Source organism: Lissotriton helveticus, chromosome 6, assembly GCF_964261635.1.
Source record: "Lissotriton helveticus chromosome 6, aLisHel1.1, whole genome shotgun sequence".
NCBI classification, from domain to species: Eukaryota; Metazoa; Chordata; class Amphibia; order Caudata; family Salamandridae; genus Lissotriton; species Lissotriton helveticus.
Genome location: NC_136067.1, coordinates 1,446,469,588 through 1,446,613,766, shown reverse-complemented (window position 1 = coordinate 1,446,613,766; position 144,179 = coordinate 1,446,469,588).

The following is a 144,179-nucleotide window of genomic DNA, read 5'->3' as shown; positions in this document are numbered from 1 at the left end:
ATTCAGGCAAGTTTTTATTTATTTATTTTATCCTCCGCTGCCCCACCGATTTACCCAGCTAGCTGCTGCCACTGATCTGTTTGATACCTGTACAAATGCAATCAGAAAGATGAATACATTTTACCTCAGATGTATAAAATGAAACATTTTAAGAGTGTATGTAGCATAGTGATGATTCCTTCTGCTTGCCCATTGCTGCTTACTGCTTATTATATCTGGTTAAGTCCTGCTTACGAATTCAGGATTAAATTCTGACTTTGATGCAATCACAAGTGTACACAGAGACCAGCATTACGTGTGTTTTCATTTTTATACCCTCTCAGTTTTTCCTTGATAGATTCCGACAAACCGAACCCAGAGGAATTTGTCAGGTGCAAAAGCCCTTAAAAAAAGAAAAACATGCACACTTTGGGATGTTAAAAACTGATTCTGCATGTAATGTCTCATTTTAACATTGAAAACACGGAATGGTAGGGGCTTACTACATCCGGTATATACCTCATTCCAGAGTAATAATATTTACCAGGTCTCTGAAACATCCCATCCTATTCCATGCAACTTGTAAATAGGGCTTCAGGGTTTACTTACCTCCACAAGAGAACTTCACTACTTCATTATTCTCTTTCTCACATAGTTAGTAATTTCCCATGATATCAATTAATGTATCTATTTTCTCACAGTATGCCTGTTATGCTGAAATATGCTTCATCTTTAATATGTTTTAGACCATATGTTGTATTTCTATTACTTTTACATCTGTACTTTGTACTTTAATATGCTTTATTATATTTTATCACCTGTCCCATGATGTGTGGTTACCTGTAGTGCACCTGACCCTGGCATATTCATTAGATGGGGCAATGCTGTGTAAAAGTGCATAGTGGAACTGGTTTCCTAGCCGCGACCGGTGGTTGCACATTGCTCTCTTCTTGGAAAATACATCTTGGACAGGTTGCAACAAGTCATAAAGTTAGTTTGTAGCTTTCTGGATATGTTTTTCATGATGCCAAGGTACACATTGTGTGTGTAAAACATCCCAGACAGAGAGCACCTAAAAATATGCTTAGCATTCCTTCAGATGCTAAATCTTTTATTGAACATTGTGCTGTTCTATTGTTGGCTGTACATCTGCATTGGCACTTAGACCATTCTACGCTTTTTGTGGTTTATTTGCTTATCAGTGCTGGTGGTTCTATTCCTCACAAGGGTCAGTGTTGGCTACTCCAGTACCTAATTTTCTTAAAACAACATCAGGTCGAAACTGCACACACCCTTCTGTTGCTCTCCAAATTGCTTCAGTTTGTGAGTACAAGCTGTACTAGTTGAAATAGTCAGCCAGACCTATACTTAAAGCTCTGCTACTATACAGCACCTGCTTTCTGGACTCAGTTGGGCATTTTTCTTTTAACTCTTAACATCCACATATCATTACACCTTTTACCCATAACAGTTACCTGGGGAAAACCTGGAGCACTAATAAGAAATTCGGGCCCGTTTCACAAAGGCAAACTGAAACAAAGGTCTAACTTTACGACTTTTGGTATTCAAAACGGAGATTTATGAGTGGTAAAGTTTGACTTCTGTCTCAGTTAAACTTAAGTTTTTGCCTTCAGTTTAACTGAGACCAAAGGTTTGGTGTCAGTTAAACTGAAGACCAAACTTAAGTTTAACTGAGACAAAAGTCTAACTTTACTACTCATAAATCCCCTTTGTGAATACTGAAAGTTGTGATGTTAGACTTTCGTCTCAGTTTACCTTTGTGAATTGGGCCCCTAGAGTGTTCAGATAACTCACAGAATGTGCCAACACTGGCAGACATGCTGCAGGGAGAAGAAAGCTTTGGAAACATTTACCTTCCTATGTAGAACAAGCATTTACAATGCAATGGTCTCGGCATCATTAAAGGTAGAGCTATTGGCATTGCTCATGACATTTCTTTTTTTTTCTTTAAATCATAAATAAATGGCATTGTCATTTACATTGTCAATACACACCACTCTGCACTGCACTCACCTGCACTGCACTCACCTGCACTGCACTGCACTCAACTGCGCTCACCTGCACTGCACTCACCTGCACTGCACTCACCTGCACTGCACTCACCTGCACTGCACTCACCTGCACTGCACTCATCTGCACTGCACTCACCTGCACTGCACTCACCTGCACTCACCTGCACTGCACTGCACTCACCTGCACTGCACTGCACTCACCTGCACTGCACTGCACTCACCTGCACTGCACTCACCTGCACTGCACTTACCTGCACTGCACTGCACTCACCTGCACTCACCTGCACTGCACTCACCTGCACTCACCTGCACTGCACTGCACTGCACTCACCTGCACTCACCTGCACTGCACTCACCTGCACTGCACTGCACTCACCTGCACTGCACTGCACTCACCTGCACTCACCTGCACTGCACTGCATTCACATGCACTGCACTGCACTCAACTGCACTGCACTCACCTGCACTGCACTCACCTGCACTGCACTGCACTCACCTGCACTGCACTCACCTGCACTGCACTGCACTCACCTGCACTGCACTCACCTGCACTGCACTCACCTGCACTGCACTGCACTCACCTGCACTGCACTCACCTGCACTGCACTCACCTGCACTGCACTGCACTCACCTGCACTGCACTCACCTGCACTGCACTCACCTGCACGCCACTGCACTGCACTCACCTGCACTGCACTCACCTGCATGCCACTGCACTGCACTCACCTGCACTGCACTGCACTCACCTGCACTCCACTGCACAGCACTCACCTGCATTGCACTCACCTGCACTCCACTGCACTCACCTGCACTGCACTGCACTCACCTGCACTGCACTGCACTCACCTGCACTGCACTCATCTGCACTGCACGCACTGCACTCACCTGCACTGCACTCACCTGCACTGCACTCACCTGCACTGCACTCACCTGCACTGCACTCACCTGCACTGCACTGCACTCACCTGCACTGCACGCACTGCACTCACCTGCACTGCACTCACCTGCACTGCACTGCACTCACCTGCACTGCACTCCACTGCACTGCACCCACCTACACTGCACTGCACTCACCTGCACTGCACTCACCTGCACTGCACTCACCTGCACTGCACTGCACTCACCTGCACTGCACTCACCTGCACTGCACTCACCTGCACTGCACTCACCTGCACTGCACTCACCTGCACTGCACTCACCTGCACTGCACTCACCTGCACTGCACTGCACTCACCTGCACTGCACTCACCTGCACTGCACTGCACTCCACTGCACTGCACTCACCTGCACTGCACTCACCTGCACTGCACTGCACTCACCTGCACTGCACTCACCTGCACTGCACTCACCTGCACTGCACTCCACTGCACTGCACTCACCTGCACTGCACTCACCTGCACTGCACTCACCTGCACTGCACTGCACTCACCTGCACTGCACTCACCTGCACTGCACTGCACTCACCTGCACTGCACTGCACTCACCTGCACTGCACTCACCTACACTGCACTGCACTCACCTGCACTGCACTCACCTGCACTGCACTCCACTGCACTGCACTCACCTGCACTGCACTGCACTCACCTGCACTGCACTCACCTGCACTGCACTCACCTGCACTGCACTGCACTCACCTGCACTCACCTGCACTCACCTGCACTGCACTCACCTGCACTGCACTGCACTCACCTGCACTGCACTCACCTACACTGCACTGCACTCACCTGCACTGCACTGCACTCACCTGCACTGCACTCCACTGCACTCACCTGCACTGCACTCCACTGCACTCACCTGCACTGCACTGCACTCACCTGCACTGCACTGCACTCACCTGCACTGCACTGCACTCACCTGCACTGCACTCACCTGCACTGCACTCACCTGCACTGCACTCACCTGCACTGCACTCACCTGCACTGCACTGCACTCACCTGCACTGCACTCACCTGCACTGCACTGCACTCACCTGCACTGCACTGCACTCACCTGCACTGCACTGCACTCACCTGCACTGCACTGCACTCACGTGCACTGCACTCACCTGCACTGCACTCACCTGCACTGCACTGCACTCACCTGCACTGCACTCACCTGCACTGCACTGCACTCACCTGCACTGCACTCACCTGCACTGCACTGCACTCACCTGCACTGCACTGCACTCACCTGCACTGCACTCACCTGCACTGCACTGCACTGCACTCACCTGCACTGCACTCACCTGCACTGCACTCACCTGCACTGCACTGCACCGCACTGCACTCACCTGCACTGCACTGCACTGCATTCACATGCACTGCACTCACATGCACTGCACTGCACTCACCTGCATTGCACTGCACTGCACTCACCTGCACTGCACTGCACTCACCTGCACTGCACTGCACTGCACTCACCTGCACTGCACTCACCTGCACTGCACTCACCTGCACTGCACTCCACTGCACTGCACTCCACTGCACTGCACTCACCTGCACTGCACTCACCTGCACTGCACTCACCTGCACTGCACTCACCTGCACTGCACTGCACTCACCTGTACTGCACTCACCTGCACTGCACTCACCTGCACTGCACTGCACTCACCTGCACTGCACTGCACATACCTGCACTGCACTCTGCACTCACTACTCTGCACTCTGCACTCACTACTCTGCACTCTGCACTCTGCACTCACTACTCTGCACTCTGCACTCACTACTCTGCACTCTGCACTCACTACTCTGCACTCACTACTCACTACTCTGCACTCACTACTCACTACTCTGCACTCACTACTCTGCACTCACTACTCACTACTCTGCACTCACTACTCTGCACTCTGCACTCACTACTCTGCACTCTGCACTCACTACTCTGCACTCTGCACTCACTACTCTGCACTCACTACTCACTACTCTGCACTCACTACTCTGCACTCACTACTCTGCACTCACTACTCACTACTCTGCACTCACTACTCTGCACTCACTACTCACTACTCACTACTCTGCACTCACTACTCACTACTCTGCACTCACTACTCTGCACTCACTACTCACTACTCTGCACTCACTACTCACTACTCTGCACTCACTACTCTGCACTCACTACTCACTACTCTGCACTCACTACTCACTACTCTGCACTCTCTACTCTGCACTCACTACTCACTACTCACTACTCTGCACTCACTACTCTGCACTCACTACTCTGCACTCACTACTCACTACTCTGCACTCACTACTCACTACTCTGCACTCACTACTTTGCACTCACTACTCACTACTCTGCACTCACTACTCACTACTCTGCACTCACTACTCACTACTCTGCACTCACTACTCACTACTCTGCACTCACTACTCTGCACTCACTACTCTGCACTCACTACTCTGCACTCACTACTCTGCACTCACTACTCTGCGCACTTACTCCTCTGCACTCACTACTCTGCACACTCACTCTGCACACTCACTCTGCACTCACTACTCTGCACTCACTACTCTGCACTCACTACTCACTACTCTGCACTCACTACTCTGCACTCACTACACTGCACTCACTACTCTGCGCACTCACTACTCTGCGCACTCACTACTCTGCACTCACTCATCTGCACTCACTACTCTGCACACTCACTCTGCACTCACTACTCTGCACTCACTACTCTGCACTCACTACTCTGCACTCTCTCTGCACACTCTCTCTGCACACTCTCTCTGCACACTCACTCTACACACTCACTCTGCACACTCACTCTGCACTCACTACTCTGCACTCACTACTCTGCACTCACTACTCTGCACTCACTACTCTGCACTCACTACTCTGCACTCTGCAAACTCACTCTGCACTGTGCACGCCGCTGATATCATGGAATCTTCCACCACACTTTCTAAAACTCTATAGTCCGAAGCATAATAGGCACAGAACCAAAAGAAGGGTAGACATTGCTTAAAATAATCTTATTGTATTTATGAGAAGCAAAAGCGAGACTGTGAAATGTGCTGAATATCAGTTTGTTACGAATCAACAGAGTGGAGTTAGAGAACCAAGAAATAGTAATTTAGAATCCGGGTTAGAAGGAGTAGTAATCACAAGCTGAGGATCAACGGGCGCGAAACAGCGTGGTGGGCGCGCAGGAGACGCAGCGTGAGCGTGCACATCAGCTGAAGATCGCCGGAGAAGACACCGAGCCTGCCTGCTGCCGTGACTGACCCGCTGCAGAGGGAAAGAGCCCGGTGAGTGGGGGTAGAGGGGGGGGGCGGCAGAGAGGGAGTGGACAGAGAGGGAGGGTGTGTGTGTGTGTGTGTGTGTGTGTGTGTGTGTGCGCGTGTGTCTGTCTGTGTCTGTCTGGTGTGTGCCTGCCTGCCTGCCTGCCTTTGTGTGTGCGCGTCCACAGACCCTGGTCGGCTCGTGCACCGCTCTGTACTCCCTTGCGAGCTTACATGGCGACAATAGTTCTCGTTGCCGAGACCTAAAAATGACTATGTGCATCTAAATGGTTCTTATTTTCGCTGCTTCAAGTTCCTTAAATAAACGAGTCCCTGAAACATTCCTTTACATGTGGTTATTTTATACATATTTAAAGTGTTGCCAGTCTTTGAAAATTACACAGGACATAACAGTTTGACAGATTTCATTGCTTAACACTTGTTGTCTCGTTGTTCTTTTCGATTTACAATGTAGCTTATTTGAAAATCATTTAATTATGTACCTTGGAATGTAATTATTTATAAGATATAAAGAGTAACCTTTTTATGGAGAATAAAAAGACATTTATCTTGAACATATTTTATTGCTTCCTTATATTTACTCCACGACAAAATAGTTTTTGAAACCAGGGTATGTTCATGCAGGGAGAAGCAATTACTAACAAAAGCAATTGGGAGGAGTAAAATAAAATTAAAAAAATGCTCAGACAGAAACTCAAATTCAAATATAAATTTACATTGGATTGCATAGTTAATATAAACGAATAAAATTAAAATCACAGGCATGGATATTTAAGTCTGGTCCTCTTTTACAGAAAATAACCATGATTAGTCACAGACTTGAAATCAATATTCAAGAGAACTACACATAAACATAAAAACACTTATTGTAGAATTCAACTAAGTCCTGGAAATTCACAAATGTAGCTGAAATTTGCAGTGAATTTGCCTTCAGGCATGATAATGCAACTTATTTACAAGCAGGAGTGGCCCGTGCAGGTAAGAGCGGGGTGAGGTGGGGTCAGGTTGCGGAGGGATTCAACATATGTCCGCAAGGGAAAATTAAATAAATAATTCATTTCCCCTCGTCGTCGTCTCTCAATATCCCACCCTCCACACCCGGCCCCGCCGCTCTTACCTGCACGGGCCGCTGCTATTTACAACTCTTTAACCTGGTTCCAGGAACATCAGACAAACCCATTTTCTACATATTTCATACAAGTCAGGACTGATGCTTAGACTATGAATGCGGTTCCCAACCTTATGATCACAAAACTTTCACTTAGGGTTTTGCGCTGGTTGCCATCTGGGTACAATATCATAAATTAGAATCAAACTGATGTACAGCCTGGTTAATTTGCACTTCATCCTAACTAGAAATTGTGTTTTAAAGAAAAGTTACTCTTCTTCAAAGGCGAAAAGAGCAGAACTTCCAACTGGCCGACCTTCAGCAACTCTGACACTTCATCTACAAGCTACCGACGCTTAAATGAATGATTTACTGAATGCTTAAAAGTATGATACCTGCCCTTTATTCTCCAAATATCATTTACATCCTTATTTTTCAGCAGTTTGTTTAAAGCTATAAACTAACTTTATGCCTTGTTGCAACTTACTGATGACATATCAGACCAAATGTACACAGGTATTAAGCCCACTCTTTTAAGAGTTTATTGAACATCTTAAAAACGAAGGCATGTGTTCCATATGTTTGTCTGGAAAGGTTAAATTCTAGTCTCTGGTGGATTTGATTATTTTACCTGGGCAGGAAAAAGAGGGCTGTAGAATTATTGCACTGTACCCAGTCTATGCAATTATCAAAATTCCCCCAAGAGGCCTGTAACCCATAAATAAGGTGAGGAGAAATTTGATCTTAATCATTTTCATAATTGGTGTCAGTGAGTGTGACTTAATATTGAGAATATAATATAAAATTCAGAGAGTTTGCTGTGATTTTTATAAAAAAAACACGTGTTGTTGATGCCCACATTGTTAAAAAACATGCCCTTTTCCTTCAGTCTTTTACAAAATATCTTCCCCTTTGTGTTTGTGATATTAATTTCCCCCAAAAATGTTTTTCAATAAATGGCTAAATATTATTGTAGTTCAATACTTGTTTTGTCTAATGAAACAGTATCAATGCAGAATGGCTATTTGTTCTCCTTGACTTGGTATTCAACCCTTTCCTCCCATCACTCATCCCAACAAACGTACCCATCTTGCCTTCCTACCCTTTTCTTACACGCTTCTTCTGTCCTGATTGAGTTGTCTCAGACCTGGGGTTTATTTACTAATCCTATCACCAGGGGGCCCCCATTCAGCCAAAGCCTATCAATATTGGTGAGATATTGGACATTCACAGGCCCCGTCATCACATTCTACAGGTGGGCACCATCATTTTGCTCAAGTTATTGGCAGACTGAGGTGATGACAAGCGACACCACCCACTATCTGAGTCACTGAAGTCACGTGAATGAACAGAGACAAGCGTGAATCAGATTGTCGCAACTGCCGCTAGCAAGATAGCACTTTCGGGGTCTCACACTGAAGGCCACCGTTGCAGCTGATAGTGAGCCTATATGCAGCGGTCTGTGACTGCTTTACATTTAAGCTACCCAGGAGCAGAATTTTGTATTATAATCCAGACACAGGGAACTTTGAGTACTACACACCGCGTACAGCGAGCATTACTATAATCCACCCAAAAGCATATGAATCGCGGATTTAGTGAATTAGAACATTCGGGTAAGAATTAAATCTGGCAAATGTGCATCCGTTGGAAAAGCATTTTTATTAATTTAACCGATGTCTGAAAGGAAACTGCGCTGTCAGATATTTTATTCAGATTTGAATGTTACTTTCATCATGCTATTGCAATAGATGTGCAGCATCTGTTAACAGGGCTAAACAAGCATTTGTAATGCAATAGGTCTCGCATTAATTAAGTTTGAGCTATTGGCATTGCTAAATACTGCAACACCAATTGCAACAAAAGTCTATAAATTGTAGGCCCAAAAAATGTGTATTTATTTTTGTAGCAGTGGTGGCCTGCTGCGCTTTAGATGAATATGTTTAAAAGTAAAGTGCACCATACTGCGTTTGCTACAATAGTTAATTGTGGATGCGTTAACAATTGATGTGCGCACTGATGGCTGGTGGTGTGTGTGCCTGTAGAAAGTGTGCACTGATGGCTGGTGGTGTGTGTGCCTGGTGGTAGTGTGCACTGCCGGCAGGTGGTGTGTGTGCCTGGTGGAAGCGTGCACTGACGGCTGGTGGTGTGTGTGCCTGGTGAAAGTGTGCACAGACGGGTGGTGGTGTGTGCTTGGTGAAAGCGTGCACTGACGACTGGTGGTGTGTGTGTGCCTTGTGAAAGCGTGCACTGACGGCTGGTGGTGTGTGTGCCTGGTGGAAGCGTGCACTAATGGCTGGTGGTGTGTGTGCCTGGTGAAAGTGTGCACAGACGGCTGGTGGTGCGTGCTCGGGGAAAGCGTGCACTGATGGCTGGTGTGTGCATGGCTGGTGAAAGCGTGCACTGACAGCTGGTGGTGTGTGTGTGCCTGGTGAAAGCCTGCACTGACGGCTGGTGGTGTGTGCCTGGTGAAAGTGTGCACTGACGGCTGGTGGTGTGGGCGTGCTTGGTGAAAGCGTGCACTGACAGCTGGTGGTATGTGCCTGGTGGAAGCATGCACTGACGGCTGGTGGTGTTTGTGCCTGGTGAAAGCGTGCACTGACGACTGATGGTGTCTGTGCCTGGTGAAAGTGTGCAATGATGGTGTGGTTGTGTGTGTGGTTGTGTGTGTGATTGTGTGTGTGTGGCTGTATGTGGTTGTATGTGTGGTTGTGTGTGTGGTTGTGTGTGTGGTTGTGTGTGTGGTTTTGTTTTTGTGTATGGTTGTGTGTGTAGTCGTGTGTGTGGGCGTGTGTGTGTGTGGTTGTGGTGGTTGGTGGTTGTGTGTGGTTGTGTGTGTGGTTGTGTGTGTGGTTGTGTGTGTGGTTGTCTGTGTTGTGTTTGTGGTTGTTTGTGTGGTTGTGTGTGTGAGTGGTTATGTGTATGTGGTTGTGTGTGTGTAGTTGTGTGTGTGGTTGTGTGTGTGGTTGAGTGTGTGGTTGTGGTTGTGTGTGGTTGTGTGTGTGTGTGTGTGGTTGTGTGTGTGTGTGGTTGTGTGTGTGTGGTTGTGTGTGTGTGGTTGTATGTGTTTGTGGTTGTGTGTGGTTGAGTGTGTGGTTGTGTGTGTGGTTGTGTGTGTGTGTGGTTGTGTGTGTGTGGTTGTGTGTGTGGTTGTGTGTTTGTGTGGTTGTATGTGTTGCTAGATCCATTCTTGCCCTGGTGCATGCAATGCTCCAGGCCAGGCACTTCCTGTCTGCAGGCTCTACATTGGTCAGGCTCTTTGCTACCCATCGTGGGGTGCTTTCTAGCCCTGTCTCAGCTTTAGAGGGAAAGCAGAAAGGAGAGGGGGGCAGTTCATACACCATTAGCAGGACACTGGTGGGAGCACTCCTGTTCTAATTCAACCATTCTAATAGTGACTGAAGGATGCCATTAATTGGTTTGTATAGTCAAGGACTAAATACACCCTTAACTATATAAGCAAATTATTGTCTGTGGCATTAGGATTTTTTGCACATAATACACATTTACAGTAACCACATTATGTTTCTCCAATAAATACAAAAACAACACAACTGCCAGTACTGGAAACACTTGTTTTCTCTCTACCTAACAAAAAACAGCCATGAATGAAACATAGCAGTCTATTCTCACTTTTGTTGCTGATTTATTATAATCATTTTTTCAATCAGAAAGCTTTTTCATTTTTTCAAAGACATTTCTGTGCATATACAGATATATATATACAAAATATACAACTTTATACAAAATTTACAAATACCATGTGAAAGACAAAGTCTTAATTCAAGCAGAACACAACCACACAAATCTTTCTCACTACCGTCACTCAATTCACATTCACACATATAAACAGAAACGAAATAATACCTCTGAGGTATGGGTCAATGTCAACGCAAAATATTTAAATTGGAAAAGATTAGAAATCTTAAATAAATTCCAGATTTACAAATGTTCCAGCAGTAAGAACAATTATATTCAGTCTTAATCCAATCTTGAGAGTCTATTTATTTTGTTGACAGTTGACCGTAAAAGATCGACGCGTTTTGAACTCCGTAATTTATGGGGTTCTCCTCAGGATCAGTATGATTTCTACAAAACAAAACATATGAACCAAGTTAGGTTCCCTCGTCTGCCAAGAGCTTAATCACTACCTAGAGCAGCCACCAACCGGCTTAGACCAACCTACCTTAGAACTCCTCTGTGAAACGTCTCTCAGGACTGGTGTGGGTCGATGTTATGTGGACACTGTAACATAAACGGTAAACATACAAATGACATGCTGTTCCCTATAACCTATGGAACTGACAACTAGGGCCGCATGGACACATTTGCATTCACCTCACAAGCTCTGAGATTAGCTTGGAGTGTCTAGAAAAGAAGGGTGAGATAACATAGTGATTGGTACACTCCCATGGAGGTACTTTGAAAAATGAATCAACATTACACCGAATGCGGCTTAGGTGACCTACCCGGTGTGGGCGTTGGAAAATGCTTCACCGGGAACACTTCTGAAGTTGGCGTATGTGTCAGTATAATATTGGATAACTCCGGGCTGCAGTAGATGTGCGATGCCCTGTAATAAACATCCGTAGATTAAAAGACATGCTCCATTGCAGTCTTTTGTTTACATAGTTTACAACGTTCCCTGGAGTCCGACCGGTATCCAAAGAAACCGGCTAGTTTGAGATCGTACACTTACTTGACAAGCTCTCACAGTGTAGCACCAACGCGGCATCTCCTGTCGATCCTTACGCTCGAATCTATTTCCGGGTCATGTGACCTTGTGTATATTTAAAGGGAAAATGTTCATGTTCAAGATGTAGGGAACTATATCCGTTTTAAAGTGAAAATAACACGGGCGAGTGTAATAAATTGGCTTAGACCAAAATGAGGAGGTCTTAGAAGCCTATATATACGAAGGGATGTAAATCCATGTGGGTAAACTGATCGGCACCCAATTGCGTGGTTTAGCAGAGGAAAAGGCATTGTGGTCCCAGTAGTTTGAAACCAGCCAACTCGGGTGGTACTACTCCCAGTTTAATGAATAGGTCAGAAAAAATTCTCCCGTAGTTTAATATTTCGTTACGAAAACAGATTCCAGAGTGGACAAAAAAACTGCATCATTTACCGGGAAGAGACAAATGAATTCTTATTCAGGGATTTCCTCTGAAGATTTCTGAAATCTCATTTAATCCTGTGGTGGCAGTGTTGAATTTCATTATAAGGAAAGCCTCGCATTGCGTCAGTCTTGAATCTAAATTTCCTCCTCGTGCATCATTTTCGAAATAATCGTCCATCGAAGGTCATCTTCTTTATGTCCATGAGAGGCCCAATGTTGCACTAATGGTGCATTAGGGACCTGGCGTCCTTTTCTTGATTTATGTTGGGTTATTCGTTGCCGTGCCTGTGGTGTCCAACTATTGGAGGTAATCCTAGCATGCCTCTTAGTGTTGATTTGGGTTCCCGGGGTAGAGCTGCTCTAACAATGTGGTAGCCATGGGCTGCCCCTTTGCACCGGAGTTAGACATCTTATTCATGGGGCTTTATGAAAATCACTTTATTTATAATAACAACCCGTACGCAGAGCATATTACAAAATATATGCGATACATAGACGATGTTTTCTTTATATGGTCTGAATCACATGAAAAACTAAATGAATTTATAATATGGCTCAACATGAGAACAGAAGATATCAAATTCAGCCATATTGCAAGCAAGAAATCAATTAACTTCCTAGATGTCCAAGTTTACGCAACTGAGGGCACACTAGGGACAACCCTATTCCGAAAGCCTACGGATAGGAATAAAGCCTTGCATTATACAAGTCACCCCCCCAAGAAGTCTTAAACAGAATCTGCCATTCGGACAGTTTTTAAGAATAAGGAGGAATTGTTCGAACAAAGAGGAGTATTTTATACATGCTAATGCACTCATGGATCGGTTACTTCTTAGAGGCTACCCCAAAAAACTTCTCAAGCATTCATTACGAAGAGCTTGGTGGGTCCCAAGGGAAATGTTGTTAAAAAAGAAAACACGTGAGGAACAAAAACGGATTGTATGCGTCACCACCTTTAGCCCCAATACACATCAAATACGCAAGATGGTAATGCAGAACTGGCATCTAGTAAAAGACTTACATTGTGAATTCCATGAACCACCCCTGTTTGCATACAAAAAAAGAAAAAAGTGTGGCAAACCACATTGTTAGAGCAGCTCTACCCCGGGAACCCAAATCAACACTAAGAGGCATGCTGGGATTACCTCCAATAGTTGGACACCACAAGTGCGGCAATTGTACCTGTTGCTCATCAACAGAGGAAGGCTCTGTTTTCACCTTCGGGAGAATACATTGGAAACATTTAACTTTTACGAACTGTTTGACTAAGAACATAGTGTATGGAATCTGGTGCCCATGTTCAAAACTGTACATAGGGAAAACTACGCAGGAGGCACGGCAACGAATAACCCAACATAAATCAAGAATAAGACGCCAGGTCCCCAATGCACCATTAGTGCAACATTGGGCCTCTCATGGACATAAAGACATAAAGAAGATGACCTTCGATGGACGATTATTTCGAAAATCGAAAATGATGCACGAGGAGGAAATTTAGATTCAAGACTGACGCAACGCGAGGCTTTCCTTATAATGAAATTCAACACTGCCACCACAGGATTAAATGAGATTTCAGAAATCTTCAGAGGAAATCCCTGAATAAGAATTCATTTGTCTCTTCTCTGTAAATGATGCCATTTTTTTGTCCACTCTGGAATCTGTTTTCGTAACGAAATATTAAACTACGGAAGAATTTTTTCTGACCTATTCATTAAACTGGGAGTAGTACCACCCGAGTTGGCTGGTTCGAAACTACTGGGACCACAATGCCTTTTCCTCTGCTAAACCACGCAATTGGGTGCCGATCAGTTTACACACATGGATTTACATCCCTTCGTATATATAGGCTTCTAAGACCTCCTCATTTTGGTCTAAGCCAATTTATTACACTCACCCGTGTTATTTTCACTTTAAAACGGATACAGTTCCCTACATCTTGAACACGAACATTTTCCCTTTAAATATACACAAGGTCACATGACCCGGAAATAGATTCGAGCCGAAGGATCGACAGGAGACGCCGCGTTGGTGCTACACTGTGAGAGCTTGTCAAGTAAGTGTACGATCTCAAACTAGCCGGTTTCTTTGGAAACCAGTCGGACTCCAGGGAACGTTGTAAACTATGTAAACAAAAGACTGCAATGGAGCATGTCTTTTAATCTACGGATGTTTATTACAGGGCATCGCGCATCTACTGCAGCCCCGAGTTATCCAATATTATACTGACACATACGCCAACTTCAGAAGTGTTCCCGGCGAAGCATTTTCCAACGCCCACACCGGGTAGGTCACCTAAGCCGCATTCGGTGTAATGTTGATTCATTTTTCAAAGTACCTCCATGCGAGTGTACCAATCACTATGTTATCTCACCCTTCTTTTCTAGACACTCCAAGCGAATCTCAGAGCTTGTGAGGTGAGTGCAAATGTGTCCATGCGGCCCTAGTTGTCAGTTCCATAGGTTATAGGGAACAGCATGTCATTTGTATGTTTACCGTTTATGTTACAGTGTCCACATAACATCGACCCACACCAGTCCTGAGAGACGTTTCACAGAGGAGTTCTAAGGTAGGTTGGTCTGAGCCGGTTGGTGGCTGCTCTAGGTAGTGATTAAGCTCTTGGCAGACGAGGGAACCTAACTTGGTTCATATGTTTTGTTTTGTAGAAATCATACTGATCCTGAGGAGAACCCCATAAATTAGGGAGTTCGAAACGCGTCGATCTTTTACGGTCAACTGTCAACAAAATACACTCTCAAGATTGGATTAAGACTGAATATAATTGTTCTTACTGCTGGAACTTTTGTAAATCTGGAATTTATTTAAGATTTCTAATCTTTTTCAATTTAAATATTTTGCGTTGACATTGACCCAAACCTCAGAGGTATTATTTCGTTTCTGTTTATATGTGTGAATGTGAATTGAGTGACTGTAGTGAGAAAGATTTGTGTGGTTGTGTTCTGCTTGAATTTAGACTTTGTCTTTCACATGGTATTTGTAAATTTTGTATAAAGTTGTATATTTTGTATATCTATATCTGTATATGCACAGAAATGTCTTTGAAAAAATGAAAAAGCTTTCTGTTTGAAAAAATGATTATAATAAATCAGCAACAAAAGTGAGAATAGACGGCTATGTTTCATTCATTGTCAGCCGAGCTGGGGTTCTAATTTATGTGATGCAGATCACACTATGCGACACTCAGCAATTAACTCGGTCTCATGGAAGCAGGATGAGGGACTGACATATTCCAAAGCATCAGAGACACAATTACATTTTAAACGAATAATGACAAGCATCCCAAAAACACACAGAAAGTGACAGATGCGCCAGGAGGGACCTGGGCTTTTAAAACCGGCTCCAACCCACCAGGGAAATTTCCGGCAGAATAAAAGGCTTATTTTCTTGATGGGATCCGCTATCTGGTGTGTGCTTTGTAGTTTCTCAGATTGCGAGAACAATGGCGTCATCATGACTCGCTGAGAGCTCACTTCACACTGATTCTGAAAGCTGCGTGCACTGCCTGTGTGATTCCAACTGTGGTCCTTCTGGACAAACACCCCTACCTCTCACAACGCTGCGTTGAATTGGTCAGCAGTCGGAGCCGCAGCGTGGCATGGGTCCTGGGGCAACCAAAGGAAGTTGCATTTTGGTTGCGGTTGCTGTAGTAAAATACAACGTTGTTGGGGTTCAGTTGGCCTCTCAGAGCTCTGGACTGAAGCGTCTACTGCACCTGCTGCACCATGAGGCCGTCCGTGACCCATCCTCATTTGAGAGTTTGCATCGCATCAGTGTGGGTTCAGGAAGTGATTGGGTTAAAAGGGAGTTTACTATCCCACCACAGGCCCATGGCACCCACGGGAGTATGTGAACAATGCATTGGGAGGCAAGGCAAACTGACTTCCGCTGCGAGTATTAAAGAACGTTCTGGAATCTACATAGAAGTAACAGAGCAGGACTAGCGTCACACATGTGATATTGCCTCTTTCTAGGTGTTCTCTGTTTCTAGATAATGGTGACGTGCCATATTCCTTATTCTATATACGTCCCAAAGCCCTCTGATTGTCCCACCCGAGAGAGACAAATGCTACGAGGCCTGATTCGCAGAGGCCCCTACCTGCGATAGTCGCGAACTGCAGTAACACTCGAGGGGACTCTATACCAGTGACAGAGTAATAAATCTTAACTTGTGATTAAAAATTGTACAGTTTCCGTGGTAAAAACTTTGCACACGCGAAATATTAGCACAAGCTCTGGAGTGCTCAAGAGGTGCGGTTTCCAATGAGTCTGTCAGGGATATGACACTGATCGGCTTACCGGAAGCAGAAATCTAAGGTCTGTGTAACCTTTCCAACATGGAGCCTGGAAAATATACTAGGCTGAAAGCCAAAGTAACTACAAAGGTGTGGTAGGTCAGGAAGTGAACCAACATGGACTGATAGGTGAGTGGAGGGCAGAGATCTGGGCCATGGTGAGGAAATCGGAGTGGTGGCCTGGGGCATCCAGTCTTCAGCTTAATATAACCAAAGAAGATCAATCCTGAAGAGGAGCACAGCCTCAGGGGGGAAACATTGTTTTGGGAACATAGCATGCTGGGTCCCTGTTTAGTAACAATCATTGGCCGCATGGCCGGGTCGCAAAGAACAAAAAAAATAAATGCGAAAAAAACAAAAATGCGAGTTGTGACGTAAGAGGTGTGCACGCGCGTCACCGCAAATGCTACTTTGCTGGCGATCAGCTTGCTATAACGTGCATGCGCGCGTGCTCTTGTGCACGTTCTAGCAAGCTGATCTCCGGCAAAGTAGCATTTCTGAGAGCCCCAAAATGTCTCGGCCGAGATCAGCGCATGCGCTGGATCAGGCCGAGACCTGAAAAGGCAGCTTCTTGGCTGCAAAGAGACAGTTCGTTCATTTTGTGAGGCTGTGAAACGGCTCTTTTTACAACTGAGCCCCCAGCTAAGTGGATTTAGAAGACACGCTCTAGTTCATAACACATGGGAAGTCAAGTAAACAATAAGTACATGCATCATGTTTAATCCAGAATAAGACTGGTGGGTTTACACTTTAGAACACGTGCGACTCCTGTTCGGGGAAAAATATAAGACTTGTACAACTTTGCTATAAAAAAAATACTCTAATATACTCAGCAGTGTGAATCCTCTCAAAGAAAGTCGTGACTCGTGAACCACATAATGTGAGAGTTAAAATAAGTATATGGCATCCATTTATCATACATAAACTCGGAGCGTTGTCAGAAATGTCCACCAGGCCCACCCAATGACTCTTTTAAACTTTTTTGATCCTCTTTGAGTCCTGACAAAGCAACACAGAACCTCCATCAATAAGAACCAGGAAGACGAAGACTTTGTGGATTGCATTGACCACAGACTATCACGTGGGTCCTTGTACCATCAGGCGTAATGCAGATGGCCAGTCTTTTCCGCTTTATGACATTTCCCAAGTAGAACATTGAAAATGTATTAACCGTTCTATTAATTAAAATCATTACAGCAACACAAGCATAAAAAAACACGTTTTTGTTTCCTTCTGAAACCCTACTTATTTTCCATACAAATAAAACCATCATCAATTAATATTGTAATGTTTTCTATACAAAAATTATCCCACAGTAAAACTTGTTGTGACCAAGGTAATAAAATAGAATGCTTTAGCTGGTTGGGACTTTTTATACTTCTTTTTTTTAACTACGATACCCCCTATCCTAATTTGATGAAGCATTCCACAAGACCAGATGAGTGTTTAAAGTGCTTCACAGAGATGGGAGGGTAAGAGCTCTGCTAAATTAACATATTTGACATCCCTGTTGTTAGTCTTATCCTTCAGCTTTAATTAATATGCGTGATGACTGATGGCCCCCGAATGATGGTACTAATCCCACTGGAAGATTCTAAGTGCAATAATAGGGCTTATTCATGCCAACGTGCCTCTTAGTGTGCGTGTACGGATTAAAATGCTTAGTGCTAGTTAGTACATGCTGGCGGATATTCTCAAGAACGTGTGATAATTATCGCAAAATTTGCTTAACGCAACTTTGCATATCGCAGTCTAATGCGGGAAATAATGCTGTGTTAATGTTGTATTCTCAACACGGCGGTACCATGCGATATTCTCATGATAATGCGTCAAATGACAGCGTTAAAATTAACGCGATGCCGAAATAATGCGAAAAACGAACGCGGAAAAAGCAGCGGTCCTAAATCGCGATACAAAAATCAGCAATAACCAGCGACAAGCATGCAATTCCCACGTGTCATGCAGGAAAATGCACTATAAAAGCACAAAAAACACAAACAAAATAATTGAAACTGCATAGCGCCATGGAGGAAGCCAGAGCAAATACAGAGGACGGTCAGAACCCCACAAGCCCCCAGGAGGACCAGCCTGGGACCTCAGGGTCACGGAAGAGCAAGAAGAAGACGAGGAAGACAAGGTTCAGTCTGCAGGAAAACAGGATCATCATCACGGAGGTGATAGAACACCACCAATAACTGTTTGCCACCTCCAACGTGTCATTGGCAAATAAAAATGCAATACGGCAGTCCATCATGGACAAGGTGAATGCAGTCGGAGTGAGGAGGAGGACAATTGGAGAGGTCAAGAGGCGCTTCAATGATGTGAAGCGCAAAACCAAGAAGAAGCTCGCTAACAACCATCAGGCAGCAATGCAGACTGGAGGTGGCAGTCCAGCGGAACACCAGGAGCTGGATGAGATGGAGGAAATGGGGTCCACAGTCAACAATGGGGAGACGGTGGCAGGAGTTGGGGGTGCGGACACTGATCGCCCTGACCGCACACAACAGCAACAGGGTGAGTACCGAACAGGGACTGGGTGGACGGGGGGGAGATGGGCACAATGGCACACATGCACAATTAAGTATAGCACACTGCACACCCACAATGACTCTGGATCATGTCCTTGACCCCCTTGGCACACTGCAGCACACATACAAACAGTAAGTAGGCCCCCGTCCACTATGGACACAAAGGGGTACCTCCCCACACAGCACCAATCTCACAACCAACCCATGCACACATGTTAAAACCAGCAAAGCTGCATATCTGTGAGCCACACTGACAATGCAAGTGACACTGCATGACGAATAGCATGGATGCAGTCTAATTATCATGACATGGTGCATGCCACAACACTGAGGTGGCTGAGTGTGGAACACATCCGGAAAGAAGCAGGTCACACTCTGACACATCCACGTGCACAAACAACCCCTGACGTCAACAACACATCTGCGGATAAACCATTCCCAAGAGTCCAAAATCCAAACAAGAGCCAAAATTAGCCAAGTCTATAACATCTCAGCACTGTAGTAGCACAGAAGTCAAAGGCACACCGCCTCAAAGGGATGAGGGGCAGCAAAATCACAGCTGCAGGGGTGACTCTCCCACAATGCAGCACACACATATAGAATAACAGCACATCAACATTGACGACAATGTGGTACAAAGTGCAACACTTTCCCTACAGAACAGAGTAACCAACTGGTTCCGCTTGTGCGTAGAAACTGGCCAATCACATCTGGCATAGCAGGAAACTATGAGATGATAATGTACGTGTACAACCTCACATCCGTGATTTAGTTCAAATATCCACTGTCCCGCATCAAATAGTCAGCTCCTCCCAAACAGTCACAATGTACATTGTCATGCAGTCTGTATGTAAATTTGAACAATGCGTCAACATACAAGTCAACACAATGTTAAAATGCATCTCCTGTTCACATTGCAGAAGGACAATCAACACCTCCTGCAGAGCAGACCAGACAACTCATCAATGATGATGAAGATGACCTCCACACCTTCGACACCGACACCCTCCAACAGCTCATGGACAGCTACGGCAAACCACCTTCAGGAGCAGGGCAGCCCAGCTGCATCGAGGAGACCCCACTCCATGCACAGACCACACAGCAGGAAGCACCCATCACCATTGCTGGCTCCCAGCACCTCACCGAAGAACACATCATAACCGTGCTTAGACGTGCTGACTACGAGACTCAAACACAGATGCTGACACTTAGCAGCCGCCAGCCTAACTAATCATTGAAGGCCGAAAAAGAGGAATTAATTCCTTGGGACCCACACACCTGTGAATCGAACGTTCAGCTTTCCACAGGTGACACTTGAATTGACCCATCCGCTGTGCAATCACACACCACGCGGACCTTCTCCATTTAGGGGGGTCGTCAACAGCCCTCCTGATATTGGCCCTTTTTGTCCTGATAAAGACTCACACGGCCAAGGTCTAACTTACCCATAAGACGAGTCGAAACGTCGACGCACTCTTTGATTACCCAACCTGGACCCTGATTATCCATACCGTACGTGCTTTAATTGGAATATATTTCTTGAACTTTATAACAAATGTTTTCATAATCATCATTGTGGCCAGGTTAATAAGGACGGTGATTTTGAACCCATCCTCCATCTGTAAAATATTGTAAATAATTTCCATGTCACTATCCTAAGGACCTTTCCCTTCCATCAGCAAATCACCGAAACACTCCCAACCACCCCATCTTTCTTCTGCACGTTCCTGCCTTGGGGCAACCAACACTTTTACAATTGTGATTCATACTCAATTTGTATCTAGAAGCAATTAATTAAATTGCCTTTAGCCCTTGAATTTGGTCTGTTGCATTCTCCTTTACTCAAGTATTAAGTACTATGAGCTGGTTGTTGTTTTCTGAGCATGCTCAAAATGATCTTTACTTATTAACTGTGTACTCAGATCTTTTCTGTCCATTAAGTAAGGTCTAGGACCATTGTTTTCTATACCTAACTACACCCAGGCCCACGACCAATTGGGTCACCCCATTTCAATAATGGTTACCATGTAATACTAGCACAATAAACAAAGATGGACCCGCGGGTATTCTCTCAATACACCTTCTCTCAGGTCTGGTAGCATGGCAAAGAGCAGACCGACTACGCAGAGGAACATGTGTTAAGCATTGCACATCACCAACAAGGATGATAAGTAAGTGACACCACTCAAGAGAAACCTGAAACCAATTTATAGAAATAGCTCTGATATTTATATATTTTTAGACACCAAAACTAAATCAACACATACAGTATAACTGGGGTAATCAATGTTTAAGCATTTAATAAATCAGTACTTTTCAATGTGAAAACATTAACATTGCGGTCAATGGGAAAAACACATATTTGCAATTGGTTACTTAGAGAGTGAGTTCAAAGGAGCCCACTCAGAGTTAAGATCTCATGAGTCCCTAAGCGAGTTCACAACAGCACAAATTTAACTGGCTCAAGGGGAGGGGGTTCAGAGGTGCACCTTAGATGCCTAACGGAGCTGTCAGACTTGAGGTGTTGAAAAGGCTACCTTAGCAAGATGGTACTTGCGGAGTGAGTTGAGTAAAACCCTTTGGAGATTATGCAAGGACCTGACTCGTGACCTGGGGTCTCCAGGCAGATCCAATCTACTCAGGTGCACTCAGGTGCAAAGATGCTTTTGGCTATTGATGGTGTTGAACTGGATCTGCAGCCAGAGCAGCTGACAGAAGTGCCAAGAGAGGGTGTAAACAAATGCAGAATCTTGACGATATGAATCTCCCTTTTTTCCTTGTTGCAATCCCTCCTGTTGAGGAAATCCTTAGCCAGAGGACCAGGGGAATGATGTAGAAAGCTGAGCCTCACTGAGGGTTGGGACTACAGCTCACAGAAGACACCTGCCCAAGGACTTTGAGCAGCCACACTGGACGGCTCGGGTAATAGGACTTCAATGTCATGGACATTGTGGTTTGTGCTTGCTGACTGCAGGGGACTAATTCCTCTAGCCTAAGTGAGTTCTAGTGGAGTCTGGAGTTTTCAGAGGGGTTCACCTTCCTTTTGGAACCAGCCTTTTGCCATGGTTGAGTCGAAATGCAGCGGTTGCAGGGTGGCTGCCACAGGTGCAGCACTTAGCACCTCTTTGTGGAGTCTTTGCTTGGCGTGAAAATGGGTCTCTTTTTGCTATCATGTCGAATCTGATGGTCTAGAGTGCCCCTTAAACCCAGGATTTAGTGGGTGTTAGTGGGTGTGAGGACTAGTAGCCAATGGGCATCTAGTCCTGAGGCTACTCCGCCCCAGTAGTGATGAGATCCTGTGGGTGTATATCACTGAAGCTAGTCAAAACCTGATTTGTAACCTATATATTAAAGATGGCCAAAACGATTCACAGTTATTTGTTAGCACTGTTTTTTTGCGCTGTTCTTGTTTTTAATCAGAAAGAGACTAACGGCCAATAAAATTGGTTTGCTGTTTGTCCTCTATTCTATTTTTAACTATCACCACCACATGTATTATCATTTTTGCACTGCACCTATCCCATTTAGTGTTCTTTTGTATGGTCTACTGGTGACTGCTGGTCGAAACCCTGTCCTTCATGTTGGTTATGGAAATTGTCTCAGTGATCTAGAGACGCACCATCCCAACTTTTGGATTACCATATGATCATTTTGATCACTAATAAGACTTCGATGGGAATCCATCTTTGGACAATGGGTCTCACCTACTATTACTGGTGGTTAAATTTATGTTGGTTTTGAGTATTTCTTTATAGACTCCATGGTATTTTGTATCTGGCACTTAATTAATTGGCTTTGAGTCTTAGCGGTTTTGAGTACACTATACTCTGTGACAGACCCCCTGGTTTACTTGGTTTTTTCAAAACCATTCTCTGCCATAAACCTCAGCTGCCAGCTCCTAGAGGTGTGGTCAGCCTTGTGAGGTGGACGCCTCCTGCATAGCTGATTAATAGCCTGCTCGTGAAAAACAGGGCCCAGGGCAGGGGTATGCTCTGTCCTCCTCACTCACTCATTTATTCACCTTCAAAAGATTTCTGTCTCAACACAATTATCATAGGCAACACACCACTCTTTTCACACTCGCACTTTCAAACTGAAAATGCCTTCTAGTACTGCCTCATCAGATCTTAAAGTTCTGGACATTGGATTCAGGGACCAGGAGTTTTAGTCTAACTTCTAAATTATGTTATAGCTCCATTCAGGATGTGAACTATAATATGCTTATAGAAAACTGATAGCGCGGAAATCAATTATTTATAAATTATACAACACTCAGTTCAACCCAGGACCTATAAAGTGAGATCCAGCTCTGTGCTATTTTCTTTTCTAGGTCAATGGATCTTTGCCACTGTTTCAGAATGGAGCCTAAATCAAAACATTGCAATAACATCATTTTGGTCACTTAGTTGAATCAATGATGGGAGTTTGAGTACCGGTTCAAACCCCTTTGTTGTCCCATTAAGAGATTAGTAAAATGTTTATTTGCTTTATTCAAATTAGTAAATCAGATAAAACCGTTTATTGAAATATCAAGAAACTCGTGGTTAGACACAATCATAAAATATAGCAAACAGCGTGCTCCTTTAAGGAATAAGTCCCTATTCTAGGTTTGTTAGTATTAGAGAGATAAGTAGAACCAATTAGGAGTTCCAGAAAAGAGTGAGATCAGTGGTGCATTTAAGCAGATCGAACTCCCCATAAAGAGCAGTTCAAGAAACTCAGCCATGATTCCCTATTTAAGCAATGGGTGCTGCAGTAGCTACACCCACACAGTCACAAGGAAAGTAAATAATTAAAGCAGAGGAGCCACTGCCCAAGTGGCAAGTAACTAAGCTGTCAGTAGCTTTCAGCTAAGGTCTGCAGCAAGAGGACATCAGAGAAGGTCAGGAAAAGAACTCCTCATGAAGAGTAGATCAGAAAAATGTGCCATCCTCTAGGTAGGAAACATGTACTAATATAAAAACACAAAACATGTATCAATGTAGTCCAGTGTTAGTTCATCTTGAGCCAATGAAGATCTATTGTCTGATTGTCTGCAGCTTCTTCCTTCGTTCCCATGGTTAACACATGATGTAGACAGTGCAACTAAATGTATCAGTTAGTTACTAAACGTTCATACTTGATACATTAGTTTTGAGTTTCCTATGAGAATCTCATCAGTGCCTAAAGTACAAGCTTATTCAGGTACCACTGCGCAACAATAAACTACTCTAAAGTCAGAAACATTTTATTTCAGCATCCTGGTTAAATCATGAGATTCACGTCTTCTTGTAAGCTCTAGTTGTTTTAATATACTGTTCTTCATTCATCATTGTGTGAATATATGGCAGCTAGAAACCATCTAAATACAATGAGAACATGCAGCTTCTAAAGAAGAAATACATTTATGTGAAGTCAGCACATTCTACACTAATGACAAGTTTAAGCAAGGCAAATGAGGGTTAGCTACCATGGTTTAGCATTTCCTAAAACATTGATTTATTTAAAAGTGAAAATAAAGAAAGATAGAAAAAGGCCTAGTCTGGTCCTAGCAATGGCAATACTATATAAATAATGGCTTAGTTAATTGTTTGCATGTCATTTTGAAAATAAGCTGCACATTAATTCTCAAGACATAAAGTCACATTTTCCCTATGTCTCTTGCCCTTTTCTGCAGATCTTTTCTGCAGGTACGGTGTTCCCAGGGTAGGGCTCGTTAAGAATTCCGCGGTGTATCGTGGAACTTGTGATGTGCTGTCCATACCCCAGTGGAGTTTATATGTGGTTGGGTTGTCTCTGTGGGGTGTGAGGCTTCTGACCCTCCACCTAACCAGATGTGCTGTGGAACCAAACATGTACCACCTGTGGTCTTACATGACATCATAATGCACAGGCAGGTAACTGCTTTGCCTGTGTTGTGGTGATTGATTGTTCCTGTGAGCAAACTGTGGTGTAAGGTGCTATTAGCCCTTGTACAGCTGATCATCAGCTGATACTAGAATAAGTTAACATTAGTTAACCGGGAAGAATCTTGTTGACAATAGTACAGAAATCAAAATTTTGCACCAGGGAACCTACACAGGCATTCCATGGTGCTCAAATTATCACACCAGAGTGTATTCCATGATGTTCAAAATGCAATCTCGCACTATTTGCTAACAAGATTCTCGACAGATTTTATCTACTAAATCTTGAGGCAAGTAGTATGGGGTAGACAATTAACATATGGACACATAGCTGTGCGATTACCACTTGGTCAAATGCTTCTTGAATTGGGAGTTAGCACATGAAATGGTATTAGCAACTTGGTTGTCATCAGGGCCTCTGTGTCAATATGTTTCGAACATCCTCAATGTTTTTCCAGTTTTCATCAGGTCAAATTGTTGTTAACACCCATCTCACTTGTTTCACAGACTGTGTGTCCCTTTCACTTTGTGCCATTCATATTCTGTGATTTTCAATATGTTCATCCAGTCCAGTACACCAATATTGTAAGAAATGAGTGTGTTAGATCGGAGAAGTGGAAGCCCCACTCAAATAATAAACACAATCCTTGTCTTGGTGAACCACACACATCACTCAATAAACCTGTGCCTAAACATCTGGTAGTTTGGCACAAAATCAGTCAGGCTTAATTAAGAGGCGATGTCTGAAGCATTTATGTGGCATTCACGCAGTAATAAAGTGAAAACGCAGCACAAGTAAAATGCCAAATCAATTTAGAAAAATAGGCACTATTTTATTGCATAAAATAACACCAAAATGAAAAAAAATCTAATCATTAGAACCAGAATAATGAATTTTGAAAGTTTTACGCACAAATAGCACCAAGAAGCACAAAATGCCACTTGCAGAATCTGGTTGCGCTGACCGCGATGGAATGGGGTCTCATTCGGGGCTCAGGTTTGTCCCGGTGAAGGTTTTATCTTCTGATCGTCCAAGCTCACGCGAGAAGCCTAGCAGGAGCTTTGCGTTGTTGAGGGTCGTGAGGAGGCCGATGTCGGCGTAAGGAACGTTGGGCGCTGTAGCTTCGTGTTGGCAGTATACACTGGCAGTTACTGTTTGGTGTGAAGAGCAGGTTGCCGTAGATACTTAGGCTTGGTGAGAGGCACTGTGACTAGTGTCGATACAGGAAGCCCACTCACAGTCGCGAAGAACCCCATAAGTCTGGATTTTCACTTTTCTTGTCATTTTTTTAACAGGAGGAATAGACTCTGAAACCAACAAATGGTCCAGGACCTGGGGGCACGTCTTAGAGATCAGGACTCACTCAAAGCAGAGGCGAGCAGCTTGGCTCTGGCAGATCCAGTTAGTGCTGGTCAGCTGGGCAATTACAGGGAATGCCTCTGGAAGTTTGTTGTGACCCTGTAGCACAATTAGGAGGGCAGCCAACTGACTCTTCGAGTCAATTCTAGAGATCCTGGGTCCAAGGTAAGCAGGTCCAATCTTCCTTACGCAGACAGCAGGGCAGTCCTCCTTCTAAATCTTCCACAGATCCAGGAGTGTTTTAATAAAATGTTCTGAAGGTGTCACCTTTATACCCAGTTGCAGCCTTTCTGTGGGGGCTATACTTGGAGTACTCCCAAGCTAGGCCTGACCAGTTCTTTCCCTGGGGTTGGCTTCAATCTGTCTAGGAGACAAAGGAAAGGGCGGGTGTGCAGTCAGGGTAATTTGTGTGTGCTGCAGGGAGAGCATTTTAAAGTATAATCAGGGTATGGCACTACTCCTCCCAAACCATCCTGACGGGAAGACACACTCCTTTCGCATCCAGGAGTTTTTTGTCCCTTGTTCTTAAATACACAAAACACCACAAGAGAGCCAGTCACAGTCATGTGACCCTGGACACTGGCAGAAAGGGCAGTTTGGTTTAGGCAGAAAAAATGCCACCTTTCTAATAGTTGCATTTTCAGGATAGTGAGTTAAAATCCAACTTTACCATTAACAAGGAATTTAACATACAATTCAATTGGGCGGAAGAAGCAGTTCTCTATCTGTTCCTAAACTGAAGTTAACACTTATTAAATGTAATAAGGTAACCCAGCGTTAGTTTGTGGGAGAAATAGTCTTACAGCAGTGAAAAACAACTCTAGGCCTAAATGTAGTTTAAACTGCACTACAGGCTGCACTGGCAGTCCTGAGACTTGTTTCATAGTGCTGCTGATTTAGTGAGCATCATGAGTGCTGATGCCCCCTAGTAGGATTTAATTTACAGGCCCTGGGGATTTGTAGTACCATATACTAGGGACTTAAAAGTAAATTAAATCGACCAATCAGGTGTATGCCAATTTTACCATGTTTTGAAGGTAGAGCACAATCACTTTACTACTGGTTAGCACTAGTAATGGGCACAAAGTCCTAAAAGCCAACAAAAATGGGTTCAGCAAAGGAAGGCAAAAATCTAGGGTGGACCTGCGGAAAGGGCCCAGTCCAACACATATCTTTACAGAGAAAACCGCTACTGCACTTTATTGCTCCCCTTTTACTGTATTTAGAGCAGTGTCAATATTTGGTAGTTGCAGACATGTTCAAGGGAACATCTCCCTAGTTTTTAACAATCTGAGCTTTGCTTTCTTTGTCGGTTATGCTAAAAGTAGAGGCTACTTGTCACTGAAAATGTGCATTCCCACATGTTATAGATGAACGTTCTAGTTTGAAAACAGTTGATAAAGAGTTGCAAAGCATCACACAATTACTTATGATGTTAAGTTTGTATCTTTTATTATTCTGCTTGCATGTCATTTACCCTGAGAATGCTTTATATCTATAACTTTTGCTCTGCATTGCTTTTTTGATGACATATGCGTTTATTGATTGTTATATCTCTACAGTTTCTCTAATAAACTTAAACTTTAAAAAAAGAGTTGCAGAGCGATGGTGGTGGTGACTATGAGAATGTTACTCCCATTTTCCACTGCACATTGGAATACAGCATTTATAATAACTAGAAAATGGAGTGGGATGTCATTGTGCATCAAAAGCGCACCCACCATCCAAACACTCCAGTCTATCTCACTGGATATACATTAGGTTAATGACATAAATGACATTCAACTAGCATTCAAATGACATTCTTGTTCCAAAACTGTTATTATCAACCTACGGTATCATTCCATTTCTAAGATGGAAAAAGATTTTGTGATAGTGCCGTCAGAAGACCTAGGTGGTAATCTTCCCTGAACAGAAGAACAGATGTCCACAACAGGATGGCAATCGCGCCCTTTGACTGTGATGCAAACTTTCTAGCGTCATGAAGGTGAGGAATAAACACAGGGCCTTATTTATGGCACCCTACCGGCACTATTGCGCTGCCAGAATATCACTGTGATATGTTCAGGTGTCGCAATGTGCAACTGACATATTTACAAGGCCACATAAAACCATGTTACAGGGCTTTTCGTGGCCTTATAAATATGTGCCCCTTTTACGCAGAAAAATGCATATAAGGGGCAACAACCATGGGTGTTGCTGGCGTCGTTCCCAGTAACATCCACAGCTTTTTGACATTGCCCCAGATTTACGAGAAATCGTAAGCTTGAAGCAGTGCCAAAAACATATGCCTCCACAGGGGAGGCACAACGTGGATACATTTCTTTATTAGTACCCACACCGTCATCCGCTCCCACCCAACATCGTACACATTTTACGCATATAATGATTACACTGGACACATTATTTCTGGTTGAGAACTGCTGCAAGTTTATTTTCATACAACAAGCGTATGACATTTGATGGGTTATCTTTACGGACGATCCAAAGCAGGCAGCCCCTCGCTATCCCGCCTGCCTAATGAGCCAGCCAGCACGGTGAGTCGATGTTCGGACAGTGCAGCACCTTGTAGATCCTTATCTTACACTCCCGCCCCCCCCTGTCAGGGCGTAGCGGTATGGCACACCCCCGGTCGGTTCAGGCCCCCGATCGCCCGAAGGACTAACGGGGCGCCGTCGCGGTTTCCCAGAACCTCCTGCGGCTCCATGTCCTTGGCTAGGGGCGGCCGGAGCTTAAGTACCTGGCCCGCCTCCATCGGCCCACTGGTAAGCCCTCCCCTGGCCGTGCGTCATGGGGACCCCGGGGAGTGGCAGACGAGGCTCGCCGCGGCTCCTACGAAGCCTGGACATGGGGATGGGGAGCTGCGACTAGTGGCCACTAAGGTGGCTGCCCTGCCAATGTCCCCCTCCGTGGGACGCGGGCAGCGGCATTCTCCATGTTTTTTCTCTTTCTATGTGGGCTGTATTTTGCAGCACACAAAGTACGTTATTATCCAAAACAATAATGGGGGCCCGAATATTGAGAACTTTAAGCTGTTGCTCACAATCATCCCAAAGAGAATTCCAAAAAATGGCGGACCGTTAGAAAAAGGATAAAAAAGGCAGAGCAAAATGTCACAAGACATAAGATCTAATTCTATAACAACATTAGGCAAAATTGTGCCCATGCGAAGTCTATTTCTGTGAATTAGGTAGAGTGAGTGCAGAGCAATTGCATTTTACAGCGCCACATGAATAAATTCCACCGCCCCTGGGTGCATAGTTTGAAATCATATTAACTTATAAAGGCCAATGAACTTCACAGAGATGTTATTGTCAGGACAGGCTCTGGAATGTGTGCAATGTGTAAAGTTCAGCGAACAGGGGAACAGGAAGTGCAGACAGCTGACAGGGCTGCACGGGGCTTAAGGCAAGAGCAGCGTTAGACATGCAGTCACGGGAATGCCTACGGATGTCGTGCTCACAAAATCCAATCCAAATCGGTGAAGGGTGTTTAAGTGTTCCTGGAACTATGCGAAGTGAAACGAGAGAGAAAAAGTATCACTAAGCGAAGCTGGGTTTCAAGAAGAACTCATTGAAAATGAATGTGAATTCAAAGTGTTACCACAGACAGGTCACCCTCATGGCTCTGTATAGCTTGTGCTGCAGCCTCAAACTCATCATAGCAAACTAGAACTTTTTGACCCCTACATCTGCTCACACAGCCATCATTCAAGTTCACTGACAAGGATTGAGACCCAGGGCTGGGCTCTATTGTCAGAGGAAACATCAAGTGCACTCTCCTTTGGATGAGCAGAACTACTGTCAGCTCACAGGGTTGTAGAGGAAGGACAAGGTCATGATTTCAGCAGAAGGGTAGGCCTTTAGCCTGTTACCTGATTTGAAAAGTGGAGTATCAGTCTTTCCCATGTTTTTAGGTCGAGCAGACGTACTCTCAATGCGTGAGCATTGAGAGTGTCTGCTTCAGACCTAATGCTGCCCGTATTTATGAATGTGGACACCAATCTGACACGCGCTTTTCCTTTGCAGTTTTCACCGCGGGAGCGCGCGTCTGACCCGCGCATGCGCAGAGTAACTCACAGCCCTTGCTCACACACAGACACAGGCAGCCCCCACCCCTCTGCATGCACACACGCACACACAGACACTCGCTCACACACACACCCCCTCCCCCACAGTCACACACACGCACTCCAAGACACATACACACGCACGCACACACACATACCCAGCCCGCCACCCCCCGCGCGCGCGCGCGCACACACACATGCTCCCCCCGCAGCTCAGCAACCCACTCACCGGCTTCCTTCGTGCGGCGGCTCTCCTCAGCTGCAGGGCCCGGCAGCAGGACTCTTCTTCCCTCCTTCGGCACCGGGGCGCAGGGTAGGCTCCTGCCTGCTCCGGTGCTCCAAACACGGCTCCAATCGCAGCTCTTCCGTGGGAGGCGGGGTAGGCTCCCGCCCTCCTACTTCCTGTTTCCGGTTGTCGCGCCGGCCTGCCTGACTTCCTGGTCGCAGGCCGGCAGAGTGACGAGGATGTTTGATTTGCGGTATTTATTTATTTATGCATTTTTATATAGCGCGGACTTTACCCGAAGGCGGTATTTATTTATTTATGTATTTATGCATTTTTATATAGCGCGAACTTTACCCGAAGGCGGTAATTATTTATTTATGTATTTATGCATTTTTATATAGCGCGGACTTTACCCGAAGGCGTCAGAGCGCTTCACATTAGGAACAGACATTAAACATAATGTGAAACATTACAAAAGAACAGGTTGCAAAAACATACGTTACTTACATAAGGTAATAGTGACAATTGTGAGCAAACAAAATACATGACGTAGTAAAAACTATGAACAACCAAAAATACATGAGGTAGTAAAGGTAATAGTGACAATCGTGAGCAAACAAAATACTTGAGTAAAAATTGTGAGCAACCAAAATACATGAGGTAGTAAAGCTAATAGTGACAATCGTGAGCAAACAAAATACTTGAGTAAAAATTGTGAGCAACCAAAATACATGAGGTAGTCAAAAGTGCACAAGAGGAAATGAAAGTGACAAGTGTGCAGTTCTAAGAGAAAACAGAGTATAATTAGAGGTATAGTCCTGCAATAAGTGCTAGACACTCAGGCTCAGGAACAAGCGGTACATGGGCAAGGTGGCACTTGTGCAAGTATCAAAGGTAAAGACATGTGAGAGGTAGCAGCCGTGTGTTGCACGGTCAGAGTGGTGTGTGCATGTTACAAAAGGGCACCGAACACCAGTACATGGAAAATACTGCCAAAAGGCAGACCCTCCAATCACAGGCATACACTGGGAGGGCACTTCCATGGTCATGGAAAGTAGATATTATCAGTAGTGGGAAGTCTTCCTCACAAATAGCAAGAGGACGTGAATTACTTTTGGAGGTGTCTCTGGAGGAGGAGAACTTTGAGGTCCCTTTTGAAGGCCTGGGAGGAGGCGGTGGTCCGGAGCTTTTTTTTGTCCTCTCGCGGTTTGTAAATACAAAACATATTGCATTACAAATGCTATAGGTATCACATTTGCGAAAGTTATAACTATTGGCATTGTAAATGACGAAGCTATTAATTTAGCTATTTAAAAAAAAAAACATAAATAAAAACTTTGCCATTTACAATACCAATAGCTCAAACTTTCCTAATGCGAGACCTATTGCATTGCAAATGCTTGTTTAAGTGGTCTGCCAGAGCCTCACATCTGAGTCCTTCATCCATCCATGAGGAACATGGATGTCACATGCCTGTACTGTTTATTGTGTGTAGGGGATGTGTATATAGAGTGTGTGGCACATGCATCCTAGGCCGCACTGGAATCTATTTTGTATTTGCTACATTGTAGTGGTACCTAATATGGAGGGTTGGAAAGAGATCCCAGGCAACAGATGTGAATTGAAGGGCTCCCCCTTGATACATTTCAGGGATCCTTGGCAGTCGGTCAAGTTGAGGAGTGCTAAGTAAAGGAGATAGAGGATCCCTTTGAAGCTAGGTTATGGCCCAATGCTTTTTTCCGGCCCATTGTTCTCTGGATGGGCTACCATGTCCCCACAGTTAGTTAAGTGGGACAACCTCTCTTGCCTTTTTTTGGATTTCACCTGAAAGCAGAGTCTCAGCTCTACCACAACACCTTGTTCACACGTTATGGCAAAGACCTTTGTAGGTCCAGTCTTAGTAGAATAGGCAAAAGGGAGAACTGCCCAGACCTGGTTTCAGAGCTGACTGTTGGAAAACACATCTACTATCTGCACCTATATTAGAAAGATGGGGCAGAATCTTCCAGCCAACGTGAAAAAGTTTCCCTATGACTTCTAATGTATCCAAACCAGAGGTGGTTTGAAACTATCTGTGCTTCAAGGTTGGAGTATCCATCACAAACTCCACTTGGACTAGGAACCTGGGGACTTCTCTTTGAACTGCCAGGAGAGGCTGTATTGACTCTACTTTGAGGGAGAAAGAGGACCATCTGGTGAGGGGGTACATTGTAGAAGTCCTTGCACGAGGAAGACACTGCTCACAAAATGTACTATCCATGGAGGAGTGGAGAATGAAAATATCTGAAGGTCGCTGGGGAAGGATTTGCCCCGCTCTATGAGAGTGAAACCCTGGAGTCTCTGAGGTGCTGCTAAAATGTCACCTGACTACGTATACCTGTAGATAGAGAGTACCTATGAGCTTAAGCAGGGCTAAAGTGGGATGAAAAAACCGGGGGGGTCTCTCAAAGGGGCGTGGTCGATGTAATTAAGGGCATGGCTTTAAAACACGCTAAAAATCTGTGTTTAATATAGTGTGCCTCCAACTTGTGTTTTGCTGTTTCTGTCATTTCATCCAGATATGTTATACAACAAGTAACATCATACCTACAACAAGTCAGGACTATTGGCTTTGTCAATGGTTATTAGTTGAATAAGATAAATAGGCTACAACTATGGCGTGTTACATATAATATTGAAAAAGCTTCCACTTAAAGCCCTGATGACACTACCACAATGTTGCTGCTCTTGCGTTTCAAAAAAGAGAAGGGAAATCCAGAAAGAAAATGACTCTTTACAGGATTTCCCTTCCCCCACAACGCTCACCTTGGCATGACGTCATGCCGTAACTTCTCCACTAGTGAGAAGAGAGCAGTGTGAGCACATGCACATCGATGTGCTAGCTGTGTTGAAACGAGTCTCTATTGGGCTGTTTTGCGCCCTGGCAGTTTTTCAATCTGCTGTCATTGCAGTTCCCAAAAAAACAGACCGCCTGTGCCAGGGTTCAAAACAGGGCCCGATAGAGAGCCGTTTTGAGGCCCCCTTTAAAAAACGGCCGGTGCTCAGACCCATTGAGACCTGGCACACTTAAAGCCCAGATCTTAATTTTTATTTATAAATTTTATATAGCGCGAACTTGATCAAGTCTGCACAAGTTCACCTATGACTTCCAAGCACAGCGAAGGCACAAGACATTACAAGAATTTCGGCCACAGTCTTCCCAAGAAAAAAGCTGAAGTGCTGGATGAGAGTTGCTATAATGAAGAGGCCCACATCAACTTAAAAGTACAAACCTGTGGCCACCACCTAGCTATTTGGGTAGTTGGTCTGTCCAGGCCTGGGGAAGATATCTGTTGTAAGTAGACACTTTAGAAGTTTAAGTGTGTAGATGAAGTTTTATTAATAAGTACAGCAGAAAGGACCCAACGCCTGCTGACCAGTCAACCAACTGACTCTGCAGAACTTGGAGTCCAGAACTCACAGTAATTCCAGAACTGAATGAGTACCATAGAGAATTACTGGTTACAGAAAATACAACAATCTTAAGAGCATAGAGAATGTAATTTACAACACATCTCCTATCTTTGCAAAACAACAATAAAAATTGAAACATGTAGGCTTAAACATGCTAGCACATATATTCACTTAAATAAGAAGGAGGTTTACGGATGGAGAGCAATTGGTAAGAATCTAAAAACTCTTTGTCCCTCCTTGCCAAGTGTACTCAATAAAATTGCTTTCTTTCTCTTGGAGGAGAACTCCTGCCCATCTATTGCCTCTAAATAATTATCAAACATTATATACCAATCCTCCCATTGTACTGGAGGATTTCCAGGTTCATTTAAAAATGGAGGAGGAAGTGTGATGTTGATATTCTGTGCTGTAGCCATCTATGTCTTTGTAAATGAAATTTATAAGTACCTGTCTTTGATTTTCTTTCTTGACAGACGTTGTGCTGAGAGTGCACCGAAGAAATGTCAAAAACGGTAAATTTCTATTAAGTTCGAGTAGTTTGATGGTTAAAATGGCCGCCACATGAAAGCGAGGCTTGGTTTCAGTGGAAACGAGGCTTGGAATGCAGGAATTATGTCTCCGGACAATTGAAGTATTTCCTATAGAAACAACTGTTAAACAAAATGGCCGCTAGTGAAAGAGAGGCTTGACACTCACGTTTTAACGTGGCTGCGTAGACTCCTTGTGCTCGCGGTAGAGTGCACTCGCGCCGATGCGTTGCTAGGAGACCACAGTACTCCTAGATCGGAGCAGAAGCCATTTAAGATAATTATTTAAAATTACCGATTTCATGAAGGCTTCTGATGTCCTCCGGTTTCCGATGTCAATTTCTTCTGTCGCTATGGACCTTTGACATCACTGGGTTCGAATTGTTGAATCCTTTTTGCTGGCGATGTTCGAGGCTTGAATTTCTTCTCCTGAAACCTCTTCTGAACGTCGAGGACAGCAGGCTCAAGTCGCCAAAATGTTGTAAGTAGACACTTTAGAAGTTTAAGTGTGTAGATGAAGTTTTATTAATAAGTACAGCAGAAAGGACCCAACGCCTGCTGACCAGTCAACCAACTGACTCTGCAGAACTTGGAGTCCAGAACTCACAGTAATTCCAGAACTGAATGAGTACCATAGAGAATTACTGGTTACAGAAAATACAACAATCTTAAGAGCATAGAGAATGTAATTTACAACAATATCCAAGCTGCAAAATCGGCAGCGGTATGAGCACTGTGACCTAATCACCACCTCTCATGCTGTCTCCACTTACCTGATGACTGTGCTGCAGATTTCAACTGCATAGCACAGAATATCGTAAAATAAAATAAAATATAAAGAGACACAAATATCATGTTAAAAACATTGTTTACTGTAATGTGGTGTTCCTATACTTATAATGGGAGCAACCAAAATATCTTCTCAAAAATATCATGGAAGAGAATACCAACCAGACACAGGAAAATATATTGTTTTTTCAATAAATATCTACCTTGAAGTAATTTATTCAGTTAGGCAGAAATAATATTATATTGAATAAAGAGTTGTAATCACTCGGATTGCACTACCATTCTACCTGTAAGTATATGTGTGTGTGTATATATATACTAGCAGCCGGCCCGACCTTGTCCGGGAGCTTTCAGGCTTCCCCCTACCCCCGCCTGCCCCGACATTGCTTTGCTCCTCACCGTTGCCTCGCCTGCCCCGTCCCCCGCCTGGGCCGACACCCGCCTGCCCCTACATTGTCCCCGAGCCTTACCTCAGCCGTCGGTCCGGTCCTCGCCGCTCTGCTCCTCACCGCCTGTCCGCCGCCGCTCCTCCCTCGCGCCATGTCCACCTCTCCGCTGCTGGTACCGCCGCTGTCCGCTGTTCCTGACGTCACCGCTCCTCCCCCGCGCCATGTCCACCGCTCCTCGGACGCCGCTCTGACGCCGCTCCTGACGTGACCACGCACATCGTGGCCGGTGCTACTTAGGACGGACTACTTTTTAAAAAATATTAATTTTTTAAATAAGGTTAATTTTTTTAATGTATATAGCCTATAACCATCTATACACCCTGCCGATTTCAACGGTGTATCGGGTGTGTAGATTGGCGCTGTGGTTCGCGAGTTTACCCGCCTCAAAGCCTGAAAGTTTCTACTTTATTATAGTAGTATAGATATATATATCTCGGAATATATAACAAAATAATCCAGCTCCAAATCTGCACAACATTTGTGGTCAGTAGGCCATTTGCAATGCAGTGAATAGGGAAAAGAGGCCTGTCCTACCTATGATTAAAAAAAATGCTGCCACCATGCTGCTTCAGTACCACTTATTTAACTTTGGTCTCAGTGCACACACACGATTGTTTTGCAGGCAGACCACAGAAATACTAACATACCACAGCGATTTGTGGGTAGGCAAATAAAGGAATGGGTGCATGCTCATAAAGGAGACTTCCCGTCCCAGCAATGACTCTTCAACCTTCAGGGGTGTAATTTAACTCATTTAGTGCGGGCTTCAGCCACCGGTCAATTCCCGCCATAGTTCTGCTGTCAGCTGACGGCCGACACTCAGGAGGCTTGCAAAGGAACTGCTGGTGCTTGTACAGGAGGCTTCCCTTTTTCCTGCCAAAGTATGGGACTGAAGCAGAATCCCTTCTGCTTCAGCTTCGATGCTTTCCCACACCCATCTATAATGTCAGTGTGCTGCGAGGCTTGCTGACATCCCAAATTCCCACTGGCATCTCAAATTCCCACTGGAGTGTCAAGGAAGAAGCAGGTGAGTGATCTCTTGAGCATCCATTGGGGTTTGTAGGAAGTAGGCAGCTTCCCCATGTTTGAGGCAGGCATCATTGGAAAGGGGAGAGTCTTCCATTTACAGCAATGCCTTTCTCAAACAAATTCCTGCTCATGGATTGCGGTCATACCACAAACAACAAGCAGGAGTCCACCATTGTTTCCCACGGATTGTGCATCTACTCATGAATGTTATCTGATACAGAGACCCTTACACCACGCTGTATAAATTGCTCATTATCTACTAATGAACATTTGACTACAAAGTGAATTGTATCAGCTGTGCCCTGACGAAGGAACTGTTGGCAAAGGTTCCACTCCGAAACGCGCGTCTGCGCTGTTTTCAGTCTCGAAACTATTTTTATGTATGATAATTGTTTTTTTGTCAGTTAGTGTGTTATGTATAATGTATGTCAAGTGCAGTTGGGTTATGTATGGTATGATTGAAGTTCGTGTGGTTTGGGCTGTTATATTGTTTCCTTATATGTTCTGTATTGTTTTTTGCTTTGGGGTTTCTTTAAATTGAATTTTATACAGCACAAATATCTATATAAATTAATTTACATATACATTTTAAAAAACAAGACTTTTTGATACAATAAATATTTTTTATAAATAGTTTGTTTGTGGGACAATGTTGCTGTTTCTTATCTAGAATGTGTTGCCTATGTATGAATTAATGGTATGGGAGAGGTTTTCGTTTTTGTTAATTGGTTTTTCCCTACCCTCCTCTCCCTACATTTAGTATCCAGGGACCCTCTTTAGTTTTTTGAGGAGTCCACTAGACGACCAAGTTTTCAAAAATGTTTTGTGGAGATCAGCCCCCCTAATATACATGCCTGGGGGCCATATTATATTTATGGAATATTTGTTTTGTGCGATCATACTCCCAAGCCGAAAGATATGGCACGCATGTTTACAAGGGATCAGCCCTTCCAGCAAACAGGCTGAAACCCTTGGTGGACAATTTTTTTTCATTTAATGGTTATTTTCCTCTGGGGGTGCTGTCACGCCCACAAGCAGGGATTGATCTGTCCACCATAGGAAAACAAAACTGCCCAAGTCCCCTAAACCACCAGGAAGTGTGTGACTCCTGGTTTTACTGTTGATTCCCTTGATATCACTACAAACATTGTCTGAAGCAAGCACAATCCATGCAGTCTCCTATACAGTGCAAAACACAGATACAACATGTCTTTCTAAGTTCAAAACTACCCCAATGTTGAAAACTGGGCTATATTTGGGTCTGGCGTTTGTCATGGCTTTTTGTTTTACTACAATATATATATATTACTGACAGGGGTTTTCAGCCATCCACCTTCATCCAATGGTCTCTTGTGTCATTCCCATTTTTCTTTCACCCACTATAGCATTGGGCAAACATTGACAAGTTTTTCTAAATTTGGCCTGTTGTGAAACATTTGTCTGACAGGTTTCTGGAGATTTATACTCCTGGAAGGAATATAGCTGTTGATGAATCCTTGATCCTGCATAAATGACAGCTGCTGTTCAGACAGTATATATCAAGCAAAATACATCATTATGGCCTCAAGATGTACATGCTATGGAAGAACTCCACTGCTTATGTATACAGCCTGAGACTATACATAGGGAAGGACTCCACTCTAATTCCTGCAGGTTGCCCCAACACGCTAGGATTAACTTCAAATATTGCATGGGAGCTTGCCCAATCACTCCTTCATAAAGGTTATAACCTTTATGTGGACAACATTTACACAGGAGTAGAGCTTGTTAGAAAGCTGTAGAAAGCTGGCACTCTGGCATGCAATGCAGTTCTATCGTGCCTCAAAAGATTCTCGCAGGAGCTTATTTGTGAGGAGCTCTAAAATGACAGAGCACTCTGTTTCATTACAATGAAATGCTCACAGTCAGTCTCACGTAGGTGGGATGCATACGTGCTTACTACAATCCATGATGAGAGCACTTACCTAGTCATGGTTTGGGGTCAGTTGGCCAAAGTTCACAAGCTAAATTGTATACGTGATTACAACAAGTACATAGGCAAAGTGGATGAGAATGGCCATGTACTTCCGTAACATAATGTTAGTTGTAAATCTTGCACATGGTAAAATAAGTTGTTTTCCCACCTGATCTAGATGGGAACAAACAATGCGCAGGTTGTTTACCATCCCCCCGCTGCAGGAACACCAATGTCCACCTGACTTTCAGTTGGCTGTCATTGAAAGTCTTACTGCTGCAGAAGCAGTAGCCTCTACTCCATCTGCTGTTGAGGACATTGTAAAGCTGCAGAATCAGCACTGTGCTGACCACGTTCATGCAACAGAGAGAAATATTCAACCATGTTGTTGGTGCAGAGTCTGCTCTAAGCAAGAGGCAGGAGAGTTGGTATTACCATCCCCAATGCCTGTCTCTGCCAGGCCTAAGTTTTCCAACTTGCTTTAGGTTGTGCCAGACAAAAGTGAAGCATTGGAAAACTGATTGCAGTTCAGCTGATAGTATATGCCTTTCAAAGGCTGGGCATAGATACATACCATTCATGGGTCACTACTCCACTAGGCAAGCAGCCATTCAAGTAGTTTCATCTAATTGAGAAAATCACGCTCTTGCTTATGACCTACGTGACACCTTCATTCGTCGTCAGAACATAGTAGATGTTCTGCTTGCCATATAAGAAGTAAATTACAAGCTCAAGAACTGCATATGACAATCGGCAGAACATAAATCACATTGTTAGTTCTATAATGTGCATTACCAAACTTAAGACAGTATTCCCCAACATGATTACTTTAGTTTCAAAGATAGATATGCTCACACGGTTCGAGGTATCCTCAGACGCAATCCAACTTACATCCACAAACTGGAAGGATTCTGGAATCAGGAGTGATTCACATATTTCCAACCACCTCACATTTCTATCCATCTCCAGATAAAATGATACTCCACTTGTGTGGGTGGGCCTAGCGCTTGCAATAAGAAAGGCTACAAAACTTGACATGGATGAACAATTTTTCCCACTCGAAACCAATGCTTTTTTTGTAGTGTTGGTAGCTGTGGACCAGGGATGAGTTGACACCCATGGAAACATACCAAACCCAGACATGAAAACTAAACACCTGGTGGAGTCCAGAGTGGCATGACTTGCGTGGATCTCAAAAGATCATTTTTTTACCCGGAAGCTCTGGCAAACCTCAAACTTTGGCTAAAACCCACATTTTACTCACATTTCCTCACCGGGAAGTTCAGGAATCTGTGGGGATCCACAAATTTCCCATCACACACCATTCTCACATCTCTCAATAACAACAGTATCCTACTTGTGTGGGTGGGCCAAATGTCCATGACACCCAAGCCCCTTAAACTCTACATGTACAGATCAGCAATATGTATGGTATTTGGGCCCAGGCTCGGTTCCACCCAAAGAACCTATCAAACACAGACAGTTTTGGAAACTAGACATTCAGGGTATCTGGGATGGTGCACTGTATGTGGATCTCAAGATAATCTTTCTACCTACTGTGCCCTGAATACCTAAAGTTTGCATAAAATCAATTTTCTTTACCTCTTTATGATAGAAACTTCTGGAATTTCTAGGTTATCTGCAGGGATCCACAACATTACGACCACCCAGCATAACTCCACTTTTCACAATAAAAACACTACCCCACTTGTGTGACTGTACCTACTGCCTGCAACAGCTCAAACCAGGGTCAATGGGACTATACCCATTTTTCACTCTTTATAGTTTACCATATAAATTACTGTACAGTCGGTACCCCATGAAAAATCATTGTTAGGTGCAGCTCAGTTGTTGGCTCTGGGTGTCTTGTATTCTTGGAGAACCTACAAACCCTATATGTTCCTGCCACCAGATGGGTCTATCAGACTTAACAGTGTACTGGTTTTGTATATCAACCTCTGTGAAAAGTAGTAACAAATGAAAACGTAGTTAGAATTGGCTGTGTTTTCCTAATCCTTTTTTTTAATTTTTTTAATTTCATCAATTAGGTTCTCTGGGAGAGCCTTGAGGAATCTATACAAATGACCCCTTGCTGCAGTCAATATGTTGTCTACTTTTCAGAAATGTGTAGCTTTTCGGCATCATCCATGTGTTTCACTCATGTTTCCACCACAAACTGCAAGTTGAAACTACAGAAATTAAGCACAAGCATTTACAATGCAACGGTCTCGCCTTTGCAAAAGTTAGAGCTATTGGCATTGTAAATGACAACATTTTTATTTATGTGTTGGTTTTGAAAACAGATAAATAAATGGCATTGTCATTTACAATGCCAATAGCTTAATCTCTTGCAAATGCGAGACCTATTGCATTTGCACACACACACACACAGAGCCACACACACAGAGCCACACACACACACAGCCACACACACATACAGAGCCACACACACATACAGAGCCACATACACACACAGAGCCACACACCCACACAGAGAGCCCCCCACCCACACACAGAGCCACACACCCACACACAGAGCCACACACCACCAGTCCGTCAAGTAAAATTCCACTGACCTACAAGTAAGTCCACCTAAAATATTCAAGCCATGCCATCTCAGAACTGCACCCCTCATTACACCTTTCCCGACCCCTTAATGTCGGCTGCTCTGCAGGAGAAGGTGCTCTTGTATTTTGCCATATCAACATCTCAAGGATGTTGATATAGCCTCTTTGACCCCTTACCCTGACGCCTTTTGCGGAATCCCCAGGAGCTGTGCCGCGGTGAGTGTGTTACTGCCAACCCCCCGCCCCCCTATAGTTTGTCAGGCACGATCGCAAAGCCCGGCTATTGCCATGGCTGCGGTTCGCCGGGGGGAAGGTAGGGCGGCTCCCGGGGCGCGAAGGGCAGCGACCCACTCCGTCAAGGGGGCTAAGGGCGAACTGAGACCATGAGCTGTGCGGGGCGCTTTTGCTTAAGGGGCGATTATGTCAGCTCGTAGTCCCTCGGGGTTTCAGCCCATTCCTCTTTTTCCCTTGCTGGTACCGGGCTGAGCCGCCAGATGAAGTGCCAGTGTGTTAGGGCCAACCGTAGACTCGCAGTTCCTTGGCCCACGCGACAACCCTGAGCAAGAGCGGGGGGAGGCGTGGGGGGGCGGGAGGCAATCCTCTGCCGGGTTCGGACAGTTTTAAGCCAGGGGTTAAGGCGAGCGTGCACACCCCCTCCCTTTCCACCCCACGTCCACTAGCCACGGCAGCTGGCGGCGGGTAGCATGTGTTGAACGGCTCGGAGGCTAGGGTCCTGGGGGGGAGGGAGTATTGGCCCACAGCATGCATCAACTGGGGCTGCTGCTGTTGGCATCTGGGACGGCGGGGGATCAATCTCCCGGCCGCACACACTGTTTTCAGATTTTTTTTTTTCGGAGTTTTATATAGCGCGAACTAGAACCGAACCGAATCAGTTATCAGAGCGCTTTACATAGCACCAGTTACGTTACATGAGGACACACTTTCATTTTAGGCACGGGGAGATTAAGTGATTTGCCCAGAATCACAGGGGGTTTTTGGAGTCGTTACCGAGACTCGAACCCAGATCCCCAGGTCCGAGGTCGAGCGCCTTAGCCGTTAGGCCAACCCCTCTCCCCAATGCCTGTGGCACTTTGCTGCTACTTTCAGTTTCCTCCCGTTCAGGGGGGCATTCAGTAGGCTGTACGGGCGCTGCGATGGGGGCGTGGCCAGGGCTCCCAGTGTGGGGTGCGAGTGGGAAGCCGCCGGAGACCCAGCCATTTGTCAGAGTCCCGGGTCTGGTGGTCCAGTTTGGCCCAGAGGACTGAGTGGTGATCGCGACCCTCCACCCTCCCTAGGGTGGCATAAGAGAGCCCCCCTCCACGGTGCTACTAAGGGCCGAGAAGGGCTCCTACGGCTGCGCGCCCCTCTTGCCGGCTCTGTGGTTGGGTGTGGGGGAGGCGAGGTGCACATGTGTCTCCCGGTGCACCGGGACGGAGAAGAGCTGCGGCAGAGGGAAGGGGGGGAGGAGAGACAAGAGAGGGACAGAGAAGAGCTGCGGGGAGTAGAGCTGTGGGCAGAGGGAAGGGGGGAGGCGAGAGCAGGACAAAGGAGAGCTGCGGCAGAGGGAAGGGGGGAGGCGAGCTGAGCCGAGCAGCTCCAGAAACACCACCACGTTTCTCCGAGGCGAAGCAGAAATGCCTCGGAGAAACACACAGTCATTTTGGGATTCGGAGGCGTGTTTTTCGTTCTCTCCCCTTCCCATTGGCTGGAAGGTAAAATCCCAGCCAATGGGAAGAGGAAAGAAAGTAAAAAACACACCCCCAAATCCCAAAAAGACGGAGCTTAAACGGAGTGACGCCCCTCTCCTCTAATGCTGGCCTCCGTTTAGGAAGCCAGCCAATGGAGAAGAGGGGCGGGTTCAAGACCCACTCTGTAAAACATAAGATCTCCCCAGCGAGACTGCGCAAGCGCAGCCTTCGCTAGGCGGAGACCTTAAAAAGGTGTTATGAAAGCACTTGGGTTGGATGTATGGGGGAGTGGGTCAAGGAAATCGGGAGGCGTTACATATAGTTAGGTTCTGCTTATGTGTGCTGTCTGGGTTTTCTAGATGTGTACACTCATTGCTTCATCTGCATTTAGACCGTTGAGTGTCTTGGAGTCTAGTAGGATGATGTACCCAGATTCTAGTCTCCGGAGGGCTAGCTGTCTGTTACCACCCCTGACATTTTTCTTCACACTGTCAATGACAAAATATTTCAGATCTTCTGCTCTGCCGCCGTGGTGTGTGTTAATGTGGTGTGCTACTGGATACGCGGGATCGTCATTACTGATTGCACGCAGATGTTGTAGTATCCTCACATGGACCGGGTGTATCGTACTTCCTAAATATTTTTTGTCACATGTGCATTGCAGGATATAAACTACAAATTCTATCTTGCAGGTGAAATCTTCCCTTATCTCGAGTGGAGCTTTTCTGAGTGGCAGTTTTATTTTGCTGGTGTTTATACCATGCCTGCAGGCTTTGCACTTGGTGCATCTGTGAAAGCCATTAGTGCTTTTCAACCAGATGATGTTTTTTTCTTTGCGAGGCGTATTGAACACCAACTCTTGCCTCATAGATTTAGCCCTACTGAACGTTAGTTGGGGTAGTTTGGTGCAAGAAGATCCTATCATAGGATCGCTACGTTCTATCGGCCAGTGTTTATAAAGGATTTTGCATAGCCTCGTGTGATATGCATTATATCCTGTAATAAGTCTCGGAGTGTTACCTGATGGTTTAGTCACTGGTTCCCCATTCTTTTTAAAAATTAGTTCTTCTCTGATTTTGGTAGAGCATTTCTGCTCTGCTTTTGTCAGTTTTATTCTTGTACCCTCTGTCCCGTAGTCTGTCAAAGAGCTCTTTTTTGGATGTGTCAAAACTCTCTTTTGTGCTGCAGTTCCGCCTCATCCTGAGGCATTCCGCATAAGGAATACTCGAGATGAGACTACTGGGGTGAAAACTGTCAGCATGCAGAATTGTGTTTCCAGACGTGGGTTTTCTGTATGTCTTAGATTGTATTTTGTTTTGGCTGACGTATAGTTCTAGGTCCAGGAAGACAATGGAGACTTTGCTGGTGGTGCAAGTGAACTGGAGGTTAAGTGTGTTCTGGTTAAGTTCAGCTGCAAATTCCCTAGCACTTTCATCACTTCCTCTCCGTAACACAAAAATGTCATCAATGTAGCGACAATAAAGTGCCACATTTTCTGACATTTGTGTGTGGTGTGTCTTCATGAGTACTTGCTCCTCCCACCAGCCCATATGCAAATTAGCATAGCTGAGGGCGAAGCAAGTACCCATGGCTGTCCCCTGTGTCTGCTTGTAAAGGAGGTTGTCAAACATGAATGTGTTATTTTCTAGACACCACACAGTCATTTGTAGTAACATAGATGTGTGTTGGTAAAGTTCAATACCTCGTGTTCCCAGGTAATGTTTAGTAGCATTCAAACCATCCCTGTGCCTGATACTGGTATAGAGGCTCTGAACATCTAGTGTGACAAAGACAATCACTGTGCCAATTTAGGTCATAGATCTTCCCCAGAAAATCCCCACTGTCTTTAATGTACGCTGGTAGGTTTTGCATATGTGGCTGGAGGAAAAAGTCTATGAATTTGCTTGTGTTTTCGAGTAGTCCGCCGATTGCCGATATTATCAGTCTTCCCGGTGGGCATTGCTCATTCTTATGTATTTTCGGTATTAGGTAGAGTTGGGGTGTTACGGGATAATTGTTTTTCAGGAAATCGAATTCTTGTTTTCCAATTAGCCCTGCTGATTTCCAATCATAAAGGCTTTTGTGGTACCGTTCTTGGATATTAAGAATGTTTGTATCACTTATTCTTACATAGCAATTTCTATCCACTAATTGTGACTTTGCGTCTCCGTTATACATTTCCAGCGGCTAGAGGACTACATTTCCTCCTTTATCTGACCAACGTATCATGATATCATTGCGGTCTTTGATTTTCTTCATCACAGTATCATATTCCGTTCTCTGATTGTGCCTCATTTTGGTGAAATTGTCGCTACTTTCCACTGACAGTTCCTTTAAATCTTTGATTGCTTTATCATGCCTAAAAAGCATCAGGTCAGGCTCTCCTCGGGACCCTGTCCCCATGAAGATTCTAAAGCAACTCGACCTTGAACCACGTAGATTTTTAATGAGGTTACTCAACATCTCCCTCAGTGAATCGCGTGTTGAACAGGTTTGGAAACATGCCATGGTCGTTCCCTTACAAAAAAAATCTGGTGTGGACATTACTAACCTGGCCAACTTTAGGCCTATATCCCTGCTGCCAGCTTGTTCTAAAATACTAGAACGCCATATTAACATCCAGCTAAATGAGTTTGTTCAAAAAACAGGATACCTTCATCCATCCCAATCAGGCTTTCGCGCTAACTATTCCACCGAATCCGCACTTCTGGGGGTGACTGAGCGACTCCGACACGGTATCGACAGCGGTGAGACCTTTGCGCTTATCCTTTTGGATTTAAGCGCGGCTTTTGATACCGTGTCGCACTCTATTCTATTGGAGTCCCTTCGCTCCCTCGGTGTTGCTGGATCTGCGCTTGCCTGGTTGGCCTCATTTCTCAATGAGCGTACATTCCAGGTTTTTTCAAACAAAGCTGAATCGGCAATCTGTTCATCTGCGTACGGCGTCCCTCAGGGGTCTATATTGAGCCCTCTGTTGTTCAATATTTACATCAGACCCCTTGCTTCCATCGTCGAGGACGCCGGTCTGTCCATATACTCATACGCAGACGATACGCAGATTGTGTTTTCCTTGTCTGGCAGCAGGGTCCAGGATACCTCTGCCCTTAAAATCGGCCTTTCTCGGGTAGCTGCCTGGATGCAGGCCAATCTGTTAAAACTTAACGGGGAAAAGACCGAGGTTATTATACTTGGCAAGCATAAAGATCTGTGGGGCTCCAAACACTGGCCCTGTGTTATGGGTCCATTGCCTACCCCCGTGCCAGTTGCTCGTAACCTCGGCTTTCTAATCGACGAGAAACTTTCGATGCGACAGCAGGCAACTAAGATCGCTGCAATCTGCTTTAATACCTTACGATGGTTGCAGAAGATCCTATGGATGTTGCCTGAGTCCACTCGTCGAATGGTTGTTCAGGCTCTGGTAATGTCCCGTATCGACTACGGTAATGTGCTTTATTTGGGAGCCGATAAAGCTACTATGAATGTTCTCCAGGTTGTGCAGAACTCAGCTGCCCGCCTGTTGTGCAATGTCCCACGTAGAATGTCTGCTACGCAAGCCCTGTGTGACCTTCATTGGTTAAAAATTCCCGACCGCGTGGCTTTCAAAACTTTGTGTTTTCTGTTCAAAATTCGCCAGGGCTCTGCCCCTACTTATCTGCACAATCTTGTTCAGGATTACCAGCCCTGTCGTTCCCTCAGGTCATCTAACCAAGCCAATCTTGTAGTTCCCAGAATTCGTTTGGCAAAAATGGGTGGCCGCTCTTTCGCCCATTTGGGGCCGAAGATGTGGAATGCTCTTCCGCTGGCGCTAAAAATGGAGACTAATCTTCTTGTTTTCCGCAAAAAACTGAAAACTTTGTTGTTTAACTGATCACGGTTCTGTGTATTCTTTATTCAGCAATCACCTGTCTTTCTTCTTTAGTCTGTCCCTGGCGCCGGGAAACCCATTACGGGTAGCTGTGCGCAATATAAATTTAATAATAAATAAATAAATAAAATAAATAAATGTCGATATTGTCTTTCGGCATCAGTGGGTAAAAAACTGATCTTGGCTTAAAATGACTTTTTGAAGTCATTTGGATGTTTATGCCTGCATGTACAGCTGCTTCTCCTGTGCTCATTAGATCCATTCCTTCACAATCATCATATATATATATATATATATATATATATATATATATATATATATATATATATATATATATATATATATATATATATATATAGCGTATGCTCGAGCCTCTAAGTGAGGAGTGTCTGGTGAGGATCTCTAAAAATGCCAGCAGAGCTGTAGTAATCCTCGATATAATATATCACGAAGAAAACAGAGCAGGCACTCTATTCCAGTAAGCGTATGTTTTATTCACACACGGCAACAAACTTAAAACCCAACGCATTTCGGAGTTCACGCACTCCTTGATCACGGGTTAGGCAAATGCTGACTTCCTGCCATATTTAATGTGGCAGACAGCGCGTTTCAATACAATCATAAAGAAAAAACTTTGCATAGTTTTGTCAATGGCATAAAAAAAAAGCAGTTGATAAATGTGTTGCATTTAAACATTGCACATCTGTATGGGGACATACATTACAAATTGATGGCCTTTTAAAGAGCATGGTAGGATGGTAGTATACCAAAATAGACAAAGCATTCTCAATCACCTCTAGCTCACATCACATTGTATTCATCATAATAATTGACGATGCATAATTGTAATGCTTCACCGAACAGCGTGAGCCAGCACTTTCATTTAAATAATGACGAATAACAATTTATTTACATTTAACAGTGCTCAAAGTACTGAAATTGATTCACAATGCGCTGTGGATGTATGACGTTACAACGCATCCTATTACAACGCATGCCTTTACGATGCAAGTTTTACAACGCAAGTCGTTACAACGACTTGCGTTGGGGGGCGCTGGATAGTGAATAGTTTAATTTACTATTCCAACTCCAGTCCCCGTGGATAGTAGGGAAGGTGTTGGAAACTATTCCCTATCCTAGAGCGCCCTAAGTCGTTGTAAAAGTTTCGTTGTAATGGTTGCGTCGTAAAGGTACTTTGTTGTAACAGTTGCGTTGTAAAGGATGTTCCCCTCATTTTTCTAATGCGCCTCTGTAATTAATGACAACTGCCAGACGGCATGTAACGCCAGGTAAAACCTCGCCCCCAATAAAGCACAAAGGCTAAATAGTAGATATTTATCAACATTCTAAATACTGGCGTCTTTTCCCAGAGACCTTTCCTAAACAATACAGCCCCAGTGGGCGTGATATGAACATTTCCAGCACATATGCTTCTAGATCAATAATTGAACATATGCCAAGTCAAAGCAATTGAGCCCAAGTGGGCATCATCCTACAATGCTCATAAACCTTACTATATTGTCTGGGAATTACAAATTCAAAGTTCAGGATCATCATCTTGACACATTATACCAAATAAAAAATTAAGGGGCATATTATCAAGGGATTGATCTCCGCTTTTTTGGCTTTAAAAGCCAAGAAAGCGGAGATAAAATTATCTCCCTATCAGCAACAGGGTGCTAACACACAAATTCGCATGTTAGCACCCTTTTTCTCTACGCTTCACCTTGCATCTCTAATGAGATGCTAAGGGGGCGTTCCAGAGAAAAATAATAGAAGAAATGTTGTTAAGCGACATTTCTCCTATTATCAAGGATTTCGCTAACCCTGTTAGTGATAAAAAAAGCAGCGCTAACCGCGGTTAGCACTGCTTTTTTTACACCTGGTATTTTCCTGACTTAGCCATGATATCCTATGGAAGGTGGATATCATGGTTAAGTTTGTGAGCCCCTATCATCAAGCTAACGCCAAACTTCAAGAGATTATCGTTGGTTTTCCAGCGATAATCTCTCATTTGGCAGTTAGCGCGTGGATTTTTATCACTTCTGAGATAAACCTTGCTAATAGCAAGGTATCTCTGCGATAATTTCCGGCGATGATTAGCGTTAAAAAATGTGTTGCTAAGCATCGTTAGCGATAAATATCGCTAATCGTTGGTAATATGCCCCTAAGAGTTAAAATGATAAAGCCCCAGTGGGCCTACCAGACAAATGTTCTTATTGTAAACAGACACCATCGTTAGTGGAGCAAGTAGTCAATAACATCGCAGTTTTTAAATCACATGCCGTCCTCTGTGCACCCTACATTGATATTTTTTGTGTTTGGAATGGAACCCAAGAGGAAGCGCTGGAGTTTGTTACCATTCTAAATGACAATACTTTGAATCTTTCCTTTAGTAGTCATACCAGTAGGGAGACTATTGAGTTTCTTGATCTTAAACTCACCATCCAGAAAAACAAACTAAATAGTCAACCGTTTTGAAGATCGACAGTTGTCAATAGTTTACTGCGAGCTGATAGTTGTCATCCTTGATTGAAAGCATTCCGTATGGCAAACTTTTGCATGCTAGGCGAAACTGCAGTACCGATGAAGGATTTGGGGGCATATTATCAAGAAAAAGCGTTACATTATGGTCGCTTTTATAGGCAGGAAACTTCAGATAAAGCGGTGATAATAGGCTTGATAATATGCTCTATGGAATTCTCATTGAAGCCCGTGTTAAATGTGAAGACATCTAGCCTGGGCTTCGATTGGAATTCCACAGAGCATATTATCAAGCCAATTATCGCCGCTTTATCAGCAGTTTCCTGCCGATAAAAGCGACGATAATGTAACGCCCTTTCTTGATAATATGCCCCTAGGAATTGAAGTGCAACAAATGTCACAATGATTCGGCGAACGAGGCTACAGCAAAAAAACTATTCAGAGAGCAGTGGACAAAGTAATGAGTTTAAATAGGAACAATTTATTGTGTCCAAAAGTAAAAGAAACCCCTGAACAGAGATTAGGTTCATCAGTAGATATACTAATCAAGCTTTGAACCTTAATAAGTGTCTAAAAAATATTGAAATGTGTTGAAAATTGACCCCGATCTAGCATCTGCAATTGGTGAAAACCCAGGGATAACGTTTAGGAAGGCTCGTTCCCTACAAGACTATGTCATACCTTGCTACAAACTGACAAACCCAGGAGTACTATAAAAGGTTTTTATACATGTAGCCAATGCAAGGCGTGCAAGTACAGCAGCAATTGTAAGACAGTTAGACTATCTGTTAAGCAACAACTGTTGATGGCTTCTGTCCACCCTATTCATAGCTTTCCTCTTACTCTCTTTATTATAATATTAATTTTCCTTGTTGCATGGCTGACCTCACTCCAATGTGCAATTCCTTCACCTATCCTCACAAAGAGCACGGGTTAGGACTGCCAGCATAATTGTCAATGGGGGAAACATTTTGTTCGGTGTAGCCTACAAAAAAAGACTAACAGTTTGAACAGCACTACAAAAAGGGTCTTTTTATGTCCAGTAGAGTCAGCAGAGTGGCAGGGGAGTACGCAGATTATGTCCCACCGAAATAGGATTGAAAGTTAGTGAACAGAGACACTTTACAAACTCCTAAATTTAGCTAAAAAGCACTACCACTTTGTCAAAAAAGAAGAGCAATGTTATTTATCTGTAACTACAGGTCAAGTCCGTTTTTATTCGGCCAAAAGAGAAAGGCCGTAAAAGACAAATACTTGTATCGATAAATAGAACAATCAAGCGATGAATATATGTAACAAGATCAAGAGGAAAACAAATTAAAACGCCAAGAAATATCAGGTGCATAGTACTTCACAACTACTAAGCTGGTGAATTTCACTAAGGGGACGTACAACCAATGTGTAAATAAATATAGCAGCTGTTAAACATGTAAGAAAAGTAACTGTAGTTAAAACACAATATGCTAATATAATCTAAAAGACAGTTCACTTTAGAAGCAATGATGATACATATGTTACAAAATAACGAAGGTGCAAAGAAATTATTCAGAAAGACCAACACAGGGACACACAGCTGAGATTATTGCATGCCTAACGGATTCTCGAAGGGCAGCCATAAAGAGTCCAAAGCGATGCTTATCGTGCAAATTGTCCCATCTTATACAAATTTCAACATTGAGCACTAAGGCTGTATAAATTCATAAATCACTCAAACGGGAGAAATGTATTACACAAGATTCCTGTATTTCCTAATATGGATGGTCCTCCATATAATAAAGGCAACTCTAGAACATGTATTTGAGGCCTCCAAGGATCATAGAAACAAACAAGCTTCATGATGCTTCCTGATGTTATTTGATAGAAATAATGGTTTAAGATTAAAATGTCCTAGTATCAGTACAAAAACTACAAAATAAAATAAAGTTCAAAATGTATTGGGATGATCTCCTGTCACAAGGGCATTGCTTCATTTTTAGGTCGAGCATACTTTAGTATATACTTATATGTGTATGTACTTTGTGGGCTGTTGAGATCAGCCCTAGGACTTGTCTGCTTCCACTTAGCGACTTTTTTCTGTTCAACTGCCTCTATTTAACTGTCTTGATAGAAAACGTCCGGCAGAGGTCAGTAAAATACCAGAATCACTTTAGCATTCTCTAGATTCCAGTCCACAGAAATCGTCTTCCATGAGCACCCATAGACAATAATATTTTTTCAAATCTTGTATTTTCAGAGATATGACCACCGAAAGCCCTGATTTTATATTAAAAACAGAGCTTTTGACTGTACCATTTACCACTGAAAGGCAATATTTCTCTCCATGTGTTCCCATTCCTGGTGTGTCATGCAGGTTGGTGCTTACTTTGCCTCCATGTTAAAGAAAAGTAGATGTTTCAGCACCCAGGCTAATGTGCTGCATAACCAAATACATATAAGGTCTCAAAGGTGAGACCGATTGCATTGCACATGCTTGTTGAGAATGCCATCAGTACATGTGCTGTGCCCAGACTTAGCTGTTTTAGGACAAAGCGATGTTGAATGTTGTGTGTAATTGACAGGTACTGCCTTAGCCCCTCATTGGGTGTCACTGATTGTTATGCAGACACAGAGGACCTGTGGGAGCCAATACCAGGTATGTCATCATTCTTTTTTATTAAGTTGCATACGCTTCAATTGCCTCCTGCTGAAATGCCTAATACAGTCTGGCCTATCTAGGGACAAAATCACTGAGCTGGGTCAGCTCTATAGAGGTACACGAGAGCCACGAAATTATCTGTTCCTTATCCAGATTTAAACAATCTATTTTGATGGATTTATTGAACCCAGTCGCCCCTGTGCACAAAAGTGAGTGCCACAACTATATAGGTTTCTTCGATCATAGATCATCCAAGTGTGGCAACCCCAATTCCCTATGAAGTATGCCCACTGCTGTAGACTGAGGAACAGCCAGAAGTCACCACAGAAAAATGTTCTCCTGAGCTTGCAAAATATTGTGTTTGATGTGGCCCCAAAGTCCACTACCAAAAGATACTACAGAAAAACATTTCGCTCTATATATTGAAATCATTTCCCTGATTGGTTTACATCCTAATTTGGAGGCAAACCTAAAGATGCCCTTGCAGACCCACATTCTCTTTAACCTATTGTTATCAACGTGCTTAATTTAGAAACAAACCGGCTCAAACCGGTTTAAACTGGCGCAAACCTGTGCAAACTATCTCAAACGGGTTCAAACTGGCTCAAACTGACTCAAACCGCCTCAAAACGGTTCAAACCAGCTCAAACCGGCTCAAACCGGTTCAAACTGGTTCAAACCAGCTCAAACTGGTTCAAACTGGCTCAAACCGGTTCAAACTGGCTCAAACCTGCTCAAACTGGCTCAAACCGGCTCAAACCGGTTTAAACTGGTTCAAACCGGCTCAAACTGGCTCAAACCGGCTCAAACTGGTTCAACCCGTCTCAAACGGTTTTTAACTGGCTCAAACCGACTCAAACCGGCTCAAACTGGTTCAAACTGTCTCAAACCGGATCAAACCGATTCAAACTGGCTCAAACCGGCTCAAACTGGTTTAAACTGGTTCAAACCGGCTCAAACTGGCTCACACTGGCTCAAACTGGCTCAAACCAGCTCAAACCGGCTGGAATCTCAAACCGGCTCAAACCGGTTCAAACCGAACTGGCTCAAACCGGTTCAAACCAGTTTACCGGCTGGAATCTAAAACCGGCTTGAACCGGTTTTAACTGGCTCAAACCGGTTCAAACTGGCTCAAACTGGCTCAAACCGGTTCAAACTGGCTCAAACTGGCTCAAACCGGCTCAAACCGGCTCAAACCGGCTCAAACTGGTTCAAACCGGCTCAAACCAGCTCAAACCGACTGGAATTTCAAACCGGCTCAAACCGGTGCAAACTGGCTCAAACCGGTTCAAACCGGCTCAAACCGGCTCAAACCGGCTCAAACTGGTTCAAACCAGCTCAAACAGGTTCCAACCGGCTCAAACCAGCTCAAACCGACTGGAATCTCAAACCGGCTCAAACCGGTTCAAACTGGCTCAAAACGGCTCAAACCGGTTCAAACCGGCTCAAACCGGCTCAAACGGCCTAAACCAGTTCAAACCGGCTCAAACTGGCTCAAACAGGTTCAAACCGGTTCAAACTGGCTCAAAATGGTTCAAACTGGCTCAAACCGGCTCAAACTGGCTAAAACCGGTTCAAACCGGCTCAAAGTGGTTCAAACTGGCTCAGACTGGTTCAAACCGGCTGAAACCGTCTGGAAACTCAAACCGGCTCAAACCGGTTTAAACAGGCTAAAACCAGTTCAAACCGTCTCAAACGGGTTCAAACTGGCTCAAACCGACTCAAAAAGCCTCAAAACGGTTCAAACCAGCTCAAACCGGTTCAAACGAGCTGAAACCAGCTCAAACCAGCTCAAACCGGCTGGAATCTCAAACCGGATTAAACCGGCTCAAACCGGTTCTAACTGGCCCAAACCGGTTCAAACCGGCTCAAACCGGCTTAAACCGGCCCAAACCGGTTCAAACAGAGCCAGTTTGAGCCGGTTTGAAACCGGTTCAAACCGGTTCAAACGGAGCCAGTTTGAGCCGGTTTGAAACCGGTTCAAACCGGCAACCGGTTCAAACCGGTTTAAACTGGTTCAAACCAGTTTAAACCGGCTGGAATCTCAAACCGGCTCAAACTGGTTCAAACCGGCTCAAACCAGTTCATACCGGTTCAAACGGGCTTAAACCAGCTCAAACCGGCTGGAATCTCAAACCGGCTCAAACCGGCTCAAACCGGTTCAAACCGGTTAAAACTGGCTCAAACCGGTTCAAACCAGTTTACGGCTGGAATCTAAAACCGGCTCGAACCGGCTCAAACTGGCTCAAACCAGTTCAAACTGGCTCAAACCGGTTCAAACCGGTTTAAACTGGTTCAAACCGGCTCAAACTGGCTCAAACCGGCTCAAACTGGTTCAAACCGTCTCAAACGGTTTTTAACTGGCTCAAACCGACTCAAACCGGCTCAAACTGGTTCAAACTGTCTCAAACCGGATCAAACCGATTCAAACTGGCTCAAACCGGCTCAAACTGGTTTAAACTGGTTCAAACCGGCTCAAACTGGCTCACACTGGCTCAAACTGGCTCAAACCAGCTCAAACCGGCTGGAATCTCAAACCGGCTCAAACCGGTTCAAACCGAACTGGCTCAAACCGGTTCAAACCAGTTTACCGGCTGGAATCTAAAACCGGCTCGAACCGGTTCTAACTGGCTCAAACCGGTTCAAACTGGCTCAAACTGGCTCAAACCGGCTCAAACCGGCTCAAACCGGCTCAAACTGGTTCAAACCGGCTCAAACCAGCTCAAACCGACTGGAATTTCAAACCGGCTCAAACCGGTGCAAACTGGCTCAAACCGGTTCAAACCGGCTCAAACCGGCTCAAACCGGCTCAAACTGGTTCAAACCAGCTCAAACAGGTTCCAACCGGCTCAAACCAGCTCAAACCGACTGGAATCTCAAACCGGCTCAAACCGGTTCAAACTGGCTCAAACCGGTTCAAAGCAGTTTAAACTGGTTCAAACTGGCTCAAAACGGCTCAAACCGGTTCAAACCGGCTCAAACCGGCTCAAACGGCCTAAACCGGTTCAAACCGGCTCAAACTGGCTCAAACTGGTTCAAACCGGTTCAAACTGGCTCAAAATGGTTCAAACTGGCTCAAACCGGCTCAAACTGGCTAAAACCGGTTCAAACCGGCTCAAAGTGGTTCAAACTGGCTCAGACTGGTTCAAACCGGCTGAAACCGTCTGGAAACTCAAACCGGCTCAAACCGGTTTAAACAGGCTAAAACCAGTTCAAACCGTCTCAAACGGGTTCAAACTGGCTCAAACCGACTCAAAAAGCCTCAAAACGGTTCAAACCAGCTCAAACCAGCTCAAACCGGTTCAAATGGGCTGAAACCAGCTCAAACCAGCTCAAACCGGCTGGAATCTCCAACCGGATTAAACCGGCTCAAACCGGTTCTAACTGGCCCAAACCGGTTCAAACCGGCTCAAACCGGCTTAAACCGGCCCAAACCGGTTCAAACGGAGCCAGTTTGAGCTGGTTTGAAACCGGTTCAAACCGGTTCAAACGGAGCCAGTTTGAGCCGGTTTGAAACCGGTTCGAACCGGTTTCAAACGGAGCCAGTTTGAGCCGGTTTGAAACCGGTTCAGACCGGCAACCGGTTCAAACCGGTTTAAACTGGTTCAAACCAGTTTAAACCGGCTGGAATCTCAAACCGGCTCAAACTGGTTCAAACCGGCTCAAACCAGTTCATACCGGTTCAAACGGGCTTAAACCAGCTCAAACCGGCTGGAATCTCAAACCGGCTCAAACCGGTTCAAACTGGCTCAAACCGGTTCAAACCAGTTTACCGGCTGGAATCTAAAACCGGCTTGAACCGGCTCAAACTGGCTCAAACCAGTTCAAACTGGCTCAAACCGGTTCAAACTGGCTCAAACTGGCTCAAACCGGCTCAAACCGGCTCAAACTGGTTCAAACCGGCTCAAACCAGCTCAAACCGACTGAAATCTCAAACTGGCTCAAACCGGTTCAAACTGGCTCAAACCGGTTCAAACCAGATTAAACTGCTTCAAACCGGTGCAAACCGGCTTAAACTGGTTCAAACCGGCTCAAACCGGTTCAAACCGGCTCAAACTGTCTCAAACGGGCTCAAATCGACTCAAACCGCCTCAAAACGGTTCAAACCAGCTCAAACCGGTTCAATCGGGCTGAAACCAGCTCAAACCAGCTGGAATCTCAAACCGGATCAAACCGGCTCAAACCGGTTCTAACTGGCTCAAACCGGTTCAAACCGGCTCAAACCGGTTCAAACAGAGCGAGTTTGAGCCGGTTTGAAACTGGTTCAAACCGGCAACCGGTTCAAACCGGTTTTAACTGGTTCAAACGGGTTTAAACTGGCTGGAATCTCAAACCGGCTCAACTGGTTCAAACTGGCTCAAACTGGTTCAAACCGGCTGAAACCGGCTAGAATCTCAAACTGTCTCAAACCGGTTTAAACTGGCGCAAACCAGTGCAAACTATCTCAAACGGGTTCAAACTGGCTCAAACTGACTCAAACCGCCTCAAAACGGTTCCTCCTTCCTTCCCTCACTATCAACTCCACCGAGCACCTGGTAGCTCGTTCTCTGGCTTTCTCTCCCCCGCTCACTTGCTTACTGATGTACCGCCCACCCCAACCTACCCAGTCATTCCTGCCGGCTTTTCAGGACCTGTTAGCCACCTTAGCTATAAATCATGCCTCTATTCTGGTACTAGGGGATTTTAATTACTGGCCCTCAGACCCCCAGGAAAGCTTAGCTTCCAAACAATTTTCCGACTCACTCACTTCCCTTAACTTTGCCTCTCACTTACACACTCCCACCCACACTCACGGTCATGTACTTGACCAGGTCTGGTCCCTTAATGTATCGGTCTCTTCCATGACCGTGTCCCCATGTCCCTGGTCAGACCACGCCACGGTATCCTTTTCTCTCCACCCTAGGTTGGCAACTAAGACTCCACCTGCCAAAAATATCTGGGCACGCAATTGGAATAGGGTGGACTTTCCCGCCCTGTCATCTTCGCTGCTAACCTCCGCACCTAACCTTGAGGGCCTATCTTCCACCTCCCAAGCCGCCGCCATTGACACCTGGCTTGCGGGAGGCTGTGATAAGGTAGCCCCACTACGACGGATATCCACTCAAAGACCTAAGGAATCCAATCGCTGGTTTGGTGATGATCTAAAGGCAAAGAAGCTGACTCTTCGGCGTGCAGAAAGGCACTGGAGAACGGACTACTGCCCCTTATTAAAAAAGTCCTATTTATTTTTGCTGAATGACTATAAAAAAGCTATATTGAGCGCCAAAACAGCTCATTTCTCAGCGAAAATATTGGCAGCAGAGAACAAGTCCAGGGAGATCTTCTCCATTATCCAGGACCTGGCGTATTCTGACAGAGCTTCCCCCAAACCTCCCCCTTCCCAGTCCCTCTGCGATTCATTGAACATCTATTTTTTGGAAAAAATTGTCAATATCAGAGCTAACATCCCACCTCCTTCCCACGCTTTTGTGGAGCCTACTCCTCCGACTGTTCATTGCTTTCTTTCCTCCTTCCCTCCGCTCACTGAGGAGGCATTCCTTGCAACACTCCCCAAAATAAAATCTGGTTCCCCGGCGGATACCTGCCCTGCCTATATCCTCCAACAAATCTACTCGGTCTGCCCCAAACCACCTTTATCCTTTCTTAACAGCTCGCTGGCTCAGGGTGTAGTAATTCCAGCCTTGAAATCTGCCACCGTAGTCCCTATTCTTAAGAAGCCTGGGCTGGACCCTTCTATCCCAGCCAACTACCGCCCCATTTCCCTCCTGCCCTATCTGGGCAAGGTACTAGAGCGACACGTTACATCAGTCCTCAGTGCCCATGTGGAAGCAAATGGTGGCCTTGCGTCCAGCCAGGCGGGCTTTCGGCCTAGGCACTCCACCGAGTCCGTCGTGGTGTCGGTCCTGAACCATCTCAGGGAGGGCATGGACCATGACAACAACCAGGCCTTGGTGCTCCTCGACCTCTCTGCCGCCTTCGACACGGTTGATCATACCATCCTACTGTCCCGTGTCGGAGCGGCGGGGGTCGAGGGCCCAGCCCTGGTGTGGTTAGCGTCCTTCCTGAGGGACCGTACCCAGGCGGTTCGGCTGGGGGATTTCTCGGCCACTCAACTTCAACTCACTTGTGGTGTCCCTCAGGGCTCTTCCCTTTCTCCCCTCCTATTCAATCTCTATATCTATCCTTTGATTTTTGCCCTTCAACAGCTGGAGGTCACTGTGTTTAACTACGCAGATGACCTCCAGCTTATCTTCAACCTTTCCTCTTCTCCTCATTCTATCTCTAACTTTCAGTCTATTATGATTTTTATCAGGGACTGGATGAACCACAACCATCTGAAGTTGAACCCTGATAAAACAGAGTTGGTCCTTACAGGTGGTTCATCCAGTCCCTGGAACTCCCTCTTCTGGCCCTCCTCTTTGGGACCCCCTCCCACACCCTCTTCCTCAGTTAAAACCTTGGGTATCAAACTCAATAACCATCTCAACCTCCATTCACAAATCAGTTCTGTTGTATCTTCTTGCTTTCTTGTTCTCCGCACCATCCGCTCTGTTTCCCGTTTCTTTTCTCCTTCTGCCCTCAGGTTAATCATGTCCGCCCTGGTTGTTTCCCGGCTGGACTACGCCAATGCCCTTTACAACGGCATCCCGGCTTATAGTCTCCAGAAGCTCCAGCTGGTTCAAAACCAGGCGGCCAGATTGATCCACGGACTTTCTCGTTTCCATCATTCCACCCCCCTGCTGAAAGCACTGCACTGGCTGCCTGTAAAGGAGCGAACCTTATTTAAGACTGGCTGCATGGTCTTCCAGGCACGCCAAGGGACTGCTCCGGCCTTCATTTCTTCTTTACTCAAAGAATACACCCCTGTTCGCGAGCTGCGGTCATCTACCCAATCACTCCTACAAGTCCCCAGATACAGACGTAAGAAATGGGGTGGATCCAATTTTTCTGTTTTGGCACCCTCCTTCTGGAACTCCCTCCCTGACCATTTACGTTCGGCTACTCACTACCCTGCCTTTCGAAAAGAGCTCAAGACTTTTCTTTTTACCCAAGCTTTCCCAATGTAATTCCTTCCCCACCCTGTTATTCTCTAGTCTTGTTTGTGTCACTGCTAAAGTTTGCCTCCATAGCGCCAAGAAACCGCATGGTGAACGTTGCGCTTAACAAATACTTTTTAAATTAAATTAAATTAAACCAGCTCAAACCGGCTCAAACCAGTTCAAACTGGTTCAAACCAGCTCAAACTGGTTCAAACTGGCTCAAACCGGTTCAAACTGGCTTATACCTGCTCAAACTGGCTCAAACCTGCTCAAGCTGGCTCAAACCGGCTCAAACCGGTTTAAACTGGTTCAAACCGGCTCAAACTGGCTCAAACCGGCTCAAACTGGTTCAAACCGTCTCAAACGGTTTTTAACTGCCTCAAACCGACTCAAACCGGCTCAAACTGGTTCAAACTGTCTCAAACCGGATCAAACCGATTCAAACTGGCTCAAACCGGCTCAAACTGGTTTAAACTGGTTCAAACCGGCTCAAACTGGCTCACACTGGCTCAAACCGGCTCAAACCAGCTCAAACCGGCAGGAATCTCAAACCGGCTCAAACCGGTTCAAACTGGCTCAAACTGGCTCAAACCGGTTCAAACTGGCTCAAACCGGCTCAAACCGGCTCAAACCGGCTCAAACCGGCTCAAACCAGCTCAAACCAGCTCAAACCGACTGGAATTTCAAACCGGCTCAAACCGGTGCAAACTGGCTCAAACCGGTTCAAACTGGCTCAAACCGGTTCAAACCAGATTAAACTGGTTTCAAACCGGTTCAAACCGGTTCAAACTGGCTCAAACCGGTTCAAACCGGCTTAAACTGGTTCAAACCGGCTCAAACTGTCTCAAACGGGTTCAAACTGGCTCAAACCGACTCAAAACGGTTCAAACCAGCTCAAAGTGGGAGAGGTGTGGCGCCGCGGCCAGGGCGACTGACGCTGGAATCTGGGGATCAGGGTTCGATCCCCGACTCCGGCGGCAGGTTAGCCCAGCACCATGTGACTCTGGGCAATAGCTTGCTTAATCTTCCCGACGGCCCCCCAGCGCCTAGAGACCCTAACGGGTGATTGTGCGCTATACAAATGTGGATTATTAAACCGGTTCAATCGGGCTGAAACCAGCTCAAACCGGCTGGAATCTCAAACCGGATCAAACTGGCTCAAACCGGTTCTAACTGGCTCAAACCGGTTCAAACCGGCTCAAACCAGTTCAAACCGGCTCAAACCGGTTCAAACAGAGCCAGTTTGAGCCGGTTTGAAACCGGTTCAAACCGGCAACCGGTTCAAACCGGTTTAAACTGGTTCAAACCAGTTTAAACCGGCTGGAATCTCAAACCGGCTCAAACTGGTTCAAACTGGCTCAAACTGGTTCAAACCGGCTGAAACCGGCTAGAATCTCAAACCGGCTCAAACCGGTTTAAACTGGCTCAAACTAGTGCAAACTATCTCAAACGGGTTCAAACTGGCTCAAACCGACTCAAACCGCCTCAAAACTGTTCAAACCAGCTCAAACCGGCTCAAACCGGTTCAAACTGGTTCAAACCAGCTCAAACAGGTTCAAACAGGCTCAAACCGGTTCAAACTGGCTCAAACCTGCTCAAACTGGCTCAAACCGGCTCAAACCGGTTTAAACTGGTTTAAAACGGCTCAAACTGGCTCAAACCGGCTCAAACTGGTTCAAACCGTCTCAAACGGTTTTTAACTGGCTCAAACCGACTCAAACTGGTTCAAACCGGCTCAAACCGGAACAAACCGATTCAAACTGGCTCAAACCGGCTCAAACTGGTTTAAACTGGTTCAAACCGGCTCAAACTGGCTCACACTGGCTCAAACCGGCTCAAACCAGCTCAAACCGGCTGAAATCTCAAACCGGCTCGAACTGGCTGGAATCTCGAACCAGCTCAAACCGGCTGGAACCCAGAACCGGCTCAAACAGGCTCAAACAGGCTCAGGCTACTACCCTTGTCCTCTCCACCCTTAACAAGCTCAAACAGGCAACTACCCTTGTCCTCTCCGCCCTTATCAGGCTCAAACAGGCAACTACCCTTGTCCTCTCCGCCCTTAGCTGAAAAGCCCAAAGCCTGGCCTTTTCTGTAGCCCTAGTAATCAGGTGACCCCTTCAGCCAATGGGAGCCCTAACACTATCCAATCACAACACTAGCCCTAGCATCTAGAACCAATAGGAGACCAGGACATTACAGCCAATTTTAGTCCTTGTCCAAGCACCCAATCAGTTGAAAAACCCTGATCTCTATGTCCAATTAAAGGCCCTACCAGTAGTTCCAACCCAAGTCCAAACAGCCAATGGCACAGGTAGCCCTAGTCCCTATTTTCATTAGAAAGCCTAGCCCTACTCTTAGTCCCACAACTAGTCCAACAACCAATCACACCAGAAGCCCTAATTAGCTACTTCCAATTAGAGGTCTAACCCTAGCCCTAGTCCCACCCTACTCCCAACAACCAATAGCATAGGAAGCCCTAGTCCCTACTTCCAATAGAAATCATAACCCTAGCCCTAGTCCCAACCCTACAATGATTGAATCACAGACCCAGAAACCAATCAGAACCCTCAAATACCCAACCAATGACCCTAACGCAATAGAAACACCAGATACAAACACCAATCAGTGTACACATTTGCAAACCACTAGCAGACCATAAAAGGTCCCAGCGACCTCAGACAAGGTTTGCTGGCCAGGGAGTTGGAAGCTGCTTCTCCTGTTTAGAATCTCCTAGGAGACAGACAGGCTCAATCCACACTTTGGACTTCTGCAGGTAAATTCTTCACTAACTCGAAATCTAACAATACTGTTTGAATAAAACTTTAAAACCCCTGCTGGCCAATCAATGTAGTGCAGAGGCCCGAGTTAAGTACAGTTTAAAGAACTTACAGAGCACCCTCTGATGTAAAATATCCCTGTTGTGGGGGGGGCAGGGGGGCTGGCCTCACTGGCTTGTGAACACAAAATGGTGGCTGGGGGTGCACTGTTTTAACACACAGGTCTTAGCACAGAGCAAAGGAGAAATTTGTAGGGAAAACAGATGTGTCACCAAGGAATGAGAGGGACAAGCTACAGAGGTTGGACGGCAAATCCCACAATTCAACTCAGTAAATGCAAGCAATCATGGGCAGGGAAAACCGCAAGTTTCAAACACAAAACAGGTGATAAAATATGCAATCACAGGCAGGTAAAAACTACAATTTTAAACTGTAACAACCACATGCAAAGACAGTAATCACTTTTTGAGTTCTTCTGGAAATATTCCAGTAGTTATGGAATCGTTGATGATTCTTCTTACTGGAATGGCAGCAGAGGTTGTTAATAAAATTGTCTTGAATGTTTGTGGCGGACAGGGGTGAGAAGGGCTGCCGGAGGCCTGCTTGCTTTGACCAGGTCCATAAATTCACTGTGTGAGATGTGTTGGAAGGAACGTAGAGGCTTGATTAGAGCATTCTTGGATAGTTGTTTTGTACAAGGGTTAGTGCTGGTGCTTTGTTTCTGTTTTAAGTACGAGTCCAAAGTGTCTGCTTTGTCCGTGTAATGATTTGCCAGTTTGTGAAATCTTGAAAAACAGGATGAGTTCCTTCTAAGCAATTTGGTTTTCGAAATTCATTGAGTATTTTATAGAATTCTTTATTTGCACATTTAGCGTTTTGAATTCTGTCTGAATACTACCTTTTCTTAGCTTTTTTGATAGCCCACTTGTAGAATCTGTTAATTTTCTGTAGGTGAAGTTTGTCTCGTTTGGCGTTTGTTTTGAGCCAGGTACGTTGCAGCTTTCTAATTTGTTGTTTTATGTCTTTTATTTCTATGTTTCGCCAAGACTCTTTTTTTCTTTTGTTCTGTTGTGTGGTTTTGAGTGGTATCAGGATGTCAAAAGCTTCCTGTAGCCACTCATATAGACTCTGAACAGAATTTATGGTTTCCAGATTTATACTGGATGTTAGTTGTGTTTCCAAGTGTTCCAAATTGAGTTTGTTCCACGGCCGATAGGTGGATGGATGTAAGGTAGTTTTGGGTGAGTCGCTTAGTGTTGTTTTATGTTGGAAAGCAAGCAGGTGGTGGTCTGACCATGTGACTGGAGTTATAGTTTGAAAGGTAACTAGTTCAGTATTAGTAAAAATGACATCTAGGATATGTCCAGCGGTGTGTGTCGGATTGTGGACAATCTGATGCAGGTTCAATGCGTCTAGGCCGGTGATTATTGTTTTTGGATGGGTCATATTGGTTTTATCAAACCAAATGTTGAGGTCTCCCAGAACGCATAGGTTGGAGTGTGTTGTTATCAGGTTTGAAACTGTGTCTAGAAGTGCGTCTGGGAATGTTGCCTTGCTAGGTGGAGGTCTGTAAAGGAGCAGGAAGTTACAGGTGGAAGATGGTGTAGGATTGCATCTTGCAAGAAGAGCCTCACAATTCTTTATGGAGATGTTGTCAACTTTAGTGATATGTATTTTTGCATGAATACAACAGCTAGACCACCTCCTTTTTTGGCAATGTGATTTTGGGTGATTATTTGATAGCCTAGAGGAATGGCTTTAATGCAGGACTGGAGCCATATCCTTTCCCAACCATGATTCGGTTATGAATAGTATGTCTGGTTTTGCATCAGTTCGAAGGTCATAGGTGTGATTCTTGTTTTTAGAGAGGGATCGAGCATTTATTAGAAGACAGTGTAGAGAGTGGCCTTTGGTGATAGTGGGACTTTGTTTTGTAAAACAGTGATCAGTATTGTGTGGGTGTGTAGCAGGTGTGTTTTTAGTGCTGGTATTAGCTGTATTAAGGATAGCAATCGTGTAGCTGTTCTGTATCGTGTTCCTCATCCAGCATGCTAAGAAGACATTTTGATGGGTCTTCATGTGTATGTGTTGGAGATGGTGTTTGAGAGTGAGTTGGAGTGCTGTGTTGCTTTTGTGGTGTAACTTTGTTGTGAGGTAGACTTGGGGAAGCAAAGTTGTGAGGTGTGGCATGTTGCTTATATTTTTTGCGTGTGTTTAAGGCGGAAGGTGCAAGAGTCAGGGGAGGTGGCACAGCATGTGGGTCATGTCGTAATGTTCTAAATTGTCCAATGGATGAAAGGCGGTTAGAAGAGAGGTGCCGTTTTGCTGTATCAGTGTTAGGTGTGGTGGAAGAGTGAAAGCTTGGCATTGGAGTGTGTTCCTTTATGTGGTTTGAAAGGTGGTATATGTATGTATTTTGTGATGGTAAGTATTATGAGGTGTTGTGCTCTGAAGATCTTGTTGTGCTGGTGTGTGATATGTTTTGGTTTTGAGGTGTAGTAAAAAAGGGGTGCCTGATGTATAGGTTTCATGCACTGGATTTGATTGTGTAGTATTGTTTGTGAGAGGAGGTTGTGACGTAGGGGGGGGTGATGTGCTTATGAGTAGAGTGTAGGTTGTGTGTAGGAGGGAATGAAGTAGACGTGAGTGGTTATCTGAGACTGGTTTGTTTCAAGTGTTACAAAGTGTGGTGGTGTGCAGTGTGTGTGTTGTATGTTAGTGTTATTATGGTAGAAGGGAGAGGAGGGTGTTAGTTGGACAACTGATGGAAGGATCATTATATGTTTGTAATTGATAAAAGGTGGTCTGTCAGGTGTAATTACAGCAGGGAGAGTGTGTCTGAATGGGATGTAGTTATGTACGGTGTTGGTTGGCGTTGTGTTAGTGATGAGTGTATTGGTTAGTGGTATAGGATAGAGTTGTGTACTGTTTGTGGGTGATGGTGGTTCAGTGTGGTAGTTGGGATAGTAGGGTGTGTAGATGTGGTTTGGTTGGGTTGGTGGTGCATGCTGGTACATTAATCTGTGCATAGTGGTGTGCCTTGTGTACATTTGGTTTGATTGTGTTGCTCTGTTTGTGGATGTGGATGGTGTGGGCTGGGTACTTCTAAAAGAGAAAAAGGGCAGCATTTCGGGCCCTAGTCCTGAACAGGCTCAAACCGGTTCAAACGGGCTCAAACCGGTTCGAACCTGCTCAAACCAAGTCAAACCGGCTCAAACTGGTTCAAACTGGCTCAAACCGGTTCAAACCGGCCTAAACCAGTTCAAACTCGCTCAAACCGGTTCAAACTGTGCAAGTTTAAGCCGGTTTGAAACCAGTTCTAACCTGCTCAAACCGGTTCAAACCGGATCAAACCGGCTAAAACCAGTTCAATCCGGCTCAAACCGGCTCAAACCGGTTCAAACTGACTCAAACCGGCTCAAACCGGTTCAAACGGGCTGAAACCAGTGTTCCCTCTAATTTTTTTCCTCTGTGTGAGGCAGTGGAGGGTCTCTGTGCGCTGCAACCATGGCTATGTGCGCCAGAAACCAAACCTCGCGTGTCTGCGGCGCCAAATGGCACTCCAAAATTGTACTTTAAAAAGTAACTCTACCCTCCCTCTCACCACTCTCCCCTCTCACAACTCTACTCTCTCCTGTCTCCTCACTCTCCTCTCTCTCTCCCCCCTCTCCCCTCCCCTCTACCATCTCCCACCACTCTCTCCTCTACCCTCTCTCCTCTCTCACCACACTCTCCTACCTTTCTCCCCTCTTTCCTCACTCTCCCTTCTTTCCCCTCCCCTCTCCCATCTCTCCTCAAGGTACACACGATTGTCAATGAGAACTAACACAGCATCATTTATACCATTTCGGCATTAGTCAACACCACTAGTTTTTCCCTGTTGCTCTCATCTTCATCTCCCCCATGGTTACTCCTTTCCCAGCTCTATCTCCATTGCTCTGCCTTCCACCTCTCATGCCTCTCTCCCAAACTCATCTTCTCCCTTTCTATGCTCAACTCTCTCCCTTTCTATAATCTCAGACTCCCTCTCCTGCTTCTCTCTTGGGCTCCCTGTCCGTACTTCTCGCCCCGGATACACTCTGTCTCCCTCTCCATGCTTCTGTCCCCTGCTGCACTCTCAGGCTCCCTGTCCGTGCATCTCACCCTTGCTTCACTCTTGGGCTCCCTCTCCATGCTTCTCTTCCTTGCTGCACTCTCTACTCCCTCTCTGTGCTTCTCTCCCCTGCTGCACTTTCGTGCTCTCTAGAGATGTGGCCTAACGACCAGAGCTGCCATCTAAGTCACGTAAATACAAAACATGTTGCATTCCAAATGCTATAGGTGTCACATTCGCGAAAGTTATAACTATTGGCATTGCAAATGACAAAGCTATCCATTTAGCTATTTTAAAAACCAACACATAAATAAAATATTTGTCATTTACAAGACCAATAGCTCCAACTTCTCTAATGCGAGACCTATTGCATTTCCAATGCTTGTTGTGCCTTTCTGTCCTGTGTCCAACTCGTTTTTGGTGCCCTTCTGCCCACTCGTTTTTTGTGCCTTTCTGACCTGTGCATCACTCGTTTTTTGTGCCTTCCTGTCCTGTGCCTCACTCGTTTTTTGTGCCTTCCTGTCCTGTGCCTCACTCGTTTTTTGTGCCTTCCTGTCTTGTGTGACACGCGTTTTTTGTGTCTGCTGTGGCCTTTTGTTTAAATATTGCTGACAATCAGAGCCCCCTCACGGGCTCCGATTAACAGCAATACTTAAACAGTGAAAGATAGGGCTTGTCTAGACAGAAATAGTCAGTGAATACCGAAAAGAAACAAGTTTTCCTTGTTTGCAGTATGTTATAATTTCTTCCAAGGTATATTTGTGGTCATAATAATAGTCCAGTCAATTATGTATTAGAAGTGTACACGGCGTGTCTTCCAAGCGCCTTGTTTTCATCAACGCACCGACCAATTTGCAGACGATGATTTTTAATTCAAGCGGCGTGGCAGAAGGCAAAACAGAACCGAAAGATTTTGTGCTGACCCCGGTGTATCCTGTTCGCCATGCTTGAGTGTCTAGCAGCAGGGGCGCGGGCGCTCTGGTGTTTTCCTTTTCTAATTCTCGCTCCACAATGCCGGTGATTGCTTTCGCCGAGAGATGCATGGGGGTTTGGAGACATTTAATTACGGACCCGTAATTAAATGTCTCCAAACCCCCATGCATCTCTCGGCGAAAGCAATCACCGGCATTGTGGAGCGAGAATTAGAAAAGGAAAACACCAGAGCGCCCGCGCCCCTGCTGCTAGACACTCAAGCATGGCGAACAGGATACACCTCTCTGGATGGCTAGTTTTCCTTATTAAACAAGCACAGTAGGACTCACAGTAGGGGCACGCACTAAAACAATGCTCTCGAGTGATTTCCGTCAGCCAAATTTCCCAAGACAGTAACTTGAAAAGCTTTTAATCTTGTGACAAGGCTTTTTAAGAAGGCTATCGAGAATACTCAAATCCCTGACAAGCCAATTCTCCTGCTCCCACACTGCCATAATCCCCACAATAACCACCAGTTCCCCCCGCCTCCCGCCTCCCGCCTCCCGCCTCCAGCCTCCCGCTCCTTACCTGCAACTCCTCACGCCCGCACCGCCGCCACCACTGGAAAAGTGCCGCATATCATGTTCGCGCCACTCGCTTTTTAAAAGCGGCGGGCGGCGCGAATCTCTTGCGACGGCCTGTGTGCGCGCTCCACGCTAGGTGGTGCGCGCGGACGTCAGGGAAGGTGCGCGCGCGCGCGCGGCCTAGAGGGAACAGTGGCTGAAACCAACTCAAACCAGCTCAAACCGTCTGGAATCTCAAACCGGATCAAACCAGCTCAAACCGGTTCTAACTGGCTCAAACCGGTTCAAACCGGCTCAAACCGGCTCAAACCGGCTCAAACCAGTTCAAACCGGCTCAAACTGGTTCAAACAGAGCCAGTTTGAGCCGGTTTGAAACCGGTTCAAACCGGCAACCGGTTCAAACCGGTTTAAACTGGTTCGAACCAGTTTAAACCATCTGGAATCTCAAACCGGCTCAAACCGGCTCAAACCAGTTCATACCGGTTCAAACGGGCAGAAACCAGCTCAAACCAGCTCAAACCGGCTGGAATCTCGAACCGGCTCAAACCGGTTCAAACCGGCTCAAACCGGTTCAAACCGGTTCAAACTGGCTCAAACCGGTTCAAACCGGCTCAAACTGGCTCAAACCGGTTCAAAGGTTGGGAAGGTTTGGGAAGGTCAAGTCAGGCTCCCCTGCTGACTGTGGCCCAGCTCGTATTCTACGGGAGCTGTTCTCTTTCTGCCCCGACCCTCCTCTATCCCTTCTCAATGCATCTATTTCTCAAGGCAAAGTTCCCTCTCTGTTTAAATCAGCCACAGTTATTCCTATTTTAAAGAAACCAGGTTCTGACCCCACCCTCCCCGCTAATTTTAGACCCATTTCGCTGCTCCCTTACCTAAGTAAGATTCTGGAAAGCCATATCACCTCATGCCTGTCGACCTACATAGAGGAAAATCATCTCCTAGCCTCTCACCAAGCTGGCTTTCGTCCAGCTCATTCAACCGAATCTGTGGTCGTTTCTGTTCTCGACGAGTTTATTTATTTATTTAGAGAGTTTTGTATAGCGCGAACGTGACCCTTGGGTATCAGAGCGCTTCACAGAATATATGAACAGGAGGTAGATTAGAAATACAGAATACATATGCATATACATGAGGTAGATTAGATAAACCATTCACATAGCGTTACCCTAAAGGGAATGAGGTAGGAAGTTATATGTCCATACAATTAGGTGTAACCTACTGCTACAATACAAATAGCATTGCCCTACTGGACTATGGTAGGTTAGATATACTTTACGTAAATAGGTGTATCATACTGATATGAGGTAGATTCGGTTAGTGCTAACACCAGAATAACATAATGCTGACATTTTCAACCTGCGTCTGTCTCCAGGTTGACATAAAAGTTTATAACTTTTCTCCCATATCCTGTTTAATTCAATGCTAGGTTCCTGAATAGACCATACTGTCTTGGCTTTGATTATGCAACTTCTTCTAGATCTCTCAGTGCTCTAGCCTCCAGGTCGTTACTGCTTACTGGACATTGTTTCTAGTTTCCATTTGGTGCTCCGTGTGTGCCCTTTCCGATGCAGTGACGTTGAGGTCCGTACTTGACTATGTAAGGAACTTGTTCATTAGGAAGCTCTTAGCTTCCTTTTTGAATGTAATAATGTTAGTAATTTTCCTGATCTTCGGAGGGAGTGAGTTCCAGACTCTGGGGGCTGCCCCAGAGAACGCTCTGTCATAGGTTTTCTTTTTCCTGAATATGGGTGGCCTCAACAGCAACTCCTTGGCACTTCTGACCGATCTGCAACCTCCCGATATCTCAATCTTCTGGGCCAGGTAACTCGGAGTTTTGTAGTGGAGTGCTTTGTGGGTGATACATGCCATTTTAAATTGGATTCTCGCTTCGTATGGAAGCCAGTTTAACGCTTTCAGGTGAGGTGAAATATGGTCGAACTTCCTCGATCCGGTGATGAGCCTTGCCGCTGCATTGAGGCATGCTTTTAGAGGTGCCGTCGACATTTTTGGTAGACCTGCTAAGGTTGTACATCCGTATTCAATCCTTGAGATAACTAAGGATTGAATTGCTAGTTTGAGGTCTGCGGATGAGATGAACGGTTTCACTTTCCTTAAGTAGTTCAAGTGAAAGCGCGCACTTTTTGCCATTATTTTGATGTGTGCTTTCATGTCTAGATTCTTATCCAAGGTGACTCCTAACGATTTGGCTGAGTCCACCAGCGTAGGGGTGCAGTTTAGTGCTGTGATCATTTTGGTCCACTCTATCGTCTCTGAATTGATCTTTGGTGGTGAAATTAATAGGAATTCAGTTTTTTGAGCATTCAGCTTCAGGTGTTTACTGGTTAACCAATACATTGTCTTTCTTAACGCTTCATTGATTAACTTGATGTCCTCTAGAGATGCTACTTTGATGTAGATCTGCGTGTCGTCCGCGTACATGTGATAGGATATGTTTGCGTCTTGGAGGATTTCTGTCAGAGGTTCAACGTATAGGTTAAAGAGTGAAGGAGATAAGGTAGATCCTTGAGGGACCCCGATCGAGTTTGGACAAGAGGGGCATAAAAATTGGTTGACCAAGAATCTTTGCGATCTGTTCTGAAGGAAGGATTCAAACCATTTCAGTACCAGTCCTGACATGCCCATCCTCTTGTGTAGCCTGTCTAGTAGTTTGTCATGATTTACCGTGTCAAACGCTGATGATAGGTCTAGAAGGACCAGTAGACATGTTCTATTAAGATCATCGGGCCTGTAAGGCGTCATCCGCGATATGTAGGATCGCTGTTTCCGTGCTGTGTCCTGTTCTGAATCCTGATTGGCAGTTGTCCAATAGTCTGAAGTTTGTGATGTGTTGGCTTAGTTGATTTTGTACGCATTTCTCGATTAGCTTGGCCAGTAATGGAATATTGGTGACTGGGCGAAAGTTATTCGGATCTGCTGGGTCCGCTGTTGGTTTCTTGATGATCGGTGTAACTTGGCCTGCTTTCAGGCATTCTGGAAGGACCCCTTGCGATAGCGATGCATTTATTATTTTTGTCCATATTGGGATGATGACGTGGTTGATATTTTGTAAACATTTGGTGGGGAGTGGATCATTGAAGTGGTTATTTGGTTTGATGTCCGCTAGTGTTTTGGCGATGGTATTCTGATCATACGTTCTGAAGGTGTCCCATTGCGCTTTGTTTTTAGTTTCCTCAAGGTCGTTTGTCTGAATGTTGTTGTGCAGACTGTGTGGTTGGATGAGTAGATTGTCCGCTTCAGCTTTGAGTTCTGTGTCCAATGTGATGGCCTTGTCGGTGAAAAAATTAGCGAATACTTCACAGCTCAGAAGGGTTTTAGTGGATTCTTGGGCCGATTTTGCCGATTTGTTGGATTGTTGCTTTAGGACCTCGAATAGTTTCCTTGGTCTGTTTTTGGCGTTATCCAATTCTGATCTAATATATTCCTTTTTAGACTTCAGGATCTTTTTGTTGTATTCATTCCTTATTTTTCTTAATGATTTCAACTCTGGAGTTGCCGGGTTTTGTCTCCATTTCCTTTCGGCCATTCTTAGTTTCCGTCTATCCTCATTCAGAGCCTCATTAAACCATGGATTTTTGTCCTTTTCCGACACTCTTTTTAACTTTAGTGGCATAGTGGTGTTAACTAAGTTTGTGACTGTTGTGTTGAAGTGGTCTATTAGGTCATTCACGTTCTGCATGTCATTCGGTAACTTGAGATTTTTCTCACATTCTTCTACTAATCGTTCGATATTCGACTCTTTATCTCCCGTGTCCACTTTTTGAGTTTAGTAGGCTGCTTAGTCTTTCCCCTTTTCAGCGTTGGCATAAGGAAGGTTATGACGTGTTGATCCGACCAGTCGCATGGCATAACTGATTGTATCTGTATGTTATTGCTTCTTGACAGTATCCAATCAAGAATTCCTCCTTTCGAGTGTGTTGGTTGTGTGCATGCTTGGGTACGGTTTAACTCCGTCAGGAAGTCCTTCAGAGTGTTGATCAATTTGTCCTTATTGTCGTTCCAGTGTAAGTTAAAATCACCTAGGAATATGTTGTTAGAGTGAATGTTAGAATTTTCCGTGATAATCTCCATTAACTGGTCTATAAAGGTAGCATTATTTCCTGGGGGATGATAGATGACATGTAGGATGCAACTTTGAATGCCTGTAGATCGAACATTAAGGCCTAGGTATTCAAAGCATTCCATAGGGTCGGATTGAATTTGGTTGATTTCTATATCAGATCGGTGGATGCAGGCTATCCCTCCCCCAATCTTTTTTGGTCTGTCCAGTCTTACTATGTTATACTGGGGGGGCACTAACAGGTCCATGCATGGTGATGATGATTCCGACAGCCAAGTTTCAGTTAGGATAGCTATATCAATTTCCTGATTAATGATAAGAGCAGCAACGTCTGACGCATGCTTTACAGCTGACCTGCAGTTGAGCAACATACATTTCACTGGTTTTCTTGCATTATTAGATTCCTGTTCACTCAGGTTCGTGGATATATGGACTTGCTGCAGGGTGTTGAAGTCTAGTTTCCTTCCATTTTGATTGGATATTCTGTTAGCATCAATCGGAACTGTTTTAATTCTCTCCCCTCTACTGTGTTCTTCGGGTTCGTAACTATTCAGTATTGACCTTGTTTCTTCTTCTGTTAAGTACCTGAGGGTTCTCTTTGGTCTATTTTGCCTGCTCGACATCTGCAGTAGTTCTTGCATGTGCTCAACTTTGGAGTGTGTATCTACCGTGAGTTCCAGGATGTTTTCCACTCTTTTCAGTGTGTTTTGAAGAGTTGAAGAGCAAGGCGGATTCCATTTCCCCCCAGGCGCTGGTGCTCCTTGACCTCTCCGCTGCCTTTGACACGGTTGACCACTCCATCCTTCTCGGCCGTGTCAGGGCAGCCGGCATCCAGGGCACCGCCCTTTCCTGGCTCTCCTCTTTCCTCCAGGGCAGAACCCAGGCCGTTCGTCTTTCCGGTTTCTCCGCTCCCCCCGTTCTGTGTCTTGTGGGGTTCCCCAGGGCTCGTCCCTGTCCCCCCTTCTCTTTAATATTTATATCTACCCCCTCATAATTTCTTTACTCAAGATGGAGGTCTCTGTGTATAACTACGCCGACGACCTTCAACTTGTTTTTGACCTCACCCCTGCTCCTGACTCTCTCTCCGAATTCCAATCTGTTCTTATTTTCATCTCCGGCTGGATGAACCAAAATTCTCTCAAGCTCAACCCTGACAAAACGGAGCTGGTCCTGATGGGTGGCGCCAATAGTCCATGGACATCTGCCTTCTGGTCTCCCACCTTCGGCCCTCCTCCTGCTCCCTCTGGGTCAGTCAGGACCCTGGGCATCAAAATCAGCCAGGACCTCTCCATGCGTCCCCAGGTCAGCTCTGCTGTTTCATCCTGTTTTCTTTCCCTTAGGATTGTCCGCAAGATCTCCCTTTTTTTTTCTGCTGATGCTCTTAAAATAATTGTCCTGGCCATGATTCTTTCACGGTTAGACTATGGGAATTGCCTTTACGTGGGCATCCCTGCCTACGAGCTTCGGCGCCTCCAGACCATCCAGAACCAGGCTGCCCGCCTCATCCATCGGCTTCCCAGGTCTCACCATTCCACTCCCCTCCTCGAATCTCTTCACTGGCTTCCCATCCTACAGAGATCTCTCTTTAAGATGGGATGCCTAGTCTTCAAGGCCCGAGACCGCACTGCCCCCGCTTTCATTAACTCCTTGATCACTCATTATCACCCTTGCCGCAACCTTCGCTCCTCCAGCCAGGCCCTCCTCTGCATTCCTCATTTTCGAAAATCCTGAACTGGCGGCACCAGATTTTCCATTCTTGCCCCCCGTTTCTGGAACAGTCTCCCCCCCCACAATTAGGTCCATCACTGCTTACCTGCAATTTCGTAAGGCGCTTAAAACCCATCTGTATGGCCAAGCTTTTACCAACCTCTAATTCCCTGGCTGCCTCCCCCCTCTGACGCTATTACCCTCCCAGCGCCAGGAAACTGCTTGGTCACAGAGCGCTTCACAAATACTTTCAGCTTCAGCTTCAACTGGTTCAAACTGGCTCAAACCGGTTCAAACTTGCTCAAACTGGCTCAAACTGGTTCAAACCGGCTCAAACAGGTTCAAACCGGCTCAAACTAGCTCAAACCGACTGGAATCTCAAACTGGCTCAAACCGGTCCAAACTGGTTCAAACTGGCTCAAACCGGTTCAAACCGGTTTAAACTGGTTCAAACTGGCTCAAACCGGCTCAAACCGGTTCAAACTGGCTCAAACCGGCTCAAACCGGCTTAAACTGGTTCAAACCGGCTCAAACTGGCTCAAACCGGTTCAAACCGGCTCAAACAGGTTCAAACGGGCTCAAACTGGTTCAAACCGGCTTAAACCATCTGGAATCTCAAACCAGCTCAAACCGGTTTAAACTGGCTGAAACCAGTTCAAACTGTCTCAAACGGGTTCAAACTGGCTCAAACCGACTCAAACCGCCTCAAAACAGTTCAAACCAGCTCAAACCGGCTCAAACTGGTTCAAACGGGCTGAAACCAGCTCAAACCAGCTCAAACCGGCTGGAATCTCAAACCGGATCAAACCGGCTCAAACCGGATCTAACTGGCTCAAACCGGTTCAAACCGGCTCAAACCGGCTAAAACCAGTTCAAACCGGCTCAAACTGGTTCAAACGGAGCCAGTTTGAGCCGGTTTGAAACCGGTTCAAACCGGCAACCGAATCAAATTGGTTTAAACTGGTTCAAACCAGTTTAAACAGGCTGGAATCTCAAACCGGCGCAAACCGGTTTAAACCGGCTCAAACCAGTTCATACCAGTTCAAACGGGCTGAAACCAGCTCAAACCCGCTGGAATCTCAAACCGGCTCAAACCGGTTCAAACCGACTCAAACCGGTTCAAACTGACTGGCTCAAACTGGCTCAAACCGGCTCAAACCGGTTCAAACCGGTCCAAACTGGCTCAAACCGGTTCAAACTGGTTCAAACTGGCTCAAACTGGCTCAAACCAGTTCAAACCGGTTCAAACTGGCTCAACCCGGTTCAAACTGGTTCAAACTGGCTCAAACCGGCTCAAACCGGCTCAAACCGGCTCAAACTAGTTAAAACCGGCTCAAACAGGTTCAAACCGGCTCAAACCAGCTCAAACGGACTGGGATCTCAAACCGGCTCAAACCGGAAACTGGTTCAAACTGGTTCAAACCGGCTCAAAGCGGCTCAAACCGTTTCAAACTGGCTCAAACCGGTTCAAACTGGCTCAAACCGGCTCAAACTGACTTAAACTGGTTCAAACTGGCTCAAACTGACTCAAACTGGCTCAAACTGGTTCAAACTGGCTCAAACCGGCTCAAACTGGCTCAAACCGGTTCAAACCGGCTCAAACTGGTTCAAACTGGTTCAAACCGGCTGAAACCGTCTGGAATCTCAAACCGGCTCAAACCGGTTAAACTGGCTCAAACCAGTTCAATCCGTCTCAAACGGGTTCAAACTGGCTCAAACCGACTCAAACCGCCTCAAAACGGTTCAAACCAGCTCAAACCGGCTCAAACGGGCTAAAACCAGCTCAAACCAGCTCAAACCGTCTGGAATCTCAAACCGGATCAAACCGGTTCTAAGTGGCTCAAACCGGTTCAAACCGGCTCAAACCGGCTCAAACCAGTTCAAACTGGCTCAAACCGGTTCAAACGGAGCCAGTTTGAACCGGTTTGAAACCGGTTCAAACCGGCAACCGGTTCAAACCGGTTTAAACTGGTTCAAACCAGTTTAAACCGGCTGGAATCTCAAACCGGCTCAAACTGGTTCAAACTGGTTCAAACTGGCTGAAACCAGCTGGAATCTCAAACCGGCTCAAACCGGTTTAAACTGGCTCAAACCAGTTCAAACCATCTCAAACGGGTTCAAACTGGCTCAAACCGACTCAGACCGGCTCAAACTGGTTCAAACCGGCTCAAACCGGCTCAAACCGGTTCAAACTGGCTCAAATCGGCTCAAACTGGTTTAAACTGGTTCAAATCGGCTCAAACGGGCTCAAACCGGTTCAAACTGACTCAAACCGTCTCAAACTGGCTCAAACCGGTTCAAACTGGCTCACACTGGCTCAAACCGGCTCAAACCAGCTCAAACCGGCTGGAATCTCAAACCGGCTCAAACCGGCTAGAATCTCGAACCAGCTCAAACCGGCTGGAATCCAGAACCGGCTCAAACAGGCTCAAACAGGCTCAGGCTACTACCCTTGTCCTCTCCACCCTTAACAGGCTCAAACAGGCAACTACCCTTGTCCTCTCCGCCCTTATCAGGCTCAAACAGGCAATTACCCTTTTCCTCTCCGCCCTTAGCTGAGACACCCAAAGCCTGGCCTTTTCTGTAGCCCTAGTAATCAGGTGATCCCTTCAGCCAATGGGAACCCTAGCCCTAACACTATCCAATCACAACACTAGCCCTAACATCTAGAACCAATAGGAGACCAGGACCTTACAGCCAATTTTAGTCCTAGTCCAAGCACCCAATCAGTTGAAAAACCCTGATCTCTATGTCCAATTAAAGGCCCTACCAGTAGTCCCAACCCAAGTCCAAGCAGCCAATGGCACAGGTAGCCCTAGTCCCTATTTTCATTAGAAAGCCTAGCCCTACTCTTAGTCCCACAACTAGTCCAACAACCAATCACACCAGAAGCCCTAATTAGCTACTTCCAATTAGAGGTCTAACCCTAGCCCTAGTCCCACCATACTCCCAACAACCAATAACATAGGAAGCCCTAGTCCCTACTTCCAATAGAAATCCTAACCCTAGCCCTAGTCCCAGCCCTACAATGATTGAATCACAGACCCAGAAACCAATCAGAACCCTCAAATACCCAACCAATGACCCTAACGCAATAGAAACACCAGATACAACCACCAATCAGTGTACACATTTGCCAACCACTAGCAGACCATAAAAGGTCCCAGCGACCTCAGACAAGGTTTGCTGGCCAGGGAGTTGGAAGCTGCTTCTCCTGTTTAGAATCTCCTAGGAGACAGACAGGCTCAATCCATACTTTGGACTTCTGCAGGTAAAGTCTTCACTAACTCGAAATCTAACAATACTGTTTGAATACAACTTTAAAACCCCTGCTGGCCAATCATTGTAGTGCAGAGGCCCCAGTTAAGTACAGTTTAAAGAGCTCAAAGAGCACCCTCTGATGTAAAATATCCCTGTTGCGGGGGGGGCAGGGGGGCTGGCCTCACTGGCTTGTGAACACAAAATGGTGGCTGGGGGTGCACGGCTTTAACACACAGGTCTTAGCACAGAGCAAAGGAGAAATTTGTAGGGAAAACAGATGTGTCACCAAGGAATGAGAGGGACAAGCTACAGAGGTTGGACGGCAAATCCCACAATTCAACACAGTAAATGCAAGCAATCATGGGCAGGGAAAACCACAAGTTTCCAACACAAAACAGGTGATAAAATATGCAATCACAGGCAGGTAAAAACTACAATTTTAAACTGTAACAACCACATGCAAAGACAGTAATCACTTTTTGAGTTCTTCTGGAAATATTCCAGTAGTTATGGAATCGTTGATGATTCTTCTTACTGGAATGGCAGCAGAGGTTGTTAATAAAATTGTCTTGAAAGTTTGTGGCGGACAGGGGTGAGAAGGGCTGCCGGCAGGCCTGCTTGCTTTGACCAGGTCCATAAATTCACTGTGTGAGATGTGTTGGAAGGAACGTAGAGGCTTGATTAGAGCATTCTTGGATAGTTGTTTTGTACAAGGGTTAGTGCTGGTGCTTTGTTTCTGTTTTAAGTACGAGTCCAAAGTGTCTGCTTTGTCCGTGTAATGATTTGCCAGTTTGTGAAATCTTGAAAAACAGGATGAGTTCCTTCTAAGCAATTTGGTTTTCGAAATTCATTGAGTATTTTATAGAATTCTTTATTTGCACATTTAGCGTTTTGAATTCTGTCTGAATACTACCTTTTCTTAGCTTTTTTGATAGCCCACTTGTATAATCTGTTAATTTTCTGTAGGTGAAGTTTATCTCGTTTAGCGTTTGTTTTGAGCCAGGTACGTTGCAGCTTTCTAATTTGTTGTTTTATGTCTTTTATTTCTATGTTTCGCCAAGACTCTTTTTTTCTTTTGTTCTGTTGTGTGGTTTTGAGTGGTATCAGGATGTCAAAAGCTTCCTGTAGCCACTCATATAGACTCTGAACAGAATTTATGGTTTCCAGATTTATACTGGATGTTAGTTGTGTTTCCAAGTGTTCCAAATTGAGTTTGTTCCACGGCCGATAGGTGTATGGATGTAAGGTAGTTTTGGGTGAGTCGCTTAGTGTTGTTTTATGTTGGAAAGCAAGCAGGTGGTGGTCTGACCATGTGACTGGAGTTATAGTTTGAAAGGTAACTAGTTCAGTATTAGTAAAAATGACATCTAGGATATGTCCAGCGGTGTGTGTCGGATTGTGGACAATCTGATGCAGGTTCAATGCGTATAGGCCGGTGATTATTGTTTTTGGAAGGGTCATATTGGTTTTATCAAACCAAATGTTGAGGTCTCTCAGAACGCATAGGTTGGAGTGTGTTGTTATCAGGTTTGAAACTGTGTCTAGAAGTGCATCTGGGAATGTTGCCTTGCTAGGTGGAGGTCTGTAAAGGAGCAGGAAGTTACAGGTGGAAGACGGTGTAGGATTGCATCTTGCAAGAAGAGCCTCACAATTCTTTATGGAGATGTTGTCAACTTTAGTGATATGTATTTTTGCCTGAATACAACAGCTAGACCACCTCCTTTTTTGGCAATATGATTTTGGGTGATTATTTGATAGCCTAGAGGAATGGCTTCAATGCAGGACTGGAGCCATATCCTCTCTTAACCATGATTCGGTTATGAATAGTATGTCTGGTTTTGCATCAGTTCGAAGGTCATAGGTGTGATGCTTGTTTTTAGAGAGGGATCGAGCATTTATTAGAAGACAGTGTAGAGAGTGGCCTTTGGTGATAGTGGGACTTTGTTTTGTAGAACAGTGATCAGTATTGTGTGGGTGTGTAGCAGGTGTGTTTTTAGTGCTGGTATTAGCTGTATTAAGGATAGCAATCGTGTAGCTGTTCTGTATCGTGTTCCTCATCCAGCATGCTAAGAGGACATTTTGATGGGTCTTCATGTGTATGTGTTGGAGATGGTGTTTGAGAGTGAGTTGGAGTGCTGTGTTGCTTTTGTGGTGTAACTTTGTTGTGAGGTAGACTTGGGGAAGCAAAGTTGTGAGGTGTGGCATGTTGCTTATATTTTTTGCGTGTGTTTAAGGCCAAAGGTGCAAGAGTCAGGGGAGGTGGCACAGCATGTGGGTCATGTCGTAATGTTCTAAATTGTCCAATGGATGAAAGGCGGTTAGAAGAGAGGTGCCGTTTTGCTGTATCAGTGTTAGGTGTGGTGGAAGAGTGAAAGCTTGGCATTGGAGTGTGTTCCTTTATGTGGTTTGAAAGGTGGTATATGTATGTATTTTGTGATGGTAAGTATTATGAGGTGTTGTGCTCTGAAAATCTTGTTGTGCTGGTGTGTGATATATTTTGGTTTTGAGGTGTAGTGAAAATGTAAATGTAAATGTAAATGTACATGTATTTATATGGCGCAAATCACCGACACGGTATCTAAGCGCTTGCTTAGGGAACCCGTCCTGGTATTCCCCTGTGAGATACCCCGGCAGGGTATCCACAAGGTGAAAGCCAGACATCCAGCCGCGAGGGGCCGTAGTGGAGATTAAGCAAGCTATTGCCCAGAGTCGCAGAGTGTGACCCCGTGAGTCGAGTAGGCACCGGAGCGAGAATTGTCGAGTCCGTGGAATTTTTGAGCCCGAGACCCGCCGAGGCGGGGAATCGAACCCTGGTCCACGGCCGATCTCAGCTTCCGAGTCTGCCGCCTCTAACTACTGAGCCACGCTTCTCCAAGGGGTGCCCGATGTATAGGTTTCATGCACTGGATTTGATTGTGTAGTATTGTTTGTGAGAGGAGGTTGTGACGTAGAGGGGGGGTGATGTGCTTATGAGTAGAGTGTAGGTTGTGTGTAGGAGGGAATGAAGTAGACGTGAGTTTTTATCTGAGACTGGTTTGTTTCAAGTGTTACAAAGTGTGGTGGTGTACAGTGTGTGTGTTGTATGTTAGTGTTATCATGGTAGAAGGGAGAGGAGGGTGTTTGTTGGACAACTGATGGAAGGATCATTATATGTTTGTAATTGATAAAAGGTGGTCTGTTAGGTGTAATTACAGCAGGGAGAGTGTGTCTGAATGGGATGTAGTTATGTACGGTGTTGATTGGCGTTGTGTTAGTGATGAGTGTATTGGTTAGTGGTATAGGATAGAGTTGTGTACTGTTTGTGGGTGATGGCGGTTAAGTGTGGTAGTTGGGATAGTAGGGTGTGTAGATGTGGTTTGGTTGGGTTGGTGGTGCATGCTGGTACATTAATGTTTGCATAGTGTTGTGCCTTGTGTACATTTGGTTTGAGTGTGTTGCTCTGTTTGTGGATGTGGATGGTGTGGGCTGGGTACTTCTAAAAGAGAAAAAAGGCAGCATTTCGGGCCCTAGTCCCGAACAGGCTCAAACCGGTTCAAACTGGCTCAAACCGGTTCGAACCTGCTCAAACCAGTTCAAACCGGCTCAAACTGGTTCAAACTGGCTCAAACGGGTTCAAACCGGCTTAAACCAGTTCAAACTCGCTTAAACTGGTTCAAACTGTGCAAGTTGGAGCCGGTTTGAAACCGGTTCTAACCGGCTCAAACCAGATCAAACCGGCTAAAACCAGTTCAATCTGGCTCAAACCGGCTCAAACCGGTTCAAACTGACTCAAACTGGCTCAAACGGGTTAAAACGGGCTGAAACCAACTCAAACCGACTCAAACCGGCTGGAATCTCAAACCGGATCAAATCAGCTCAAACCGGTTCTAACTGGCTCAAACCGGTTCAAACTGGCTCAAACCGGCTCAAACCAGTTCAAACCGGCTCAAACTTGTTCAAACGGAGCCAGTTTGAGCCGGTTTGAAACCGGTTCAAACCGGCAACCGGTTCAAACCGGTTTAAACTGTTTCGAACCAGTTTAAACCGTCTGGAATCTCAAACCGGCTCAAACCGGCTCAAACCAGTTTATACCGGTTCAAACGGGCAGAAACCAGCTCAAACCAGCTCAAACCGGCTGGAATCTCAAACCGGCTCAAACCGGTTCAAACCGGCTCAAACCGGTTCAAACCGGTTCAAACTGGCTCAAACCGGTTCAAACCGGCTCAAACTGGCTCAAGCCGGTTCAAAGGTTGGGAAGGTTTGGGAAGGTCAAGTCAGGCTCCCTTGCTGACTGTGGCCCGGCTCGTATTCTACGGGAGCTGTTCTCTGGCTGCCCCGACCCTCCTCTATCCCTTCTCAATACATCTATTTCCCAAGGCAAAGTTCCCTCTCTGTTTAAATCAGCCACAGTTATTCCTATTTTAAAGAAACCAGGTTCTGACCCCACCCTCCCCGCTAATTTTAGACCCATTTCGCTGCTCCCTTACCTAAGTAAGATTCTGGAAAGCCATATCACCTCATGCCTGTCGACCTACATAGAGGAAAATCATCTCCTAGCCTCTCACCAAGCTGGCTTTCGTCCAGCTCATTCAACCGAATTTGTGATCGTTTCTGTTCTCGACGAGTTGAAGAGCAAGGCGGATTCCAATTCCCCCCAGGCGCTGGTGCTCCTTGACCTCTCTGCTGCCTTTGACACGGTTGACCACTCCATCCTTCTCGGCCGTGTCAGGGCAGCCGGCATCCAGGGCACCGCCCTTTCCTGGCTCTCCTCTTTCCTCCAGGGCAGAACCCAGGCCGTCGTCTTTCCGGTTTCTCCGCTCCCACCGTTCTGTGTCTTGTGGGGTTCCCCAGGGCTCGTCCCTGTCCCCCCTTCTCTTTATTAATTATATCTACCCCCTCATCATTTCTTTACTCAAGATGGAGGTCTCTGTGTATAACTACACCGACGACCTTCAACTTGTTTTTGACCTCATCCCTGCTCCTGACTCTCTCTCCAAATTCCAATCTGTTCTTATTTTCATCTCCGACTGGATGAACCAAAATTCTCTCAAGCTCAACCCTGACAAAACGGAGCTGGTCCTGATGGGTGGCGCCAATAGTCCATGGACATCTGCCTTCTGGTCTCCCACCTTCGGACCTCCTCCTGCTCCCTCTGGGTCAGTCAGGACCCTGGGCATCAAAATCAGCCAGGAGCTCTCCATGCGTCCCCAGGTCAGCTCTGCTGTTTCATCCTGTTTTCTTTCCCTTAGGATTGTCCGCAAGATCTCACCGTTTTTTTTTCTGCTGATGCTCTTAAAATAATTGTCCTGGCCATGATTCTTTCACGGTTAGACTATGGGAATTGCCTTTACGTGGGCATCCCTGCCTACGAGCTTCGGCGCCTTCAGACCATCCAGAACCAGGCTGCCCGCCTCATCCATCGGCTTCCCAGGTCTCACCATTCCACTCCCCTCCTCAAATCTCTTCACTGGCTTCCCATCCTACAGAGATCTCTCTTTAAGATGGGATGCCTAGTCTTCAAGGCCCTAGACCGCACTGCCCCCGCTTTCATTAACTCCTTGATCACTCATTATCACCCTTGCCGAAACCTTTGCTCCTCCAGCCAGGCCCTCCTCTGCATTCCTCATTTTCGAAAATCCAGAACTGGCAACACCAGATTTTCCATTCTTGCCCCCTGTTTCTGGAACAGTCTCCCCCCCACAATTAGGTCCATCACTGCTTACCTACAATTTCGTAAGGCGCTTAAAACCCATCTGTATGGCCAAGCTTTTACCAACCTCTAATTCCCTGGCTGCCTCCCCCCTCTGACGCTATTACCCTCCCAGCGCCAGGAAACCGCTTGGTCACAGAGCGCTTTACAAATACTTTCAGCTTCCGCTTCAACTGGTTCAAACTGGCTCAAACTGGTTCAAACTTGCTCAAACTGGCTCAAACTGGTTCAAACCGGCTCAAACAGGTTCAAACCGGCTCAAACCAGCTCAAACCGGTTCAAACCGGTTTACCGGCTGGAATCTCAAACCGGCTCAAACCGGTTCAAACCGGCTCAAACCAGTTCAAACCGGTTCAAACTGGCTCAAACTGGCTCAAACCGATTCAAACCGGTTCAAACTGGCTCAGACCGGTTCAAACCGGTTCAAACTGGCTCAAACCGGTTCAAACTGGTTCAAACTGGCTCAAACCGGCTCAAACCGGCTCAAACCGGCTCAAACTAGTTAAAACCGGCTCAAACAGGTTCAAACCGGCTCAAACCAGCTCAAACAGACTGGAATCTCAAACCGGCTCAAACCGGAAACCGGTTCAAACTGGCTCAAACCGGTTCAAACCAGTGTAAACTGGTTCAAACCGGCTCAAACCGGCTCAAACTGGCTAAAACCGGCTCAAACCGGTTCAAACTGGCTCAAACCGGCTCAAACCCACTTAAACTGGTTCAAACTGGCTGAAACCGGTTCAAACCGGCTCAAACTGGTTCAAACTGGCTCAAACCGGCTCAAACTGGCTCAAACTGGTTCAAACCGGCTCAAACTGGTTCAAACTGGCTCAAACTGGTTCAAACCGGCTGAAACCGTCTGGAATCTCAAACCGGCTCAAACCGGTTTAAACTGGCTCAAACCAGTTCAATCCGTCTCAAACGGGTTCAAACTGGCTCAAACCGCATCAAACCGCCTCAAAACGGTTCAAACCAGCTCAAACCGGCTCAAACGGGCTGAAACCAGCTCAAACCAGCTCAAACCGGCTGGAATCTCAAACAGGATCAAACCGGTTCTAACTGGCTCAAACCGGTTCAAACCAGCAACCGGTTCAAACCGGTTTAAACTGGTTCAAACCAGTTTAAACTGGCTGGAATCTCAAACCGGCTCAAACTGGTTCAAACTGGCTCAAACTGGTTCAAACTGGCTGAAACCGGCTGGAATCTCAAACCGGCTCTAACCGGTTTAAACTGGCTCAAACCAGTTCAAACCGTCTCAAACGGGTTCAAACGAGCTCAAACCGACTCAAACCGGCTCAAACTGGTTCAAACTGGCTCAAACCGGATCAAACCGGTTCAAACTGGCTCAAACCGGCTCAAACTGGTTTAAACTGGTTCAAATCAGCTCAAACGGGCTCAAACCGGTGCAAACTGCCTCAAACCGTCTCAAACTGGCTCAAACCGGTTCAAACTGGCTCACACTGGCTCAAACTGGCTCAAACCAGCTCAAACCGGCTGGAATCTCAAACCGGCTCAAACCGGCTGGAATCTCGAACCAGCTCAAACCGGCTGGAATCCAGAACCGGCTCAAACAGGCTCAAACAGGCTCAGGCTACTACCCTTGTCCTCTCCACCCTTAACAGGCTCAAACAGGCAACTACCCTTGTCCTCTCCGCCCTTATCAGGCTCAAACAGGCAATTACCCTTTTCCTCTCCGCCCTTAGCTGAGATGCCCAAAGCCTGGCCTTTTCTGTAGCCCTAGTAATCAGGTGACCCCTTCAGCCAATGGGAACCCTAGCCCTAACACTATCCAATCACAACACTAGCCCTAACATCTAGAACCAATAGGAGACCAGGACCTTACAGCCAATTTTAGTCCTAGTCCAAGCACCCAATCAGTTGAAAAACCCTGATCTCTATGTCCAATTAAAGGCCCTACCAGTAGTCCCAACCCAAGTCCAAGCAGCCAATGGCACAGATAGCGCTAGTCCCTATTTTCATTAGAAAGCCTAGCCCTACTCTTAGTCCCACAACTAGTCCAACAACCAATCACACCAGAAGCCCTAATTAGCTACTTCCAATTAGAGGTCTAACCCTAGCCCTAGTCCCACCCTACTCCCAACAACCAATAACATAGGAAGCCCTAGTCCCTACTTCCAATAGAAATCCTAACCCTAGCCCTAGTCCCAACCCTACAATGATTGAATCACAGACCCAGAAACCAATCAGAACCCTCAAATACCCAACCAATGACCCTAACGCAATAGAAACACCAGATACAACCACCAATCAGTGTACACATTTGCCAACCACTAGCAGACCATAAAAGGTCCCAGCGACCTCAGACAAGGTTTGCTGGCCAGGGAGTTGGAAGCTGCTTCTCCTGTTTAGAATCTCCTAGGAGACAGACAGGCTCAATCCATACTTTGGACTTCTGCAGGTAAAGTCTTCACTAACTCGAAATCTAACAATACTGTTTGAATACAACTTTAAGACCCCTGCTGGCCAAACAACGAAGTGCAGAGGCCCCAGTTAAGTACAGTTTAAAGAGCTCACAGAAGCACCCTCTGATGTAAAATATCCCTGTTGCGGGGGGGGGAGGGACGCTGGCCTCACTGGCTTGTGAACACAAAATGGTGGCTGGGGTGCACTGTTTTAACACACAGGTCTTAGCACAGAGCAAAGGAGAAATTTGTAGGGAAAACAGATTTGTCACCAAGGAATGAGAGGGACAAGCTACAGAGGTTGGACTGCAAATGCCACAATTCAACACAGTAAATGCAAGCAATCATGGGCAGGGAAAACCACAAGTTTCAAACACAAAACAGGTGATAAAATATGCAATCACAGGCAGGTAAAAACTACAATTTTAAAATGTAATAACCACATGTAAAGACAGTAATCACTTTTTGAGTTCTTCTGGAAATATTCCGGTAGTTATGGAATCGTTGATGATTCTTCTTACTGGAATGGCAGCAGAGGTTGTTAATAAAATTGTCTTGAAAGTTTGTGGTGGACAGGGGTGAGAAGGGCTGCCGGCAGGCCTGCTTGCTTTGACCAGGTCCATAAATTCATTGTGTGGGATGTGTTGGAAGGAACGGAGAGGCTTGATTCGAGCATTCTTGGATAGTTGTTTTGTACAAGGGTTAGTGCTGGTGCTTTGTTTCTGTTTTAAGTACGAGTCCAAAGTGTCTGCTTTGTCCGTGTAATGATTTGCCAGTTTGTGAAATCTTGAGTAACAGGATGAGTTCCTTCTAAGCAATTTGGTTTTCGAAATTCAATGAGTATTTTATAGAATTCTTTATTTGCACATTTAGCGTTTTGAATTCTGTCTGAATAGTACCTTTTCTTAGCTTTTTTGATAGCCCACTTGTATAATCTGTTAATTTTCTACAGGTGAAGTTTGTCTCGTTTGGCGTTTGTTTTGAGCCAGGTACGTTGCAGCTTTCTAATTTGTTGTTTTATGTCTTTTATTTCTATGTTTCGCCAAGACTCTTTTTTTCTTTTGTTCTGTTGTGTGGTTTTGAGTGGTATCAGGATGTCAAAAGCTTCCTGTAGCCACTCATATAGACTCTGAACAGAATTTATGGTTTCCAGATTTATACTGGATGTTAGTTGTGTTTCCAAGTGTTCCAAATTGAGTTTGTTCCACGGCCGATAGGTGGATGGATGTAAGGTAGTTTTAGGTGAGTCGCTTAGTGTTGTTTTATGTTGGAAAGCAAGCAGGTGGTGGTCTGACCATGTGACTGGAGTTATAGTTTGAAAGGTAACTAGTTCAGTATTAGTAAAAATGACATCTAGGATATGTCCAGCGGTGTGTGTCGGATTGTGGACAATCTGATGCAGGTTCAATGCGTCTAGGCCGGTGATTATTGTTTTTGGATGGGTCATATTGGTTTTATCAAACCAAATGTAGAGGTCTACTAGAACGCATAGGTTGGAGTGTGTTGTTATCAGGTTTGAAACTGTGTCTAGAAGTGCGTATGGGAATGTTGCCTTGCTAGGTGGAGGTCTGTAAAGGAGCAGGAAGTTACAGGTGGAAGATGGTGTAGGATTGCATCTTGTAAGAAGAGCCTCACAATTCTTTATGGAGATGTTGTCAACTTTAGTGATATGTATTGTTTACCTGAATACAACAGCTAGACCACTTCCTTTTTTGGCAATATGATTTTGGGTGATTATTTGATAGCCTAGCGGAATGGCTTCGATGCAGGACTGGAGCCATATCCTCTCCCAAACATGATTCGGTTATGAATAGTATGTCTGGTTTTGCATCAGTTCGAAGGTCATAGGTGTGATGCTTGTTTTTAGAGAGGGATCGAGCATTTATTAGTAGACAGTGTAGAGAGTGGCCTTTGGTGATAGTGGGGCTTTGTTTTGTAGAACAGTGATCTGTATTGTGTGGGTGTGTAGCAGGTGTGTTTTTAGTGCTGGTATTAGCTGTATTAGGATAGCAATTGTGTAGCTGTTCTGTATCGTGTTCCTCATCCAGCATGCTAAGAAGACATTTTGATGGGTCTTCATGTGTATGTGTTGGAGATGGTGTTTGAGAGTGAGTTGGAGTGCTGTGTTGCTCTTGTGGTGTAACTTTGTTGTGAGGTAGACTTGGGGAAGCAAAGTTGTGAGGTGTGGCATGTTGCTTATATTTTTTGCGTGTGTTTAAGGTAGAAGGTGCAAGAGTCAGGGGAGGTGGCACAGCATGTGGGTCATGTCGTAATGTTCTAAATTGTCCAATGGACGAAAGGCGGTTAGAAAAGAGGTGCCGTTTTGCTGTATCAGTGTTAGGTGTGGTGGAAGAGTGAAAGCTTGGCATTGGAGTGTGTTCCTTTATGTGGTTTGAAAGGTGCTATATGTATGTATTTTGTGATGGTAAGTATTATGAGGTGTTGTGCTCTGAAGATCTTGTTGTGCTGGTGTGTGATATGTTTTGGTTTTGAGGTGTAGTGAAAAAGGGGTGCTGATGTATAGGTTTCATGCACTGGATTTGATTGTGTAGTATTGTTTGTGAGAGGAGGTTGTGACGTAGAGGGGGTGGTGATGTGCTTATGAGTAGAGTGTAGGTTGTGTGTAGGAGGGAATGAAGTAGACGTGAGTTTTTATCTGAGACTGTTTTGTTTCAAGTGTTACAAAGTGTGGTGGTGTGCAGTGTGTGTGTTGTATGTTAGTGTTATTATGGTAGAAGGGAGAGGAGAGTGTTTTTTGGACAACTGATGGAAGGATCATTATATGTTTTTAATTGATAAAAGGTGGTCTGTTAGGTGTAATTACAGCAGGGAGAGTGTGTCTGAATGGGATGTAGTTATGTACGGTGTTGATTGGCGTTGTGTTAGTGATGAGTGTATTGGTTTGTGGTATAGGATAGAGTTGTGTACTGTTTGTGGGTGATGGTGGTTAAGTGTGGTAGTTGGGATAGTAGGGTGTGTAGATGTGGTTTGGTTGGGTTGGTGGTGCATGCTGGTACATTAATCTGTGCATAGTGTTGTGCCTTGTGTACATTTGGTTTGAGTGTGTTGCTCTGTTTGTGGATGTGGATGGTGTGGGCTGGGTACTTCTAAAAGAGAAAAAGGGCAGCATTTCGGGCCCTAGTCCCGAACAGGCTCAAACCGGTTCAAACTGGCTGAAACCGGTTCGAACCTGCTCAAACCGGTTCAAATCGGCTCAAACTGGTTCAAACTGGCTCAAACCGGTTCAAATCGGCTTAAACCAGTTCAAACTGGCTCAAACCGGTTCAAAATGTGCAAGTTTGAGGCGGTTTGAAACTGGTTCTAACTGGCTCAAACCGGATCAAACCGGCTCAAACCAGTTCAATCTGGCTCAAACCGGTTCAAACTGACTCAAACTGGCTCAAACCGGTTCAAACGGGCTGAAACCAGCTCAAACCGGCTGGAATCTCAAACCGGATCAAACCAGCTCAAACCGGTTCTAACTGGCTCAAACCGGTTCAAACCGGCTCAAACCGGCTCAAACCAGTTCAAACCGGCTCAAACTGGTTCAAACTGAGCCAGTTTGAGCCGGTTTGAAACCGGTTCAAACCGGCAACCGGTTCAAACCGGTGTAAATTGGTTCGAACCAGTTTAAACTGGCTGGAATCTCAAACCGGCTCAAACCGGCTCAAACCAGTTCATACCGGTTCAAACGGGCTGAAACCAGCTCAAACCAGCTCAAACCGGCTGGAATCTCAAACCGGCTCAAACCGGCACAAACCGGTTCAAACCGGTTTAAACTGGTTCAAACCAGTTTAAACCAGCGGGAATCTCAAACCGGCTCAAACCGGTTCAAACTGGCTCAAACCGGCTAAAACTGGCTCAAACTGGTTCAAACTGGCTCAAACCGGTTCAAACTTGCTCAAACCGGTTCAAACCGGTTCAAACCGGCTCAAACCGGCTCAAACTGGCTCAAACCGACTCAAGCAGGTTCAAACCGGCTCAAACCAGCTCAAACCGACTGGAATCTCAAACCGGCTCAAACCGATCAAACTGGCTCAAACCGGTTCAAACTGGCTCAAACCGGTTCAAACTGGCTCAAACCAGCTCAAACCGGCTTAAACTGGTTCAAACCGGTTCAAACTGGCTCAAACCGGTTCAAACCGGCTCAAACTGGTTCAAACTGGCTCAAACCGGCTCAAACTGGTTCAAACTGACTCAAACCGGTTCAAAACGGCTCAAACTGGTTCAAACTGGCTCAAACTGGTTCAAACCGGCTGAAACCGCCTGGAATCTCAAACCGGCTCAAACGGGTTTAAACTGGCTCAAACCAGTTCAAATGGGTTCAAACTGGCTCAAACCGACTCAAACCACCTCAAAACGGTTCAAACCAGCTCAAACCGGCTTAAATTGGTTCGAACCAGTTTAAACCGGCTGGAATCTCAAACCGACTCAAACCGGCTCAAACCAGTTCATACCGGTTCAAACCGGCTAAACCTGTTCAAACCGGCGCAAACCGGTTCAAACCGGTTTAAACTAGTTCAAACCAGTTTAAACCGGCTGGAATCTCAAACCAGCTCAAACTGGCTCAAACTGGTTCAAACTGGCTCAAACCGGTTCAAACTGGCTCAAACCGGCTCAAACCGGCTTAAACTGGTTCAAACTGGCTCAAACTGGTTCAAACCGGCTGAAACCGGCTTTTAATCTAAAACCGTCTCAACCCGGTTTAAACTGGCTCAAACCAGTTCAAATCGTCTCAAACGGGTTCAAACTGACTCAAACCGACTCAAACCACCTCAAAACGGTTCAAACCAGCTCAAATCGGCTCAAACCGGTTCAAACTGGCTCAAACCGGCTCAAACGGGTTCAAACAGGTTCAAACCGGTTCAAACTGTCTCAAACCAGCTCAAACTGGCTCAAACAGGCTCAAACCGGTTTAAACGGGTTCAAACCGGCTCAAACTGGCTCAAACCGGCTCAAACTGGTTCAAACCGTCTCAAACGGTTTCAAACTGGCTCAAACCGACTCAAACCGGCTCAAACTGGTTCAAACCGGCTCAAACCGGATCAAACCGGTTCAAACTGGCTCAAACTGGTTTAAAGTGGTTCAAACTGGCTCAAACTGGCTCAAACCGGTTCAAACTGCCTCAAACCGTCTCAAACTGGCTCAAACCGGTTCAAACTGGCTCACACTGGCTCAAACCGGCTCAAACCAGCTCAAACCGGCTGGAATCTCAAACCGGCTCAAACTGGCTGGAATCTCGAACCAGCTCAAACCGGCTGGAATCCAGAACCGGCTCAAACAGGCACAAACAGGCTCAGGCTACTACCCTTGTCCTCTCCACCCTTAACAGGCTCAAACAGGCCACTACCCTTGTCCTCTCCACCCTTAACAGGCTCAAACAGGCAACTACCCTTGTCCTCTCCGCCCTTAGCTGAGAAGCCCAAAGCCTGGCCTTTTCTGTAGCCCTAGTAATCAGATGACCCCTTCAGCCAATGGGAATCCTAGCCGTAACACTATCCAATCACAACACTAGCCCTAACATCTAGAACCAATATGAGACCAGGACCTTACAGCCAATTTTAGTCCTAGTCCAAGCACCCAATCAGTTGAAAATCCCTGATCTCTATGTCCAATTAAAGGCCCTACCAGTAGTCCCAACCCAAGTCCAAGCAGCCAATGGCACAGGTAGCCCGAGTCCCTACTTCCAATAGAAAGCCTAGCCCTACTCTTGGTCTCATAACTAGTCCAACAACCGATCACACCAGAAGCCCTAAATAGCTACTTCCAATTAGAGGTCTAACCCTAGCCCTAGTCCCACCCTACTCCCAACAACCAATAACATAGGAAGCCCTAGTCCCTACTTCCAATAGAAATCCTAACCCTAGCCCTAGTCCCAACCCTACAATGATTGAATCACAGACCCAGAAACCAATCAGAACCCTCAAATACCCAACCAATGACCCTAACGCAATAGAAACACCAGATACAACCACCAATCAGTGTTCACATTTGCCAACCACTAGCAGACCATATAAGGTCCCAGCGACCTCAGACAAGGTTTGCTAGCCAGGGAGTTGGAAGCTGCTTCTCCTGTTTAGAATCTCCTAGGAGACAGACAGGCTCAATCCACACTTTGGACTTCTGCAGGTAAAGTTTTCACTAACTCGAAATCTAACAATACTGTTTGAATAAAACTTTAAAACCCCGGCTGGCCAAACGACGAAGTGCAGAGGCCCCAGTTAAGTAAAGTTGAAAGAGCTCAAAGAAGCACCCTGTTATGTAAAATATCCCTGTTGTGGGGGGGCAGGGGGGCTGGCCTCACTGGCTTGTGAACACAAAATGGTGGCTGAGGGTGCACTGTTTTAACACACAGGTCTTAGCACAGAGCAAAGGAGAAATTTGTAGGGAAAACAGATTTGTCACCAAGGAATGAGAGGGACAAGCTACAGAGGTTGGACTGCAAATCCCACAATTCAACACAGTAAATGCAAGCAATCATGGGCAGGGAAAACCACAAGTTTCAAACACAAAACAGGTGATAAAATATGCAATCACAGGCAGGTAAAAACTGCAATTTTAAACTGTAACAACCACATGCAAAGACAGTAATAACTTTTTGAGTTCTTCTGGAAATATTCCAGTAGTTATGGAATCGTTGATGATTCTTCTTACTGGAATGGCAGCAGAGGTTGTTAATAAAATTGTCTTGAAAGTTTGTGGCGGACAGGGGTGAGAAGGGCTGCCGGCAGGCCTGCTTGCTTTGACCAGGTCCATAAATTCATTGTGTGAGATGTGTTGGAAGGAACGGAGAGGCTTGATTAGAGCATTCTTGGATAGTTGTTTTGTACAAGGGTTAGTGCTGGTGCTTTGTTTCTGTTTTAAGTACGAGTCCAAAGTGTCTGCTTTGTCCGTGTAATGATTTGCCAGTTTGTGAAATCTTGAGTAACAGGATGAGTTCCTTCTAAGCAATTTGGTTTTCGAAATTCATTGAGTATTTTATAGAAGTCTTTATTTGCACATTTAGCGTTTTGAATTCTGTCTGAATAGTACCTTTTCTTAGCTTTTTTGATAGCCCACTTGTATAATCTGTTAATTTTCTGTAGGTGAAGTTTGTCTCGTTTGGCGTTTGTTTTGAGCCAGGTACGTTGCAGCTTTCTAATTTGTTGTTTTATGTCTTTTATTTCTATGTTTCGCCAAGACTCTTTTTTTCTTTTGTTCTGTTGTGTGGTTTTGAGTGGTATCAGGATGTCAAAAGCTTCCTGTAGCCACTCATATAGACTCTGAACAGAATTTATGGTTTCCAGATTTATACTGGACATTAGTTGTATTTCCAAGTGTTCCAAATTGAGTTTGTTCCACGGCCGATAGGTGGATGGATGTAAGGTAGTTTTAGGTGAGTCGCTTAGTGTTGTTTTATGTTGGAAAGCATGCAGGTGGTGGTCTGACCATGTGACTGGAGTTATAGTTTGAAAGGTAACTAGTTCAGTATTAGTAAAAATTACATCTAGGATATGTCCAGCGGTGTGTGGCGGATTGTGGACAATCTGATGCAGGTTCAATGCGTCTAGGCCGGTGATTATTGTTTTTGGATGGTCATATTGATTTTATCAAACCAAATGTTGAGGTCTCCCAGAACGCATAGGTTGGAGTGTGTTGTTATCAGGTTTGAAACTGTGTCTAGAAGTGCGTCTGGGAATGTTGCCTTGCTAGGTGGAGGTCTGTAAAGGAGCAGGAAGTTACAGGTGGAAGACGGTGTAGGATTGCATCTTGTAAGAAGAGCCTCACAATTCTTTATGGAGATGTTGTCAACTTTAGTGATATGTATTGGTTGCCTGAATACAACAGCTAGACCACCTCCTTTTTTGGCAATATGATTTTAGGTGATTATTTGATAGCCTAGAGGAATGGCTTCAATGCAGGACTGGAGCCATATCCTCTCCCAACCATGAATCGGTTATGAATAGTATGTCTGGTTTTGCATCAGTTCGAAGGTCATAGGTGTGATGCTTGTTTTTAGAGAGGGATCGAGCATTTATTAGTAGACAGTGTAGAGAGTGGCCTTTGGTGATAGTGGGACTTTGTTTTGTAGAACAGTGATCAGTTTTGTATGGGTGTGTAGCAGGTGTGTTTTTAGAGCTGGCGTTAGCTATATTAGGATAGCAATCGTGTAGCTTTTCTTTATCGTGTTCCTCATCCAGCATGCTAAGAAGACATTTTGATGGGTCTGCATGTGTATGTGTTGGAGATGGTGTTTGAGAGTGAGTTGGAGTGCTGTGTTGCTTTTGTGGTGTAACTTTGTTGTGAGGTAGACTTGGGGAAGCAAAGTTGTGAGGTGTGGCATGTTGCTTATATTTTTTGCGTGTGTTTAAGGCGAAGGTGCAAGAGTCAGGGGAGGTGGCACAGCATGTGGGTCATGTCGTAATGTTCTAAATTGTCCAATGGATGAGAGGCGGTTAGAAGAGAGGTGCTGTTTTGCTGTATCAGTGTTAGGTGTGGTGGAAGAGTGAAAGCTTGGCATTGGAGTGTGTTCCTTTATGTGGTTTGAAAGGTGGTATATATATGTATTTTGTGATGGTAAGTATTATGAGGTGTTGTGCTCTGAAGATCTTGTTGTGCTGGTGTGTGATATGTTTTGCTTTTGAGGTGTAGTGAAAAAGGGGTGCTGATGTATAGGTTTCATGCACTGGATTTGATTGTGTAGTATTGTTTGTGAGAGGAGGTTGTGACGTAGAGGGGGTGGTGATGTGCTTATGAGTAGAGTGTAGGTTGTGTGTAGGAGGGAATGAAGTAGACGTGAGTGTTTATCTGAGACTGGTTTGTTTCAAGTGTTACAAAGTGTGGTGGTGTACAGTGTGTGTGTTGTATGTTAGTGTTATTATGGTAGAAGAGAGAGGAGGGTGTTTGTTGGACAACTGATGGAAGGATCATTATATGTTTGTAATTGATAAAAGGTGGTCTGTTAGGTGTAATTACAGCAGGGAGAGTGGGTCTGAATGGGATGTAGTTATGTACGGTGTTGATTGGCGTTGTGTTAGTGATGAGTGTATTGGTTAGTGGTATAGGATAGAGTTGTGTACTGTTTGTGGGTGTTGGTGGTTAAGTGTGGTAGTTGGGATAGTAGGGTGTGTAGATGTGGTTTGGTTGAGTTGGTGGTGCATGCTGGTACATTAATCTGTGCATAGTGTTGTGCCTTGTGTACATTTGGTTTGAGTGTGTTGCTCTGTTTGTGTATGTGGATGGTGTGGGCTGGGTACTTCTAAAAGTGAAAAAGGGTAAGATTTCTGGCCCTAGTACCGAACAGGCTCAAACCGGTTCAAACTGGCTCAAACCGGTTCGAACCTGCTCAAACCAGTTCAAACCGGCTCAAACTGGTTCAAACTGGGTCAAACCGGTTCAAATCGGCTTAAACCAGTTCAAACTGGCTCAAACCGGTTCAAAATGTGCAAGTTTGAGGCAGTTTGAAACCGGTTCTAACCGGCTCAAACCGGCTCAAACCGGCTCAAACTGGCTCAAACTGGTTCAAACTGGCTCAAACCGGTTCAAACTGGCTCAAACCGGCTCAAACCGGCTTAAACTGGTTCAAACTGGGTCAAACTGGTTCAAACCGGCTGAAACTGGCTTTTAATCTAAAACCGTCTCAACCCGGTTTAAACTGGCTCAAACCAGTTCAAATTGTCTCAAACGGGTTCAAACTGACTCAAACCGACTCAAACCGCCTCAAAACGGTTCAAACCAGCTCAAATCGGCTCAAACCGGTTCAAACTGGCTCAAACCGGTTCAAACAGGTTCAAACCGGTTCAAACTGTCTCAAACCGGCTCAAACTGGCTCAAACAGGCTCAAACCGGTTTAAACGGGTTCAAACCGGCTCAAACTGGCTCAAACCGGCTCAAACTGGTTCAAACCGTCTCAAACGGTTTCAAACTGGCTCAAACCGACTCAAACCGGCTCAAACTGGTTCAAACCGGCTCAAACCGGATCAAACCGGTTCAAACTGGCTCAAACTGGCTCAAACTGGTTTAAACTGGTTCAAACTGGCTCAAACTGGCTCAAACCGGTTCAAACTGCCTCAAACCGTCTCAAACTGGCTCAAACCGGTTCAAACTGGCTCACACTGGCTCAAACCGGCTCAAACCAGCTCAAACCGGCTGGAATCTCAAACCGGCTCAAACCGGCTGGAATCTCGAACCAGCTCAAACTGGCTGGAATCCAGAACCGGCTCAAACAGGCACAAACAGGCTCAGGCTACTACCCTTGTCCTCTCTACCCTTAACTGGCTCAAACAGGCAACTACCCTTGTCCTCTCCACCCTTAACAGGCTCAAACAGGCAACTACCCTTGTCCTCTCCGCCCTTAGCTGAGACGCCCAAAGCCTGGCCTTTTCTGTAGCCCTAGTAATCAGATGACCCCTTCAGCCAATGGGAATCCTAGCCCTAACACTATCCAATCACAACACTAGCGCTAACATCTAGAACCAATAGGAGACCAGGACCTTACAGCCAATTTTAGTCCTAGTCCAAGCACCAAATCAGTTGAAAATCCCTGATCTCTATGTCCAATTAAAGGCCCTACCAGTAGTCCCAACCCAAGTCCAAGCAGCCAATGGCACAGGTAGCCCGAGTCCCTACTTCCAATAGAAAGCCTAGCCCTACTCTGAGTCTCACAACTAGTCCAACAACCAATCACACCAGAAGCCCTAAATAGCTACTTCCAATTAGAGGTCTAACCCTAGCCCTAGTCCCACCCTACTCCCAACAACCAATAACATAGGAAGCCCTAGTCCCTACTTCCAATAGAAATCCTAACCCTAGCCCTAGTCCCAACCCTACAATGATTGAATCACAGACCAAGAAACCAATCAGAACCCTCAAATACCCAACCAATGACCCTAACGCAATAGAAACACCAGATACAACCACCAATCAGTGTACACATTTGCCAACCACTAGCAGACCATATAAGGTCCCAGCGACCTCAGACAAGGTTTGCTAGCCAGGGAGTTGGAAGCTGCTTCTCCTGTTTAGAATCTCCTAGGAGACAGACAGGCTCAATCCACACTTTGGACTTCTGCAGGTAAAGTTTTCACTAACTCGAAATCTAACAATACTGTTTGAATAAAACTTTAAAACCCCTGCTGGCCAAACAACGAAGTGCAGAGGCCCCAGTTAAGTAAAGTTTAAAGAGCTCACAGAAGCACCCTGTTATCTAAAATATCCCTGTTGCGGGGGGGGGCAGGGGGGCTGGCCTCACTGGCTTGTGAACACAAAATGGTGGCTGGGGGTGCACTGTTTTAACACACAGGTCTTAGCACAGAGCAAAGGAGAAATTTGTAGGGAAAACAGATTTGTCACCAAGGAATGAGAGGGACAAGCTACAGAGGTTGGACTGCAAATCCCACAATTCAACACAGTAAATGCAAGCAATCATGGGCAGGGAAAACCACAAGTTTCAAACACAAAACAGGTGATAAAATATGCAATCACAGGCAGGTAAAAACTGCAATTTTAAACTGTAACAACCACATGCAAAGACAGTAATCACTTTTTGAGTTCTTCTGGAAATATTCCAGAAGTTATGGAATCGTTGATGATTCTTCTTACTGGAATGGCAGCAGAGGTTGTTAATAAAATTGTCTTGAAAGTTTGTGGCGGACAGGGGTGAGAAGGGCTGCCGGCAGGCCTGCTTGCTTTGACCAGGTCCATAAATAATTCATTGTGTGAGATGTGTTGGAAGGAACGGAGAGGCTTGATTAGAGCATTCCTGGATAGTTGTTTTGTACAAGGGTTAGTGCTGGTGCTTTACGAGTCCAAATTGTCTGCTTTGTCCGTGTAATGATTTGCCAGTTTGTGAAATCTTGAGTAACAGGATGAGTTCCTTCTAAGCAATTTGGTTTTCGAAATTCATTGAGTATTTTATAGAAGTCTTTATTTGCACATTTAGCGTTTTGAATTCTGTCTGAATAGTACCTTTTCTTAGCTTTTTTGATAGCCCACTTGTATAATCTGTTAATTTTCTGTAGGTGAAGTTTGTCTCGTTTGGCGTTTGTTTTGAGCCAGGTACGTTGCAGCTTTCTAATTTGTTGTTTTATGTCTTTTATTTCTATGTTTCGCCAAGACTCTTTTTTTCTTTTGTTCTGTTGTGTGGTTTTGAGTGGTATCAGGATGTCAAAAGCTTCCTGTAGCCACTCATATAGACTCTGAACAGAATTTATGGTTTCCAGATTTATACTGGATGTTAGTTGTATTTCCAAGTGTTCCAAAGTTTGTTCCACGGCCGATAGGTGGATGGATGTAAGGTAGTTTTAGGTGAGTCGCTTAGTGTTGTTTTATGTTGGAAAGCATGCAGGTGGTGGTCTGACCATGTGACTGGAGTTATAGTTTGAAAGGTAACTAGTTCAGTATTAGTAAAAATGACATCTAGGATATGTCCAGCGGTGTGTGACGGATTGTGGACAATCTGATGCAGGTTCAATGCGTCTAGGCCGGTGATTATTGTTTTTGGATGGTCATATTGATTTTATCAAACCAAATGTTGAGGTCTCCCAGAACGCATAGGTTGGAGAGTGTTGTTATCAGGTTTGAAACTGTGTCTAGAAGTGCATCTGGGAATGTTGCCTTGCTAGGTGGAGGTCTGTAAAGGAGCAGGAAGTTATAGGTGGAAGACGGTGTAGGATTGCATCTTGTAAGAAGAGCCTCACAATTCTTTATGGAGATGTTGTCAACTTTAGTGATATGTATTGTTTGCCTGAATACAACAGCTAGACCACCTCCTTTTTTGGCAATATGATTTTGGGTGATTATTTGATAGCCTAGAGGAATGGCTTCAATGCAGGACTGGAGCCATATCCTCTCCCAACCATGATTCGGTTATGAATAGTATGTCTGATTTTGCATCAGTTCGAAGGTCATAGGTGTGATGCTTGTTTTTAGAGAGGGATCGAGCATTTATTAGTAGACAGTGTAGAGAGTGGCCTTTGGTGATAGTGGGACTTTGTTTTGTAGAACAGTGAGCAGTATTGTATGGGGGTGTAGCAGGTGTGTTTTTAGGGCTGGCGTTAGCTATATTAGGATAGCAATCGTGTAGCTGTTCTTTATCGTGTTCCTCATCCAGCATGCTAAAAAGACATTTTGATGGGTCTGCATGTGTATGTGTTGGAGATGGTGTTTGAGAGTGAGTTGGAGTGCTGTGTTGCTTTTGTGGTGTAACTTTGTTGTGAGGTAGACTTGGGGAAGCAAAGTTGTGAGGTGTGGCATGTTGCTTATATTTTTTGCATGTGTTTAAGGCGAAGGTGCAAGAGTCAGGGGAGGTGGCACAGCATGTGGGTCATGTCGTAATGTTCTAAATTGTCCAATGGATGAGAGGCGGTTAGAAGAGAGGTGCTGTTTTGCTGTATCAGTGTTAGGTGTGGTGGAAGAGTGAAAGCTTGGCATTGGAGTGTGTTCCTTTATGCGGTTTGAAAGGTGGTATATGTATGTATTTTGTGATGGTAAGTATTATGAGGTGTTGTGCTCTGAAGATCTTGTTGTGCTGGTGTGTGATATGTTTTGCTTTTGAGGTGTAGTGAAAAAGGGGTGCTGATGTATAGGTTTCATGCACTGGATTTGATTGTGTAGTATTGTTTGTGAGAGGAGGTTGTGACGTAGAGGGGGTGGTGATGTGCTTATGAGTAGAGTGTAGGTTGTGTGTAGGAGGGAATGAAGTAGACGTGAGTGTTTATCTGAGACTGGTTTGTTTCAAGTGTTACAAAGTGTGGTGGTGTGCAGTGTGTTTGTTGTATGTTAGTGTTATGGTAGAAGGGAGAGGAGGGTGTTTGTTGGACAACTGATGGAAGGATCATTATATGTTTGTAATTGATAAAAGGTGGTCTGTTAGGTGTAATTACAGCAGGGAGAGTGGGTCTGATTGGAATGTAGTTATGTACGGTGTTGATTGGCGTTGTGTTAGTGATGAGTGTATTGGTTAGTGGTATAGGATAGAGTTGTGTACTGTTTGTGGGTGATGGTGGTTAAGTGTGGTAGTTGGGATAGTAGGGTGTGTAGATGTGGTTTGGTTGGGTTGGTGGTGCATGCTGGTACATTAATCTGTGCATAGTGTTGTGCCTTGTGTACATTTGGTTTGAGTGTGTTGCTCTGTTTGTGGATGTAGATGGTGTGGGCTGGGTACTTCTAAAAGAGAAAAAGGGTAGGATTTCTGGCCCTAGTCCTGAACAGGCTCAAACCGGTTCAAACTGGCTCAAACCGGTTCGAACCTGCTCAAACCGGTTCAAACCGGCTCAAACTGGTTCAAACTGGGTCAAATCGGTTCAAATCGGCTTAAACCAGTTCAAACTGGCTCAAACCAGTTCAAAATGTGCAAGTTTGAGGCGGTTTGAAACCGGTTCTACCCGGCTCAAACTGGTTCAAACCGGATCAAACTGGCTCAAACCGGTTCAAACTGGCTCAAACTGGTTCGAACCTGCTCAAACCGGTTCAAACCGGCTCAAACTGGTTCAAACTGGGTCAAACCGGTTCAAATCGGCTTAAACCAGTTCAAACTGGCTCAAACCGGTTCAAAATGTGCAAGTTTGAGACGGTTTGAAACCGGTTCTAACCGTCTCAAACCGGCTCAAACTGGCTCAAACTGGCTCAAACTGGTTCAAACTGGCTCAAACCGGTTCAAACTGGCTGAAACCGTCTCAAACCGGCTTAAACTGGCTCAAACTGGTTCAAACCGGCTCAAACCAGCTTTTAATCTAAAACCGTCTCAACCCGGTTTAAACTGGCTCAAACCAGTTCAAATCGTCTGAAACGGGTTCAAACTGACTTAAACCGACTCAAACCGCCTCAAAACGGTTCAAACCAGCTCAAATCGGCTCAAACCGGTTCAAACTAGCTCAAACCGGCTCAAACGGGTTCAAACAGGTTCAAACCGGTTCAAACTGTCTCAAACCGGCTCAAACTGGCTCAAACAGGCTCAAACCGGTTTAAACGGGTTCAAACCGGCTCAAACTGGCTCAAATCGGCTCAAACTGGTTCAAACCGTCTCAAACGGTTTCAAACTGGCTCAAACCGACTCAAACCGGCTCAAACTGGTTCAAACCGGCTCAAACCAGATCAAACCGGTTCAAACTGGCTCAAACTGGCTCAAACTGGTTTAAACTGGTTCAAACTGGCTCAAACTGGCTCAAACCGGTTCAAACTGCCTCAAACCGTCTCAAACTGGCTCAAACCGGTTCAAACTGGCTCACACTGGCTCAAACCGGCTCAAACCAGCTCAAACCGGCTGGAATCTCAAACCGGCTCAAACCGGCTGGAATCTCGAACCAGCTCAAACCGGCTGGAATCCAGAACCGGCTCAAACAGGCACAAACAGGCTCAGACTACTAACCTTGTCCTCTCCACCCTTAACAGGCTCAAACAGGCCACTACCCTTGTCCTCTCCACCCTTAACAGGCTCAAACAGGCAACTACCCTTGTCCTCTCCGCCCTTAGCTGGGACACCCAAAGCCTGGCCTTTTCTGTAGCCCTAGTAATCAGATGACCCCTTCAGCCAATGGGAATCCTAGCCCTAACACTATCCAATCACAACACTAGCCCTAACATCTAGAACCAATAGGAGACCAGGACCTTACAACCAATTTTAGTCCTAGTCCAAGCACCCAATCAGTTGAAAATCCCTGATCTCTATGTCCAATTAAAGGCCCTACCAGTAGTCCCAACCCAAGTCCAAGCAGCCAATGGCACAGGTAGCCCGAGTCCCTACTTCCAATAGAAAGCCTAGCCCTACTCTTAGTCTCACAACTAGTCCAACAACCAATCACACCAGAAGCCCTAAATAGCTACTTCCAATTAGAGGTCTAACCCTAGCCCTAGTCCCACCCTACTCCCAACAACCAATAACATAGGAAGCCCTAGTCCCTACTTCCAATAGAAATCCTAACCCTAGCCCTAGTCCCAACCCTACAATGATTGAATCACAGACCCAGAAACCAATCAGAACCCTCAAATACCCAACCAATGACCCTAACGCAATAGAAACACCAGATACAACCACCAATCAGTGTACACATTTGCCAACCACTAGCAGACCATATAAGGTCCCGGCGACCTCAGACAAGGTTTGCTAGCCAGGGAGTTGGAAGCTGCTTCTCCTGTTTACAATCTCCTAGGAGACAGACAGGCTCAATCCACACTTTGGACTTCTGCAGGTAAAGTTTTCACTAACTCGAAATCTAACAATACTGTTTGAATAAAACTTTAAAACCCCGGCTGGCCAAACAACGAAGTGCAGAGGCCCCAGTTAAGTAAAGTTTAAAGAGCTCACAGAAGCACCCTGTTATGTAAAATATCCCTGTTGCGGGGGGGGCAGGGGGGCTGGCCTCACTGGCTTCTGAACACAAAATGGTGGCTGGGGGTGCACTGTTTTAACACACAGGTCTTAGCACAGAGCAAAGGAGAAATTTATAGGGAAAACAGATTTGTCACCAAGGAATGAGAGGGACAAGCTACAGAGGTTGGACTGCAAATCCCACAATTCAACACAGTAAATGCAAGCAATCATGGGCAGGGAAAACCACAAGTTTCAAACACAAAACAGGTGATAAAATATGCAATCACAGGCAGGTAAAAACTGCAATTTTAAACTGTAACAACCACATGCAAAGACAGTAATCACTTTTTGAGTTCTTCTGGAAATATTCCAGTAGTTATGGAATCGTTGATGATTCTTCTTACTGGAATGGCAGCAGAGGTTGTTAATAAAGTTGTCTTGAAAGTTTGTGGCGGACAGGGGTGAGAAGGGCTGCCGGCAGGCCTGCTTGCTTTGACCAGGTCCATAAATAATTCATTGTGTGAGATGTGTTGGAAGGAACGGAGAGGCTTGATTCGAGCATTCTTGGATAGTTGTTTTGTACAAGGGTTAGTGCTGGTGCTTTACGAGTCCAAATTGTCTGCTTTGTCCGTGTAATGATTTGCCAGTTTGTGAAATCTTGAGTAACAGGATGAGTTCCTTCTAAGTAATTTGGTTTTCGAAATTCATTGAGTATTTTATAGAAGTCTTTATTTGCACATTTAGCGTTTTGAATTCTGTCTGAATAGTACCTTTTCTTAGCTTTTTTGATAGCCCACTTGTATAATCTGTTAATTTTCTGTAGGTGTAGTTTGTCTCGTTTGGCGTTTGTTTTGAGCCAGGTACGTTGCAGCTTTCTAATTTGTTGTTTTATGTCTTTTATTTCTATGTTTCGCCAAGACTCTTTTTTTCTTTTGTTCTGTTGTGTGGTTTTGAGTGGTATCAGGATGTCAAAAGCTTCCTGTAGCCACTCATATAGACTCTGAACAGAATTTATGGTTTCCAGATTGATACTGGATGTTAGTTGTATTTCCAAGTGTTCCAAATTGAGTTTGTTCCACGGCCGATAGGTGGATGGATGTAAGGTAGTTTTAGGTGAGTCGCTTAGTGTTGTTTTATGTTGGAAAGCATGCAGGTGGTGGTCTGACCATGTGACTGGAGTTATAGTTTGAAAGGTAACTAGTTCAGTATTAGTAAAAATGACATCTAGGATATGTCCAGCGGTGTGTGATGGATTGTGGACAATCTGATGCAGGTTCAATGCGTCTAGGCCGGTGATTATTGTTTTTGGATGGTCATATTGATTTTATCAAACCAAATGTTGAGGTCTCCCAGAACGCATAGGTTGGAGAGTGTTGTTATCAGGTTTGAAACTGTGTCTAGAAGTGCATCTGGGAATGTTGCCTTGCTAGGTGGAGGTCTGTAAAGGAGCAGGAAGTTATAGGTGGAAGACGGTGTAGGATTGCATCTTGTAAGAAGAGCCTCACAATTCTTTATGGAGATGTTGTCAACTTTAGTGATATGTATTGTTTGCCTGAATACAACAGCTAGACCACCTCCTTTTTTGGCAATATGATTTTGGGTGATTATTTGATAGCCTAGAGGAATGGCTTCAATGCAGGACTGGAGCCATATCCTCTCCCAACCATGATTCGGTTATGAATAGTATGTCTGATTTTGCATCAGTTCGAAGGTCATAGGTGTGATGCTTGTTTTTAGAGAGGGATCAAGCATTTATTAGTAGACAGTGTAGAGAGTGGCATTTGGTGATAGTGGGACTTTGTTTTGTAGAACAGTGAGCAGTATTGTATGGGGGTGTAGCAGGTGTGTTTTTAGGGCTGGCGTTAGCTATATTAGGATAGAAATCGTGTAGCTGTTCTTTATCGTGTTCCTCATCCAGCATGCTAAAAAGACATTTTGATAGGTCTGCATGTGTATGTTTTGGAGATGGTGTTTGAGAGTGAGTTGGAGTGCTGTGTTGCTTTTGTGGTGTAACTTTGTTGTGAGGTAGACTTGGGGAAGCAAAGTTGTGAGGTGTGGCATGTTGCTTATATTTTTTGCATGTGTTTAAGGCGAAGGTGCAAGAGTCAGGGGAGGTGGCACAGCATGTGGGTCATGTCGTAATGTTCTAAATTGTCCAATGGATGAGAGGCGGTTAGAAGAGAGGTGCTGTTTTGCTGTATCAGTGTTAGGTGTGGTGGAAGAGTGAAAGCTTGGCATTGGAGTGTGTTCCTTTATGCGGTTTGAAAGGTGGTATATGTATGTATTTTGTGATGGTAAGTATTATGAGGTGTTGTGCTCTGAAGATCTTGTTGTGCTGGTGTGTGATATGTTTTGCTTTTGAGGTGTAGTGAAAAAGGGGTGCTGATGTATAGGTTTCATGCACTGGATTTGATTGTGTAGTATTGTTTGTGAGAGGAGGTTGTGACGTAGAGGGGGTGGTGATGTGCTTATGAGTAGAGTGTAGGTTGTGTGTAGGAGGGAATGAAGTAGACGTGAGTGTTTATCTGAGACTGGTTTGTTTCAAGTGTTACAAAGTGTGGTGGTGTGCAGTGTGTTTGTTGTATGTTAGTGTTATGGTAGAAGGGAGAGGAGGGTGTTTGTTGGACAACTGATGGAAGGATCATTATATGTTTGTAATTGATAAAAGGTGGTCTGTTAGGTGTAATTACAGCAGGGAGAGTGGGTCTGAATGGAATGTAGTTATGTACGGTGTTGATTGGCGTTGTGTTAGTGATGAGTGTATTGGTTAGTGGTATAGGATAGAGTTGTGTACTGTTTGTGGGTGATGGTGGTTAAGTGTGGTAGTTGGGATAGTAGGGTGTGTAGATGTGGTTTGGTTGGGTTGGTGGTGCATGCTGGTACATTAATCTGTGCATAGTGTTGTGCCTTGTGTACATTTGGTTTGAGTGTGTTGCTCTGTTTGTGGATGTAGATGGTGTGGGCTGGGTACTTCTAAAAGAGAAAAAGGGTAGGATTTCTGGCCCTAGTCCCGAACAGGCTCAAACCGGTTCAAACTGGCTCAAACCGGTTCGAACCTGCTCAAACCGGTTCAAACCGGCTCAAACTGGTTCAAACTGGGTCAAATCGGTTCAAATCGGCTTAAACCAGTTCAAACTGGCTCAAACCAGTTCAAAATGTGCAAGTTTGAGGCGGTTTGAAACCGGTTCTACCCGGCTCAAACCGGTTCAAACCGGATCAAACTGGCTCAAACCGGTTCAAACTGGCTCAAACTGGTTCGAACCTGCTCAAACCGGTTCAAACCGGCTCAAACTGGTTCAAACTGGGTCAAACCGGTTCAAATCGGCTTAAACCAGTTCAAACTGGCTCAAACCGGTTCAAAATGTGCAAGTTTGAGACGGTTTGAAACCAGTTCTAACCGGCTCAAACCGGCTCAAACTGGCTCAAACTGGCTCAAACTGGTTCAAACTGGCTCAAACCGGTTCAAACTGGCTGAAACCGTCTCAAACCGGCTTAAACTGGCTCAAACTGGTTCAAACCGGCTCAAACCAGCTTTTAATCTAAAACCGTCTCAACCCGGTTTAAACTGGCTCAAACCAGTTCAAATCATCTGAAACGGGTTCAAACTGACTTAAACCGACTCAAACCACCTCAAAACGGTTCAAACCAGCTCAAATCGGCTCAAACCGGTTCAAACTGGCTCAAACCGGCTCAAACGGGTTCAAACAGGTTCAAACCGGTTCAAACTGTCTCAAACCGGCTCAAACTGGCTCAAACAGGCTCAAACCGGTTTAAACGGGTTCAAACCGGCTCAAACTGGCTCAAATCGGCTCAAACTGGTTCAAACCGTCTCAAACGGTTTCAAACTGGCTCAAACCGACTCAAACCGGCTCAAACTGGTTCAAACCGGCTCAAACCAGTTCAAACCGGTTCAAACTGGCTCAAACTGGCTCAAACTGGTTTAAACTGGTTCAAACTGGCTCAAACTGGCTCAAACCGGTTCAAACTGCCTCAAACCGTCTCAAACTGGCTCAAACCGGTTCAAACTGGCTCACACTGGCTCAAACCGGCTCAAACCAGCTCAAACCGGCTGGAATCTCAAACCGGCTCAAACCGGCTGGAATCTCGAACCAGCTCAAACCGGCTGGAATCCAGAACCGGCTCAAACAGGCACAAACAGGCTCAGGCTACTAACCTTGTCCTCTCCACCCTTAACAGGCTCAAACAGGCCACTACCCTTGTCCTCTCCACCCTTAACAGGCTCAAACAGGCAACTACCCTTGTCCTCTCCGCCCTTAGCTGAGACGCCCAAAGCCTGGCCTTTTCTGTAGCCCTAGTAATCAGATGACCCCTTCAGCCAATGGGAATCCTAGCCCTAACACTATCCAATCACAACACTAGCCCTAACATCTAGAACCAATAGGAGACCAGGACCTTACAGCCAATTTTAGTCCTAGTCCAAGCACCCAATCAGTTGAAAATCCCTGATCTCTATGTCCAATTAAAGGCCCTACCAGTAGTCCCAACCCAAGTCCAAGCAGCCAATGGCACAGGTAGCCCGAGTCCCTACTTCCAATAGAAAGCCTAGCCCTACTCTTAGTCTCACAACTAGTCCAACAACCAATCACACCAGAAGCCCTAAATAGCTACTTCCAATTAGAGGTCTAACCCTAGCCCTAGTCCCACCCTACTCCCAACAACCAATAACATAGGAAGCCCTAGTCCCTACTTCCAATAGAAATCCTAACCCTAGCCCTAGTCCCAACCCTACAATGATTGAATCACAGACCCAGAAACCAATCAGAACCCTCAAATACCCAACCAATGACCCTAACGCAATAGAAACACCAGATACAACCACCAATCAGTGTACACATTTGCCAACCACTAGCAGACCATATAAGGTCCCGGCGACCTCAGACAAGGTTTGCTAGCCAGGGAGTTGGAAGCTGCTTCTCCTGTTTACAATCTCCTAGGAGACAGACAGGCTCAATCCACACTTTGGACTTCTGCAGGTAAAGTTTTCACTAACTCGAAATCTAACAATACTGTTTGAATAAAACTTTAAAACCCCGGCTGGCCAAACAACGAAGTGCAGAGGCCCCAGTTAAGTAAAGTTTAAAGAGCTCACAGAAGCACCCTGTTATGTAAAATATCCCTGTTGCGGGGGGGGCAGGGGGGCTGGCCTCACTGGCTTCTGAACACAAAATGGTGGCTGGGGGTGCACTGATTTAACACACAGGTCTTAGCACAGAGCAAAGGAGAAATTTATAGGGAAAACAGATTTGTCACCAAGGAATGAGAGGGACAAGCTACAGAGGTTGGACTGCAAATCCCACAATTCAACACAGTAAATGCAAGCAATCATGGGCAGGGAAAACCACAAGTTTCAAACACAAAACAGGTGATAAAATATGCAATCACAGGCAGGTAAAAACTGCAATTTTAAACTGTAACAACCACATGCAAAGACAGTAATCACTTTTTGAGTTCTTCTGGAAATATTCCAGTAGTTATGGAATCGTTGATGATTCTTCTTACTGGAATGGCAGCAGAGGTTGTTAATAAAATTGTCTTGAAAGTTTGTGGCGGACAGGGGTGAGAAGGGCTGCCGGCAGGCCTGCTTGCTTTGACCAGGTCCATAAATTCATTGTGTGAGATGTGTTGGAAGGAACGGAGAGGCTTGATTAGAGCATTCTTGGATAGTTGTTTTGTACAAGGGTTAGTGCTGGTGCTTTGTTTCTGTTTTAAGTACGAGTCCAAAGTGTCTGCTTTGTCCGTGTAATGATTTGCCAGTTTGTGAAATCTTGAGTAACAGGATGAGTTCCTTCTAAGCAATTTGGTTATCGAAATTCATTGAGTATTTTATAGAAGTCTTTATTTGCACATTTAGCGTTTTGAATTCTGTCTGAATAGTACCTTTTCTTAGCTTTTTTGATAGCCCACTTGTATAATCTGTTAATTTTCTGTAGGTGTAGTTTGTCTCGTTTGGCGTTTGTTTTGAGCCAGGTACGTTGCAGCTTTCTAATTTGTTGTTTTATGTCTTTTATTTCTATGTTTCGCCAAGACTCTTTTTTTCTTTTGTTCTGTTGTGTGGTTTTGAGTGGTATCAGGATGTCAAAAGCTTCCTGTAGCCACTCATATAGACTCTGAACAGAATTTATGGTTTCCAGATTTATACTGGATGTTAGTTGTATTTCCAAGTGTTCCAAATTGAGTTTGTTCCACGGCCGATAGGTGGATGGATGTAAGGTAGTTTTAGGTGAGTCGCTTAGTGTTGTTTTATGTTGGAAAGCATGCAGGTGGTGGTCTGACCGTGTGACTGGAGTTATAGTTTGAAAGGTAACTAGTTCAGTATTAGTAAAAATGACATCTAGGATATGTCCAGCGGTGTGTGACGGATTGTGGACAATCTGATACAGGTTCAATGCGTCTAGGCTGGTGATTATTGTTTTTGGATGGTCATATTGATTTTATCAAACCAAATGTTGAGGTCTCCCAGAACGCATAGGTTGGAGTGTGTTGTTATCAGGTTTGAAACTGTGTCTAGAAGTGCGTCTGGGAATGTTGCCTTGCTAGGTGGAGGTCTGTAAAGGAGCAGGAAGTTACAGGTGGAAGACGGTGTAGGATTGCAACTTGTAAGAAGAGCCTTACAATTCTTTATGGAGATGTTGTCAACTTTAGTGATATGTATTGTTTGCCTGAATACAACAGCTAGACCACCTCCTTTTTGGCAATATGATTTTGGGTGATTATTTGATAGCCTAGAGGAATGGCTTCAATGCAGGACTGGAGCCATATCCTCTCCCAACCATGATTCGGTTATGAATAGTATGTCTGGTTTTGCCTCAGTTCAAAGGTCATAGGTGTGATGCTTGTTTTTAGAGAGGGATCGAGCATTTATTAGTAGACAGTGTAGAGAGTGGCCTGTGGTGATAGTGGGACTTTGTTTTGTAGAACAGTGATCAGTATTGTATGGGTGTGTAGCAGGTGTGTTTTTAGTGCTGGTATTAGCTGTATTAAGGATAGCAATCGTGTAGCTGTTCTGTATCGTGTTCCTCATCCAGCATGCTAAGAAGACATTTTGATGAGTCTTCATGTGTATGTGTTGGAGATGGTGTTTGAGAGTGAGTTGGAGTGCTGTGTTGCTTTTGTGGTGTAACTTTGTTGTGAGGTAGACTTGGGGAAGCAAAGTTGTGAGGTGTGGCATGTTGCTTATATTTTTTGCGTGTGTTTAAGGCGGAAGGTGCAAGAGTCAGGGGAGGTGGCACAGCATGTGGGTCATGTCGTAATGTTCTAAATTGTCCAATGGATGAGAGGCGGTTAGAAGAGAGGTGCTGTTTTGCTGTATCAGTGTTAGGTGTGGTGGAAGAGTGAAGCTTGGCATTGGAGTGTGTTCCTTTATGTGGTTTGAAAGGTGGTATATGTATGTATTTTGTGATGGTAAGTATTATGAGGTGTTGTGCTCTGAAGATCTTGTTGTGCTGGTGTGTGATATGTTTTGCTTTTGAGGTGTAGTGAAAAAGGGGTGCTGATGTATAGGTTTCATGCACTGGATTTGATTGTGTAGTATTGTTTGTGAGAGGAGGTTGTGACATAGAGGGGGTGGTGATGTGCTTATGAGTAGAGTGTAGGTTGTGTGTAGGAGGGAATGCAGTAGACGTGAGTGTTTATCTGGGACTGGTTTGTTTCAAGTGTTACAAAGTGTGGTGGTGTGCAGTGTGTGTGTTGTATGTTAGTGTTATTATGGTAGAAGGGAGAGGAGGGTGTTTGTTGGACAACTGATGGAAGGATCATTATATGTTTGTAATTGATAAAAGGTGGTCTGTTAGGTGTAATTACAGCAGGGAGAGTGGGTCTGAATGGGATGTAGTTATGTACGGTGTTGATTGGCGTTGTGTTAGTGATGAGTGTATTGGTTAGGGGTATAGGATAGAGTTGTGTACTGTTTGTGGGTGATGGTGGTTAAGTGTGGTAGTTGGGATAGTAGGGTGTGTAGATGTGGTTTGGTTGGGTTGGTGGTGCATGCTGGTACATTAATCTGTGCATAATGTTGTGCCTTGTGTACATTTGGTTTGAGTGTGTTGCTCTGTTTGTGGATGTGGATGGTGTGGGCTGGGTACTTCTAAAAGAGAAAAAGGGTAGGATTTCTGGCCCTAGTCCCGAACAGGCTCAAACCGGTTCAAACTGGCTCAAACCGGTTCAAACTGGCTCAAACCGGCTCAAACTGGTTCAAACCGGCTCAAACTGGGTCAAACCGGTTCAAATCGGCTTAAACCAGTTCAAACTGGCTCAAACCGGTTAAAAATGTGCAAGTTTGAGGCGGTTTGAAACCGGTTCTAACCGGCTCAACCCGGTTCAAACCGGATCAAACCGGCTCAAACCAGTTCAATCCGGCTCCAACCGTCTCAAACCGGTTCAAACTGACTCAAACCGGCTCAAACCGGTTCAAACGGGCTGAAATCAGCTCAAACCAGCTCAAACCAACTGGAATCTCAAACCGGATCAAACCTGCTCAAACCGGTTCTAACTGGCTCAAACCGGTTCAAACCGGCTCAAACCGGCTCAAACAAGTTCAAACCGGGTCAAACTGGTTCAAACAGAGCCAGTTTGAGCCGGTTTGAAACCGGTTCAAGCCGGCTACTGGTTCAAACCGGTTTAAATTGGTTCAAACCAGTTTAAACCGGCTGGAATCTCAAACCGGCTCAAACCGGCTCAAACCAGTTCATAACGGTTCAAACGGGATGAAACCAGCTCAAACCAGCTCAAACCGGCTGGAATCTCAAACCGGCTTAAACTGGTTCAAACCGGTTGAAAACCGTTTTAAACCGGTTCAAACCGGCTCAAACCGCTTCAAACCGGTTCAAACTGGCTCAAACCAGTTCAAACCAACTCAAACTGGCTCAAACCGGTTCAAACTGGTTCAAACTGGCTCAAACTGGCTCAAACTAGTTCAAACCGGCTCAAACTGGTTCAAACCGACTCAAACAGGTTCAAACCGGCTCAAACCGACTAGAATCTCAAACAGGCTCAAACCTGTTCACTGTCTCAAACCGGTTCAAACTGGCTCAAACCGGTTCAAACCGGCTCAAACTGGCTCAAACCGGTTCAAACTGGCTCAAACCGGCTCAAACTGGTTCAAACAGGATCAAACTGGCTCAAATGGGTTCAAACCAGCTCACACCGGTTCAAACTGTCTCAAACCTGTACAAACTGGCTCAAACCGGTTCAAACTCATTTAAACTGGTTCAAACCGGCTCAAACTGGCTCAAACCGGTTCAAACTGGCTCAAACCGGCTCAAACTGGTTCAAACCGGCTCAAACTGGCACAAACCGGTTCAAACCGGCTCAAACTGGTTCAAACTGGCTCAAACCGGCTCAAACTGGCTCAAACCGGTTCAAACCGGCTCAAACTGGTTCAAACTGGCTCAAACTGGTTCAAACCGGCTGAAACCGTCTGGAATCTCAAACCGGCTCAAACCGGATCAAACCGGCTCAAACCAGTTCAATCCGGCTCAATCCGGTTCAAACTGACTCAAACCGGCTCAATCCGGTTCAAACGGGCTGAAACCAGCTGAAACCAGCTCAAACCGGCTGGAATCTCAAACCGGCTCAAACGAGTTCAAACCGTTTGGAAACCGGTTCAAACCGGCTCAAAACGGTTCAAACCAGTTTAAACTGGTTCAAACCAATTTAAACCGGCTGGAATCTCCAACCGGCTCAAACCGGTTCAAACCGGTTTACCGGCTGGAATCTCAAACCGGCTCAAACCGGTTCAAACTGGCTCAAACCGGTTCAAACCGGCTCAAACTGGCTCAAACTGGTTCAAACTGGTTCAAACTGCCTCAAACCAGTTCAAACTAGCTCAAACTGGCTCAAACCAGTTCAAACTGGCTCAAACCGGCTCAAACTGGTTCAAACCGGCTCAAACAGGTTCAAACCGGCTCAAACCAGCTCAAACGGACTGGAATCTCAAACCGGCTCAAACCGGTTCAACCCGGTTCAAACTGGCTCAAACCGGCTCAAACTGGCTTAAACTGGTTCAAACCGGCTCAAACTGGCTCACACCGGTTCAAACCGGCTCAAACTGGTTCACACTGGCTCAAACCGGCTCAAACTGGCTCAAACCGGTTCAAACCGGCTCAAACTGGTTCAAACTGGCTCAAACTGGTTCAAACCGGCTGAAACCGCCTGGAATCTCAAACCGGCTCAAACCGGTTTAAACTGGCTCAAACCAGTTCAAATCGTCTCAAACGGGTCCAAACTGGCTCAAACCGTCTCAAACCGCCTCAAAACGGTTCAAACCAGCTCAAATCGGCTCAAACCGGTTCAAACTGGCTCAAACCGGCTCAAACGGGTTCAAACAGGCTCAAACCGGTTCAAACTGTCTCAAACCGGCTCAAACTGGCTCAAACCGGCTCAAACCGGTTCAAACCGGCTCAAACTGGCTCAAACCGGCTCAAACTGGTTCAAACCGTCTCAAACGGTTTCAAACTGGCTCAAACCGATCAAACCGGCTCAAACGGGTTCAAACCGGCTCAAACTGGATCAAACCGGTTCAAACTGGCTCAAACTGGCTCAAACTGGTTTAAACTGGTTCAAACCGGCTCAAACTGGCTCAAACCGGTTCAAACTGCCTCAATCCGTCCCAAACTGGCTCAAACCGGTTCAAACTGGCTCACACTGGCTCAAACCGGCTCAAACCGGCTGGAATCTCAAACCGGCTCAAACCGGCTGGAATCTCGAACGAGCTCAAACCGGCTGGAATCCAGAACCGGCTCAAACAGGCTAAAACAGGCTCAGGCTACTACCCTTGTCCTCTCCACCCTTAACAGGCTCAAACAGGCAACTACCCTTGCCCTCTCCGCCCTTATCAGGCTCAAACAGGCAACTACCCTTGTCCTCTCCACCCTTAGCTGAGACGCCCAAAGCCTGGCCTTTTCTATAGCCCTAGTAATCAGCTGACCCCTTCAGCCAATGGGAACCCTAGCTCTAACACTATCCAATCACAACACTAGCCCTAACATCTACAATCAATAGGAGACCAGGACCTTACAGCCAATTTTAGTCCTAGTCCAAGCACCCAATCAGTTGAAAATCCATGATCTCTATGTCCAATTAAAGGCCCTACCAGTAGTCCCAACCCAAGTCCAAGCAGCCAATGGCACAGGTAGCCCGAGTCCCTACTTCCAATAGAAAGCCTAGCCCTACTCTTAGTCTCACAACTAGTCCAACAACCAATCACACCAGAAGCCCTAAATAGCTACTTCCAATTAGAGGTCTAACCCTAGCCCTAGTCCCACCCTACTCCCAACAACCAATAACATAGGAAGCCCTAGTCCCTACTTCCAATAGAAATCCTAACCCTAGCCCTAGTCCCAACCCTACAATGATTGAATCACAGACCCAGAAACCAATCAGAACCCTCAAATACCCAACTAAGCATGGGTGTAAAATCCGCTCCGCTCGCGTATTTTTCGGATTTTCGGCAAATTCGCAATCCGCGAACTCTCGCGAATTTGTCGAAAATCCGTGAATCCGCTCGCGGCGAATTTTTTGCTTGGCTGCGGCGCGCGGCGTGGTGCACGGCGTTCACTTTCCGTCATTAAGCGTTTGCCGAGTTGTTTTTCTCGATCATATTTTGCGAGTGCCGCGCCATTTTGGATCTTGCTGCGTGATCCCGCGGGAGTTTGGTGCCCGCGAATACGTAATCGCGGCTTGCCACCTTGCACAGCACACCTCGCGAGAGTTCGCAATTGCGAACACGTAGTTGCGGCGGAAAGGAACAATCTCGCACTCGCGAAATAGAGATTTTGCAATTCTGCACAAGAAATCCACCAGCAAACAGGATAAACCTTCAGAAAATGATGATTTTTATCAGAATCACTCCTCAGGTTGACATTTGCATGGCCTTTTTTTTTGCAAGGAGTCCATTTTTGGGGGGGGGGAGGGAAGGAAGTGCCCCACAGTCTCCAACTTCCTGTTCCTGTCCAGCAGGCTCCTCCCAGTGCTTTGTCCATCTCCTGGTCACTTTCATTTGGATCTGGAGCTGGAAGGATTACTTTTTGTGGGTGCTGCTGGATATTTGGATTTGAGGCCTTTTTGACTTTCTTTGGATCACTTTTGGATTAGAAATCAACTTTCACAAGTAAGTTTGTTTGGGGCATTACAGTTGCTGCAACTACAATTTTGGAACTTTTTCAGAACATTAAATAAATTATATTGTGGGTAGCCACAGTATCCAGTAGGACCAGGGTTGGTTATGGGTGCATGATACAACTGTTTTGTTGAATTTAAACACCATTGAGGCCATGGATGGGCTGGGATTGTGCTGATTTTTGTTGTTTTTGTCGTTTTTTTGGGGCTGCTGGTGGGGCCCTTTGCCCAGGGGTGGTGAGTGTTGCATGGGCCTAGTCTTTCTGTGGGGTGTCTTCTTGAATTTAAACATCATTGAGGCCATGGATGGGCTGGGATTGTGCTTATTTTATTGTTTTTTGTCGTTTTTTTGGGGCTGCTGGTGTGGCCTTTTGCCCAGGGGTGGTGGTGCATGGACTGAGTGTGCCTGTGGTGTGGTCTCACTCTCTTTAATGTAAACATCATGGATGGCATTGGATTGTGGTGATTTCTGGCTGGTTTTCTGTTTTTTGGGGGTGTACTGTTGATGTGGACTGGCCATGTGGGTGGTGGTGGTGGCCATCTTGAGTGCTGGCTGGTACAGGCAACATGTGCTTGGGGTGCAAGGGGCCATTTTGAAGAGAGGCAGTGTCTGAGGCCTGCACTTATTTTGCCTACTTTTCATCCATTATGCCCAGGGGTAGTGAGTGTTGCATGGCCTAGTGTTTCTGAGGGGTGTCTTCTTGAATTTAAACACCATTGAGGCCATGGATGGGCTGGGATTGTGCTGATTTTATTGTTTTTTGTCGTTTTTTTGGGGCTGCTGTTGGGGCCCTTTGTCCAGGGGTGGTGAGTGTTGCATGGGCCTAGTCTTTCTGTGGGGTGTCCTCTTGAATTTAAACACCATTGAGGCCATGGATGGGCTGGGATTGTGCTGTTTTTTGTTGTTTTTGTCGTTTTTTTGGGGCTGCTGTTGTGGCCTTTTGCCTAGGGGTAGTGGTGCATGGACTGAGTGTGCCTGTAGTGTGGTCTCACTCTCTTTAATGTAAACATCCTGGATGGCATTGGATTGTGGTGATTTTTGGCTGTTTTTCTGTTTTGTTGGGGTGTACTGTTGATGTGGACTGGCTTGGGGTGTAAGGGGCCATTTTGAAGAGAGGCAGTGTCTGAGGCCTGCACTTATTTTGCCTACTTTTCATCCATTATGCCCAGGGGTAGTGAGTGTTGCATGGGCCTAGTCTTTCTGTGGGGTGTCTTCTTGAATTTAAACACCATTGAGGCCATGGATGGGCTGGGATTGTGCTGAATTTTGTCGTTTTTGTCGTTTTTTGGGGCTGCTGGTGGGGCCCTTTGACCAGGGGTGGTGAGTGTTGCATGGGCCTAGTCTTTCTGTGGGGTGTCCTCTTGAATTTAAACACCATTGAGGCCATGGATGGGCTGGGATTGTGCTGATTTTTGTTGTTTTTGTCGTTTTTTTGGGGCTGCTGGTGGGGCCCTTTGCCCAGGGGTGGTGAGTGTTGCATGGGCCTAGTCTTTCTGTGGGGTGTCTTCTTGAATTTAAACATCATTAAGGCCATGGATGGGCTGGGATTGTGCTTATTTTATTGTTTTTTGTCATTTTTTTGGGGCTGCTGGTGTGGCCTTTTGCCCAGGGGTGGTGGTGCATGGACTGAGTGTGCCTGTGGTGTGGTCTCACTCTCTTAATGTAAACATCATGGATGGCATTGGATTGTGGTGATTTCTGGCTGGTTTTCTGTTTTTTGGGGGGTGTACTGTTGATGTGGACTGGCCATGTGGGTGGTGGTGGTGGCCATCTTGAGTGCTGGCTGGCTGGTAAAGGCAACATGTGCTTGGGGTGCAAGGGGCCATTTTGAAGAGAGGCAGTGTCTGAGGCCTGCACTTATTTTGCCTACTTTTCATCCATTATGCCCAGGGGTAGTGAGTGTTGCATGGGCCTAGTGTTTCTGAGGGGTGTCTTCTTGAATTTAAACACCATTGAGGCCATGGATGGGCTGGGATTGTGCTGATTTTATTGTTTTTTGTCGTTTTTTTGGGGCTGCTGGTGGGGCACTTTGCCCAGGGGTGGTGAGTGTTGAGTGTTGCATGGGCCTAGTCTTTCTGTGGGGGGTCCTCTTGAATTTAAACACCATTGAGGCCATGGATGGGCTGGGATTGTGCTGTTTTTTGTTGTTTTTGTCGTTTTTTTGGGGCTGCTGGTGTGGCCTTTTGCCTAGGGGTAGTGGTGCATGGACTGAGTGTGCCTGTAGTGTGGTCTCACTCTCTTTAATGTAAACATCCTGGATGGCATTGGATTGTGGTGATTTTTGGCTGTTTTTCTGTTTTTTTGGGGTGTACTGTTGATGTGGACTGGCTTGGGGTGTAAGGGGCCATTTTGAAGAGAGGCAGTGTCTGAGGCCTGCACTTATTTTGCCTACTTTTCATCCATTATGCCCAGGTGTAGTGAGTGTTGCATGGGCCTAGTCTTTCTGTGGGGTGTCTTCTTGAATTTAAACACCATTGAGGCCATGGATGGGCTGGGATTGTGCTGAATTTTGTCATTTTTGTCGTTTTTTGGGGCTGCTGGTGGGGCCCTTTGACCAGGGGTGGTGAGTGGTGCATGGGCCTAGTCTTTCTGTGGGGTGTCCTCTTGAATTTAAACACCATTGAGGCCATGGATGGGCTGGGATTGTGCTGTTTTTTGTGTTTTTTGTCGTTTTTGTGGGGCTGCTGGTGTGGCCTTTTGCCAAGGGGTAGTGATGCATGGACTGAGTGTGCCTGTGGGGTCTCACGCTCTTTAATGTAAACATCCTGGATGGCATTGGATTGTGGTGATTTTTGGCAGTTTTTCTGTTTTTTTTGGGTGTACTGTTGATGTGGACTGGCCATGTGGGTGGTGGTGGTGGCCATCTTGAGTGCTGGCTGGTACAGGCAACATGTGCTTGGGGTGCAAGGGGCCATTTTGAAGAGAGGCAGTGTCTGAGGCCTGCACTTATTTTGCCTACCTTTCATCCATTATGCCCAGGGGTAGTGAGTGTTACATGGGCCTAGTGTTTCTGAGGGGTGTCTTCTTGAATTTCAACACCATTGAGGCCATGGATGGGCTGGGATTGTGCTGATTTTATTGTTTTTTGTCGTTTTTTTGGGGCTGCTGGTGGGGCCCTTATCCAGGGGTGGTGAGTGTTGCATGGGCCTAGTCTTTCTGTGGGGTGTCCTCTTGAATTTAAACACCATTGAGGCCATGGACGGGGTGGGATTGTGCTGTTTTTTGTTGTTTTTGTCGTTTTTTTGGGGCTGCTGGTGTGGCCTTTTGCCCAGGGGTAGTGGTGCATGGACTGAGTGTGCCTGTGGTGTGGTCTCACTCTCTTTAATGTAAACATCATGGATGGCATTGGATTGTGGTGATTTCTGGCTGGTTTTCTGTTTTTTGGGGGGTGTACTGTTGATGTGGACTGGCCATGTGGGTGGTGGTGGTGGCCATCTTGAGTGCTGGCTGGCTGGTACAGGCAACATGTGCTTGGGGTGCAAGGGGCCATTTTGAAGAGAGGCAGTGTCTGAGGCCTGCACTTATTTTGCCTACTTTTCATCCATTATGCCCAGGGGTAGTGAGTGTTGCATGGGCCTAGTGTTTCTGAGGGGTGTCTTCTTGAATTTAAACACCATTGAGGCCATGGATGGGCTGGGATTGTGCTGATTTTATTGTTTTTTGTCGTTTTTTTGGGGCTGCTGGTGGGGCACTTTGCCCAGGGGTGGTGAGTGTTGCATGGGCCTAGTCTTTCTGTGGGGTGTCCTCTTGAATTTAAACACCATTGAGGCCATGGATGGGCTGGGATTGTGCTGTTTTTTGTTGTTTTTGTCGTTTTTTTGGGGCTGCTGGTGTGGCCTTTTGCCTAGGGGTAGTGGTGCATGGACTGAGTGTGCCTGTGGTGTGGTCTCACTCTCTTTAATGTAAACATCATGGATGGCATTGGATTGTGGTGATTTCTGGCTGGTTTTCTGTTTTTTGGGGGGTGTACTGTTGATGTGGACTGGCCATGTGGGTGGTGGTGGTGGCCATCTTGAGTGCTGGCTGGCTGGTACAGGCAACATGTGCTTGGGGTGCAAGGGGCCATTTTGAAGAGAGGCAGTGTCTGAGGCCTGCACTTATTTTGCCTACTTTTCATCCATTATGCCCAGGGGTAGTGAGTGTTGCATGGGCCTAGTGTTTCTGAGGGGTGTCTTCTTGAATTTAAACACCATTGAGGCCATGGATGGGCTGGGATTGTGCTGATTTTATTGTTTTTTGTCGTTTTTTTGGGGCTGCTGGTGGGGCACTTTGCCCAGGGGTGGTGAGTGTTGCATGGGCCTAGTCTTTCTGTGGGGTGTCCTCTTGAATTTAAACACCATTGAGGCCATGGATGGGCTGGGATTGTGCTGTTTTTTGTTGTTTTTGTCGTTTTTTTGGGGCTGCTGGTGTGGCCTTTTGCCTAGGGGTAGTGGTGCATGGACTGAGTGTGCCTGTAGTGTGGTCTCACTCTCTTTAATGTAAACATCCTGGATGGCATTGGATTGTGGTGATTTTTGGCTGTTTTTCTGTTTTTTTGGGGTGTACTGTTGATGTGGACTGGCTTGGGGTGTAAGGGGCCATTTTGAAGAGAGGCAGTGTCTGAGGCCTGCACTTATTTTGCCTACTTTTCATCCATTATGCCCAGGTGTAGTGAGTGTTGCATGGGCCTAGTCTTTCTGTGGGGTGTCTTCTTGAATTTAAACACCATTGAGGCCATGGATGGGCTGGGATTGTGCTGAATTTTGTCATTTTTGTCGTTTTTTGGGGCTGCTGGTGGGGCCCTTTGACCAGGGGTGGTGAGTGGTGCATGGGCCTAGTCTTTCTGTGGGGTGTCCTCTTGAATTTAAACACCATTGAGGCCATGGATGGGCTGGGATTGTGCTGTTTTTTTGTGTTTTTTGTCGTTTTTGTGGGGCTGCTGGTGTGGCCTTTTGCCAAGGGGTAGTGATGCATGGACTGAGTGTGCCTGTGGGGTCTCACGCTCTTTAATGTAAACATCCTGGATGGCATTGGATTGTGGTGATTTTTGGCAGTTTTTCTGTTTTTTTTGGGTGTACTGTTGATGTGGACTGGCCATGTGGGTGGTGGTGGTGGCCATCTTGAGTGCTGGCTGGTACAGGCAACATGTGCTTGGGGTGCAAGGGGCCATTTTGAAGAGAGGCAGTGTCTGAGGCCTGCACTTATTTTGCCTACCTTTCATCCATTATGCCCAGGGGTAGTGAGTGTTACATGGGCCTAGTGTTTCTGAGGGGTGTCTTCTTGAATTTCAACACCATTGAGGCCATGGATGGGCTGGGATTGTGCTGATTTTATTGTTTTTTGTCGTTTTTTTGGGGCTGCTGGTGGGGCCCTTTGCCCAGGGGTGGTGAGTGTTGCATGGGCCTAGTCTTTCTGTGGGGTGTCCTCTTGAATTTAAACACCATTGAGGCCATGGACGGGGTGGGATTGTGCTGTTTTTTGTTGTTTTTGTCGTTTTTTTGGGGCTGCTGGTGTGGCCTTTTGCCCAGGGGTAGTGGTGCATGGACTGAGTGTGCCTGTAGTGTGGTCTCACTCTCTTTAATGTAAACATCCTGGATGGCATTGGATTGTGGTGATTTTTGGCTGTTTTTCTGTTTTTTTGGGGTGTACTGTTGATGTGGACTGGCTTGGGGTGTAAGGGGCCATTTTGAAGAGAGGCAGTGTCTGAGGCCTGCACTTATTTTGCCTACTTTTCATCCATTATGCCCAGGGGTAGTGAGTGTTGCATACTTGCATGGCCCCAGTCTTTCTGTGGGGTGTCTTCAATGTAAACATCATGGATGGCATGGGATTGTGCTGATTTTTCTGTGTTTTGTCGATTTTTTGGAGTGTATAACTGAACTGATGTTCCTCTGTCTTCCATTGCTTTTAGGTGCACAAGACACAAGAGAACCACCAGTGCCAGGAAGAAGTCCTGCAGCGGTGTGTGTGTGCAGCATAACGTCACGCGACGTCACGTCTGGACACAGGCAACTCTGCAACTCGTGCAACTGCTGCCTGCTGTTCTGACCTGCTCGGAAGAAGATGGCCCCAAAAAAAGTTACCCGTAGCTCCTCTAGCAAGAAAGGTGCCAGTAAGGAGCAGAAGAAGCAAGTTACCAAGGAGACTGGTGTGCCGGCCGCCCCTTTTTTTGGGAGTAAAAAAAAAAGTATGCCTGCAGCAGCAGCGGGATCTGCTGGGGACCAAGCTGGCAGCAGCACCCCCGCTCCATTGGGCTCAGTGCCACCACCACCACCACCACGCCAACTTAAGTCCAAGCCCTTGAGTGCTGCAGAGGCAGCCAGTATAGTTCTTCAATCACCATCGACCAGTGATGTTGGCTCATCACAAGAAAGCAGCAGCAATGTCCCTCAATCAACACAGGTTGTTGTAGCTCATCTGACGAGTGTTGAACAACCACAGCCGCAACAACAATCACATGTGCAAGTACAAGCCCAAGTACATGTGGAAGGAGAGGCAGCGCAAGGAGATGCGCAAGCAGAGGTGCATGGAGGGTCAAAGTGCCCACAATAGTTGTTCCTCCCAAAGTAGGGGCACATCAGGAAATCGACAATCAAGGCGAGGTATCATTTGAGGAAGACACTCCTCCTGATGATCATTCATTGTCTTCCACACCCCTAGCAAGGAAGAGATCAAGGGTGGTGTCTACATCTTCTTCAAGCACACCTCCTTCTGATGATACAGATCAAAATTGGGAACCAGCACTACTGCCGTCTGAGAGTGAGGCACACCATGATCTGACAAAGGTAGTTAAGCGTAAAAGGAAGCTCGTCCAAAGTCTCAGACTTATGGAGTGTGATGATGAGGCTCAACAAGAAGTGGCGGATACTGCTGCTGATGAAGACTCTGACAACGACGACCCAGTCATCATAAAGGTCACTGCAGCCCCAGCGGGCATGCAGCAAACAGACATTTTGACCCTAGCCCGAAAAGCTGCTGAGCGTGATGATGATGATGTTGTCGACGAGGAGGCAGTGGAAACACCACCACAATCATTGGAGTTAAGTAGTACACCAACTCGTACCGCTTCCATATTTCTTTCTGGCAAGAAGGGACCTCCATCCACCTCGACCTTAATTAGTGGCGGTGAAAGTGCACAACGTACAAAAGTTGGGCAATCCAGATCCTCCACTTCATCTGGCATTAGCAGCATGACCACCACCACCAGTATCGCCGCCTCCTCCGGCCCCCACAGACACTTCAAGTCCCCAGTTTGGGACTTCTTTACTGTTTGCCCACAAAGGGAAAAGTTCGCCATTTGTACCATTTGTAAGCTTGCAGTTAGTCGTGGTAAGTTAGGTACCAACTATGGTACCGGAGGCCAGAGAGGTCATCTTAGGAGACAGCACAGTGTCCAATGGTTTGCGCACCTAAAGGCGATCAAGGAAGCCCGAATTGGTAGTCAAGAAAACGTTGATGTTTCATCTGATGATGACGAGGAGGAAGAAGACGTGTCAAACACTTCACTTACACCCAGTACCCCTGTCAGCAGCACACCCAATGTGAGGCACACTAAGAGTGTTGGAGCGAGTGAGACACCAACGCGCAAAAGTTCACCAGCGAGCATAATTGGGTCAACAAAGTCATTATCATCCCGTAAATGCTTGGTCCAGGGCAACATTAGAACCATGTTTTCTTCAGACGCGCCATATGAACGCAACCACCCACTGACGCGTCTGTATAACACTAAGCTGGCTAAAATGCTAGCTGTGGACCTTCTCCCTTTTTCTTTTGTAGAAGCAGTAGGTTTTCTAGAATTAGTGGCAACGCTCTGCCCTAAAAGGAAGGTTCCTAGCCAGTTCTATTTTGCCAGAGTTGCGGTTCCAGCACTACATGAAGATGTGCTGGAGGCGATTGGGGCAGCTTTGCAGAAGAGTGCTGTTCACACTATACATCTGACAACAGACATGTGGACCAGTGGCGCAGGCGCTGATTACATGTGCATCACTGCACACTGGGCCTCTTTTTCAGGTGTTAAAGCAAAGCTAAATGCAAGTGTTGACCCGGACCAAGTTTTTAAAGCTGCTCGGAAACATGCAACACTAGCCATGTTTGGCTTGGAGAAAAGTCACACAGCAGAAAACATTTTGGACGAGTTTAACAAAAAGGTCTTTCACTGGCTGTCCCCAAAAAAACGCCAGATTGGTTATGTTTCCACGGATAATGGCGCCAATGTAGTTAAGGCCATGGCGCTGGGTGCATATTTCAGAGTGCCGTGTTTGGCGCACTGTATCAACCTGGTAGTTCAAAAATTCTTGAGTGATAGAGACAGTACAGCGTTCGAGGTAATGGCCACCTGCCACAAAATATGCAACCATTTCAGCCATTCTTTTAAGGCCCGGAAGCATCTGAGGAGCCTGCTACTTCAACGTCGAATGCCAGTGAAAGCACTCATCCAGGAGGTGGCAACACGTTGGAACTCAACCTTCTACATGCTTGAGCGTCTGTATGAGCAGTATACGGTACTCGATCACTATTTCTTAACAGAGGGTACGGCTCAGAAGGACCTGCGGATGGGTGCGGCGCAATGGGACATAGTTAAAAGCCTGACAGACATGCTTCGTCCTTTTGAGTTCTTCACGCGTGCAGTCAGCCAGGAGGACTGTAATTTGGGAAAAGCTATCCCATTGTTGTGCATGCTGGAGCACCAACTGAAGGCGGTGTCTTCTGAGTTAGAAAAAGATGAAAAAAAAAAAGACCCTTTTATTTTGTCGGAGAAATTATTAGAGCGCCTACGTGGTGATGAACGTCTTAAAAAGATCAAGTCAGAGCAGCATTACATTTGTGCTACTATTCTGGATCCACGCTACAAAAAGGCGCTGGCAGGCCAAGCATTCTTTCCTTTTGCTGATGAAGATGTTCAAAAGTACAAACGTTGGCTAGCCTGGTCAGCCAAGAGGTTTGAAAAAAAACGGCAGGATATTGAAGGAGAAGGCAGTACATCAGCATCAGCATCAGCAGGCCATCCCCAGTCAAAAAAATCCACTTCTGCACCTGTGGCTGTGGCACAAGTGACCTCTCAGCCGTCAAAGACACCGGCAACCGGATCATCTGCACCACACACAACAGTAACAGTGGCTGCTGTAGAGGATTGGCTAACTTTGCTTGGGTATGGTTCTCGAAAAAATGTCACAGGCACAGCAAAAAGTAAGCAAAGTGGAGGAACCGTTGATGACCTTGAGTCGATGGTGCAGGACTATCTGAATGACTCAACAGAGGTCTTTCTTAATGATGAGCCATTGCAGTATTGGCATGGGAAAAAACAATTGTGGCCACAGCTCTCCAACCTGGCTATAAACTATTTGTCTTGCCCACTCGCAAGTGTGTCTTCTGAACGTGTTTTCAGTGCTGCTGGTGGCATTGTAACTCCCAAACGGAGCCGCCTCTCGCCCAAAAATGTGGAGCGGCTGACAATGATCAAGATGAATCAGCACCTCATACCACCAGATTACAAAGTACGAGAAAGCACGCCGCATGAAGACGAGGAGGACGGCAACGTAGATGAGGGGATTTGTTCTCTGTTCGGTGACACTGACCTCATCCTGCCTGAATTCGCAGAGTATGATGACGAAATCTTCTTCTTATTCCCTGACACCGAGCCCTGAAAATGAGACAATGAATCAATAACTTTCTTTTTCGTCCTTATTCACTTTTATTCCTGTGTGTCTGTCTTTCTTTGTTTTGCACAGTTAATTTAATTCAAACTTTAATCACCTAATCCCAAAAACAAGCCCATCAGCAGAACTGTCTTCACTTGTTTGCTTATTGATTTGAAGGTGCCGCAGTCTACATTCCTCAGGTTCACAAGTTCTGAAGAACATGCTCCTCTATCCTCCTCCTCAAGACTCCGATTTCCCTCAAAGCAGAGGGCTGGATTACGCCCAATGAAGAAAGACTCAGCACTTGTGGGGGTGTTCTACTTCTTTGCGGGTGAGTTGACGGCTCTGGGCCCATTGCTGTGAAGCTCTAATAACGGATAAAAGTGTTTTGGACCAAATATGAGGCGGAAATTTCTTGCCGTTTTTGCTGACTTGCTTGCCTTTGAGGTGCTCTTTGGCGGGGTTCCGGGTGTTTGTGGGTGAGTTTTGGGGTCTGGGAGCACTGCTGCAACAGTCTAATGTTGATTGCATTTGCTTTTCAGGAAATCCATGGTGGAAAACAGGAGTTATGATGATGACCTAGCTGCACAGCGCGTTTGGACCGAAGGCCGAGAGATATTGTAAGTATGAGATTTTGCTTTTTTGCTGTTTGGGGGTGTTGTCGCGTGCTTTTTTGCGGGTGGGTTGGCGGGTCTTGGGGCATTCCTGGGAAGGTCTAATACCGGATAGAAGTGTTTTGGACAAAATCCATAAGGAAAAGCCTTTTTTTGCTATTTCTTCTGACATCTTGCTCAATGTAGCGTTTTGGGGGGCTTCCTGGTGTTTGTGGGTGGTTTGCGGGGTCTCTGTCGAAGCACTGCTGCGACAGTCTAATCTTGATTGCATTTGCTTTTCAGGAAATCCGTGGTGGAAAACAGGAGTTATGATGATGACCTAGCTGCACAGCGCGTTTGGACCGAAGGCCGAGAGATATTGTAAGTATGAGATTTTGCTTTTTTGCTGTTTGGGGGTGTTGTCGCGTGCTTTTTTGCGGGTGGGTTGGCGGGTCTTGGGGCATTCCTGGGAAGGTCTAATACCGGATAGAAGTGTTTTGGACAAAATCCATAAGGAAAAGGCTTTTTTTTGCTATTTCTTCTGACATCTTGCTCAATGTAGCGTTTTGGGGGGCTTCCTGGTGTTTGTGGGTGGGTTGCGGGGTCTCTGTCGAAGCACTGCTGCGACAGTCTAATCTTGATTGCATTTGCTTTTCAGGAAATTCGTGGTGGAAAACAGGAGTTATGATGATGACCTAGCGGCACAGCGCGTTTGTACCGAAGGCCGAGAGATATTGTAAGTATGAGATTTTGCTTTTTTGCTGTTTGGGGGTGTTGTCGCGTGCTTTTTTGCGGGTGGGTTGGCGGGTCTTGGGGCATTCCTGGGAAGGTCTAATACCGGATAGAAGTGTTTTGGACAAAATCCATAAGGAAAAGCCTTTTTTTTGCTATTTCTTCTGACATCCTGCTCAATGTAGCGTTTTGGGGGGCTTCCTGGTGTTTGTGGGTGGGTTGCGGGGTCTCTGTCGAAGCACTGCTGCGACAGTCTAATCTTGATTGCATTTGCTTTTCAGGAAATCCGTGGTGGAAAACAGGAGTTATGATGATGACCTAGCTGCACAGCGCGTTTGGACCGAAGGCCGAGAGATATTGTAAGTATGAGATTTAGCTTTTTTGCTGTTTGGGGGTGTTGTCGCGTGCATTTTTGCGGGTGGGTTGGCGGGTCTTGGGGCATTCCTAGGAAGGTCTAATACCGGATAGAAGTGTTTTGGACGAAATCCATAAGGAAAAGCCTTTTTTTTGCTATTTCTTCTGACATCTTGCTCAATGTAGCGTTTTGGGGGGCTTCCTGGTGTTTGTGGGTGGGTTGCGGGGTCTCTGTCGAAGCACTGCTGCGACAGTCTAATCTTGATTGCATTTGCTTTTCAGGAAATCCGTGGTGGAAAACAGGAGTTATGATGATGACCTAGCTGCACAGCGCGTTTGGACCGAAGGCCGAGAGATATTGTAAGTATGAGATTTTGCTTTTTTGCTGTTTGGGGGTGTTGTCGCGTGCTTTTTTGCGGGTGGGTTGGCGGGTCTTGGGGCATTCCTGTGAAGGTCTAATACCGGATAGAAGTGTTTTGGACAAAATCCATAAGGCAAAACCTTTTGCCACTTTTTGTAACTTAGGGTTCGTTAGGGTTAGCCCTAGCAGCAGGATTGCATGTGTTTCGGGGTGTTCTGTTGCAACTCAGTTCTGGGGTTTTAGAGCACTCTTGGAGCGATGCTGGCTATGGATACCTTTGCTTGCTTGCAAGTGGTTTGAATACAATCCACGGTGGGTAAGGGTGTATTTGGGCCTACTTTTACTTTTAAAGTACGTTTTGTCACCATTTTTCTGCTAGGCCTCGTTTTTTGAGATCTGATTGGGGGTCTTCTACATTTGCGACTGGCTTTAGTAGGGGTCTTGGTGGGAGCATTGCTGGGAAGGTCAAATTTTGTTCTAAAACACAGTTTACAGTACACCTACCTTGCGGCTATAATATTTTGGCCATACTTATTTATCCTTAAAAAGGTGACTCAGACAGAGTACGCAATTTCAAAAATATTGTACTGTCTATTAGGGAAATCAAAGTGTGACTTTTTGCACCACACAGCGTACATACCTTATATTTATTTATCAGTGTTATTGTAATAGCACTTCCTGTTTTCCGTTCAATAATTACAGGCCGGGTTTCAGTCGACATCCACCAGGCAGGCAGTGGACAGGGTGTCTTCTGTCAGTGGTCACCAACATTGATGGACGAAGCGTCAGCTGGAATGGAGGAGTGCCGCTAATAAGAGGAATTGTTTGCTGCATGCAACTTACTTACCAAATTCAACAGGACAACTCCAACAACATACAGAATACAGATACAGTATCCATTGTTTTCTTCTATGAGTGTGACTGCATGTGGTTAGCTTTAGTTTGTACCCAAAGATTTCTTTATCTTCAATTATTGTTTGTCCATGCTGTGCTTTTTTTTTCTTCTCTCAACAAAACCTACCCAAAAAGAAACCCCCATTCCCATCCATTTTCCAAACCCTAACCCTCTTCCTGTGTGGTTTTGCTTGATGTCTGACTAAATGACATCAATAATTCCACACACTTGCTGGGGAGGATAAGGTCATAGCAACAGGCTGGTGAAGGAATACGAGGATATCTTCTAGACTTACTCAGCTTCAGTACTATTTCTTGTAGTAGTAGGAGCCAATGTCAAATAAATTCAACGCAAGTACTAGTTATACTTGCAATACTTTACCATTTGTTAGGCTACATTGTGGCACTGTTCTAGTTTACTGTCACCTGCTATATTCTCGATCGTACCGTAACCGTTGTAATGCTACAGTAAGGACAAACCAGGTTTTGTTTTCTTTTTTCCCATAGGCATGCAACTGCCACTGTGTCACACCACTAGTACCACCGCAATGAGGAAATTTCATCCGCCCAGGATTGCCAACCTTAATCCCCATTTCACGTGGAGCCAGCCCTGTGCCTAGCCCTAATTTCTAACACAAATTACAGGTAAGATACGCGTTTGGTGGGAGGTAGTATAATGGAGTATTAGGACTAGACGAGAGATTGACTGTAGTACTACTAAAGTCCTATGACTCTTCAGGAAAACAAACTTACTGTTACACCCCCACCCACCAGACTGAAAAGCAGTAAAAAACAGGTATGGTCAGATAAAGTTCAAAAAAGTATATTTATGTAGCCCTAACAAAATAATCTCCCTCAAGACCCTCCCTAACCCCAACGATTGTCTTTGAAAAGTCCCAAAAAGAACCCAACTCCCAAATCCCACCCCCCAAAGGTCTCTAAAAAAGGGCAAGGGACACTCCACTACTGGAGGGTGCGGGTGAATTTTGCGGCCAGGGCATCATACTCCTTGCGGAGGGTGGCAAGGTCGAAGCGGAGGCCCTCCACCAAGTTCTTGTACCTAAGGACCTCCTGCTCCAGGTAGGACATTCGGACTCCTAGGCGGCGCTGGCGTGCCTTGCAGCTCCTGTGGGGGGCAGCTGGTCTTTTTGCTGCTTGGCGGTGGCGGTTGGCTTTGTTAGCCCGGCTCCGTACCGCTGGAGCACTGCGCTGGCTGGCAGCCCATGGGGTCACGGAGGAGGATGCAGCTGTCCCAGTCGAGGATGTTGTGGTTGCACCGGTCGACTGCGTGTCCTCCTCCTCCTCCAGGGCCACCAGCCGCCGATATTCGGCGACAGTGGCATCCAGCCTCCGTTGCCGGGCCATTCGAGCCTGCTCCCTCCGTGATGTCGATTTGGAAGGAGCAACTATATGAAGAAAGAAAGACATAGTCTGTAACCAATGCTCCTTCACATTAATAACACAAAGTGATTGAGCCGAAAGTTGTGTCACAGTACAAGTAGCAAATTGAAAGCACAGTACATAACTATTGAGGACAGTATCTATCTAACCTCCCACTTCTGCATCCTTGCTCTAACATTAGTGGGAGTTTAATGAACAAATTCTACGACCACTATGGACTTCCATTACAGTCGACTATGACAGTACACCAGTCTTATTCTTCTTCTTCTCTCTTGTTTAGGAAAATAGGTACGTTATCTTATGCAAGCCGGCAGAATGCCAGCGCAGTGAACTTGCACCCGAGAAAAACAGACGCACACCATGATGAGTGAGACAGACTTGCGTTACTGTACCGGTCCAGTACATGCAGGTGGTGAAGCTATTACTTTTCTATTACGGGTGGCACTGAGAATACTCTGTTACAAGGGCTACTGCTTAATTAATTTACCTTTCACCCTACAGTGCAAATGAGTACTAGAAAAGGAAAATGAAGAAGCTAAATAATTAGATTATCTATCACTTCACATGGGATGTATTTGATGACATATGGGATGACTTTAGGTGCTTTGCTTATTATTGAGTGAACAGTGATACACCCACACATGAATGACGTACTACTACTAAACTAAAGTTATTAAGAGAGGTACGGAGTGTCCACCGTAATAACCGGATATATGCTGTGCTTGCAGTTGCAATACAAACTACTGCTACTATTCATGGTAGTATTGGACAAATTTACAATTTATTTTCCTTGCCTTCCCTACACTGGAACGGACGTGCGGGTGTGGTGTTACATGCTCTTCAAGGTAACACTTAGTTCATCCAGCGACCATCTACTCTCTCTAGATACACATGTGCTATCTAAGAGTCAGATAATACCATGCTCCAGGCATCCATCCATTCAAAGTATATGCACACATACAGTTTCTGTTTCACCCACCCAGGCTGTTGTCCTTCCGCCCATCCTTGCTTCATCATTGACCCAGCCATGCACCATACCATATTCTTTCCTTCCCAGCCACCTCGGGGGCCAAGCAAACACATATCATTCTTCTTTGCCAGTCATCATAAAATTTCTCGTCCTTCCACACTTACTTACACCCTTGTTTCGCTTTTCGTTCATCCCATCCATCAAGTTCATCTAAGATCTTATTGGGATTCTTCTCACCAAAAACTTCACAGCTAAGTCGAAGTACATTTCGAGGAGGCTAGTACCTGGTTGATTTGTAATACACCCGTGCAGAAAGCACACTATGCAGTCTTCAATCTCAATAAGTAAGGAATATATAGCTTACCTCTTCCCGCCACCACCGTGCGAACCCTCACAGGAACGTCCGCCGGCACTTCCACCGCATCCTCCCCAGAGTCCTCGTCCAACACCACCACCTCCGCGCTGGCCCCGCCACCAGATGTTACACCTACAAAGTACATTTAAGAATGTTAGAAATACACCACTCACTATAATATTTGGTCTAGGAGGAATAAAGAAATTTAAAAACGAAATACAATGTAATAATTTGTAACTGTATACTCTACAGTAAAAATGTCCCTTTTTCCAGGGAAGGCTGTTGTCTTGCTGCACTTTTTGGCACAACTGATGAATGCTTGCTTTTTATTTTTAACACACAACACTTTTTCTCCTAACAGAAGCTTGACTTCTAAGAACATGATCAGGGTCAAGCTCAAGTTCAAACCAGGTGAGAGCTCAGCTCGACCACAAGAAATGTGTCCAATTAATCGTTAGCACTAAGCACTTTTCCATTTTCAGTTAAACGTTTACTTTTATGACAAAGTTGATTTTAAATAAATGTGTTTAGTTTTAATAAAGCTTTTAAACTTAAATAGACTCTGTGGTTTTTGGTCCTCCAGACTAGAGTGGATGAGCTAAAGGTTTTGGAATTTTTGCAAGCATGAGTGCCTCTGACACTTCTTGACTGTGACTCCGTACTCTTGTCCTGCGTAGGATAATCTAATGATCATTGGGGATCAATCATCGGTGACTTAGGGAGCTAAACGACTCTGCCACACTATCTAGTCAGTAAGGAGATTGGGGGTTCTTCAAAGTCTGATATCACTGAGGTATGTGGAAAGAAAGTCTACCTGCGCCTATTATAATTGATAAACAATGCACTATTTAGTGTTCATAGTTCGGTTTGTGCAGATTTGTCCCTGCAACAGTAGTAGAATGGATTGTCCTCCTATCCAAACCAAAAGTAAAGTAGTATCTTATTCTTTCTTGGTGGTCATTCACCTTTTTATTGTTGGCAATTGTCAAAGCATAAACATTTAGAAGACTTGAAAAGACATTATGGACAATCCCAGAGGACTGCACTCAGTGCATAGAGCTATTGCTGACTAGAATGGGAGTCCAATGGAATTTACAAATGTGCAATCTTAGTTAGCTACACAGACAGACTAATAAGAATAATCTAGTAATACCACAGGGAGTCATAGTCGAGGCAGGATAAGAATTTAGATCCAGTCTACAAGAAGATCAAAGACGATTTAGAAAAAATCGAATGAGGAACGCTAGGAAAAAATAGGTACTCTTTATTAAAATTAAAACTTACTGGGGCCAGCAAAGGAGCCATCGCCTGCCCGATCCTGGCCTGCATCCTCCTGAACAGCACCCTCCTCCTCCTCCTCCTGTGTCCTCTTGCCCTTGGGGGGAGCTGATGTACAACATGAAAGAAAGAAAGACCAGAAAACATGGATGAGATTTGTCAACCAAATCAAACATTTCAAAAGAACAATAACAAAATATTTTGGAGAAATAGCAAATAGATAGACAACTATTCCACGGGATATATTGACCTATCTCATGTGGTATACTACGTTATTCGTATTGCCTGATTTGCGGACCGTTGACTTTGAAAGTTCCTATGTAACTCAATAAACAGACTACTAAAAAGGTTTGCCTAGGCCTGGCAGGCAGCAGTCCGCAGCACGCGAAGTGACAGACAAAGTCCATCCTGCTTGCAGATCAGTGAATACTCAAACTATCAATCCACCGACCACCACCACTATTTCTTCTTATAGCCATGTGTCTAAAGGAAGGACTGGACTTCAGTCTGTTGGGGCTGATTTAGAAGTCCCTTGCGGCTCAATTTCCTCCATTGTTGCGTGACTTTTGTGACGCAGCGGCAGAACAAAAGAGTCGCCATGGTGCGGCGTATATATAAAAAAAAACGCATATGGGAGATGCATCACGGTGTAAAGCCCTGCGCCATCAGGGGGCGTTCCGGCGCAAGGGAGGGCGTTCCTGCGCAGGAACGAATCCTAAAAGTGGCTGAGGGAAATCTACAAGATGTCAATCAGTCACTTTTAGGACAATGATGCGTGACTCAAACCCTGCGCCTGCTTGAAGCCGACGTACGGCTTGATGCAGCATTGGGGAGATAGGGCACCCCAGAGCATTTCTGGAGCTGCGCCATCGTTGGCACGCAACTCCAGCAATGCGCCGCCTTTATGGCACAGATGCGTAAGGCTTCTGTGACGTTTTGGGCCAATGGGTGGTGGTGGCATGGCGCACAATTACTGCCGCATCCCTGCTACTTTGCAGGGATGCGCCGGTAATTGAAAATATGACCCTTAGTGTCTAGCATTACGCAGTTCTTATCTTTACACTACACTCATACATAATTTCTCAGGCCAATGAAATGAACACAAAATACAAAACAAATAAGCATAGTAGCAAGCAAGGCTACTGAGAAGGAGAGCAGTGCACCTGAAATGCATAGAAGATTTTCAAATATAATTTACCTACAATGTAATCGGCAGCATTATTGCTCTTGGTAAAGAACAAAGATTTGCAAATAACAGAGCCAGATAAAACAGAGTAGTGATGAATAGCTACTACTACTCACCAAGCCCGGGGACCTCTACGCCGAGCGCGTCCAGCAAGTCCCGTTCCCGGTCCATGACATCCGTCCAGCAGTGGGTGGCCTGGTTATAGGTGCACCGGACACCAGAGAGCTTAAACATGGCCCGGCACACCTTCTCCCACCGCTTCCGGCGCTCCCGGATGCCATAGCCGGTTGCGATCTTGCCGCCTCCCAGGATGGTCTTGGGGAGGCAGCGCTGGACGTAGAAGATTAGTGCGCCCACCTCCTCTGCGCTAAAGATCTCCCGTGACACCACTTGCTCCCCCCTCAAACGCCCGCACGGGAGCCGGGCACGGGGTGCGGGACCCTTCCCCTTCTCAGGGTGCTTCCCGGCTCCCTTTACCATGGTCTGGGCAGAAATAAAGTTAAATGATAAAGAAGAAATAGAATAGGGAAGAAGAAAAGAAAAGAGTTTAAAAAAGTAGTTTAAAATTAACTAAAAGTAGCAGAAAACACAAAAATATAGAGCTAGAAAAATAGAGGGATAGATAATAAGTAAAATAGATCAAATAAACTTCAAACAAGCAAAGGATGGCAGAGATTCAGAGAGGATACAGAAAGCATGCCCAGAACCATAGCAATGAATTAGAAACAAGATGGCCGCGCCCATTCACGACCGCGTGGGTAAGTTCGCGCGAGATTTTCCTCGCGATCACGCGCGAAATTGTACTAGCGAGCAGCACACTTTGCGAGATTACACATAGCGGCCGGAAACGGAATTACGTCACGCAAACAAGATGGCCGCGCCCGTGTACGACCACGTGGGTAAGTTCGCAAACGTATCACTACAAGCGCCTTGCGAACATGCAAAAAATCACGCGAACATACACGACGCAAAAAAAAAAATTTGTGTATTCGCATGCATTCGCGGCTTCCGAAATCGATCTCGCACGGATTCGCGCCCCGCAAATCGCGCGAAATTGCAGAAAAACGATTTTTGCTAAACTGAAAGCAATCACCAGGTGCAAAAGTTCAAACTTAACATTAGTAACCATTCACTCTAGTGCTTCCTGAGGGGCCCCTCCAGAGTTCAGTTGCCTATTTGCAACTATTCTATGACCCTGCTATGACCCAAACAGCAGGCTCATAGAATAGCTACAAGTAGACCATAAAGGTCCTGTGAAAAAAAATTGCACTGCAACAGAAAGCAAATTACAGATAAGGAAGGAAGCAGGTGCCAGCCAGACTGAAAGTTTCAAAATTACTGACACATTAATCACCCCCAAATTAATTCATGGCAGTTGAAGAAGGGCAGGTGTGCTTGCTTTCACTGCAACAGAAAGCAAATTACAGATAAGGAAGGAAGCAGGTGCCAGCCAGACTGGAAGTTTCAAAATCACTGACACATTAATCAACCCCAAATTAATTCATGGCAGTTGAAGCAGGGCAGGTGTGCTTGCTTTTTTTCACCCCCATAATCTACAGTGATAAACAAACCTAATGGGTGGCAGTGAGGATGTACCAGAGGGTGGCATGGGTGTACCAGAGGGTGGCAGTGGTGAAACAGAGGGTGCTGTGAACCTGTGATGATAAACCAGATGTAGAAACAACATAGTCGCGGCCGTTGCGAGCCGAAAAGTAAGTTCGCAATTGAGAAATGGTCCACAAATCCTCGCGAACGCGCGCCAACACAAAAAACGTAAAAATCCGCAAATCCGCGAGAGTTCGCGTATTTTTGCGGATTGCGAATCCGTAAATTCGCAAATTCGCGTACGCGAGATCCGCTAGATCCGCCCATGCTTATACCCAACCAATGACCCTAACGCAATAGAAACACCAGATACAACCACCAATCAGTGTACACATTTGCCAACCACTAGCAGACCATATAAGGTCCCAGCGACCTCAGACAAGGTTTGCTAGCCAGGGAGTTGGAAGCTGCTTCTCCTGTTTAGAATCTCCTAGGAGACAGACAGGCTCAATCCACAGTTTGGACTTCTGCAGGTAAAGTTTTCACTAACTCAAAATCTAACAATACTGTTTGAATAAAACTTTAAAACCCCTGCTGGCCAAACAACGAAGTGCAGAGGCCCCAGTTAAGTAAAGTTTAAAGAGCTCACAGAAGCACCCTGTTATGTAAAATATCCCTGTTGCGGGGGGACAGGGGGGCTGGCCTCACTGGCTTGTGAACACAAAATGGTGGCTGGGGGTGCACTGTTTTAACACACAGGTCTTAGCACAGAGCAAAGGAGAAATTTGTAGGGAAAACAGATTTGTCACCAAGGAATGAGAGGGACAAGCTACAGAGGTTGGACTGCAAATCCCACAATTCAACACAGTAAATGCAAGCAATCATGGGCAGGGAAAACCACAAGTTTCAAACACAAAACAGGTGATAAAATATGCAATCACAGGCAGGTAAAAACTGCAATTTTAAACTGTAACAACCACATGCAAAGACAGTAATCACTTTTTGAGTTCTTCTGGAAATATTCCAGTAGTTATGGAATTGTTGATGATTCTTCTTACTGGAATGGCAGCAGAGATTGTTAATAAAATTGTCTTGAAAGTTTGTGGCGGACAGGGGTGAGAAGGGCTGCCGGCAGGCCTGCTTGCTTTGACCAGGTCCATAAATTCATTGTGTGAGATGTGTTGGAAGGAATGGAGAGGCTTGATTAGAGCATTCTTGGATAGTTGTTTTGTACAAGGGTTAGTGCTGGTGCTTTGTTTCTGTTTTAAGTACGAGTCCAAAGTGTCTGCTTTGTCCGTGTAATGATTTGCCAGTTTGTGAAATCTTGAGTAACAGGATGAGTTCCTTCTAAGCAATTTGGTTTTCGAAATTCATTGAGTATTTTATAGAAGTCTTTATTTGCACATTTAGCGTTTTGAATTCTGTCTGAATAGTACATTTTCTTAGCTTTTTTGATAGCCCACTTGTATAATCTGTTAATTTTCTGTAGGTGAAGTTTGTCTCGTTTGGCGTTTGTTTTGAGCCAGGTACGTTGCAGCTTTCTAATTTGTTGTTTTATGTCTTTTATTTCTATGTTTCGCCAAGACTCTTTTTTTCTTTTGTTCTGTTGTGTGGTTTTGAGTGGTATCAGGATGTCAAAAGCTTCCTGTAGCCACTCATATAGACTCTGAACAGAATTTATGGTTTCCAGATTTATACTGGATGTTAGTTGTATTTCCAAGTGTTCCAAATTGAGTTTGTTCCACGGCCGATAGGTGGATGGATGTAAGGTAGTTTTAGGTGAGTCGCTTAGTGTTGTTTTATGTTGGAAAGCATGCAGGTGGTGGTCTGACCATGTGACTGGAGTTATAGTTTGAAAGGTAACTAGTTCAGTATTAGTAAAAATGACATCTAGGATATGTCCAGCGGTGTGTGACGGATTGTGGACAATCTGATGCAGGTTCAATGCGTCTAGGCCGGTGATTATTGTTTTTGGATGGTCATATTGATTTTATCAAACCAAATGTTGAGGTCTCCCAGAACGCATAGGTTGGAGTGTGTTGTTATCAGGTTTGAAACTGTGTCTAGAAGTGCATCTGGGAATGTTGCCTTGCTAGGTGGAGGTCTGTAAAGGAGCAGGAAGTTACAGGTGGAAGACGGTGTAGGATTGCATCTTGTAAGAAGAGCCTCACAATTCTTTATGGAGATGTTGTCAACTTTAGTGATATGTATTGTTTGCCTGAATACAACAGCTAGACCACCTCCTTTTTTGGCAATATGATTTTGGGTGATTATTTGATAGCCTAGAGGAATGGCTTCAATGCAGGACTGGAGCCATATCCTCCCCCAACCATGATTCGGTTATGAATAGTATGTCTGGTTTTGCATCAGTTCGAAGGTCATAGGTGTGATGCTTGTTCTTAGAGAGGGATCGAGCATTTATTAGTAGACAGTGTAGAGAGTGGCCTTTGGTGATAGTGGGACTTTGTTTTGTAGAACAGTGATCAGTATTGTATGGGTGTGTAGCAGGTGTGTTTTTAGTGCTGGCGTTAGCTATATTAGGATAGCAATCGTGTAGCTGTTCTTTATCGTGTTCCTCATCCAGCATGCTAAGAAGACATTTTGATGGGTCTGCATGTGTATGTGTTGGAGATGGTGTTTGAGAGTGAGTTGGAGTGCTGTGTTGCTTTTGTGGTGTAACTTTGTTGTGAGGTAGACTTGGGGAAGCAAAGTTGTAAGGTGTGGCATGTTGCTTATATTTTTTGCGTGTGTTTAAGGCCGAAGGTGCAAGAGTCAGGGGAGGTGGCACAGCATGTGGGTCATGTCATAATGTTCTAAATTGTCCAATGGATGAGAGGCGGTTAGAAGAGAGGTGCTGTTTTGCTGTATCAGTGTTAGGTGTGGTGGAAGAGTGAAAGCTTGGCATTGGAGTGTGTTCCTTTATGTGGTTTGAAAGGTGGTATATGTATGTATTTTGTGATGGTAAGTATTATGAGGTGTTGTGCTCTGAAGATCTTGTTGTGCTGGTGTGTGATATGTTTTGCTTTTGAGGTGTAGTGAAAAAGGGGTGCTGATGTATAGGTTTCATGCACTGGATTTGATTGTGTAGTATTGTTTGTGAGAGGAGGTTGTGAGGTAGAGGGGGTGGTGATGTGCTTATGAGTAGAGTGTAGGTTGTGTGTAGGAGGGAATGAAGTAGACGTGAGTGTTTATCTGAGACTGGTTTGTTTCAAGTGTTACAAAGTGTGGTGGTGTGCAGTGTGTGTGTTGTATGTTAGTGTTATTATGGTAGAAGGGACAGGAGGGTGTTTGTTGGACAACTGATGGAAGGATCATTATATGTTTGTAATTGATAAAAGGTGGTCTGTTAGGTGTAATTACAGCAGGGAGAGTGTGTCTGAATGGGATGTAGTTATGTACGGTGTTGATTGGCGTTGTGTTAGTGATGAGTGTATTGGTTAGTGGTATAGGATAGAGTTGTGTACTGTTTCTGGGTGATGGTGGTTAAGTGTGGTAGTTGGGATAGTAGGGTGTGTAGATGTGGTTTGGTTGGGTTGGTGGTGCATGCTGGTACATTAATCTGTGCATAGTGTTGTGCCTTGTGTACATTTGGTTTGAGTGTGTTGCTCTGTTTGTGGATGTGGATGGTGTGGGCTGGGTACTTCTAAAAGAGAAAAAGGGTAGGATTTCTGGCCCTAGTCCGGAACAGGCTCAAACCGGTTCAAACTGGCTCAATCCGGTTTGAACCTGCTCAAACCGGTTCAAATAGGCTCAAACTGGTTCAAACTGACTCAAACCGGTTCAAATCGGCTTAAACCAGTTCAAACTGGCTCAAACCGGTTCAAAATGTGCAAGTTTGAGGCGGTTTGAAACCGGTTCAAACCGGCTCAAACCGGTTCAAACCGGATCAAACCGGCTCAAACCAGTTCAATCCGGCTCAAACCGGCTCAAACCGGTTCAAACTGACTCAAACCGGCTCAAACCGTTTCAAACGGGCTGAAATCAGCTCAAACCAGCTCAAACCAACTGGAATCTCAAACCGGATCAAACTTGTTCTAACTGGCTCAAACCGGTTCAAACCGGCTCAAACCGGCTCAAACGAGTTCAAACCGGCTCAAACTGGTTCAAACGCAGCCAGTTTGAGCCGGTTTGAACCGGTTCAAACCGGCTACCGGTTCAAACCGGTTTAAATTGGTTCGAACCAGTTTAAACCGGCTGGAATCTCAAACCGGCTCAAACCGGCTCAAACCAGTTCATACCGGTTCAAACGGGCTGAAACCAGCTCAAACCGGCTGGAATCTCAAACCGGCTCAAACCGGCTCAAACCGCTTCTAACCGGTTCAAACTGGCTCAAACCGGTTCAAACCGGCTCAAACTGGCTCAAACCGGTTCAAACTGGTTCAAACTGGTTCAAACTGGCTCAAACCGGTTCAAACTTGCTCAAACTAGCTCAAACTGGTTCAAACCTTCTCAAACCGGCTCAAACTGGTTCAAACCGACTCAAACAGGTTCAAACCGGCTCAAACCAGCTCAAACCGACTGGAATCTCAAACCGGCTCAAACCGTTTCACTGTCTCAAACCGGTTCAAACTGGCTCAAACTGGCTCAAACCAGCTCAAACTGGCTCAAACCGTTCAAACCGGCTCAAACTGGTTCAAACTGGCTCAAACTAGTTCAAACCGTCTGAAACCGTCTGGAATCTCAAACCGGCTCAAACCGGATCAAACCGGCTCAAACCAGTTCAATCCGGCTCAAACCGGCTCAAACCGGTTCAAACTGACTCAAACCGGCTCAATCCGGTTCAAACGGGCTGAAACCAGCTCAAACCAGCTCAAACCGGCTGGAATCTCAAACCAGCTCAAACGAGTTCAAACCGGTTGGAAACCGGTTCAAACCGGCTTCAAACCAATTTAAACCGGCTGGAATCTCAAACCGGCTCAAACCGGTTCAAACCGGTTTACCGGCTGGAATCTCAAACCTGCTCAAACCGGTTCAAACTGGCTCAAACCTTTTCAAACTGGTTCAAACTGGCTCAAACCGGTTCAAACCGGCTCAAACTGGCTCAAACTGGTTCAAACTGGTTCAAACTGGCTCAAACCAGTTCAAACTGGTTCAAACCGGCTCAAACAGGTTCAAACCGGCTCAAACCAGCTAAAACCGACTGGAATCTCAAACCAGCTCAAACCGGTTCAAACCGGTTCAAACTGGCTCAAACCGGCTCAAACAGGTTCAAACAGGTTCAAACCGGTTCAAACTGTCTCAAACCGGCTCAAACTGGCTCAAACAGGCTCAAACCGGTTTAAAAGGGTTCAAACCGGCTCAAACTGGCTCAAACCGGCTCAAATTGGTTCAAACCGTCTCAAACGGTTTCAAACTGGCTCAAACCGACTCAAACCAGCTCAAACTGGTTCAAACCGGCTCAAACTGGATCAAACCGGTTCAAACTGGCTCAAACTGGCTCAAACTGGTTTAAACTGGTTCAAACCGGCTCAAACTGGCTCAAACCGGTTCAAACTGCCTCAATCCGTCTCAAACTGGCTCAAACCGGTTCAAACTGGCTCACACTGGCTCAAACCGGCTCAAACCAGCTCAAACCGGCTGGAATCTCAAACCGGCTCAAACCGGCTGGAATCTCAAACCAGCTCAAACCGGCTGGAATCCAGAACCGGCTCAAACAGTCTCAAACAGGCTCAGGCTACTACCCTTGTCCTCTCCACCCTTAACAGGCTCAAACAGGCAACTACCCTTGCCCTCTCCGCCCTTATCAGGCTCAAACAGGCAAGTACCCTTGTCCTCTCCGCCCTTAGCTGAGACGCCCAAAGCCTGGCCTTTTCTGTAGCCCTAGTAATCAGCTGACCCCTTCAGCCAATGGGAACCCTGGCCCTAACACTATCCAATCACAACACTAGCCCTAACATCTAGAATCAATAGGAGACCAGGACCTTACAGACAATTTTAGTCCTAGTCCAAGCACCCAATCAGTTGAAAATCCCTGATCTCTATGTCCAATTAAAGGCCCTACCAGTAGTCCCAACCCAAGTCCAAGCAGCCAATGGCACAGGTAGCCCTAGTCCCTACTTCCAATAGAAAGCCTAGCCCTACTCTTAGTCCCACAACTAGTCCAACAACCAATCACACCAGAAGCCCTAAATAGCTACTTCCAATTAGAGGTCTAACCCTAGCCCTAGTCCCACCCTACTCCCAACAACCAATAACATAGGAAGCCCTAGTCCCTACTTCCAATAGAAATCCTAACCCTAGCCCTAGTCCCAACCCTACAATGATTGAATCACAGACCCAGAAACCAATCAGAATCCTCAAATACCCAACCAATGACCCTAACGCAATAGAAACACCAGATACAACCACCAATCAGTGTACACATTTGCCAACCACTAGCAGACCATATAAGGTCCCAGCGACCTCAGACAAGGTTTGCTAGCCAGGGAGTTGGAAGCTGCTTCTCCTGTTTAGAATCTCCTAGGAGACAGACAGGCTCAATCCACACTTTGGACTTCTGCAGGTAAAGTTTTCACTAACTCGAAATCTAACAATACTGTTTGAATAAAACTTTAAAACCCCTGCTGGCCAAACAACGAAGTGCAGAGGCCCCCGTTAAGTAAAGTTTAAAGAGCTCACAGAAGCACCCTGTTATGTAAAATATCCCTGTTGCGGGGGGGGCAGGGGGGCTGGCCTCACTGGCTTGTGAACACAAAATGGTGGCTGGGGGTGCACTGTTTTAACACACAGGTCTTAGCACAGAGCAAAGGAGAAATTTGTAGGGAAAACAGATTTGTCACCAAGGAATGAGAGGGACAAGCTACAGAGGTTGGACTGCAAATCCCACAATTCAACACAGTAAATGCAAGCAATCATGGGCAGGGAAAACCACAAGTTTCAAACACAAAACAGGTGATAAAATATGCAATCACAGGCAGGTAAAAACTGCAATTTTAAACTGTAACAACCACATGCAAACTAAGACAGTAATCACTTTTTGAGTTCTTCTGGAAATATTCCAGTAGTTATGGAATCGTTGATGATTCTTCTTACTGAAATGGCAGCAGAGGTTGTTAATAAAATTGTCTTGAAAGTTTGTGGCGGACAGGGGTGAGAAGGGCTGCCGGCAGGCCTGCTTGCTTTGACCAGGTCCTTAAATTCATTGTGTGAGATGTGTTGGAAGGAACGGAGAGGCTTGATTAGAGCATTCTTGGATAGTTGTTTTGTACAAGGGTTAGTGCTGGTGCTTTGTTTCTGTTTTAAGTACGAGTCCAAAGTGTCTGCTTTGTCCGTGTAATGATTTGCCAGTTTGTGAAATCTTGAGTAACAGGATGAGTTCCTTCTAAGCAATTTGTTTTTCGAAATTCATTGAGTATTTTATAGAATTCTTTATTTGCACATTTAGCGTTTTGAATTCTGTCTGAATAGTACCTTTTATTAGCTTTTTTGATAGCACACTTGTATAATCTGTTAATTTTCTGTAGGTGAAGTTTGTCTCGTTTGGCATTTGTTTTGAGCCAGGTACGTTGCAGCTTTCTAATTTGTTGTTTTATGTCTTTTATTTCTATGTTTCGCCAAGACTCTTTTTTTCTTTTGTTCTGTTGTTTGGTTTTGAGTGGTATCAGGATGTCAAAAGCTTCCTGTAGCCACTCATATAGACTCTGAACAGAATTTATGGTTTCCAGCTTTATACTGTATGTTAGTTGTATTTCCAAGTGTTCCAAATTGAGTTTGTTCCACGGCCGATAGGTGGATGGATGTAAGGTAGTTTTAGGTGAGTCGCTTAGTGTTGTTTTATGTTGGAAAGCATGCAGGTGGTGGTCTGACCATGTGACTGGAGTTATAGTTTGAAAGGTAATTAGTTCAGTATTAGTAAAAATGACATCTAGGATATGTCCAGCGGTGTGGGATGGATTGTGGACAATCTGATGCAGGTTCAATGCGTCTAGGCCGGTGATTATTGTTTTTGGATGGTCATATTGGTTTTATCAAACCAAATGTTGAGGTCTCCCAGAACGCATAGGTTGGAGTGTGTTGTTATCAGGTTTGAAACTGTGTCTAGAAGTGCGTCTGGGAATGTTGCCTTGCTAGGTGGAGGTCTGTAAAGGAGCAGGAAGTTACGTCCCTTCGCGATCCATACACAGCCCGACAGGCTCCCCCTTCCCCTGCCATATCTCATCCCCCACGCACAGCCATCCACCACCAACAGGAAACTCAATTCTCACCCCCTACCCCTCCCTCCAACCACCTCAGCTCCCCCAGCCACAGCCCCCGACCGCCTCCTACGACAATCACCTCCCCGCCAACAGGCAGCCCCCAGCCAATGAGCCTCCCCTCGAGTCTCCCCCCAATTCTCAAACCTCACCTGTCTAATCCTCCTCCTGTCCCTCTCCCTATCTCTCCCATGTCTAAACCTCCTCCTAGCCCTCTCCCCAGCCCTCCCTCGCCCTCTACCCCGATCCCTATCTCCTAACCCATCCTCTCGAACCATAACACGCTGCGGCCCACTCCTGATGCCCACAACCCCTCCCTTGATTCCATAATAAAGCGTCTCGCAGCCCTTGAAAACCAGGTCGACACTATCACCCAAGGCTTAATAGAAATCCTCTTTAACCTCGGTATAGCCTGTAATACCCACAAACCCCCTCCCCGAACCACCCTCCTCGCCAACGCCAACATCCCCCAGGGGCCCATAGAAGCCCTCAGTGCCCAGCCTATCGATCCCCATCCCAAGGTCCTGGGTTCCGGTCCTAAAAAATCTGAATCAACCGGAGCCCCATGCACCAGGCCCTTGACCTCAATCTCATCTTCCACCCTAGCGGGCTCCAAACACCTGACCTCCAGGCCGCTTAGATCAGAAGCTCCTATGTCAGACAGGGAAGCAGCCTTACTAGCCGCTACCTACGACTCTCCCATTGCAGATTCACCTAAATCCAAAATCCAAGTAATCACGGGTCACCGGAAAGATCTACCCATTTTCAAACGACAGAGATTACAATATGGCACGTCCATATAAGTCCACACGGGCTCTTCGCTCTGACCAAAAACACCTGCTTCAGTCAGCCAGAGTTAAAAGAGCTCGTTCGGGTGGCCGGCGTTTCTCGGTGCAAGTAGCGGCACTGTGGAACTCCCTGCCCCTTAAGATACGCTCAGAGCCTAACATCTTGCACTTTAGGAAACTCCTTAAGACCCATCTGTTTCCGGTGTAATGGCTGAGTTTGAGTCTTTTTTCCTTCGCTGTGTCCTGCGCCGGGATGCCCCTGGGTAACTGAGCCCGTTATAAATTTCACAATTTACCAGTCCTCACCGCTATACCTAGAGAGGCTAAAGATAAAACCACCAGCAATCAGGAGAAAATCACCAACTGCCTCCTAATCAATTGCAGATCGGCCTCCCTTCACGCAACGGACTTAGCCGAAGCTATCCTCACTCATGACATTGACGTTGCGTTCCTCACAGAGACCTGGCTAAATAAGACATCTCCTCCCTGTCTAGACATGCTGGTTCCACCTGGTTTCTCCCTCATCTACAAAGACAGGATAGAACAACGAGGAGGTGGGGTCGCTATCATCGACAAGGACAGCTGGAGCATCACAGAAACCTCCTCCTTCGAGTACGACTCATTTGAATGTCTATCCGCCATCATCAAGACCAAAGACAACGACTCTCTACTGTGCCACCTACTCTATCACCCCCTGGGCAGAAACAATGAGTTTGGAGAACAACTATCCAACCTGATCGCACAAGATGCACTCGGCGATTCCAAAAACGTAATTCTTGGTGACTTGAATCTCCGATGGAACGGAACTCATAACCCTCTAATCAGATCGCTATCCAGCCTCCTCGCTGACAACAACCTTACTCAAAACTGTACTGAAGAGACCCATTACAAAGGAGCCACACTGGATACCATCATTGCACAAAAGAATTCAATCACGGTCAACCACATACTCCCCTTTGACTGGTCAGATCATCATATGATCTTATTTCACATCAATCTCCCCACCATCCCGCTTAAACCTCCTCAAGACCCCCCTAAATGGTCGAAAAACCTCTCCCAAGTACCCCAAGATATCCTAGAAGGTCAGCTAAGTTCACTCTTTCCAGACAACTCTCTGCACCTCTCGACCAATTATCTCATCGACCACTATAACTCCGAGCTAGTCTCCATTCTCGACAATCTAGCTTCTCTAAAGCTCAAAAGAAGCCTTGCCACCCCATCCAGAACCTGGTTCAACGCGGACCTCAACGCAGAAAGAAGAATCCTTTGAGCCAAAGAAAGAAATTGGAGAAACAGCCCAACCGCCATCCTTCGCCTACAACTAAAAACAGCCCGTAGGAAGTATGTATGTATGTATTGTGCACTTATATAGCGCGGTCTGCCACCCAAAGGGTATCCTGGCGCTTTAGACTCCACCGAACCATCTACACAGACACGCTTTTAGCCAGATCTAGGGAAGAGATGAGTTTTTAAGCTTTTCTTGAAGGATGGGAGGTCCTCCAAGCTCCTCAAGAATAAAGGGAGGGAGTTCCAGAGCTTGGCGGCTGCATAGCCAAAGGATCGACCCCCCATCCGAAGCCTATGGATCCTCGGAACCACGACCAGATGTAGTGAGGAAGAGCGTAAAGGTCTCGCTGCGTGGTACCAAGAGAAGAGGTTCCGTAGCATGGCTGGGCCTTGGTCATGTAAGGCCTTAAAGACCAGGCAGTAAGATTTAAAGAGAATTCGCTGTTGGACTGGCAGCCAGTGCAGATCTTTAAGTGCAAGGGATGAAGAGGCAGCGCGAGGCCTAGAGAGGGCTAATTTTGCAGCCATGTTTTGGATACAACCATATCAAAAACAAGAAATCCAGCTTCTTCCGAGAGGCATTAGTCATATCCAAAAACAGACCGAAGGAGCTCTACAACATAATCAGACATCAAACATCCAAGCCTCTGGCCCCACCCCTGCAGGCGTCCAAAGAACTATGCGATACCTTGGCCAACTTCTTCAACGATAAGGTCTTAAAAAACGAATTATCTCTAGACATCAACAACTTACACCTCCAGAAGAGCAACTCGGCTATCCCACAGGCCCTCCCATCCGGCTCTTCTCCCCTCCTTTGGCTAAGCTTTCGCCCCCTGCAGGAAACAGAGATAATCTCGTTGATCTCGACCTCCAAACCATCAGCACACATCTCAGACCCCATTCCTCCCTCTCTAATCATAAAAATGAAGCTCACCTTAGCACCTATCTGGGGCAAAATCATAAACAGCTCCTTACAAAGCGGAGTGGTCCCCGATTGTCTAAAAATGGGGCAAGTCACCACTCTGCTGAAAAAACCCGGTCTTGACTCAACTGACTTGAACAATTTCAGACCGATATCTAACCTCCCTCTGCTCGCTAAAACACTGGAACCCTGCGTACTCCTGCAATTGACGCATCATCTGGACAACATCAATCTCCTGGACCCCCTCCAATCCGGCTTCAGACAAGGCCGCAGCACAGAAACTGCGATGCTGAACATCATAGACGACATTCATGCTTCTCTTGACGCAGACAAGTGCTGCCTCCTCATACTCCTTGATCTCTCCGCAGCTTTCGACACGGTGGACCATAAGCTCCTCATCAAGACTCTTCAAGCAAGAGCTGGCCTCGGCGAGGTAGTT